This window comes from Carcharhinus amblyrhynchos, chromosome 13 (assembly GCF_965287045.1).
Source record: "Carcharhinus amblyrhynchos chromosome 13, sCarAmb.v2.hapA, whole genome shotgun sequence".
Classification (NCBI taxonomy): domain Eukaryota; kingdom Metazoa; phylum Chordata; class Chondrichthyes; order Carcharhiniformes; family Carcharhinidae; genus Carcharhinus; species Carcharhinus amblyrhynchos.
Window position 1 is genome coordinate 14057171 of NC_137336.1, and position 144179 is coordinate 14201349.

The 144179-nt window shown below is 42.6% G+C and overlaps 1 protein-coding gene across 1 annotated transcript; it reads left to right on the forward strand.

Moving 5' to 3' along the window:
- Positions 1-3688: 3688 nt before the first annotated feature.
- Positions 3689-119746, forward strand: rad50 (RAD50 homolog, double strand break repair protein). The gene is made up of 26 exons (XM_080201314.1): positions 3689-3794; positions 11466-11650; positions 12568-12651; positions 19056-19207; positions 19855-20040; positions 21990-22194; positions 28710-28838; positions 34317-34482; positions 35192-35385; positions 37606-37812; positions 42246-42428; positions 46485-46642; positions 60521-60696; positions 61822-62059; positions 64529-64718; positions 69844-69970; positions 83139-83332; positions 86549-86659; positions 88087-88179; positions 88267-88380; positions 97530-97657; positions 100038-100262; positions 110384-110469; positions 114272-114414; positions 115079-115212; positions 117503-119746. Exons 2-26 carry the CDS (start codon positions 11522-11524, stop codon positions 117687-117689), a joined length of 3939 nt encoding a protein of 1312 aa, XP_080057440.1. The 5' UTR covers positions 3689-3794; positions 11466-11521; the 3' UTR covers positions 117690-119746.
- Positions 119747-144179: the final 24433 nt, after the last annotated feature.

Below are 144179 nucleotides of genomic sequence, written 5' to 3' on the forward strand. Positions count from 1 at the left end.
TGGGTAGACTGCAGGGTTCAAGAAGGTGCGCGCTGCTATCTTCTCAAGGGCAATTAGAAATTAGTTATAAACAATGGCCTAACGTACGACACGCAAATGTCATGAGCAAATATAAGAAGTGGTATGACCCATGCCTGGGAGTTCATCTTAAAAACAATCCTCAGTGGGGATTCCACATTCAGCATATAACATCCAAAGCAAACAGGATTCTTGGATTTCTGAGAAGGAAACTTTAATATTGCAAGAAAAATATCAGAATTCTAAATTACCAAAAATCTGTTTGTCTAGTCTCGGGATGTGTAAAACTTTATTTATAAGTCACAGGTAAGGCTAATATTAACACTGCAATGAAGTTACTGTTAAATTCCCCTAGTCACCACACTCTGGCGTCTGTTCGGGTCAATGCACCTCACCAGCAAATCTTTCAGATTGTGGGAGGAAACTGGAGCACCCGGAGGAAACTCATGCAGACATAGGGAGAATGTGCAAACTCCACACAGACAGTGAGACCCGAGCTGGGAATTGAACCCGGGACCCTGGCACTGTGAGGCAGCAGTGTTAATCATTGTGCCACCATGCTATCCCCAGTGCCACTGTGCTGGCCTTGTTGTGTAAGTTGTGCATGGAATCCTCACATAGGGAGAAATGTAAATAAGATTAAAACGATCCAAAGATATAAGAACATAAGAACTTAAGAAGTAGGAGTAGGAGTAGGCCATCTAGCTCTTCGAGCCTGCCCTGCCATTCAATAAGATCATGGCTGATCTGAAGTGGCTCAGTTCCACTTTCCCACTTTCTCCCCATAACCCTTAATTCCCTTGCCTACCAAAAACCTATCTACCCGTGTCTTAAATATATTTAGCGAGGTAGCCTCCACCACTTCAACGGGCAGAGAATTCCAGAGATTCACCACCCTTTGAGTGAAGAAGTTCCTCCTCAACTCCATTCTAAACTGCTCCCCCCTTATCTTGAGGCTGTGCCCTCTAGTCCTGTTGTCCTTTCTGAGCGGGAAGAATCTCTCTACCTCTACCCTATCCATCCCTTTCATTATCTTATACGTCTCTATAAGATCCCCCCTCATCCTTCTAAACTCCAACGAGTACAGACCCAGTCGATTCAGCCTCTCTTCATAGTCCAACCCCCTCATCTCCGGTATCAACTTAGTGAACCTCCTCTGCACTCCCTCCAAGGCCAAAATATCCTTGCACAAGTGCGACGACCAAAACTGCACACGGTACTCCAGCTGCAGCCTCACCAATGCCCTGTACAGTTGCAGCAAGACCTCCCTGCTTTTATATTCTATCCCCCTCGCTATAAAGGCCAGCATCCCATTTGCCTTCTTGATCACCTGCTGCACCTGCAGGCTGGGTTTTTGCAACTCATGCACAAGGACCCCCAGGTCCCTCTGCATTGTAGCATGCTGCAGCTTTTCGCCCTTTAAATAGTAATCCCTCCTACTATTATTCCTGCCAAAGTGGATAACCTCACACTTGCTAACATTGTACTCCACATGCCAGGTCCTCGCCCACTCGCTGAGCCTATCCAGATCCCTCTGCAGACTTTCCACACCCTCCGCACAATTTGCTTTTCCATTTATCTTTGTGTCATCAGCAAATTTTGTCACCCTACACTCAGCCCCCTCCTCCAGATCATCTATATAAATGGTAAATAGCTGAGGTCCCAGCACCAATCCCTGTGGCACTCCACTAGTTACCAACCGCCAATCAGAATAGCACCCATTGATGCCAACTCTCTGCCTCCTATTAGACAACCAATCCTCTATCCACGGATCCATGTATCGCACAAATCTGCATGGATCAGTATGGGAAATATACTGGTGTCACATTCCTGATCCACAATTTGAAATGGATCACCACAGCAAATAAGGGAGAAAAATATACTGACCATCTTCTATAAAATATGAAATGGACTAATGGGAATTGACAGAAACAATAATCTGGAGCAATGACAAAACGCAAGATACAATAATAATTTTTTTTCTATGACAATGTGTATAAATAATCTTTCTCCTCAAGGACTGGGATCTGGGAGAGGGGTGTGCACACAGTGCCAATCACTTTCAGCTGGCCCGGGCTCAGACAACTCCACCCACTCTTTCAAGTTGCTGGCTGCCTGCCTCAATGTGTCAGCAGATAATCGTGTGGTGGGTGCACTGCTGCGGGACAACTTATGTGATAAAAAGGGCTGTTGCAGCAAGAGTTCAAGTCCGCATGGCAACTTTGCTTGGCAGACAGCCTGCATGCTTGGTGATGTAGTCCAGAATGGCTACACTCTTGCAGTCCTAAGTGGGCAGGCCCACTAAAGGACCACATTAGTCAAGATGGCTGAGCAGGCCAAAGTGACTATGAGAAGAGACGGTTGTGAGGCCTGGTGCAACTGGAGGATTAGACATGGCCAAGAGGAAGCATAGAATAGAATCCAAACAGTGTAGAAGGAGGCCATTTGGCCCATCGAACCTGCATTGACAACAATCCAACCCAGGCCCTACCCCGTATCGCCATGTATTTACCCTGCTAATCCCCTGACACTAAGGGGCAATTTTGCATGGTCAATCAACCTAACCTGCACATCTTTGGAGTGTGGGAGTAAACCAAAGCACCCAGAGGAAGCCCGATTCTGTGTCTGACCCCCACTTTTGTATGAATTCCCTGGAGGCCAGCTCAGACTGTACAGTTTTTAAATTTAAGCTGAGAAAATATTTATCACTCACCGCAAAGAGTAATTTTCCTGTTAACAAAGCCCAGTTGTGTGGATATAAGTAGCGCATTCTGGGCACCCAAAGCTATGACGGGGATCGCTAAAGGTAGGGCGGATCAGGGGCCCAGAACAAGAGAAGCACCAGGGCCCATGATTCCGCTACCTGGTCCTGCCAAAGGATATCCCATTGTGGAACAAGCTGCCAAAGGAAATAGTCACAGTCCCATCACTTGAAATTTTGAATGTCCATCTTTAAACCATTTATAATTCTATTCTCATGACCATTACTTCAATGGGTCACTTCTGGTTCAGCTGGTGCTAACAATATAAATGATGGAAAGCACAGAGAGAATGGATGGTTGTCTGTGTGATGCTGACACAGCTAAAGCAAAAGCACACAAACTTCGTGTGATCTGACACTCAACCAGGTTAGCTGTGTTATGAATCCACTTTCCTTGACTATCAAATGTGACTTAAAACCTGGAGTTTCTGGCTCAGAGGCAAGGTTGGCCACATGGACTTGCACAGTAAGAAATCTCATAACACCAGGTTACAGACTAACAGGTTTATTTTGTAGCACAAGCCACAAAGTTTTGGAGCACTGCCCTTTCATCAGGTGAATGACGAGTTGTGTTCACAAATTGTGCATATAAAGACATAAACTCAATTTACAAGATAATGGTTGGAATGCGGGTCTTTATAGGTGATCAAGTCTTAAAGGTACAGACAATGTGAGTGGAGAGAGGGCCAAGCACAGGTTAAAGAGATGTGTATTATCTCCAGCCAGGACTTGCACATGTATATAAGATTCTGCATTCTAACCAATAACAATAAGCTGAAGATGCTGTCATTTTCACCAGGGAACTGGTCAGGACTTTAGCAGCAGCACTACCTGCAGCTTGATTGACAGGACAGGGACAGAGCAGACTGGAAGTTCCGCCCCCTTTCCCCGGTTTGGTGAGCCGCGCCTGCGCAGTGTGGCGGAGTGTAGCAATTTGAGCGGAATCAGCTGGAGCTGAGTTTCACTGGAGTCAGGGTTGTGGGTTCGGGACCGGGGCTCGCATTTTGTGACTAGTGTAAGTTGAGGTCTTCGGCTTCCTCTCTATCCCCTCATATCCTCACACAACCTGTTCCTCAATCTTCTTTATACCCTCCCATTCCCCCTCCCGATTTTCCTCGGTTTTTTTTGCAGCGGATTTCTCTTTCGTTTTCCATGCGACACGTTTTGAACATTTCTTTGAGCTTTCCCTGACAGGGAACAGTCAATTCACACCTGAATCCCGCCAACCGACTTCAAAAACATCAACTTCCTGCAAGCTGATTAGCTCAGATACTCTAAAAAACACTCCTGATCATTGGAAAGTTTGCTCAGCACCGCAAATTTCTTCTCAAAGTGTTTTAGTTTGGAAGAGAGGATTATGAACTGCATGTGAAGTAAAATTGATGAAGGATGAATAATTTCATTTCCTCAAAATATCCCAAAGCACACCCACTTATGAAGTGTGGTCACCATTGTTGTTGAGGGAAATGTGGCAGGCAATTTGCACTTAACAAGCAGTAGAGAGAGATAAACAGACACTCCTGTGCATGGGATGTGGCCATTACTGATCAGATCAACATTTGTTGCCACCCCTGTTGCCTTCAGAAGATGGTAGGGACAACTGCCTGAAACTACTGTAGCCCGTGTGGCACAGGCATTTCCACAGTCATAGAATCATATAGTGCAAAAGAGGCCCTTTGGCCCATCGAGTCTGCACCGACATGCATAAAACGCCTGACCTCCCACAAAATTGTGTTTACCAGCACTTGGCCCGTAGCCTTGACAATATTTGTTTAGAGAAGGAGTTCCAGGATTCTCACCCAGTGATGAAGTGATTGCTGAGATATTTCCAAGTCAAGATGCTGTGTGACTGGGAGAGAGCTTGCAAGGTGATGATGTTTCCACGCATCTACTGCCTTTGTTCTTTGAGATGGTAGAGGCTGCGGGTTTGCAAATAAGTGATTTTAGTTAAGGGATGAATATTGACCAGGAATCTCCACAGTTTCCTTTGAGAAACAGTGCAATCTGGAGTACAAAGAGAAGCTGAATGCCTAATTTTTGACAGTTGTGTACTCAAGTTTCTCCCAAGATTGTGTAATATTACATGAACTGTCAGTATGCCAAAGCTGACCCAGCCTTGTAAGCTAATTACTGATAAATTCAGTTAGTTCCTGTGAGAGAGGTGAAGTTTATACCGCAAAATAACAAATTCACACGCAAAGAGGAAACAACAACTTACAAGAACGTAAGAACTAGGAGCAGGAGTAGGCCATCTGGCTCCTCGAGCCTGCTCCGCCATTTAATAAGATCATGGCTGATTTTTTTGTGAACTCAGCTCCACTTACCTGCCCACTCACCATAGCCCTTAATTCCTTTATTGTTCAAAAATTTATCTGTCCTTGGCTTAAAAACATTCAATGAGGTAGCCGCAACTTGTGATTTGTAGGGAACCTGAGGGTGTTCCATTTTCCATTTTACCACAAGAAGGAACAAATCCCCAAAATCAATAGAGTCCAGCGTGGTCATTATTCCACATATACCTACCGAAGGAGGGAGTGGAACCAGGGGGTGTTGGAAGACAAGACAGACAGCAAGATATCAGAAGTGGAAAAATAAAAATAAGGTGATAAAAATGGATGAATCAGATGAAAAGATAAAATGAAATAAACAGTGAAGGTGGAGGAGAGAGTCATGCTCTTAAGTTGTTGAACTCACTGTAAAGTACCCAGTCAGAAAATAAGGTGCTGTTCCTTCAATTTTTGTTGAGATTCACACGAACATTGCCAAAGGTCAAGGATGGACAGGAGAGTAGGGTGGTGTGTTGAAATGGCAAGCAACAGGAAGGTCTGAGTCATGCTTGTGGATGGACCAAAGGTGTTCTGCAGAATGGTTACCCAGTCTGCTTATGGTCTCTCCGATGTAGAGTAGACCACACTGGGAGCATGAATGTAATAGCCCAGATTAAAGGAGGTGCATGTGAAGCGCTGCTTCACCTGAAAAGACTGTTTGGGCCCTGAGATGGTGCGTAGGGAGGAGGTAAAGGGGCAGGTTTTGCACCTTCTATGATTGCATGAGAAAGTGCCTTTGGCAGTGGATGAGGTGTTGGGTGTAATGGAGGAATGGACCAGAGTGTCCCAGAGAGAATGGTCCTTGCAGAATGCTGGCGGGGGAGTAAGGGGAAGATGTGTTGGGTGGTGGCATCATAGTGGGGTTGGTGGAAATGGTGGAGGATGATCGTTTCAATGCAGAGGCTGATGGGGTGAGAAGTGAGAACAAGGTGGACCCTATCCTGATTCTGGGAGGGAGGAGAGGAGGTGAGAGCAGTGGCCCTGGAGATGAGTCAAATGTAGTTGAGAGCCCTGGCAAACTATGATTAAAGAAGAAGGAAGATATATTGGCAGCACTATTTTGAAAAGTGGCATCATCAGACTGTGTGTGGCAGCGGTGAAGGAACTGAGAGAATGGGATGGAGTCCTGACAGGATGTGTAGCGTGAAGAGCTGCAGTTTAGCTGCGTCAAAAAAAAAACTTACAAGGGGAGAAGCCAACAACTGCAACTAGAAATTTCTCCTTGGTCTGTTTTTGAAAGTTACTATTGAACCTGCCTCCAGAACTCTTTCAGACCATCTCATTATAAATCACAACATTCTTGAGTGTTTAGAAAAATCTCATCTCTCTATTTTATTTGCCAGCTATTTTAAGTTGTCCCGTCTGGTTATCAAATGGGGCGATTTTATAGAGCCTGCAAGAGAGGGAAACATGGTGTGTGGAGTGATTTAACGAGATGGGATGTGGAATTTGATGTCCTGATGATGGGTTGAGATGCAGAGTTTGTCATTGGTTGTATTTGCGCTGTATAGTCTGTAAGGCAGACTATGGTAGGTTCATATTTGTATTTCATGCAAATTAGCTTCAATATAAAGTTCATTGCATACGATTGTTTGAAGGTGGCATGCATTTGGCAGCTTTGTGTAGCTGTGTGAAGGGTCAGCAGTTTTCCTTGTTTAACTCTATGACACAAAGGAAGCAGGAAAATGGATTCCTGCATGGAGGTCCAGGACCAGCAAGAGTGAGTGAGTGGTAAGGGGTGAGTGTGGACTGGGGTTGGGAGCATCAAGGAATAGATGAGGAATGCAAGGGAGGACAGAGGGTAGAGCTGAGAGCATGGAGTGAAGTAGGAAGGGTCTGGTGTCCTGGTTGTGATTCAGATTTTTTTTTAAAGGGGGGTGGGGGAATATCCTTACGTTGTGCTTATATTGATGATAATGTGGCAGAGCTGGAAAGTTGTGGCTGTAATGCAGAGCTCGCCTGTTTGACCAGGAGAATAAACCATCTGTAGATAGAGCATGATCAGCTGAGAGTGACTTTCACCAATGAAAGGCTTCCCCACCCGCTGAATTGAATGTTTAGCCTGCATACCACTGGCACTTTGAATTCTAATTATAATTGTGTGGGAAATGGCAAAAAGAGTGGAAATGGTGCATGATTCCACTTACACTATTCGGAATAACAGTATGTTGACAAAACCCCGGCCCAAGTGTACTAGTCTCAACAGTTTCCCCCTGTTTAATCTATCAAAATCACTCATATTTTCGAATACCTCCATGAAATCTCCTCTTTGCCTAATATATTCTGCTGTAGGGAGTACTATCTCATCATCTTTTGACTCTCCAGCAAACTCAACCTCACTTCTGCTACTGCTTTATAAATCTTCTCTGCACACTCCCTAAGGCCTTGATGTGCTTTGCCACATGTGCTTCACATAAAATATTATCTGCGGTCCAGTCAGTGACTTAAAGATTTAGCACACGCTCCTCCAGGAGCCGGCATACTTGTTCTAACAGTGTTATCAATTTGTCATGTCACCCTCAAAGATATATAGCTCTACGAAGCCCCAGCAGTTTCAGTGTAACTGGCTATCAAATGATTTGAGATAACCTGAGGATATGGTGTGATTGTCTGCCATTAGAAGATTATCCTATCCTTTTAGTGGTTTCTAAGCCTTCCTTCTGCTCACAAGTCCCAAGATCATGGGCAGGGTTTTCCGGCCTCATCCGCCCCAAAACTGGAAAGTCCTGCCCAAGGTCAGTGGTTTCCATGGTCCACCCCTTTCCCTTTCTGATTCCATGGCAAGTGGGACGGTAAAATTTGCCCCCATTTTCACTCTTTTTCTTAAAATGTTGAACTGCTGCAATAAAGTTGAAGCTTCTCCCACATCTCCCCCCGTCCCCCCACACAAGTTGATGAAAGCCTTAAAGAATGCAATTTGTAAATTAATTTCAAACTCTTGGACCCATCCATTGGGACTATAGGCTGTCTTCTCGGTGTTTGAGATGTAACAATTTGTGTGTCCACATTGTAGTTTGAGAGTGTTTTTGCACCCTGTAACACAGTAATTTGAGTGACAGTGGTGTGAGATGTGAAATTCCTCCTGTGATCTGTGATGTATATTTTAACAGTGGATTCCACGGCTGCGAAATGTGTCAAGACTTGACACATTGGGCCAAAGTTTTCGCACATTTTAGTATTTCAGTAGCATGTGATCTATGGTACAACTAAGTTCTTAGTGCTAAAAGAAAGCATCTTTGAAATCAAAAGAATCTTTCCCTGTGTCCACCACAGACACTGCCTCACTGGAAAGGGACTCTGGTGAGTCACTGCAGGGTCTTTGTTGGTTTGCAGGTGAGAAATATGATGCGTATTGCCCTGTGTGGTGGGAGTGTGTCATTTCCACTGTCCACTATGGTTCTGAGTTTGTCCTATGGGGAATTTAAAACTATGACTACTGTTTCACACACATTTTGTTGGTGAACTAAAAGCAGTGAATGGCAGTAATAGGTATTAATTATAATGATCTTGTTGCATTCACATTGGTAAAGAAATAGCGATGAACAGACTTTTTCCGTTGAGGGAGAAGAAACTTGGATGAGCTATAGAGGTGAATTAGAATAGTAGGATGTTATTAAAGGCGATTTATATATTTTTAAAAAATCAGTTGGACCCTAACTTTACCTGTGTGCACATCTACAGATGTTCCAACAGAATTTTCTGAATTGTTGTTAGAATTGGGAACCCTTGGGGAACTGTTTCTCCAATCTAGAGCCTCAATTTACTGTAGCCTAACTGACATCAAGAGTAGGCTATCCAGTCCCTCGAACCTGTACAATTAGTCAGTTAAATCATGGCTAATCTGTTGTAACTCCGTCTACTGCTTTGGTTTGGCGTTCCTTAACACCTTGCCCAACAAAAGTCCCTGTAAATCTATTGTTTTTAAATTTTCAATGATTTTTTTTGGAGCGGGAAGGGGGCAGTTCCAGATTTCCTTTCCCCTTTGTGAGAAGAATTCTTTCCTGATATCACTCCCGGCCTATCTCTAATGGCCTATCTTTGTTAAGCTCACACCCCTTCATTCTGGTCTTCCTCACCCGAGCTTCTATTTATCCTATCAAATACTTTAATTGGCTTCTACACATCAATTAGATTCCTGTTTTAATCTTGATTCCCCAAGGGAATGCAAGCCTAACTCTGGAACCTCTGCCTTCTTAAATTAACCCTTGCAGTAAAAATTTGATTTGATTTATTATTGTCACATGTATTAACATACAGTGAAAAGTATTGTTTCTTGCGCACTATATAGACAAAACGTACTGTTCATAGAGAAGGAAATGAGAGAGTGTAGAATGTAGTGTTAAAGTCATAGCTAGGGTGTAGAGAAAGATCAACTTAGTGCAGGGTAAGTCCATTCCAAAGTCTGACAGCAGCAGGGAAGAAGCTGTTCTTGAGTCAGTTGGTACGCGCCCTCAGACATTTTGTATCTTTTCCCCGAAGGAATAAAGTGGAAGAAAGAATGTCCGGGGTGCGTGGGGGGTCCTTAATTATGCTGGCTGCTTTGTCGAGGCAACAGGAAGTGTAGACAGAGTCAATGGATGGGAGGTTAGTCTGCTTGATGGATTGGGCTACATTCATGACATTCTGTAGTTCCTTGCGGTCTTGGGCAGAGCAGGAGCTATACCAAACTGTGATATAACCAGAAAGAATGTGGTTAATACATGTGACATGAAGTTAATACATGTGACAATAATATATCAAATCAGTTCAAACATGGGGATTGATTCTGTGACCTTTCTTGGCCTGAGTACCTCTTGGGGCTCTATAAATTCACCAATAAATTGGTGAGCAAGAAGCTGCATTTTTTTCCTTCCATCTGCTGTCTTGGAGAACAGGAATTTGATTTGCTGCACTCTGATGTTATATTATGTTTAAAAAATCATATTTGGTCAAATGCCTGTGAATGATGCTGGTCAAAATGGGAAAATATGGTGTTTTAAATAATTGTAAAGCATTCAACCTGCTTAATACTTGTACTTCATGGCTTATAACTTTACATTATTGAGACAGATAGAAGAATAAAAGGAACTCACTCCCTAACAGCACTTGGGGTGAATCTGCACCACAGAGAGGAATTCAGGAAGCGTAGAAACTAGGAGCATGAATAGGCCATTTGGCCCTTTGAGCCTGCTCTGCCACTCAGTATGATCATGGCTGATCTATCTCAGTGCCATATTTCTGCTTTCTCCCCATAACTCTTGATGCCGTTAAAATCTAAAAAATACTCATGAATGCGCTCAATGACTTGGCCTTCTGTGATAGAGAATTCCACAATGCATTACCCTTTGAATGAAGAAAACTTCCTTAATCGTTCTAAATAGTCTACCCTGTAATCTGAAACTCTACCCCATGGTTCTAGATTCTCCAACCAGGGAAAATATCCTCCTGCATTTTACATGTTCAGCCCTGTTAAAATTTTAAACATTTTAGCTCCTCCAATCCTTCTAAACTATAGTGAATACAGACCCAGTCAAACCAACTTCTCCTCATAGGAGAGTCCTGCCAACCTCAGTATCAGCCTAGTGAAATCTTGCTGTACTCCCTCTGTAGGAAATATATCCTTTCTTAGGTAGGGAGTCCAAAACTGCATGTAATATTTCCAGGTGTGGTCTCAAAAAGACCCTATATAACTGCAGTAAGACATCCCTACTTCTGAACTTGAGTTGAACATATCACATGCCTTTCTAGTTGCTTGCTGCACCTGCCAATCAACTTTCATTGACTGGTGCACAAAGACACTCAGATATCTTTGTACAACAATACTTCCCATGGGATGTACATGAAAAGTAATGCTCTTCCTTTCTGTTTTCCACGTCAAAATGTTTAACTTCACATTTAGCCATGTGGTACTGTATCTGTCATGTGTTTGCCCACTCAAGTTGTCCAAATCACCTTGAAACCTCCTTGCATTCTCCTCACAGCCCACAAATCCACCCAGTTCTGTGTCATCAGCAAACTTAGAAATGTTACCTTTGATTTCTCTTATCCAAGTCATTTGTATACATTATGAACAGCTGGAGCCCAAAAACTGATCCCTGCAGTACCCCACTTGGACAAAACTCTCAGAAGAAGAACATTGCTGATCGGCATCTTCATGAGGGCAGTTAGGGATGGGCAGTAACTGCTGGCCTTGTCAATGACTCCCACATCCTTCAAATGAAAAAAGTAATGAAGGGAATTTAGGGGAATGTAGCATGGTTTTAAACTGGAGTGCTTGGTTAGTGCTTTCCTTAAAGAACATCTCTTGATTTTCAATTGACCAAACATAGGTAAGGAATTGAAATTCTTTTATAATTCAAATAAATGATCTCATATTCTAGGTTCAGCATTGTATGTTTACAAGATCAGAAGTGATTGAAGCTTACAAACCAGCAAGATGTCCAAAATTGAGAAGATGAGCATCCAGGGTGTGAGGAGTTTTGGGATAGATGACAAAAACAAACAAGTTATCTCCTTCTATACTCCATTAACAGTTCTGGTGGGACCAAATGGTGCTGGAAAAACGGTGAGTTCTATAGCTGGAAAATTGGAATCTGACTTTGGTCCACAATGTATCTTTGTGATGTATCTTTGAAGGGGTGTCTTTTTAAACTGCTATCCATCACTATCCATCATGAGACAAAAATATATGTAGCTTCCAGCAAGCAGAAGTGCACACATTGACACATTTAAAATGAAGCTGGAACTGGGAGTAACTGGACCAGAAACCATTCTGCAAAAATGGGAGCCTGCTTGTGAATATGAAAGAAGGTGTTGGCAGATGTGGCTGCTGGGAGGTGGCAATTCATAGAAAGAGGGAATGGTAGGAATTGAATAAAGGCAAAAATAACTGGGAGGGTTTGAGTGGGGGGATATACTGATTCTGGGAAGGGAGGTAGAAGAGCATTGGCTGCGTTGCAGTTGCAAATGCAGGATCGAATTTGATTCAAGGTAACAGCAAAAGCTCCCTTGGATACAGTTTGTCCACATCAGCGATTGTCATCATGACTGAATTAAAAATATGGCACTGAACAGTTGGACAACAAGTTTGAATATGCAAGATTATGGGGAGAAGTTGGGATAATATCACTATGTGAGTTGTTCATTTGGAGGGCTGGTACAGACATGTTGGGCCAAATGGCCTACTTTTGTGCCATAACAACTCTATAATGAATAGCACAGCAATGATAATTGAGGAAGAAGGCAATGCAGTAATTGGTTTCAACACAATATAAGGCTTTTGTTTCCTATGGGAAAATGAGCCAGTAATTGTTCTATGCATGCCTGTTTTTCACTAGTTTTGACAATTTGTCTTATTGTAACTTATCAAAAAACATGCTGTGAGTTCTGAACAATTTTCATCTTATAATTTGCCAAAGTCACTGGAATGGAATCAAACATTTATTTCGTTGGTGTATGTTTTACCTTTTTGTCCTGTTGCAGACAATAATCGAGTGCTTGAAGTACATTTGTACGGGTGACTTCCCACCTGGAACCAAAGGACAAACATTCGTACATGATCCAAAGGTAGGGCAGATTTATAACAGCGCACATGGCATCTTTAACTCAATTGAAATAATTTACTCCGTTCCTTTTGCTTAAAATTATTTTTATGATTCAGGAGGTGAGCAAGCAAGTTGTACCTTTCTGTAAAATTCCAACACTTCTTCATTCTAATAAGTAACTACAATTCCAGCTGTTAAAGGATAAAACTTGTCTTCAGTATAATCATGTTTTAAAATGTTCGCCTTGAGATACCATATTGACAATTTTAAATACTTACATGTTACTGATTTAAAATTCAGTGGTATTACCTGCTTATAAGCATTTGTTGTTGTTAATGTTTAAATAACACAGGCTTAGGCTGTGTTAAATAACACAGATTGACTCCCAAGAAAATTCTAAGTGCTGAATTCACGCAGAAACTGGAGTAAATCCTTCTGTTTTCTTTTGCAGGAATTTCAAAATGAATCTCCCACACTCTGAGCACTGCAGAGTGCCTCAGCGTGAATCATGATAAAAATCTGTGGCCAGGGCCTATCCTAGCTAGAGAGGCCGGCAGCACAGTGCTGAGTGGGCCACTGCGCTTGCACCGATCTGTCATAGTTAGAGCAGCGCAGTGGGCTGGGAGAATCACACCCTTAGTCTTGCTTCTGTTTGACAGAAGATCTGTAGTTTGGGAATCCTAAAGACATGCTTGGGTTTGATGCTGCTTCCCTTTATCATCAACAACGACCCAACTCAATGCTGATAACGAGGGAGGCAAATATTTTTAATAATGCCCAAATTTCATTTGCCTGGAAAAGTGATGCTGTATTTCAGAGGTTCTTTACATTAATGTAGGGAAACAGGATGACTGATAATTTAACCTTTAAAAGCAGGACTATACTTTTAATTGTCCTCATTATAAACATTTTGGTTGAAAATGATAGTGCTTAGAGCTCTTAAGTTTTATTCGTATTATTAAAACAACTAAAATAACCCAACTTCAATTGGGAATGGACTGGTAGAGTTGCAACTAAACTGTGCTAACTTTTTTTTTGCTTCCTACGTTCAGCTTAGCTTACTGTCAGACAGCCTAAGGTACAGTGGGCCTGTGTCGCATGCCACTGCAGTGATGTGGACATATGAACATGCAAATCAGGAGCAGGAGTGGGCCATGTCGTCCCTTTGCCCTGTTCAGCCATTTGATACGATTGTGGCTAAACTGATTGTAGTTTCAACTGTACTTTCCTGTCTACCCCATACCCTATGACACCCACGTCAATTAAGAATCTATCTGACTCAGCCTTAAAACATATCAATGACCCTGTCTCCATTCCTCTCTGGTGAAGAGAATTCCATAGACTAACAGTTTTTGAGAGAAAGGAAATTCTCCTCATCTCCATCTTAAATGGGAGACCCCTTGTTCATAAATTGTATGCCCTCATTCCACTTTCTCCCAAAAGGGAAAACATCCTGTCAGTCTCCACTCTTCAAATCACCTCAGGATCTTATATTTTTCAACAAGGTAGTCTCTTATTCTTCTAAAGTCTACTTAATGCAACTCCAGACGTCTAACCTTTCCTCATAAAAGAACCACCGCCCCAGCCCCAGTCAAGTGAAACTTTTCTGAACTGCTTTGAATGCAAATATGTTGGCCAGGATTCTCCCCCAAAAATTCTAAGTGTTGAATTTGCATGAAAACTGGAGTAAATCACGCTGTTTTTTCCAGCGGGGGTTTGAAAGTGAATCTCCCATACTCTGTGCGCTGCTGAATGCACTAGCAATCGTCATGTGAAAAATCAGGGGGTGGGGCCTGTCTCTGTTGGAGAGGCTGGCAGCAAAGTGCTGAGTGGGCCACTGCGCACTCTTTAACCTGTGCTTAACACTCTCTCCACTCACATTGTCTGTACCTTTAAGACTTGATTACCTGTAATCCATTACCAAACTTTATTTTGTAAATTGAGTTTGTGTCTTTATATGCCCTGTTTGTGAACAGAACTCCCACTTACCTGACAAAGGAGCAGTGCTCTGAAAGCTAGTGGCATTTGCTACCAAATTAACCTGTTGGATTTAATCTGGTGTTGTGAGACTTCTTACTGTATGCACCCGACTTGTCAGTGCTGAGATCAGCGCATGCGCAGTGAGCCCTGTCTGCTGGCCTCCTGATCGTTGGCCAGTCCCGTGATCCCCATTACACCAGCTTTCTAATCCCTCCCACGGCTCGATCGCTTGCTCTGGCTCCTCCCCCCACCCCGCTGGCCAGCCCTGAACACTGGTCTCCCTCTCTCCCCACCGATCACTTCCCCTCCCCACAATGCGCTGCCCCATTGGCACTGCCCCATGCCCAATGGGCAGTGCCAAGGTGCTCTTGGCCATTGCAACTTGCTCCTTAGGCAGTGCCAGGGGCCTCTGACTGGCACTGCCAAGGGGACTGACCCTATAGGGGGCCCCCAATAGTCCGCCCTTCACTCCAGCGGGGTTGGGCTGCCAGCTCCCCGAAAGTGGGAAACTATTGTAAACTCTACTGGAGTGAAATACTCCTGGCAGTGTGGGAGAGACTAGCGGGCCTGGAGATTTCTTTTCCAGGCCCCCTAATAGTATTTAAATGACATTTGAATTCTTATTAAAATAATTCATGAGGTTCCATGCCTATTTCCGGCATGGAGCTGATGGAGCCAGAAACCTGGCGCTGGGAAATGCACTTGAGGCTGCACTGCGCGAATTGCACTGTTCTGGCCGTGCTGAAATCTCCCATCCTGCTGTGCTAAAAAAATCAGCACAGTGGGATGGGAGAATCATCCCCATCCTTTCTTAAGTCTGTTGACTAAAACTGCGCTCAGTACTCCAGAAGTAGTCTCACCAAAACCTTGTACAGTTTGAGCAAAATTTCCCTACTTTTATATTCCATTTTCATGTCAATTATGTTAACATTCCATTAACCTTCCTAATTGTTTGCTGTACCTGCATCTAACTTTGTGTGATTCATGTACCAGGGCAACCAGATTGCTTTGTACCACCTGGTTTTGCAATCTCCCTGCATTGAAATAGTGTACTGCTTTTCTATTCTTCTTTCCAAAGTGCACAGGATCATGTTTTCCCACATTATACTCAGCCAAATTTTTACCCACTCACTTAACCTACCCATATTACTTTGCAGATACCTTATGTTCTCATCACAACTTGTTCTCTTATCTGTTTTTGTGTCCTCAGAAACTTCAGCAGCTACACATTTGATCGCTTCACCCTTGTCATTGATGTGGATTGTAAATAATCAAGACTCCAGCACTGATCCCGTTGGCATTCCATTATTTATAGTTTGCTAACCCATGAATGACCCACTTATTCCTACACTCTGCTTCCCCTTAATTAACCAATCCTCTATCCATGCTAGTATGTTATCTCTTAAAACATGAGCTCTTATTTTGCATAGTAATCTTTGCAGCTTATCAAATGCCTTTTGCAAATCACTAACACCACCTTTACAGATTCTCCTTTATTCAAGTTGCTTGTTACTTCCTCAAATTAGAAAGTAATAATAAAGTTGTCAAACCCAATTTCCCTTTCACAAACCATGTTCACTGTGCTGCATAAAGTTTATCTAAGTGCCCTGCTACAACCTTCTTAAGACTATTTTCCTCATGACAAGTGTTGGCCTAATTGGCTTAGTGTCCTGCTTTCTGTTTCCTTCCTTTCTTGAGTGGAGGGATTACATTCACTATTTTCCGATCTGTTGGACCTTCTAGGGAAGATCATAACCAATACATCTACTGTCTCTTCAGCCACATCTTTTAAGTCCTAGTATGAAAAACATCAAGACTTGTAAGCCTTTGGCTGTAATAGTTTTTTCAGCACACTTTCCCTGGTGATTGCAATTATGTTTTCTTAAGTTTATACATTTAGTGTTGCAAGTAGGCTAACACTGCAATGAAGTTACTGTGAAAATCCCCTAGTCACCATACTCGGGCCCTTGTTTGGGTACACTAAGTAGGAATTTAGCATGGTCAATGCACCTAGCCTGCACATCTTTCAGACTAAAGTACGGTAAAAAGTCTGACAACACCAGGTTTTAGTCCAACCTATTTATTTGATAATATACTCACAAGCTTTCGAGGTTTCCCTCTTCGTCAGGTGAATGGAGAGTTCTGGGCTCGGACAGAGCATATAAAGCACAGACAGTTTAGAGATTGATTCGCATTCTAATCAGTAATCTCTAAACTGTCTGTGCTTTATATGCTCTGTCCGAGGCCAGAACTCTCCATTCACCTGACGAAGAGGGAAACCTCGAAAGCTTGTGAGTATATTATCAAATAAATAGGTTGGACTAAAACCTGGTGTTGTCAGACTTTTTACTGTGTTTACGCCAGTCCAACGCCGGCATACCCACATCATGACATCTTTCAGACTGTCAGAGGAAATCAGAGCACCCAGAGGAAACCCAGGCAGACTCTGCACAGACAGCAACTCAGAACAGTGCAGTCATTTTTAATTGTTATGAAGTTCTGTAATTTGCAATCGGGCCAGGAAGGTGAATGTGTCATGCCGACAGATTATCTTACAGCTCCAGGGAGCTAACCAATTTAAAAGTAGCAGAGCCATCTAGTCATGTTCAAAAAGTATGATCATCTTTATGACGTAAGGTGAAGTATGAATCTGATGGTTCTGTCATGTTTTTCACCAGAAATATGGTATTAATGGACTTTTTCCTTTGATACTTTAACTTTAGTTCTCAACAAAAGCAAGCCAAGTCTCCTCTGAGTTATTCAGGTGTGTGTTGTAAATGTGATAAAATGCCAGAAGATTAATCATTGTTTTTTACTATACCAAATGAGATTCTCCATTGTCATTAGAGTTATTTACATTGAGAAATTCAATAAATTTGTTAGACAGGATTTCCCATTAGTAAAACCATGTTGACTTGTTCTAATCACATGGTGCTTTTTTCACAAAAAATGAAGAAACTCTTTGCGTGGAAATGCAGACTTAGTCATTGTGTGTAAGCATATTGAAGATGCTTACTGTGTAAAGAAAAATTGAAACCTCCATTTCTAGCACTTAAAGCTCTGTTTGGAAAACAGAATATTTGTGTTTTTGTTTCAATTGCTGCCACCAGGTATGTTCTGAAAACCACAACGTCAAAATGCAAGCCTTTTTTTTGACTGTTAATGTATCTGTGCAGTGGTGCTGTGTTGGAGTCTTCTAGTCCAAGATTTGAAGTGCTGTAGGGCTTACTGTTGATATAAGCTGATAGAACATCCAGACATTGTATTCATCCTACCAACATTAAGGTTATTTTTGATACTTCAATAATAATTTATTATCGTAGGTTGATCACCTGGCTGATCATCTCTATACACGATTTACTTGCACATTTTACTTCTGTACCCCTTGTGAATTTTATGAATGTTCAGGGTGCATTTCACTATCTTTAGTATTCGTTGGTAGCACTCTCACCTCTGATTCAAAAGGTCATTGGCTCAAGTCCATTGGAGTGCAATAGTGTAGCCTGGTACTCCAGTGCAGTGCTAGGAGAGTGCTGCACTGTTAAAAGCTGTTGACTGGAAAGTTATGGCGGTTCACACAGGTGGGATCTTCTGGTCCTGCTGCAGTGAACAGAGATTTGGCTGGGCACCAAATTCTCTGACCTTGCTGCAGCAGGAGTGGGGTGTGAATGGCCGGTAAGATCGCACCCATTGTCTTTCGGGTGGAATGTTAAACTGAGACCTTTCAGCTGGATGTGAAAGATCTGCGTCATGGAAGAGCAGGCAAGATATTTCAATCAATATTACCAAAACAGATGATTTCAGCTCATCACATTTTTGTTTCTGGGACTTTGCTGTGCGCAAATTGGCTGCTGAATTTCTCACGTTAAAACAGTGACTACACTTATAATTGGCTGTAATTAAAACAGGGAAAAGTGCAGCAGGTCTGGCAACATCTGTGGCGAATCACAGAATCCCTCCATTGCAGAAAGAGGTCATACGGCCCATCGAATCTACTGATCACAATCCCGCCCAAGCCCTATTCCCGTAACCCCACATGTTTACCCTGCTAATCCCCTGACACTCGGGTCAATTTAGCATGGCCAATCAACCTAATCCACACATCTTTGGACTGTGGGAGGAAACTGGAGGAAACCCACACAGACACGGGGAGAATGTGCAAACTCCACACACTTGCAGGATTTTCTGACTTTGGGGCAAGCACGGCTGGAAAATTCTGCCCCAAACCTTTTTTATTTCTCTTTGCATGACAAGCAACAGCTTTTGCAATCTTTTTCACCATCCAGTTCCCCAAGTTTTTGCAATGGTGCAAATCCAAAGGGGGAAGCTTCTGGAGACTTGGTAAAAGCTACCAACAGCTTATATGCATATTTTAATTGGCATTTTGAATCACTGTAACTATAAAACAAATAACTTTTATTTTGTTACTTATGACTTTTAATAAAGGTTGCCCATGAAACTGATGTGCGAGCGCAGATCCGTCTCCAGTTTCGAGATGTGAATGGAGGGATAGTGGCTGTGCAGAGGTCAATGCTTTGCACACAGAAAGGAAAAAAGATTGAATTCAAAACACTGGAAGGAGTGATCACACGAATGAAGTGAGTGCAGTGGACCTTGTGCATTATCTAAGTGAGTTAACCAGTCAACCATTCCTTCACAATTTATTGTGGTTACTGTTCAATCTTTTGTGATTTTGCTGAAGGATCGTTGGGATTTTGCTGTGTACTAAGCATGTAATGGTCAGTGACCAGATTCTTGGGTACTGTTGCAGCGACAGCAATGGGGAGGAAGAACCTCTGATTTCACAAGTGCTAGCAAAAGTTTGGGGATCAACATTCACAGCTTTTGGCTGCCACTTTTTTAGTCAGGTTGGAAGCATGCGTCAAGTGGAGTCACCTGTCTGAGTTTCAGAGTCATTGCTTTACAAGGTGTGACTATTTTGAGCCAGATTAGTGTTGGGAAAATTGGTGAAATGTGGAAGGAGAATAACATTTTGCAGAATAAATAGTGAGTGTCCCACCAGGAGTAGTGTGTGTTCTTCCTATTCAATTTGGAGTAAATAGTGAGGTCCCCTGCTGTCCAATTGTGATGTAGATGTCATCATACTCATGCCAGTTTGTGTTTCAGGTGGTTCTGCCTTGAAGAGAGAATGTAGATTTAGGTAGTTTTTGGGGGGGAAAACTGGATGGTGTTCAGAAAAAGAGCAGTTTTGACAAATCCTTGAAAATGTTTTGCAATTTTATAGGCATGGAGAGAAGGTCAGCTTGAGTTCAAAATGTGCAGAGATGGACCGGGAGATGATCAGCGCATTAGGTGTATCAAAAGCTGTGTTAAACAATGTCATCTTCTGTCATCAAGAAGATTCAAACTGGCCTTTGAGCGAAGGAAAAGCTCTGAAACAGAAATTTGATGAAATTTTCTCAGCTACAAGGTGAGTCATTTTCTCCTCCCAATTTCCAAAAACATTTTATTTATAGGGGTGCTGTTGAGTGCAGTCTTCCAGCAACGACCTGGGTGTAAGTGAATGTCTTAATTTGTGGAAGTCATGTTTCTCTAGAAGTGCTTATCGTCTGCCTCTTGACATTGTATGTACTCACCTACAAACATCAGGGAAGAACTGTTGGACTTCATTACCTCCAATCTATGCATGCCAATGGATTATGATGGTACTTTGCCCCATATGCATTCTCTGATCTATTCATGTGAGGTTTTATTGAACAGTCTGTCCTGTCATGATCACAAACCTGACCTTAACTTGCCCAGTATACAGGATTAGTGGGCCCAGGGTAAACAGCTTTCATTTCTGGGGAATAAGAACATAAGAAATAGGAGCAGGAGTAGGCCATCTAGCCCTTCGAGCCTGCCCCGCCATTCAATAAGATCATGGCTGATCTGAAGTGGATCAGTTCCACTTTCCCGCTTTCTCCGCAAAACCCTTAATTCCCCTGTCTGTCAAAAACCTATCTACCCGTGACTTAAATATATTTAGCGATGTAGCCTCCACCACTCCAACAGGCAGAGAATTCCAGAGATTCACCACCCTTTGAGTGAAGAAGTTCCTCCTCAACTCCATTCTAAACTGCCCCCCCTTATCTTGAGGCTGTGCCCTCTAGTCTTGCTGTCCTTTCTGAGCCGGAAGAATCTCTCTACCTCTACCCTGTCCATCCCCTTCATTATCATATACGTCTCAATAAGATCCCCCCTCATCCTTCTAAACTCCAACGAGTACAGACCCAGTCTATTTAGTCTCTCTTCATAGTCCAACCCCCTCTTCTCCGGTATCAGCCTAGTGAACCTCCTCTGCACTCCCTCCAAGGCCAAAATATCCTTGCGCAAGTGCGGCAACCAAAACTGCACACAGTACTCCAGCTGCGGCCTCACCAATGCCCTGTACAGTTGCAGCAAGACCTCCCTGCTTTTATATTCTATCCCCCTCGCTATAAAGGCCAGCATCCCATTCGCCTTCTTGATCACCTGCTGCACCTGCAGACTGGGTTTTTGCGACTCGTGCACAAGGACCCCCAGGTCCCTCTGCACCGTAGCATGCTGCAGTTTTTCGCCCTTTAAATAGTAATCCCTCCCACTATTATTCCTGCCAAAGTGGATAACCTCACACTTGCTAACATTGTACTCCACCTGCCAGGTCCTTGCCCACTCGCTGAGCCTATCCAGATCCCTCTGCAGACTTTTCACACCCTCCGCACAATTTGCTTTTCCACTCATCTTTGTGTCATCAGCAAATTTCGTTACCCTACACTCAGTCCCCTCCTCCAGATCGTCTATATAAATGGTAAATAGCTGAGGCCCCAGCACCGAACCCTGCAGCACTCCACTAGTCACCAACTGCCAATCGGAATAGCACCCATTGATACCAACTCTCTGCCTCCTATTATCTGCCTCTTTGAAGCGTTCACATGAATCATTATCACTTTTCAAGTCAATATTTGGGCACTTTTCTGAAACCATGTTGTATGAGTTTCCTCTGGGTGCTCCGGTTTCCTTCCACAGTCCAAAGATATGCAGGTTAGGTGGATTGGCCATTATAAATTTTCCCTTAGTATCAGGACCTTCGCTGGGTAAATATGTGGGGTTGTGGGGATAGGGCCTGTGTGGGATTGTGGTCGGTGCAGACTTGATGGGCCAAATGGCCTCCTGCACGGTAGGGTTTTTATGAAAACAGACTGAACAAGCTTGTGAATGCTTATGATGCTGGAAATCTGAAATAAAGACAGAAAATACCTTGCAGCAGTGCTGATGTTGCAATGAAAATGCATCGTTGATGATTGACTGTTTGAACATGCAAAAGAATGTCTTTAGAGGTTTACTGTGAACAGCCAGGTTGAATGAATGCCTAATCTCTATGTTGCTCTATTACTGCAGATATATTAAAGCATTGGAAACATTGCGCCAGGTCCGCTTGAAGCAGTCACAGTCAGTCCGGGAGTATCAGGCAGAGCTCAAGTACCTGAAGCAGAACAAAGAAAAAGCTCACGAAATTCAGGGTCAGCTGGTTGACAAGGAGACCCAGCTGGCTGCTTCAAAGGAAAATGTCCAATCAATTGAAAATCAGATTGCTCCCTTAGAGGTGATTTTTTTCATTGTAGCCACTTGTAGTCTGGAAGGTTTTATCTGAGTTTCTTTCTATATAAAATAGCAAATTTATATGTGGGACAAGGGAACTGAAGAAGAAGCTTATTGTGAATTTTGTTGGCAGATATTGTTTTCCTTAGTACTTGAAAGAAAAATCAGTGGTGTTTAAATCCTATTTGAAAGGTGTCATGGAGTCAAATAAATATGGTGTAAAATACATAGGTTAGCCAGCCTTTCCACTTCCAAACAGACCCTCATATGACCAGAAGATTCTGCCCATTAACCATGACTCTCTGTCCACAGACACTACCTGACTTGATGAATATTTGCTGCATTTTATGTTACTAATGTTTTTTGCTTTTGAATGTGTTTGGTTAGGAGGTGTCATGCTAATAGGTTGAGTGGAGGAAGACTGGTTAGTGTAGTCAGTGGGAAATGGGATAATGGTAATGTCATTGGATGACTAATCCAGAGATCCATGCTCATGCTCTGGGGATAAGGATTCAAGTTTCACCATGGCAATCGATGGAAATTAAATTCATTTAACAGATCTGGATTGAAAGCTATCATTGATAGTGGATTACTGATGCCCTTTAGGGAAGGAAATCTGCTGCCTTACTTGGTCTGGCCTGCATGTTAGTCTAGATCCACAGCGATGTGGTTGACTGAATCCAAGGATAATTGGGGACGGGCAACAAATACTAGCTTTGACAGATGCCCATATCTCATCAGAAAATAGAAAAAAGATTCCCAATTATGCACGTATAGCCCACTTGAGAGTGCCACTGCTACTGGGTATCCAAATTGGGCAAACAGATTCGTTCTATTATCCGATACCTGGAGAACAATTAAATATGAATTTAATTGAATTTCCCTTGGGAGAAATGCTGGCCACAGGGAATACCATGGGTACTATGATTGTCTCCTTTTGTGATAATTCACGACAATTATTAACCATCAACGATAGTGATAACATCAAGAAGAATCCTTCCACAGGAACATGGGCTTTGCAGCTTCTTCATTGTTGTGACAATAAAAGGACAGAGCATTGAATAAATCTGCCCCTGATGCCATCTACTTAATAGAATATGTATTTAACTGAAGATTGCGAAGATGCTAAGGGCATTGAAAATGTACACTCCTGCCAGGTTGGATGCTAAAAGAATGGAATGTGATGAGCCAAATAGCCATTTGTCACCCAGTCTTTATTATCTAGGTACCCAGATAACCAAGTTAGAACCATAGAATCCCTACACTGCAGCTGGAGGCTATTCGGCCCATTGAGCCTGCACTGACAACAATCCCACCAAGGCCCTATTCCCATTACCCCACATATTTACCCCTGATAATCCACTTATTTGCATAATCCCCCTGACACTAAGGGACAATTTAGCATGGCCAATCTACCTAACCTGCACATCTTTGGAATATCGGAGGAAACCCATGCAGACACAGGGAGAACGTGCAAACTCCACACAGTCAATGGCCCAAGGCCAGAATTGAACTTGGGTCCGTGGCGCTGTGAGGCAGCAGTGCTAATCACTATACCACTGTGTCAGTTGATTGTCATACTTAAGAGACATAAGTGAATTTTTTGAGGAAGTGACTGATTTGGTCAACCAGGAATGCTAGTGAATGCAGTTTGCATGGACATCCAGAAGGCATTCAGTAAAGTTTCACATAAGAGACTTTTGGCTAAAATAAATACTCATGGAATCTAAACAGAATTATTAATCTGTTTAAAGGACTGGTTAGGCATTAGAAGACAGAGAAAAGATGATGGCTATGTACTCTAATGGAAGAGAGCAACTCGTGGTGTCCCAAAAGGACCTGAGCTGGAGCCTTAACAATTCAATATATTTATTCTGTATTGGAGAACGCAGTAGACAGCTTTATAATACGTTTGCTGGTGACACAAGAGACTGATGTCATGGTAAATAATGTAGCTGCAATTATAATTAAAATTAATTGATTGGGCAGTTGGGTTTCAGCACAGATAAGCTTGAAGCCAAGAACAGCTAGATATAAGGAAGCTTTAAATGGTGAAACATTAAACAACAGAGGTCCAAAGACATTTAGGGACAATAAAATGTAGCAGTTGGCTACAAAAAAAAACTGTAAGTTGAGTAGAATGTTGGACCTTGAATCTGGAGGGCTCGAGGGTGTTTTGCTTTAAGTTATACAAAGTGCCGGATTGAACATGTATGAAGTATTGTGTAAACTTCTGGGCCACCCATTTTAGGAAGACATATTGGCTTTGGAAAGGAGTGCAGCACAGATTCCCTGAATGCTACCAGGATTTCAAGGGTTGGATTGTGTAGCAGGATTACAAAATCTAAGCTTTTATTTCCTGGAATATAGAAGGTTAAGAGATGATTTTCTGGTGCTTTGTAGTGTTTTGAAAGGAATCAATTAGCTGAGTGGAGAAAGTTTTCCAATAGGTGGGGAAGTTAAAACAAGGAGTCATAATCTTCGAATCAAAACTGGGCTATTTCTCAGGGAAGTTGGGAAACATTTCTTTCTGCAATGGGTGGTAGAAGCGTGGAAAACTCTCACTCAGAAAGCTAGATTTCAACTCACAGTAGCTAGGATGCAGGATTCCACCATTGCTTGTAATATTGATAAATGATTTGGAAGAAAATGTATTTGGATTGATTAGTAAGCTTGCAGACGACGCAAAGGTTGGTGGATTTGTAGATAGTGATGAGCACCATCAGAAGATACAGTAGGATTATATATCAGTTGAAGACTTGGGCAGAAAGTTGGCAGATGGAGTTTAATCCTGACAAATGTGAGGTAATGCATTTTGGAAAGTCTAATACAAATAGGGAATATACAGTAAATGGCAGAACACTTAAGAGTATTGATAAGCAAAGGGACCTGAGTTTGCAGGTACACAAGTCACTGAAAGTGGCAATATAGATGGAGAAGGTAGTCAAGAAGGCATACGGCATGCTTGCCTTCATTGGCCGGGACATTAAGTTTCAAAATTGGCAAGTCATGTTTCAGCTTTATAGAACCTTAGTTAGGTTGCACTTGGAATGTAGTGTTCAACTCTGGTTGCCACGTACCAGAAAGATGTTGAGGCTTTGGAGAAAGTACAGAAAAGAATTACCAGGTTGTTGTCTGGTATGGAGGGCATCACTATGAGGAGAGGTTGGAAAAACTTGGTTTATTCTTACTGGAATGACAGAGGTTGAGGGGTGACCTGATAGAAGTCTACAAGATTATGAAGGCTATAGACAGAGTGGATTGTCAGAAGCTTTTTCCCAGCTGAAAGAGTCAATTACTAGGGGACATAGCTTTAAGTGCGAGGGACAAGATTTAAAAGAGATGTGCACAGCAGATTTTTTACACAGAGGGTGGTGGCTGCCTGGAACTCGTTGCCGGGGGAGGTAGTGGAAGCAGATATGATAGTAACTTTTAAGGGACGTCTGGACCAACACATGCGTTGGGTGGGAATATAGGGATATGGTCCCCTGAAGCGTAGGGGTGTTAGTTAAGTTGAGTAGAATGGTTTTTCCAGGCTTGGAGGGTCAAAGGGCCTGTCCCTGCGCTATAATTTTCTTTGTTCTTTGATGGATGGAATCTGGAAAACTGGGAATGAGGAGTTCCGGTGGTATCTGCATCCACCCAATCACCTACTCTGACCTCCCTTAATTAACCAGGCTGGCAGAACTGCAGTGACCAGTGTCTATTTGGGGCATGTAACCTCCTTTTTGTGTAAGTTCTAGTTAAATACTGCAACTTGTCCAGTACTCCAGTGAAGCTTTTTTCTACAGCTGGGAAGGCAAGACACGCTGGGGTGATTGAATAGTTTCGTGAGGTGCACACTGATGACAATTTGTACCTGATGTCAGACCACAAACATGACAGCTATTTTCTGCTGATGCTGCCCTGCCCCCAAGAACTAAGTTAAAAAGTCTGACAACACCAGGTTTTAGTCCAACCGATTTATAAAACATTGCAGAATGACCCATTTTGGAGAACAGTGGGGCCACTTTAAAGGTATCAGTCTTTCAAGATGTTGCAGACTTTGAGTATGTTTGCATATGAACAAGTCATTGCTGCTACTTTAAAATAGTTTGATCATCAGACTTGCTTTAAACTGCACCCACCACAACTTTGCACCTTTTGAAGAGATTGAAATCAAACTTAACTGAAAATTGCAAAGGGCCCACAGAAAGCAAACTTGTCAGACCATTTTATGCTGGAACTTGCAAGTTAAATACAGCAAGCTTGATGTTTATCGGGGGCGAGGGGGGACTAAAACGTATTCAACATTTTGCACACTTAGAACCTTGATCTAATCTAAAGGTGTTGGTGCATTTGAATATTCATCCTTTCAGAAATGTAGCACCAGTCCTTTTTTAAAGCGTGGTCAGATTCTCCACGACAAGAGACACTTCTTTGAACTTACAAGTACATTGTCTTCTTCCGTTAATTAGATTAGTAACTGAGGCTGATGGCTCAGTTAGGAATGATCCAGTCAGTTGGAGTCAGGTTTTATCAATTTTATATCTATACTGTTTCTTCCTAGCGATTATGATATCGCCAGAGCAACCCCAATGGTCATGAGTTCAGATCCTGCCATTTTAAGCAGCATAAAACACTGGCGTAGACCCGTTGGGCACAAAAACATGTTACTGTGCTGTAGGTTCTGTATTCATATTAGGTTGGGTGCTGCTCATCTTGGATTTTGGATCAAGCCTTTAGTTGAAGCTTGGTGAGCAGTGCCAGAGTTGAAGTGTCAGTGGGGGTAGGGTTGGGGTGGGGGGTGTGGTTGTGGAGTGGTTTGGGATTGGGATTTCCTCCTTTATATTCAAAGAAAAAATAGTTGGATAGCTCAACCTCTTATGGCATCTTGTTTAGAGTTTCATAAAATTCTTTCATGGAACGTGGGCGTCACTAGCAAGGCCAGCATTTGTTGTTCATTCCTAACTGCTTTGCCCTTGAATTGAGTACATTGCTTGACCGTTTTAGAGGAAGTCAAAAGTCAACCACATTTCTCTGTGTCTGGAGTCACATGGGCCAGACAGGTAAAGAAGGCAGATTTCCTTCCCTAAAGGACATTAGTGAACCAGGTGGTTTTTACAACAATCAACAATGATTAGTTCAGTTTAGTTCTCTGAAGATAAAACCTATGAGCCTTCTGTGTGTCAACTACTAGATAGGAGGGAGGTGGTGACATAATGGTAGTGTCACTAGACTAGTAATCCAGAGATCCAGGATAATGCTGTGTGGACCCAAGTTTGAATCCCACCAAGGCAGATGGTGTAACTTGAATTCAGTAAAAATCTGGAATTAAAATTCTCCCTGACGTAAAAACTCATCTGGCACTAATGCACTTGAGGGAAGGAAATCTACTGTTCTTAACTGGTCTGGCCTATGTGACTTCAGACCCACAGCGATGACCTAACAAGCTAAAAGGCAATGAGGGATGGGCAGTAAATGTTGGTCTAGCCAGTGACTCCCACATCCAATAAACAAAAAAAACCTCTGGTCATTAGTTGGCAGTTTTATCCATTGTGGGCATAGCTTTTCAAAATCACATTTAAGACATGATATTAAGTTGAGTGGAAAGAGAAGCACAATGCACTTATGTCTCATCAAGGAACACTAAGAGCTGCTAATGGTAATGCCACTGAACTAATAATCCAGATGCCCAGGCTAATGCCACAGAGAAATGGGTTCAAATCTTACAATCATAGCAGCTGGTGGAATTTAAATTCAGTTATCAAAATATGTAATTGAAAGCTAGCCTCAGAAATGAACAAAGAACAAAACAATTACAGCAAGGAACAGGCCCTTTGGCCCTCCAAGCTTGCACCGACCATGCTGTCCAACTGAACTAAAGCTCCCTCCCCATCTGGGGACCATATTCCCTCTATTCCCATCCTATGGAAATAGAGGCAATTATGTATTTACAAATACAAATCATGTATTTGTCTAGACGCCCCTTAAAACTCACTAAAGAACAAAGAAAACAAAAATGCCATGAAACTATCATTGATTGTCATAAAATCTATCTGATTCACTAATATCCTTTAGGGAAGGAAATCTGCCATCCTTATGTGATCTGGCCTACATGTGACTTCAGGTGTGCAATAATTTGGATTTTAACTGTCCTCTGAAAATGCTGAATAAAGCATTCAGTTCAGGAACAGTTAGGAATGAGTAATTAAACGACATGACAAAGAATCATCCAGATTTGAAATGTTGGTCCTATTCTGTCTCCACAGATGCTGTCAGACCTGCTGAGTTTCTCCAGCATGTTCTGTTTTTGTTTCAGATTCCAGTATCCACAGTATTTTGCCTTTATGATAAATGCTGGCCTTGCATCTCATGAAAGAATTAAAGTTACTAGTCTAATAATTTAACTACTGTGTGCTACCGTATCTGTAGAACTTCTGGTGTATTCTTTGCACTGACTGTTGCATCGGCTGAGCGTAACGGCTGGTTGTATATTTTTAATTGGCCTCTTGTGAACTGGATTGATTTTATTTACAGGAGCGTTTATTGCAAATTGATCAAAGTTTGGCCAAAGTGATGAAGCTCGATAATGACATCAAAGCTCTTGAAAGCAGGAAAAAGCAAATGGAGGAGGACAATAGAGAACTGGAGGAGAAAATGGAGCAGGTTAGTTTCTGTTGTGTTAAGAAGCCAGTGCCAATATTCCATTTCCTTCTTCTTAAAAGTAATATTAGAATATATTTAAATTCAACCATTTTCTTGGCTTGTTCTTCTTTGGAACATTTGCTTGATAATGGTTTCATGGAGCTGCAAGTCCTCCAGCATTACGTCCACATAATTTTGGGGAAAAATGCAAGCAGATTAGACAAGGTGGAAAACATATGGTTGAGTCCACCTTGTGTTACACCGTACACTTTCTAGCAGGACTCTGTGTTTAGTGGTCTAGAGCAGAAACTTGATATCTTAAACTTATTATTTTGAATGGCAATTATATAGAAGCAGAGGCAGCCTCCACTAAAAAAAAGCACCAGCAGCACCAAGTTCTTGTGAATCGTGGAAATTCTGTGATTGTTTTTGATTGAGGTCATTCGACCATGTGTTGACCAGCAATCGGTTCAGGAATATTAGTCTGAAGGAGCCAATTGCATACTGGGTAATTCAAATATCAATAAAGCTATCCTGTATCCAAGTTTGCTAATGATATGAAACTAAGGGGGAAGAATGAGAGATGTGAGGAGATTGCAAGGAGGCTTTAAGAGGGATTTAGACAGGCTAAGTAAGTGAGCAAGTTTGTGGAAAAATGATAAGTTATCCACTTTGGTACGAGAATCAGAAAGGCAGAGTATTTTGAAAGTGGAAAAATATTGGGAAGTGTTGATGTCCAAAGCGACCTGCATGATCATAAGTCACTGAAAGCTAGCATGAAGGTGCAGCAAGCAATTGGGAAGGCAAATGGTACATTGGCCGTTTTCCTAAGAAAATTTGAGTCCAGAGTAAAGATATCTTGTTGCAATTGCATAGAGGTTTAATGAGACTGCATTGGGAGTATTGTGTACAACTGTGGTCTCCTTCCGAAGGTAGGCCATATTTGAGAAAGAGGAAAGCAATGGAGGATCACCAGATTGATTTCTCGAATGGTGTGATTGTCCTATGCGGAGAGATTGGAAAGTATGGACCTATGTTCTCTGGGGTTTAGAAGAATGAGAGATGATCTCATTAAGACATACAAAATGCTTAGGACTTGAACGTAGTTGCAAGTAGGAAGTTTCCCCTGGCTTGTGGTAGGTGCCAAGAACCAGGAGACGGTAGAGTAAGGGGGAGGCCATTTAAATCTGAAATGAGGAGGAATTTCTTCACTTGGTGGTGAATCTTTGGAATTCTTTATCTCAGAGACCGAGGAAGCTCAGTCATTGAGCAGGTTTGAGATGAGGATCAGTGGATTTCTACATTATAAAGACATCAAGAGCTATGGGGAGAATGCGGGAAAATAATGTTGAGGTAGAAAATCAGCCATGATCTAGTTGAATGGTGGAGCAGGCTGGATGGGCTGCATGGCCTTCTTGTTCCTTATATCCAAAGAGCAAAATATAAATTCCAAGTCAGAAATTTTACAGGCTCCCGGGTTTACCGAAGGCACTCCAGTTTGTTCAGAAAAGTCTTCTTAGATCATAGAATCCCTACAGTGCAGGAGGAGGCAATTGGGCCCACTGAGCCTGCACTGACAACAGTCCCACCCAGGTCCTATCCCCGTAACCCCATGTATTTACCCTGCCAATCCCCCTGACACTAAGAGTCAATTTAGCATGGACAGTCAACCTAACCCGCACATCTTTGGATTGTGGGAGGAAACCAGAGCACCAGAAGAAACCCATGCAGACATGAGGAAAATATGCAAACTCCATGTAGACAGTGACCTGAGATTGGAATAGAACATGGGTCCCTGGTGCTGTGAGGCAGCAGTGCTAACCACTGTGCCACTCTTAATTCTAAGTATATTCTCAATCTTCACCAAATAGTATTTGACAAAACACAACATTGTATCTGCTAATTGGAAATAAAATGCCTTTTAAAAATTGGCTCTTATCTAAAAAAAAGTGCAGTTGTAATAAAATGCCCTGTCTCTAGGAACCAAGGTTTATTTTTTAACACCCATCCCTATTGTGGTTAATGAGGGGGGACAGTAGCACACAAGCTGATGTTGGATATAAGTAAAACAGAATCCTTGTGTGCACTTGTTGTAGGCAGACAAATTACTACAGTATATATTGTATGTACATACATGTGTGTGCAATGGGACTTGCCGTATGTTTACCTAATTATGTGAGGAGGATAACTGGGCTTCAAAGTAATTTGCACCTATTGAGCACTGCTGGTACTGTAATTGTTTTAAGATTGTATACCTGAGTGGTTATGTTGCTTGCAGTGCACGTAGTCCACTGGTAACATTCTGTTTCCTTGAAGCAGAATAGTATTGTTACATGACCCAAAAAAAACCTATTTTGATCTATATCTGGTGTGAATAATTGCATGGCTAATTACTTTTACATAATCAGCACTGTTAGGTGTAAACGGAGTAGCATTATTCATCTAAGTAGAAGCTTTAGGTATTTTAAAAATAATTGTCTTGCTAAGTGTTATCTTTGTGGTTGGTAATACTTGGGTTGTACCTATCTTGGAATTGCTGGGTTAAATTACATGAAGTCAGATTTTATCATTTATCAAAAGATCAAGTTGGTCATTTCCTTCACAGAATTAGCAACTTTGCTTTTTTAACTGAGAAAAATGGTTTAAAGATCTGTAAGTTTGATAGGTGTGTTCCAGCTTCCCTTGGCATCCACCACTGTTGAACGGGTGAATTGATGATTTCTCCCTGTGGTGGGGGATGTCTCTCACAGTGCATGCTGATTCTGAAAATACTTAGAAAAGACAGAAACAAAGATCAAGGGGGAACAAGTAAGAAGCTGGTTGTTTCTCTGTCTTATTTGACAGAGCCGACCAAATTAAATTAGAAGAACATGTCAGGAGGAGCAATCAACTGATTCTGCATTTTCTCATTCTTACTGTATCACTAGAGGCAGTTGTGGTGACATTTAGGGAGAAACTAGGTTAACCATTTAGAAGAAAAGAATGGGGTTATACTGATACTCCTCCCCTCCATCTAACTGTGTTTAACATTTACGTGCAAATAAAGAGTAAAACCTTAAATTGTGAGCATCTGCACTGTGTGGCAATAGTGCAACTTTTGAAGAGTAACATTGTCTCAGATGTTGAAGGATCCTGTAAGGTTGGAGTACATGTAGTTGGTGGCACAGGGGTTAGCAGTGCCTCCTCATGGTGCCAGGGACCTGGGTTTGATTTCCGGCTTCTGTCACTGTCTGTGTGGAGTTTGTATGTTCTCCCCATGTCTGCGTGGGTTTCCTCTGGGGTGCTCCGGTTTCCTCCCACAGTCTGAAAGACATGCTGGTTAGGCGCATTGGCCATGCTAAATTCTCCTCAGTGTACCCGAACTGGCACCAGAGTGTGGCAACTAGGGGAATTTCACAATAACTTCATTACAGTGTTAATGTGAGCCTTACTTGTGACTAATAAATAAACTTAAAACTTATAAATATTGGAAATTAATAGTGTGTTGTGTTGAGGAATTCTAATTCAAGTACTTCTATTGCAACACCATTTGTCAGAAATGTTACATTGTATGGATGTTGACTCAGAATGTAGCTAGCCTTGGTGACTAGTGGGGTGCCCCAGGGGTCGGTGCTGGGGCCTCAGCTATTTACCATTTATATAGATGATCTGGAGGAGGGAACCGAGTGCAGGGTATCGAAATTTGCTGATGACACCAAGATTGGGGGAAAGGCAAATTGTGCGGAGGGTGTGGAGAGTCTGCAGAAGGATCTAGATAGGCTGGGCGAATGGGCCAGGAAATGGCAAATGGAATTTAATGTTGGCAAGTGTGAGGTGGTCCACTTTGGTAGGAAGAATGGTAGGAAGGACTATTACTTACGTGGCGAAAAACTGCAGCAGGCGACGGTGCAGAGGGACCTCGGGGTCCTTGTGCATGAGCCGCAAAAACCCAGCTTGCAGGTGCAGCAGGTGGTCAGGAAGGCGAATGGGATGCTGGCCTTCATAGCGAGGGGGATTGAATATAAAAGTAGGGAGGTCTTGCTGCAGCTGTATAGGGCATTGGTGAGGCCGCAGCTGGAGTACTGTGTGCAGTTTTGGGCGCCGCACCTGCGCAAGGATATTTTGGCCCTGGAGGGAGTGCAGAGGAGGTTTACTAGGCTGATACCGGAGTTGAGGGGATTGAGCTATGAGGAGAGGCTGAATAAACTAGGCTTGTACTCGTTAGAGTTTAGAAGAATGAGGGGAGATCTCATTGAGATGTATAAGATGATGAATGGGATGGATAGGATAGAGGTGGAGAGACTCTTCCCGCTCAAAAAAGACAGTAGGACTAGGGGGCACAGCCTCAAGATAAAGGGGAGGCGGTTTAGAACGGAGTTGAGGAGGAACTTCTTCACTCAAAGGGTGGTGAATCTCTGGAATTCTCTGCCCGTTGAAGTGGTGGAGGCTGCCTCGCTAAATATTTTTAAGAAGCGGGTTGATGGGTTCTTGATAAGAGAGGGGATTAAGGGTTATGGGGAGAGGGCGGGAAAGTGGAACTGAGCCACAACAGATCAGCCATGATCTTATTGAATGGTGGGGCAGGCTCGAAGGGCTAGATGGCCTACTCCTGCTCCTATTTCTTATGTTCTTATGTAGCCTGGAAATTAAAGACCAATTGTAGGAACTTCCTAAAATATATTGCCTTATTTAATCGAACATTGCATTTAATGTGTTCGTTGTGTTCAGACTAATAGGAGTTGTGGAATCTTCAAGGTAGGTGCAAGAATTCAAATTTTGACTACACAATGCTGAGACACCAATTGTGATATCCCATGAAGAATTGATTTAATCTGGGACTTTTATCATGACTTGTTTTGACATTTTATGGTCAAATGAGCCATAGATAGGTTCGTAGATTTTGCATAGGATTTCATTTAACTGCTTAGTCAGAGGATGTAATTTATCTCGAACATTTTACACAGACAGTGGATTATGTAAGTCGTAGAATCTTAACAGCACAGAAGGAGGCAATTCACCACATTGTGCCTATTCCTGAAAGAGCAGTACAATTAGTACTTTTCACTGTAGCCTTTCATATTTCCCCCCAGTAAGCCATCTCAGTTTTCACAAAATGAAAGGAATCCAAAGGTCTGTAATGTGTGTAAGGATACAATATCAAGAGCCACTGTTTAAATGTATCCCGGAAGGTTTCATCACGTTAGTTGCCTCATGCGATAATCTTTAGTCAGCCATTATAGACAACCTTGTGATGCACTGCCTTCCTGTACCAATTAGAAAGCAAAGGAACTCATTGACAATTGGCTGATGCTTGACTAACTAAACTTTTTGTCCTATGTACGCGTTGCACACATGCATATACACATGCAACTGTTATTGTTTTTGGAATGTAATATATTCTACAACGCTGCGACCCAAGCTCTTGGTGATCAATATCAGTTAACTTGTGTCACTCCTCTGATTGAAGAGAATAATACACACTTTAATCAAAGACATATTTGCATCTGCTTTGTAATTCAGCTTTTCCAAGGGACAGATGAGCAACTTCAAGACAAATACCACAATCACCAGAGAACGGTGAATGAAAAGGAGAGACTGCTGAATGATCGCCAACGAGAGCTTGATCGGGTAAACCAGAAGTGCCAGAAACTCAACCGACAAAAGTCAGAGATGTTGGTTGAGCAAGGTACTATAAAGGAGTTTCTAGCTGATGTTTTGACTTTAATTATCTGCAAGTTATGATTAGGTTTACGAACTTGTACATCAGACTCGTTCTGATATAAATGCAATTTGCTGGTGTGCTCCATTAATTAGTTTGAAAAAAAATGCTTCATTACCTTTTGAATATTCTGATGTTTCACTTCAGTATCTTTATCAAAGGCCCATTAGTGAGTTGCAAACTGCCCTCACCCACCCATTTGTTCTTACAAGGAGCGTGTGGGAGAGACTACGACTAAAATTGAGAGGGAGCATAAAATTAATGATAATCTTCTGATAGGCATTTGAAGTTAATTGAGATATAAGGGAGGGAGCGACCAAGAATGGAAAGGGAATGTCATCTGATTGCAGAATACGGTAAGTGGGGTGAAATCACTACAGAATTTGTCAGTGTGTCAGTTTTAGACTGAAAACCTGCATTCAGCCCTCCAGCTGCACAGCCATGTTTTCACTCCAGATTCTCCGGCATTTAGTGCACAGAGAATCTGGAGCATGACTTGTGCCATCACTCTGGCAGCGCAGGAGTCAATAAGGCCATCCCCACAGAGATAGGGACATCATCTCTAAAGGGCACCCTGATCTGCACAAATCAATATAGTGGACTAGAAAGAGGGTGGTACAGTTTTACTGATGGAAGTGATTGATCCTTGTTTGCTTCTCACTTCCCTTGTATTTAGGACGACTTCAGCTCCAAGCTGATCGCCAGCAAGAAAACATTAAAAAACGAGACACACTGGTCCACTCTCTGGCAATGCAGCTAGAACTGGAAGGTTATGAGCGAGCACCATTCAGTGATCGCCAGTTTGAAAGTTTTCGTCGACAGTTGACAGCTCGGTTGGACAGTGAGAAAGAATCAGCCAATCAACTACTGGTGAGAGTAATTGTCCTCCTGCCACCAAAGTGTATTCTTTTCCTGTATGGGTCTCTGTTTTGGGTCTGTGTCATGGTACTTCTCTGCTGTATTCAGAACATCTGATTAGAGAACATGAACCATCCCGTTTAGCAATCCTATGCTGTGGTTGGCTGCTGGATGTGCTTTTGCAAATGGGGAGTAGCCCTGATCTTACCATTATGTATCAAATGCATTGTTTTGTGGCCTGCAGTTAAGACTCCCAATTTTTAGCGCATTGATAAGCTAAGAAAGAATGCCGTAAACTTTTAATTTGTAGTTTACTACAAATTACTACCTACTGCTCTTTGAAACAAGCACAGAACATGGATTTGTTATAGTAACTTTATTCAAGATGGATGTCCTGGAAAGTGTTTTCTCTCCGGCAAACATTAGAGTCATAGAGGTTTACAGCATGGAAACAGGCCCTTCGGCCCAACTTGTCCATGCCTCCCTTTTTTGTAAAACCGCTAAACTAATCCCAATTGCCCACATTGGCCCATATCCCTCTATATCCATTGTATCCATGTAACCATCTAAATGCTTTTTAAAAGATAAAATTGTACCCGCCTCCACCAACACCTCTGGCAGCCCGTTCCAGACACTCACCACTCTGTGTGTGAAAAAATTGCCCCTCTGGACACTTCTGTATCTCTCCCCTCTCACCTTAAACCAATGCCCCCTAGTTTTAGACTCCCCTACCTTTGGGAAAAGATATTGACTATCTACCTTGTTGATGCCTCTCATTATTTTGTAGACCTCTATGAGGTCATCCCTCAGCTTCCTATGCTCCAGAGGAAAAAGTCTCAGTGTATTCAGCCTCTCCTTATAACTCAATCCATCAAGTCCCTGTAGCATCCCAGTAAATTTTTTCTGCAACCTTTCTAGTTTAATAATATCCTTTCTATCATAGGGGTGACCAGAATTGCACACAGTACTCCAAGTGCGGTCTTACCAATGTCTTGTACAACATCAACAAGACGTCCCAACTCCTGTATTCAATGTTCTGACCGCTGAAATCAAGCATGCCGAATGCCTTCTTCACCACTCTGGGCACCTGTGACTCTAAGGAGCTATGAACACGTACCCCTAAATCTCTTTGTTCTGTAACTCTTCCCAACACCCTACCATTAACTGAGCAAGTCCTGTCCTGGTTCAGTCTACCAAAATGCATTACCTCGCATTTGTCCAAATTAAACTCCATCTGCCATTCGTCAGCCCACTGGCCCAATTGATCAAGATCCAGCTGCAATTGGAGATAACCTTCGTCACTGTCCACCATGCCACCAGTCTTGGGTGTCGTCTGTAAACTTATTGACCATGCTCCCTATATTCTCATCCAAATCATTAATAAAAATGACAAATAACAGTGGGCCGAGCACCTATCCCTGAGGCACACCACTGGTCACAGTCCTCCAGTTTGAAAAACAACTTTCTACAACTACTGTCTGGCTTCTGTCAAGAAGCCAATTTTGTATCCATTTGGATACCTCACCCTGGATCCTGTGAGATTTAATTTTATGCAACAACCTACCATGCAGTACCTTGTCAAAGGCCTTGCTAAAGTCCACATAGACAACATTAACTGCACTGCCCTCATCTACCTTCTTGGTTACCCCTTCAAAAAACTCAATCAAATTTGTGAGACATGATTTTCCACTCACAAAGCCATGTTGGCTGTCCCCAGTCAGTCCTTGCAATCTCTAAATGCCTGTAGATCCTGTCTCTCAAAATACCTTCCAACGGTTTACCCACCACAGATGTGAGCTAACTGGCCTGTAGTTCCCAGGCTTTTCCCTGCAGCCTTTCTTAACCAAAGGCACAGCATTACTAAAGAGGATTAACTACTTAATCATCCAGTACTGTTTTTGGGACTATGCTTTGCACTAAATGTATGGCACACTTCCTGTATTACAGCAAAGATTATATTTCAAAAGTAATAAATTAGCTGTAAAATGTTTTGCAATTACCTGAGGTTGTGATAGATGCAAGACTTTCATCCTTTAACACCTATTATAGTCTAAATTGGAGCTGATAATATAAGGCAGTAAAAGAAAGTTTACCTTGGGATGAGATATAGATTAAATGAAACCACTTTATTTGTCAAATGTAATGAAGGTCTTGGTCTCCCAGGTTAATGTTTATCCTTGAACTGTACGCCCAGCATAGACTGCTGTAAGCAGGAATTGTTTGTTTTAACAGCGTGAATATGCAGAGAAAGACGCAACAAAGCAACGGCAGGTTGATGAGATCAGAGATAAGAAGACAGGACTCGAGCGAACAATTGAACTTAAGTTAGACATTCAGAACAAGAGACAAGCTGAGCTGAAGAACATTAAACTGGATCTCCAGCAGCTGGAAGGGTCTTCCACTCGACTGCAAGAATTGGACCAAGAGCTCAACAAAGCGGTAAGGCAGAAAGGGACTCCACTCTCTGACTTTTATGTTCCTCATTCCGCCATGTGCTTCTCAACTCAATCTAGAGAGCAACTGTTTTACAATAGAATTCTGAATTTAGAATCATTTGAGACAATACTGAAGGAGCATTGCAGGGCCACAGGTGCCATCTTTTGGATGAGGTCTTCTCGGATGATATGTAAAAGATTCTATAGAATAATTTCAAAGAATTGTAGAGGAGGTATTCCCAGAGACCTGGGCTATATTTATCACTGAATCAAATCACAAAAACAGATTATCTGGTCATCATTATTTTGCTGTCTATAATGCAGTGCTTTGTGTTACTTGACTGTTGTGTTTTCTACGTTACAACATAATTCTTCAAAAATACATAATTGGCTGCAATTATGAGAAATTCAGTGGTTGTGAAAGGTGCTTATGTATAGATGCTTTCTATTTCAAAGACGAATGTGACCTTATGTTGAAATCAAAAAAAAATTACAAATAGCAGCTTAATAACTTGGGTAAGAGGCAGTTCAAATCTTGAAGTGGGCAGCCAGAAGGTTGTAAGAACAAATGTACAACCAGTTTTGACAAGAAACATAAATAAACATGAGGATTAATTTGACCCAAATATTATCAGTTTTTTCACCTTGTAGTTCAAGCTTGAGCAATAAGTTCGCAGTACATGACGTGGCAACAGTTTTCTGGTAACGAACGCTACAAAATTAATGAATGAGAAATTTATAACTTTTGGTTTGAAGATGGAGCATCCCAGTCCCTCAGTATTGCCTCAAATGTTTCTGAATTCACAAATCTGCAAAACTCCTGGTTTCGAGATGCATTATCTCCTCATGATTTCCTTCTTAAGTTTTAAAACTTGTTGCATATTTAACAGAAGAATTTGATACAACTCTCTCTGGTCAAATCTGTCTTGGAAGCAAGAAGATCCAAAATTAATTCCATCGTACTCCCGAAGTCTTCAGTGATATTTTGGCCAGGGTGTCATTTAGGAGCAAGTAGAAATATACTGGCTGAGCAATTAGCTGTGTGGACTTAACTTCCAGGAGCCATCAATGTCCTTGGTGACTGCATCAGAATCGGAATGAACAGGTGTTAATGTTATCTTGACGCCTGACACTGACCTTCACAACAGTTAAATGACCGGGACTTTTGACTATTTGCTGTTGGGACCTTTATCAATCCTTCAAATGTTGACTTTGAGCCTATTCATGTCAACCACATCTATCTCTCAGTTAGCTCACTTTGATGAAGGTTGACTGCTGACTTTGTACACGTGGAATGAGGATGCCGATGGGGATCTGCTGGTCAAAATTTCCATAGAGTTTCTTGGCTCTATGATCCTGATTATCAACACCCAAAGCAGATGGCTGATGCCCTTGTGTTTACAAAATGTGGAGATGCCGATGTTGGATTGGGGTGGGTGCATTAAGACGTTTCGCAACACCGGTTGAAGTCTAACAGCTTCATTGGCCTCAACCGGGATCTTGGGTTAATGTCACACTATATGTAACCTCCATTATTTGGCCTGGACTTGCAAAATCCTACTAACGGTCCTGGCTTGAGACAATTCACAACTCCTTAAACTGCGACTATCCCTCTCTCCACTCGCATTGTTTGTGCCTGGAAAGACTTGATTACCTGTAAAGTCTCGCACTTCAACCATTATCTTGCAATTGATTATCTGTCTATAAATACCGTGTTTGTGAACCCACTTCTTCACTCATCTGATGAAGGAGCAGTGCTCCAAAAGCTTGTGATACCAATAAGCCTGTTGGTTTTCAAAGGTAGCCAACTTCAGTATTCATGCAACATGGAAGCTAGTGATCAAAGCAATGCAAAATTCTACATTCGTATGATTTCAGGAAAGTATCAGGAAATTGACCATTTCAGCTTCAAATTCTGGAAATAATTATAGAATCGCAGGGTGGTGACATACCATTAATTTTTTTTTACTTCTTGCAAGATTGTCCTCATTCTTGAGCCAGGCAGCCCTCCTATTCATTAAACAAGGGAATTATTTTCTTGGGTTAGTTGGTAATGGAGGCTGCCATTGCTGAGCCCAAACCTGACCTTTTCAAGGAGACCTAATTTGATAGCGATGAAGAGAAAGATCTTGTCAGCTCTCTCAGAACAAGAGCAACAAAATCCTATGTTCATGTTGTGCCTTTAACACAATGAAAATCGCAAGGCTTTCCACAAGAGTGTTATGAAACAAAATTAGACACCAAACTACATTGGGCAGATAGCCAAAAGCTTGTTCAAAAAAGTAGGAGAAAAAAGAGATAGGGAGGCAATGATGTTGAGGAAGAGTATTTTAGAGCATAGGACTTAGGCAGTTGAAGGTATTGCCAACCTTTCCCCCCATCACCCTCCCCCAACCCTCACCAGGACATGAGATCGAATGTAGCATATCCTGACTGCCTGTCTTATCAGTTCACCTATCATTGACCAGAGTTAGATTCTGAAATCTTCCTGGCTAGAATGATTATAGTAGAGCTGCTTTATACTTGTTGACATTGAGGGAGCTGCCGCATTTTGGGCTGAATCCTCTCTGATATTGACAACGTTTGATGTTGGGTGGGAAAAGCAGTGTTGAGCCTGCTAATAGTGGCAGCTTTTTATATCATTTAGGGCCTGATTTTACCATTTTCATTCCAAGTGCTGAATGTGGGCGCAATTCAGATCTGACTTGGAAATCTGCTTTCAGGTGCCCTGATACGCACTTAGCCTGAAAAAAAATCACAAGCCTGAATTGTGCTATGGGTGGGGCTTAGTGCACCTGAAACGATTGGAGCTCTGAACTGCATATGCGCAGTTAGAAAAAAAATTGAAAATCGCGCCGCTGTCACATCGCTCCCGGGCCACAAAAAGCGGATAAAGGGCCTGGGAGCGATGGCCCCCATAGACAGCACCCCCACCCCCACAACATAACTCTCCCCTTTATTCTCCCACCTCCTCCACCGCACCCCCACCCCCCCTGCGTCGAGGGCAAAAAACAACATTCATGGCAAGTGAAATATAATCTAAGTAGCATTTATAAAAGAATGATCAGAGTTAGAAATGTGATGGGATAGATTAAACTCTCGCCCCCACCCTCCCAACACCACCACCACCAGACAATGATCTGCCCCCACCACCATCGCCACCAGACAACTATTGGGCCTCCCCCCGCCCTCCACCAGAGATACATCTGACCAGCCTCTTCCACCCACATCACCCACCAGAAAATGATGGGGCGTCCCTTCTCCCGCCACTGCCCCCCCCCACAACCCCACCAGAGAGTGATCTGACCCGCCTCCCCCCACCACCACCACCACCACCACCATCGATCGGAGTCAGAGAGCCATTGGAAGCTCTGAACTTGCGTCTTCAGTAGCTGGAGCGCCGAAACAGACCTTTTGTCGAGCATGTCTGTTTCGTGCTGAATCTGGATGCGCGAACGCGATGGTAAAGGGGGAAATGCTAATAAAGTTGGATGGGCAGTTCATTAATTCAATTTAAATGCATTCAAATGCATTTAACACAGTGGCCATTTTCGGGCCTCAGTAAAGTGGGTATCTGTGCAGACGTGGGCGCGGATTGCGTTAATGGCCTAATGCCCGACTTTACCAGGTAAAATCGGCGCTATAGGGTTGGACTTAATTAAAAGGAATGCTTTTTGACCAAGCTTTTGGACATCTTGTCTTAATATGTCCTTTTGTGACTTGATGGCACATTTTGTCAGATGACACACCTTGGAAGCACTATGGGGCACTTTACCACATTACAGACACTGTATTAAAGTACATTGATAGGAGGGTAGGTCATGATGTAGTGGGTTATGTGTTAAAGCTGATGATGTGGGTTCAGCATGGTCATCCATAAGAACTTGCCTGGCATAAAAATAATGCTGAATTATTCTTCCTTCCTATCAAGTTTATCAGAAGTAGCCCTTTTGGCTGAATGCCAGTGACAGATGTACACTGTGCTTGAGTACAAACCTGCTCCTCGGTATCTAATGCGAGTGTTATACTGAGCTAAATATCTACTTCAGCAGAATGTAGTGGAAACCCATCTGCATGGAGGTTAGAGAGGAGGAGTTGGAATAATTGAAGCATCTCAATATGATAGTGAACACTGGGAATAACCAAGGAAAGTGCCCTTGGGAGAGGGGTTAAAAAAATTGTAATGAAAAATGCAAGCCAGCAGGGCAGTAGTGGAGAATCAAAGAATTAAATATCCTGGTTGCCCATGCCAAGCATCTATCCATAGAATGCAAATAATCTGTTTATGGAGACTGAAATGTATCATTATATTATAAACTGAAGTTGCAAATACTTGTTTGCTTTCCGGTACTTTTTTTCCCCAGTGAACATACCCCTAACTGTCTCAGGTATACCTTTGGGACTTCTCACTTGTTTCTGAATTTATCGGCTTTGTAGGAGCATGACCTAGAACGTGCAGAAACCAGCAGCAATGTGGAGGGTCTGAAGACCGAGCTGGTAGATCTGAAGAAAGAGGAGGGTGAACTAGACAAGTCCTTGCGGAGACTGGACCAAGAAATGGAGACATTGAACTTGCACACAACAGCTAGAACACAGATGGAAATGCTGAAAAAAGACAAGGTATGCGTGTTTGTGTTTGTCTCTTGCTCCTTCTATATGTGGCAATCAATTAATTCGTAGCTTTTTTCAAAAAAAAAATTCTGAGATGTGGATGTTGCTGGCAAGGCCAGCATTTATTGTCCATTCTTGATTGGCTTGCTATGCCTTCATGGAGGTCACTTAAGAGTCAACTCTTGCTGGGATCTGGAGTCATATGTGGGCTAGGCCAGGTGAGGACTGCAGATTTCGTTCAGAAATGGACCTTAGCGAACCAGATAGGTTTTCGTGATAATCGACAGTGGTTTATGGTCATCATTAGACTTTTAATTCCAATTTTCTTGTAATTAATTCAAATTCCAACATCTGGGGTGAAATTCTCTCAAAGAAATCCTAAGTGTCGAATTTGCCTGAAAAATGGAGTAATTCATGCTTTTTTTTCCATGGGGAGTTCACAGAAGAATCTCCCACACTCTGTGCACTGCAGAGGCCACCAGTGTGAAGTTCATCAAATTTCAGGGAGCGGGGCATATGGCTACTACACATGTGCCAATCTAATGGTGCTGAGATTGGCACATGCGCGCTGACAACCTCACAGATTGCAGGCCAGGTCAATCACCGTTGAGCCCAGTGACGCCCCCGCCTCAACACTGGCTCTCCGCCACCCCCCATGGCCCGATCGTTGTCCCCCTTTAACCATTCCCAGGTCAGCCCTGAACCCCCCCCATCTCCTGGCCCGCTGTGATCGCCAGCTCCTCCTCAACTCCGATCATTTTCCCCACCCCACACCCGCTCTTCCTCACCCCGCCCCAATCGCTGGCTTCCCACCTCCCCCCACCAATCCCTATGCAGAGTGGCATTGGGACCCCCCTACCAATTGCTGCCTCAGCATTGGCACTTTGACCTTTGGACCGTGCTGGGAGCCCAGGCTGGCACTGCCAGGGTGCCAATGCCTAGGGGGCACACCCTCGCCCCACACCACCCGGCCCTCTGGTGGGGCCCCAACTGGCCCCCTTTCACTCCAGTGGGGTCAGGCTGCTAGTTCCCCGAAAGTGGAGAGCTAGTGTAATCCCCACCGGAGTGAAAGACTGGCAGGGTGTGAGAGGCTAGCAGGCCTGGGCTAGTTAATTGCATTTAAATTAAATGGAAGTGATTATTGGAAACCTGGCGCTGGAAGATGCAAATACTCACGTAAACCCTCGAATCAGCTGCTGCAGGATTTTCCAGGCTCGCTGCGCTAAAAATGTAGCGCAGCATGATGGGAGAATCATGGCCCGGGAGTGATGGGATTCGAACCCAGGTCCCTACAGTATTACCCTGGATCTCTGGATTATTATGCCTACAACTCCCCATTAGTAGTTAGCAATATGGTACTACATGATGATGCTAAATAATGACATCTGTCAAAAGGAACTGTCGTGAAGCATTTGAAACACTTGTGACAAACGTGTCTTGACCGTTATTCATCATTTGAAGGAAGGCCAATGTGTCACTCTTGGCACCCTTGTATCATTCCAGCCACTACATTTATATTGTTTTCAGATTTCCTCAGCTGTACACCAAGCAGGGTGGAATTACTGGGGTTTTAAGTTTTAAAAACTTCAGGACTCATTTGATAATTTTATCAAGTTTTTGGGGAGAGCAGATTGGCTAGATTGGGAGAAACTATTTCTACTCATTTGGGAGTCTGACCACAGAACTTGGTTCAAAAATTAGAACCAGTCCTTCTGGGAGTTAAATTGGGGAAACATCACTTCATGTAAAGGGTGGTAGAAGTTTGAAACTCTCTCGATAGACAGCAATTAATCAAACACTAGTTTTAAAGCTGAGAAATTAGATAGTTTTTCGCCAAAGCTATGAAGGAAAGACGAATATTTGGAGTTGAGTCAAGGGCCAGCCATTGAATGTTTGAGTAGGCCAGATGATAAATAGTGCTATGTATAAACAGCATAGTTACATTAATTCTAACATTTACCATTGTTGTCAATGCCTAAATGACAAGCGTGGGTTCTTCATTTATTCAAGTGTGAGACATGGGCATTGCTGGCTGGCCAGCATTTATTGCCCATCCTTAGTTGCTCTTGAGAAGGTGGTGGTGGTGAGCTGCCTTCTTGAAACACTGTAGCCCACGTGCTGTGGATTGAACCACAATGCCATTAGGGAGGGTATTCCAGGATTTTGATCCAGCAACTGCGAAGGAACGACGATATATTTCCAAGTCAGGATGGTGAGTGGCTCGGAGGGGAATTTGCAGGTGATGGTATTGCCATGTACCTGCTGCTCTTGTCCTTCTAGATGGAAGTGGTCGTGGATTTGGAAGGTGCTGTCTAAGAATCGTTAGTGAATTGCTGCAGTGCATCTTGTGGATGGTACACACTTACACTACTTAGTATTGACCCTAATCGAAAATATTAATCTTTCAAACTGAGTCACTCACTATTTGTCTGATTATAGGTTTACCACAAAACTCCCTGATTAGTCTCCTAATCCCTGATTTGATTTGATTTGATTTATTATTGTCACATGTATTAGTATACAGTGAAAAATATTGTTTCTGATGGCCTCAGATTAACTGGTGAGCAAAATGCAAGCAAGCAAATATTATCTCAAATCTGAAACTCGCAGAGGGTCATGGTTCTTTTCAGTTCCTGTCTTCACCTCAGATCTGGCAATCGATGAAGCTGGTTATTGTAAAAAGTGGCTCAGGATTTCAATTATGTGGGTTGTTTGAATTGATAGAACTCTCAAAAAAGGGGTAAGATTATTTTAAAGACAAAATACTACAGATGCTGGAATCTGAAACAAAAACAGAAAATGCTGGAGACTCTCAGCAGGTCTGACAGCATCTGTGGAGAGAGAATAGATGTGGAGGTGCTGGCGTTGGACTGGGGTAAACACAGTAAAAAGTCTCACAACACCAGGTTAAAGTCCAACCAGTTTATTTGATAATAAACCCACAAGCTTTCAGAAACACTGTTCCTTCGTCAGGTGTGTGGAAGGTTAAGGTCAGAGAAGGGCGTATAAAGGCACACAGGGTTTACAGAAAACAAAGTTTACAGTTTACAGTAAACTGTATGTGACTCTATATGCCCTTCTCTGATCAGAACTTTCCACACACCTGACGAAGGAACAGTGTATCTGAAAGCTTGTGGGTTTCCTATCAAATAAACTGGTTGGACTCTAACCTGGTGTTGTGAGACTTTTTACTGAGAGAGAATAGAGCCAATGTTTCAAGTCTAGTTGACCCTTGGTCAAAACTGGTGAAGAGTAATCCTGACTCTAAACTTTGGCTCTATTCTCTCTCTACAGATGGTGCCAGACTTCCTGTGATTTTCCAGCATTTTCTGTTTCTGTTGTAAAGTTATTTTGTTTGGTCAACTGTGCTTTTTTTAAAAAATCCTGCCAAATACTTGCTGTTATCTTTTTCAAAACAATTACTCCTGTCTTAAAAATACAAAGCCAATGTGCAGAGTGGACAGGACAAGTCTTTATCCATCTCCTTGCTTGCTGCAAAATCCAATTCAAATTGAATCCAATTCACGGTCCCCACAAGGGAGGCATACAAGATCCAAGCTGACATGAAAAGGCATTGCACCTGACCTTGAACTTGGCCTGATACTTACCTTCAACTCATCAAGACTTGCTTTGGTCAATTTGTTTTCAATCTTCAACCAGCTCCTTGTTACAGAATATCTCTTAGTGGTTAATATACATGACAAGTAGTTAGTCAGCCTTAAATTGACAGATGTGGAAACTTATTTTGAACTCAGCAACAGAGCAAAGTTATTTTTCCTTGATTGATGCAGGAGCTTAAAAGTGTGGACTAAATTTCAGTCAAAAATAGTGACATTGTCTAAGAAGGAATTGGATAGAAAATTTTATTGAGAATTGAAGATTTTGCTTCTACTGCTGAAACTTGACTCCAGATTTTTTGGTTGGACCATCGCACCTTGCCCTTCAGAGATGAATTGATTCTCTGAAGCTGTGACTGTAGTTTTTCCCTCTGTTTCATGTTTGCACAAGTCACCAATTCTTTCTCATATTTTTCATAGTTATGCATATCTTAAATCATTTTGTTAGGCTGAAAAGGAGGAACAGATCAGGAGGATAAAGACAAGACACAGTGAGGAACTGGTAGCACTGTTGGGGCATTTCCCAAACAAGAAACAACTCGAAGATTGGCTTCATACAAAAGCGACAGAGATCAATCAGTCCAGGGATAAACTATTCAAGATGAAGTAAGTACAGAACCTAAAACTGGAAGCTTGGACTGTGGAGGATATATTGATATTCAAAGGTTACGATCCAGTGATGTGAACTACTCACTTGTTAATTCAGGAAATCTCCCTGCCCATATCTCCCATAGGGTAGAGAACTGTACATATCAATATCCTGCCTGCACTTGCCAATCTGCTGCATTGCGTAATTTCTGCATGAGTGCATCAGCAAAGTTCCAGTGATGGTACTGTGCAAAATGGGAACTGCAACATCTCGAGGTTGCCACCAGGAGGAATGTGGAGATATTGCAGTCCTTTGCACTAAAATAGATGAAATACAACTGTTGCAAAGATACTTCTTCGTGAATGACTAGGGAATCTTCTGTGGTGCAGTAAGTTAGGTTATACTGTTTTGCAATGTTAGATGGTCTAAAGCCATGCATTATGCACTATTATAAGGGAGACCAACTTGCAGTGACTTAAGGAAGTAGATTCTTACCTTGTGACATGGGATTTTGCAGGCCATCTTATGTAGAATGGGAATTTTTTTGAGCTGTGGCAGGGAGGGTGGAATGCTGGATTTAATTGATGGAAGGCTCCATGAGTTTGGTCGCACTGGGATGGACAGTATGGTGGTCGATAGTATGACAGTACCTTGGGAGAGAAGGAGGAGAACAAAAGTCTGGGAGCTTTTAAAGATGTACCTGAGGTGTGTCGGAGCTGGGTGCAGGTCAAGAATGAACCAGGCTTTGCCCAATCTGCATCTTAACCCCATCTGCCCATCACTTGTCGGCCCTTTGGCTAAGACCAAGCATCGTTGGTATCAAGCCTAAGATGGGGTGCCATGCCTTATCTTGTCAGGTTGGACCTTGTTTGTCTCAGTTGTGAGGACCATAAATTGGATTCAGTTGGAATTTTAAATTTGGCTTTTGGAGGAAGCAAGGTATGGATTTGGGTTTGCCCACTTCACTCTGAGCACTGGCTTTGTGACTTTAAGGATGGAGTGAAAAAAAGAAATGTATCAGCGTTGAGTGGCATGGCACTGGGGAATGAAGGACTGAGGAAAGTGCAGGCGCCGGTCTAAACCTTTCCTGTCCTCAGATTCAGGAGTGGGAGGGAGCTGGCGAGCCTACCAAGTCTTGGTTTCAAGTAGTGGAAGGGATGTGGGCTGCAGATTGCATGGAGTGGAATTGAGTGCGGATCAACCTCGGGTTGGGCGGGGGGGAGGGGGTGTGTTTCCAGTCTCGCTGGAGCGAGGCCGTAAAATCCTGCCCCTAATCTCAGTTGGTTTATCTTAATTAGATGGTCATTGATCTCATGTGTTCTGGTCGAAGTAGCAGAAAAGCAGATACAATGGGCCTAATTGTAATCTAACTATTCAGACAAGAAGCTCCAAGTATGGTGAGGAATACTGGATTTTCCATATTTATGTTAATGGAGAGTAAAATGATGCCAGAGTTAAAATCAATGTTGCAGCTGATCAGGTTTGTTTTCCAATGGGCAGACTTGGTTAAAACTGCCCCAGTCAATTGTAATTTTCCCCTCTCCCAAACAAAAATAGTTCTTTCTCAAACAAAGATTTTTTTTTCTTATACTTAACTAATTTTCCCCTTTTCCTTCTTGGAAATTGTGATCTATATTTCTGATTACAAGGTTAAGATTCCCAAGCGGAGATGAGAAGTTCCTGATTGATCTAGTCCCACCTGGAAGTATTTCCATAGATAGATGCTGCATCATTTAAAATCCTGTATTGCTTTCCCCCTCTCAAACAGTCTGCAAACTGAGTAATTTTCACCTATTTGTGTAGCTTGACTTTCATAGTTGAACACGCTCATGAAATTTTGTGACAAACCTGACAGAAATCTTTGTTTTAATTTAAAATTTAAAGCTGCAGTAAAGAACCTTCAATAAGTGGAACATGAGTTGAAGTCTACAAAGTTAATGGGTAGGAAAAGATCAGTTGTTCAATCTCACCTGCCACACACCAGGATGACAGAATTATCATTAAACATACCTCAAATCTTCCCCACAATTCCCACCATTGGACATCCCCAGCACCCACTGCCAGCCATGTCATCGTCTGGGGAAGGTGATTTAATTTGTGTGAAGGGGTTCGGGGAAAATACTCCGGAAAATCCCTCTCTGATTCCGCCCCCCCCCCAAGACAAGTGAAACCAGTTCAATAGGACACATTGCTCAGCTGTTATCTATGAAGATGCTTATCTTCTACATGAAAAGGGCGGCACAGTGGTTAGCACTGCTGTCTGACAGCGCCAGGAACCCAGATTCAATGCCAGCCTTGGATGACTATCTGTGTGGAGTTTGCTCATTCTCCCTGTGTCTGCGTGGCTTTCCTGCGGGTGCTCCAGTTTCCTCCCGTCATCTGAAGATAGGCAGGTTAGGTGGATTGGCCATGCTAAATTGACCCTTAGTGTCTTAGGACGTGTGGGGGATTAGTGGCGTAAATACTTGGGGTTACGGGACCTGGGTGAGTATTGAAGAGTCGGCGCAGACTCGATGGGCCAAATGGCCTTCTTCGGCACTGAAGAGATTCTATGATCCTTTGATGTGATCTTTGCCACATTCAGGAATCGGTCAATCTCCTTGAAGATGTACAGAGAGTCAGTGTTCACCATGTTAGCCAACAATGTATTTCAGGAGCTCGTTACTCTCTGAGGAACGTTTTTGTCTTTACTCTTGCATCGTTCAAACTCATGGCCCCCGTTCCTCTCCAGTCTGTTACTTTGGATCTGCAACCCTTCAGTTACTTCATCGACCTCGATCAGGTTACCTCAGTTAAGTAAAGTAACCATCCTGAGAAGAAAAATCTACTGCAAACTTTTGGAAATAAAACATGGAAATCTGCCCCATACAACTACATCCAGGAAGACAACTGAATAAAACAGCTGTATTATGGAACTAACACATCAAGATCAGCCTTCCATCCATTGACTGTATCTACACTTTCCACTGCCTTGGCAAATCAACCAGCATAATCAAGGACCCCATGCACCTGGGACATTCTCTCTTCCACCTTCTGTCAGGCAAAAGATACAAAAGTCTGAGGACACGTACCAGCCAACTCAAGAACAGCTTCTGCCCTGCTGTCATCAGACTTTTGTATGGACCTATCTCACATTTAGCTGATCTTTCTCTACACCCTAGCTGTAACTATAACACTACATTCTGCACTCTCTCCTTTCCTTCTCTATTAACAGTATGTTTTGTCTGATAGCATGCAATAAGCTATACTTTTCACTGTATACCAATACATGTGACAATAATAAATCAAATCAAAATCAAAGGATAGGGGTGGACAACAACTGTATAGCCCTTTATTTTATCTTCTTCACAGACGGTAAAAAAAAAGTCCTTAAGCTATCCATTTATTCTGCCATCTATATTACTGAGTGTGCTCCAGGGAATGCATGTGATTTATGCATAGTGGTTGCAATTGACCTTTTTTTAAAAATTCAGGAAATAGTTCAATTACACTTATCTTGTTCTTGGTCTAACCAAAAAAACAGTCTGACTAGTTCTTTACAACCTGAAAACATAAACAGTGTATTCCTGCAATATTGTCAAAAGCATATGCTCCCTAAATCTGTTCAGAAAAACTCTTGTTGTGGCCTGACCTGGATGGGAGAAAAGGGGAGTCATTTCATCCCCTTCCTGACGTGGTCGTAACATGACTATTTTTTACAGATGAACCGTAGAAAGCATTCTTACTTGTCCTTTCATAGCTTGGTATGGCTCCTGCTCTGTCCAAGACCACAAGAAACTACAGAGGGTTGTGAACGTAGCCCAGTCTATCGCGCAAACCAAAAGTACAGTACTTTCGAGAGAGACTGGGAGACTAAACAGCTCTTGCACCCTGTTTCGGGACAGCATTTTGATCTCTCTCTACTTGGTAACTAGTCTGTTCAAGTATCCTGCTGGCTGTACCTTCCAGAGAAATTCTATTAATCCGCGGGTGGGATTTTCCAGTCCTTCCTGCTGGCAGGATGAAGTTGAGCTCCCCCCACAGGCGGGCTGAAAATTACAACTCATGTCTGCTGCAATCTTTAATTTGCAGCAGCTTTTCAATGTCTCAGCTCAGAAGCATTCTCAAAAGTTTGAGGATTGTGTGAAGCCAACAGTAGATGGGATGTTTCACACACCCCGTGAGTGGAGCATCTTTTTTATTCCATCCCACTTGGTAGAACACAAGCTGCATATTGTAGCCGTCTGGCAGCTTCCATTGTTTTAGTTTTTAGAAAAATTCAAGATTGTGCTTGAGCAAGAATGAGCAAAGGCATCGAGCTTTACAGCACAAAGAGGCCCTTTGACCCTTCAGGCGGGATTTTATGGCTTTGTTTGTCCTGAAACATCCCACCTGAGGTCAACAGACCTTTCCATTGTCCACCCCTCGCCCTCTCTGATTCCCGTGGCGAATGGAGCGGTAAAATTCCGGCCATTGTGCCTGCGTCAGCCATCATGTATCTATCTACTCTAATCCCATTTTCCAGCACTTAGTTCATCGCCTTGTAAGCTATGGCATTTCAAATGTTCATCTAATTGCTTTTTAAATGTTGTGAGGTTTCCCGCCTCTACCACCCTTTCAAGCAGGGAGTTCCAGATTCCCACCACCATCTGGGTGAAATTTCTTCTCTTCAAGTTCCCTCTAAATCTCATGCTCCCCAGTTATCGGTCCGTCTGCAGAAGGGAAATGTTCTTTCCTATCAGCCTGACTACGTCCTTCATAATTCTATTCTCTTCAGTCGTTATTCCACACGCCTCCCCCCCCCCACCCTCTCGGGTGCAATCACATTCTTACTATAGTGTCGCAACCTGAACAGCACACTGGACTCTAGCTATACACTTCCATCATATCCTTCCTGCTCTTATATTTTCTGCCTCAGCAAGTATCCCATATGCCTTAACCACTTTATCTACCTGTCCTGCTGCTTTCAGGCAGATGGATATGCACCCCAAGGTCCCTCTGATCCTCTGTACTTCCTAGTGTTCTACCATTCATTGTATATTCCCTTGCCTTGTTCGTCCATGCAAAATACATCACCTCATACTTCTTAGGGTTAAATTTCATTTGTCACTGTATGCCCATCTGACTAGCCCTCCTATGTCGTACTGTAATCTTTTCTCCTTCGCTATTTACCGACCACCAATTTTCTTGTCATCTGTGAACATGCTTCCTACTTTCACATCAAGATCATTTAAGTATACTACAAATAGCAAGGTACCCAGCATTGATCCGTGCAGTACACCACTGGACACAGGGCTTCCAGTCACAGAAACAACCTTCAGCCGTCACACTTGGTCTCCTGCCTCTAAACCAATTTTGGATCCAGTTTGCCAAATTTTTCCAAATCTCATGAGCACTTACCATCCTGATCATGTCTGCCATGAAAAACCTTGTCAAAAATCTTACTGAAATTCATGTAGACAACTTCAACTGTACAACCCTCATCTTCTCAAAAAATTCGATCAAAGTTGTGAAGCATGATCTTCCCTGACAGAACCATGCTGACTATCCTTGATTAATCTTTGCCTCCTTAAGTTGCGATTAATTCTGTTCCTCACAATGTTTTCCAATGACTTCACTGACTCACTAGCCTGTAATTACCTGGTTTATCCTTACTTCCCTTCTTGAATAATGGTATCACACTAGCTGCCCTTTGGTCCTCTGGCAACTCTCCTGTAGTGGGTATGCTGGCGTTGGACTGGCGTAAACACAGTAAAAAGTCTGACAACACCAGGTTTTAGTCCAACCGATTTATTTGATAATAGACTCACAAGCTTTCGGGGTTAGCCCCTTCGGCAGGGGAATGGAGAGTTCTGGCCTCAGACAGAGCATATAAAGCATAATCTCTAAACTGTCTGTGCTTTATATGCTCTGTCTGAGGCCAGAACTCTCCATTCCCCTGACGAAGGGGCTAACCCCGAAAGCTTGTGAGTCTATTATCAAATAAATCGGTTGGACTAAAACCTGGTGTTGTCAGACTTTTTACTGAACTCTCCTGTAGCCAGAGAGGATTTGAAAATTAGCATCAGAGCCTATGCCGCTGTGCCTCCCACAGCAGCCTGGGATACATCTTGTGTGGGCCTGGATGTTTATCCATTTTAAGTCTGCTAAAACCACTAATGCTTCCTCGCTGCCAATGCTAATCTGTTCAGCAATATCACACTCCCTTTCCTTGATGTCTATACCTGCATGAGGCTGAATAAACTAGGCTTGTACTCGTTAGAGTTTAGAAGAATGAGGGGAGATCTCATTGAGACGTATAAGATGATGAATGGGATGGATAGGATAGAGGTGGAGAGACTCTTCCCGCTCAAAAAAGACAGTAGGACTAGGGGGCACAGCCTCAAGATAAAGGGGAGGCGGTTTAGAACGGAGTTGAGGAGGAACTTCTTCACTCAAAGGGTGGTGAATCTCTGGAATTCTCTGCCCGTTGAAGTGGTGGAGGCTGCCTCGCTAAATATTTTTAAGAAGCGGGTTGATGGGTTCTTGATAAGAGAGGGGATTAAGGGTTATGGGGAGAGGGCGGGAAAGTGGAACTGAGCCACAACAGATCAGCCATGATCTTATTGAATGGCGGGGCAGGCTCGAAGGGCTAGATGGCCTACTCCTGCTCCTATTTCTTATGTTCTTATGTTCTTATGCATTGTCCATTTCCTTAGTAAACACAGCTGTTAAAAAAACATTTAAAACCTCACCTACATCTTTCAGCTCCACAACGAGCCTGCACTGACAATCCCACTCAGGCTCCATTCCTCTAACACCATGTATTTACTCTGCTAGCCCACCTGACACTAAGAGGCAATTTAACATGGCCAATCAACCTAACCTGCACATCTTTGGACTGTGGGAGGAAACCGGAGCACCTGGAGGAAACCCATGCAGACATGGGGAGAATGTGCAAACTCCACACACACACACACACACACACACACACACACACACACACACACACACACACACACAGTGACCAGAGGCTGGAATTGAACCTGGGTCCCTGGAGCTGTAAGGCAGCAGCACTGACTGCCATGCTGTACCAAAGAGTCAGCACATGCACAGTGGGCTGAATGGCCTCTTCTTTTGCTGTATCATTCTATGATTCTAAGTGGGTTTCGTTGCAAACTTTGCTTCATTAGCAAGTTTAAAGATAAAGGACTTTTGAAAAGCACACAGCTTCTGGCGTATGTGCTTGTGGTGAACGCACTTGAGGCACAGCTCCGTGAGTAACTCTCCAAGATTTTTGGTGAGACGGTTATCAGCCGATGTGAAATTCTAAATGATATAGCCATTTCAGTAAACGGGGATTTTTCTTGGCATTTGAAATTGGGGTGATTCCCTTGTGTTACCATTGAGCTGACAGATTTTTTTGTACAAGCTCTTGGGAACCATCTTAGTCTTATCAGGTGAGAAATGGAAAGGAGTGTGTTACATATTAGGGGTGCCAACCACACAATGGCGACAGAGTTCAGAATTTGTTAGCTGCAAAGATTGAATGATAATTGCTATGCTGTGCTTTACCCTGATGTGTGTTACCGGAATTGGAGAAGGGGGGTTGGAAATAGCGATGACTAACAATCCAGTTTTGTATTTTTTTCTGATATTATCGAGCTCTGTGCCTTATTAGAATGTCATAATAAACTAATTGCGGTGAGCATCGGTGTAACTCTTTCCAGTTTACTTCCTGCCACGACATTGTTCTGGGGTATTTCTGATGTGAATGGATGCATTTGTGGGAATTAAAATTCTTGGTGTGATGGAAGGAAAAGTGACAACAAGTGCATAAAGATGTGAAAAGCAGTAAAAGGCATTTTCATATTGGATTGGCTTTTTTTTAAAAAAGAACTTTTCTTGTAAAATAAAGTTTAAATTTGATATTATATAAAGTGCAGTACAGTTGAATTTTTTTTAATGTCATATGTAGCCTTATTGAGATGCTTCACTATACTTTATATTTACTATATCTACATTTCATTCTCTGGTACGTACAGCCCAAGGGGATTTACTTGGTTTCTATCCCCTCTGTGTACTACAGCAGGGGGGACTTTGACTGTGGCCTTTCCCCATTCAGCCTTTGTGGTGATTGCCACAGACTTTAATGCATGCCTCGGCACTGGATGTTGAAGGAGCCAGTTTGTAACACTTGGTCATGGCCAGCTCTTTGCACTGGAAGACCAACAAGTTTGGAGCCAGAGCAAAGGGCTGATGATCCTGCAGCAGTAGTTGATGTTTGTCTTAAGTATGCATCCCTGAGAACAGCCCCTTGGGTACTAAGTCCTGCATCATGGAGCTCTTTGCAATGAAAAAACTGCATCTCAGACCTTCTATGCCATGCTTATTCATATTGGACTGATTGCTGCCAATTCACTGTATAGAAAATGAAGCTGACGTCAGCTGGTGCAAGGTTCTTTCCAGTGAACTCATTCCCGCCACTGACATTTATTGACTGCATTGTCTATTGTCTGTTCCGTGCTGTTTCCTAATAACTAAAATCGTACATGATATTGCATTAAACATGTCATTGACAGGGCTCATGAGGTTGCAGTCAAGATGTCAACCTTGATACGTCGGTAATGTTGTCATGTCTGAGTCAGGGTTGAGGGTTTTGAGCACAAAATCTAAACTGGCACTTCAGTGTACCACTGAGGGAATACTACACTGTTGGGGAGACTGTAGGAAGCTCTTAATGCACACACTCGAATGCATTCAAGCAAGCTTGAGGAGACTATTCTTACCAATGGATCATAATTAGTCTTGCTGGGTATGGTGGAGTTATTGAAAAACACAATCACAATAAAGTGGAAGGTTCGATTCTTCATTTGAACAAAAACAATAGACTATGAGGCCTATGACATTTTATACCCAATTTCCCAGTGGCAGTGGTGGCCCCAGAGGAGATTTTTCAATTGTTGTTGAATCAGTTAGCTGGAATGTTTCAGTCTTGGAAAAATTCTGAAAACACTGCATCACAGTCCAAAGCTGTGGGGAGAGTAGGCGAGTGAATGTTTCTTACTGCTCACATCATCAGCTCAGCCCGATTATATCCAAAATGTTGGCCTGCAAGAACAGCGGGTGCTCTGAGAGGATATCAGGGTTAAAGCAATGGAGGAGGGAGGGAGTACTGCAAAAATCACAGGTGATCTGAGAGCAGAGAGGGAATAAACAATGGTGCAGAAACACTGCACGATCAGCCGGAGGTCAGAGAGAACTGTGGAGGTAAAGAGATAAAGCAGTAATAAAGCAGTGGCAAAGGGAGCGAGAAAGCAGCAGCAGAGGGAACACTGGAAGAACAGAGGGAGGTTGTGGCGAACAGCCAGGATAAAGTGGCAGTAGAAAGAGCACGAGAACACTGCAAGAACAGTTGGAAGAAAGAGAGAGACGGTAAACTGCAAGAACAAGAAATAAAATCAAAAAGGTTAGCAACTAGAGCATGGTTGATGAGTGTTCTGGTGTTTTTCTTGTAAATATGGATAGTGGTTTTAACTTTGACAGGAAAATTATAAAGTACTGTATTAAGTTCATTAAATTCATTGCTTAACCATTGTTCAGTGATTAAAACTACTAATAAGTAAACATAAAGTGACATCAGCACAAGAGAAACAGCTGATTGGCGAGCTTGTTTATTTAAGTCTTAAGTTTATTTGAGCTATATCAATTAATAGTTTAATTAATAAAGGAATGGCAGAGAGTACCAATCCCATGGAGTGCACATCCTGTTCAACATGGGAAAGTCAAGATGCTTCTTACAAAAAGACCAAAGATGCACACAATATTCCAGGTGTAGTCTCACCAAAGCCCTGTATAATTGCAGCAAGACATCCCTGCCCCTGTACTATGAAGGCCAATGTAGCATTTGCCTTCTTTACCGCCTGCTGCATCTGCATCCTTGTTTTCAGTGACTGGTATACAGGGACACCCAAGTCTCATTGCACATTCCCTTCTCTTAATCTGTAGCCATTCAGATAATCTTCATTCCTGTTTTTGCCACCAAAGTGGATAACCTCACGTTTGTCCACATTATACTGCACCTGCCATGCATTTGCCCATTCAACTTGTCCAAATCACACACAAGCCTTTCTGAGTCCTCCTCATAGCTCACCCTCCCATCCAGCTTTGTGTCGTCTGCAAATTCATATTCTACCTAACAATGGCTATCCAGGTTAATTTTCTGGAATTGAATGTTTCCAGTCCGACAAGGAAGAGGACATAACTGGATTTGATTCTGGGGAATAAGGACTGGCAAATGGTCAAGTGACATTAGGTTAAAGTGATGATTGTATCATTAGATTTGAGTTGACTGTGGTGTTACAATCCCCAGCAGGGATCCATAAACCAAAATAACCAAATTTACAAATGCATCCAAAGAAAAATCACCAACAAGATTTCACTTTTTATGACTTTGATTCTGATTGTGTTCAAATAAATGTAAATTCAACATGAATTAACAGATGGATGATACTTGAATTAAAAATGTAAATTTCACTTTAATTAATTGACCAAACAAAGACATCTCTTACAGGACAAGCACCTGCACCTCGCCCCACAAATACACGGCCTTACATGGCTATGCAGTGTCACAATGTGCTGTTCTTCATTCATGCACAGTAAATCAGGAGTCCCATCCCAACAACCTTTGAATTTCACAGTTACAATTATTATCAGTAAGGCATACTTCTATGAATCCTCTCTTCTTTGGGTCACGGCAGTCCTGATGGTGTAGCCTACTAGAGTTCCTTTTCAACCGACCAACCAATAGTGCCCAATAATTTAGCCTTTTCCAGGAAAACACCCATCCCTTCTGCATCCCTGAGCTACTCACGTAGTCTTTCAGGCATTATTAGACCTTTTAAGCCAGCTTGCATATCACCTCCACGAGTTCCTGCCTCTTTTTCTGCTGAATACAAAAAGTAACTTCTTCCTGAGAGTGATTTGCTTCTTTTTATCATGAGAATTTTGTTCCTTTTTGTGTCATGGTTGCTTTTTCCTTGTGTCTATGTGTGTATGTGCTGTACCCACCAGTGTTCCTGCCTGTAGTTGTCCTTTGTGCCTGCAGCTTTCCTTTGTGTCTGCCAGCCACAAAGCTTCTGGTCTTGTCTTCCTTTTCTGCTGGTACTGCTTCCAAGTTTAGTGTCACCAAGTCATATGGACCAGTATTTCTTATTAGCCAAGAAAAGTACAGTTGATCCATTTAGAATTGATGTAAACTCATAAGTTCTTTTTCCAACATTCTTAAAAACAATTACAAATTGCAGATGTTTCAAAGAAATTACAGATTTTCTTTACTAAACTGCTGCCAGGTCAAAATTCATCACAATGGGAAAAGGAGCTATCCAAAGTAAAAATAATTAATAAGAATGGACCAACCAGATATATTGGAATCAAAGATTGACAGTCTAAAATGTAACTGAACAATTCACTACTTTTAAAGGAGCGATAGTTCAGGTACAGTTGAGGTGCATTCTCATATGTTGGATAGGTAAAAAACAAAGCAAGATCTCCCCAGATGGTGAAAGGGGCAGAGAGCCAGCTGAAGCAGAATAAAAGATGCACATGACAAATGCCAGGTCAATGAGGTAATTTATTTTCATTCAAAGGGTGTGAACGTCATTGGCTAGGCCAGCATTTACTGCCCATCAGAAGGCAGTGGGGAACTGCCTCCTTGAACCGTGAGGCACACCCACAATGGTGTAATGGTGTTAAGAAGGCAATTCTATGGTTTTGACCCAGCGACAGTGATGGAGTGCTGATATATTTCCAAGGAGGAATGGTGAATGACTTGGAGGGGAGCCTCTAGGTGATGGTGTTTCCTTGTGTCTGCCCTTGTTCTTTTGGATCGTAGGTTTGGAAGGTGCTGTGGAAGGAGCCTTGCTGAATTGCTGCAGTGCAACCTGTCCTCAGTACACATGTTGCCACTTGTGCTTCAGTGGTGGACAGAGGGAATGTGGGTCAGGTGTCAATCAGGGTGCCAAGGTTTGTGAATGTTGTTGGAGCTGCAATCATTCAGCTAAAGGGAGAATACTCCATCATACTCCTAACATATGCCTTGTAGATGATGGCTAGGTTTTGAGAGTCAGGAGGTGAGTTACGTGCTGCAGGATTCCTAGGCTCTGGTCTACTCTTGTAGCCACAGTATTTATATGGTTAGCCCAGATTATTTTCTGGTCAGTGGTAACCCCAGAATGTTGTAAATTTAAAGTTTAAAGTTTATTTGTTAGTCACAAGTAAGGCTTACATTAACATTGCAGTGAAGTTACTGTGAAGTTCCCCTAGTCGCCACAGTCCGGCACCTGTTCGGGTTAATGCACTGACTTGCTGCACCATAGTTGTTAGTACATTCACGCATTGTCTGGAAATGTTTGCTGATGTGTCATAGACGTTTCGAGATCACCTTTGCTTTATATCTTTATCGTCAGGGTTGGTTTCACAAGACCTGCACAGACATGATGCCTCAGGTTCCAGTGAGTGTTTTGTGACCCTGTGTGCAGGAACAAAGAGGACCAGCTGGTGGCAGTGTTTAGCAATTTCCAACATAAAGTTCTCGCTGGCTCCACCTGCTGGCATATGCTGTTTCCTGCATCATAAAATTGAATAGGACATTCAAGTGAGCAACCATTTTTAGAATCATCGAATCCCTGCAGGGCAGAAGGAGGCCATTCAGCCCATTGAGCCTGCATCGACAACCATCCTACCCAGACCCTATCCCTGTAACCCCATGTATTTACCCTGCTAACCTCCCTAACCTTAAGGGACAATTTACCATGTCCAGACCACCTAACCCGCACATCTTTGGGCTGTGAGAGGAAACCCATGCAGGCACTCGGAGAACACACAAGCTCCAAGGCCGGAATTGAACCCAGGTCCTTAGCGCTGTGAAGCAGCAGTGCTAACCACAATGCCACTTTAAGTTGTGTCTACTGAGGGAGAATATAGTTGTGTTCACTGCAGTTCCGCAATATATTCCCGATGGAATTTCTAGGCTATTAGTTCGTAGAGGGCTCAGACTGGGTGTATCGAGGAGCAGATGATGCTATGACTGTAAATTCTGCACTCTCTCCTTTATGAACAGTATGCTTAGTGTAGCGCGCAAGAAACAATACCTAACACTGTATACTGATGCATGTGAAAATATATACTTCTCTCTTTGCTTGGCTCTTGCAGTTTAATATCCAATCTCAACAAGAGTGGCATAAGTAGACAACTCAAACACTTTTAAACAAGTCAGTGAAAAATCATACTGCCCAAAAAATAAATCACATTGTACCACTTGGATTTTCAAACCCGATTAATATCTAGTCATTATCCAAATCAGACTAATCAGAACTTAATTTAAAAAAAACACCTCAGTTAACAACTAATGAAGAAAGATAATTTATCGCATGGGATGATCTAGGATACACAGCAGAGAAAGAGGCCACTCGGCCCAAACAGTCCATGCCAGTGTCAATGTTCCACTTGAGTCTCCGCCCATATTTCCTTATCCAAATCCAACAGTCTGCCTTCTCCAGTAATGCTTTTTCTGTTGAGAAGAAACATTCATCCAATCAAAACCTTGCATAATTTTAAAGACCTCAATAGGTCACCCCTCAGCAGCCTTTTTTTTCAATAGCAAAGAGATCCAGCCCCTCAACCCTTTCCTGACCTATACACACATGCATTTCTGGTATTGTCCTTGTAAATCTTGTTTACCCATTCACGTGATTTCAAGCCAAGTACTCTTGACAAATTCAGCATTCTTCTCACCCTGACGGCCTCTAAACTAGATTGAAAGCCAGGATTCCCAGTTTAAATGGGGAAGAGACATGAGTATTTAGTCCACTATAGCACGCACCAAGCCTCTGTATAAACTCATGTTCGATTTTATATCTTTTTTTGAAATACCTTAGCAAGGACTTGGTGTCAGCAGACCAGAACAAAACTCACACAAGCGCTGGACTGAAAAGCAAAGAACAGCAACTCTCTACCTATGAAGAAAAGCTCTTTGATGTGTGTGGAAGCCAGGACTTTGAAAGTGATCTGTATAAACTTCAGGATGATATCGAAAAGACATCAAAACAAAGAGGTGAGGATAAAAACTTGTCACCCATGACTTTGTCGAAAATGATTACTGACTAAATATTTGGACTGAAGTTCAATGAATGGCTGATGAAGCAAACCAGCCCACTTGTTCAAACTTTCCACCATTTGTTTTGCCCAAGCTACCACAGTGGTTACCAACTTGCATCTTTGCTTCTCCCCCTACTTGACTGGTATCTTCTCCTCTGTCCACCATCTGGCCCTAGAGTCATGCTTCTTCCCTCTGCTTTAAAACCTTTGTTATCTACCAATCTCCTTACCCATATCTTAGCCCTTGCTAAGATAGCCATTCAGAGCACCTGGATGAAATCCATGCAGACACATGGAGAACTTACAGACTCCGCACAAACATTGAGCCAAGCTGGGAATCGAACCCAGGTACCTGGCACTGTGAGGCTGCAGTGCTAACCCCTGTGCTACCCTGTGCGTATAGGGGAGATGGTGGAGTAGTGAGAAACGTCACTGTGCTAATAATAGTAGGCAGACAAGGTGGGACCAGTTTCCATCCACAGTCTGAAAGACATGTTGGTTAGGTGCTTTGGTCATGCTAAATTCTCCCTCAGTGTACCCGAACCAGCGCCAGAATGTGGCAACTAGGGGGTTTTCACAGTAACTTCATTGCAGTGTTAATGTAAGCCTGCTTGTGACACTAATAAATAAACTTAAGGTTAACGATCGAGGCTATAAGTTCAAATCCCACCTATGGAGCTGGTGGGATTTAAACTCAATTAATAATTCTGGAATATAAAGTTCTTCTCAGTGAGACCAAATTGTTATAAAAACTCAGCTGGAGTTCACTTTAGGGAAGGACATCCGCCATCCTTTTCCAAGACCTGGCCTACATGTGACATCTTTTACCTGGGCTGGCCTACAGACTCTGTGACTCCAGACTCTGCGAGCTGCTCATTTCAAGGGCAATTAGGGATGGGCAACAAATGCTGGCCCTGCAAACAACACCCAAATCCCCCGAAAGAATAAAGAAAAGATAACCCTCTTGCACGATGTGGGGAATTTAATTCCTGTCTGCTCTGACCACCCCCAGTCAGCGTTTCCACATGAAAACCAAGATCTGATTTTGTCCCATTACCTATTTATCTTTCTATTTTCCTAGCTATGCTGTCCGGGGCGACAGCCGTGTACAGCCAGTTTATCAGCCAACTAACCGAGGAAAATGAACCCTGTTGCCCCGTCTGCCAGCGCATCTTCCCCTCAGAGGCCGAGTTACAGGACATCATTGACGATCTGCAGTCGAAGCTGCGGCTAGTCCCAGATAAACTTAAATCAGCTGAGTCTGAGCTGAAGAAGAAGGAGAAACGCCGTGATGAGATGATGGGACTGAAGCCAATCAGGTATAAAATATACCCGAGCTGTCCGTTCTCCTTAAAATCTATTTCTGTTTCACTTTCCCTATTTATTCATTCACTTTTTGCTCTTCGATTCCTAGTTTTCTCCCTGTTTTCAAAACATTCTTTTCTCTTTAGTGATAATTATGTGCCAATTCTCTAATAATCCCTTTGAGCAATTTGCCTCCAAGAAGAGTCACACCAGTGGGCCTACCATTTCTATGCTCTGACTTCCTGCCCTTTATATGCTCCCTTTATCCAATCATTAACAGCCATCCCCACCTTTGAGAGTAAAATTTGACACAAAAACACCATCTAAACTATCCTACTTTAGCCTAGCTCACTGATTCCCAACCAGTTTTCCAATGTGATCTCATTTTGACATTTGAAAATCAACATGCCACCCTCTGAGTGAAAAACTTTCGCGCAACTTGTGGGCCGAAGGGCCTGTTTGTGCTGTAGTGTTCTATGTTCTATGTTCTATGACCCCAGATGCCAATCAAGCAGCTTAGCAATATTCAGTCTGTATCGTTATTAAACTTCGAGCGTTACAGATCAACATTTAAAACAAAATATAAATCGAGAAATCTACATTTTAATCTACCTTGCATAAATCCATTGTTTTCATGCACTCATATAGATTTTGGTGAAGCTTTTCATGTTCTCCAATGACAGAAGCCTTGGTGAAGCCATTCTCCTCCTACTTCCTGGTGACACATGTGCCCTGCTGCACTTGGCCCCTTATTAAGATGGCAGCCACACATGTGCCTTGTTGCATTTTTCCCCCTACAAAGCTGACAGCTATGGATTTGCCCTGTTGCAATTTGCCACCAATAAAGATGGTGGCCTTTAATTCAGGCATGTAATCAGGGGAGGTGCCGCAGCTACCATCCTGATTGACACCCATCATGTCTACAAAGAGCCATCAAGGACAATGACCAGGGGAATGTGACTGAAGCAGATATCCTACCCTAGTGGCAAATCCTCAAGGCCTGAGGTATTCAGCTGGTGGAGATGAGCTGTTAAACCTAACAGCTTGAGCACTGGGACCCTAACTGAGATGTGTTGTGGGGGGGGGGGCGGTATTGGTGGTGATTCCCAGGCATGAGCTGATTACGAAGGAGTGATGCACTAGCAACAACCGCATTGGACTCACTGGGTGACATTCGAATGTCAGAACCACCTTTTGAGCGTTTAAGCTTCTCCTTTCTCTGCATTAAGAGGGCAAACAGCTGAGACAGTGACTAGAGAAAGGGATATCAGTGGAGTGCCTTCTCCCTGCCCATCTCTCCAAAAGGGCACAGATCAGCTAGATAGTCAGTATATTTTCCCAAAGCTAAAGGAGTCTAAAACTAGAGAGCATAGGTTTAAGGTGAGAGGGGAGAGATACGAAAGGGTCCAGAGGGGCAGTTTTTTCACACAGAGGGTGATGAATGTCTGGAATAAGATGTCAGGGATAGTCATAGAGGTGGGCACAATTTTGTCTTTTAAAAAGCATTTAGATGGGTGCAATGAGTACAGAGGGATATGGGCCAATGCGGTCTATTGGGATTAATTTAGGGATTTTTAAAAAAGGGCAGCATGGACCACTTGGGCCAAAGGGCCTGTTTCTATGCTGTAAACCCACTTTGTAAGCTTTCAAACCCTGTTTGATGACTCTAAGCACCCAAGGACATTACTGTTGCAGACAGAGACTACTTGAAGGAAATCAACACCATACTTCTGTCTCCAGAAGAGCATCTAAATCAATATACGTATCTTTAAATTTCATTGAAAAGGGAAATGGCCAGATTGCGAATTTACCATGAAGCCAGCCAAGTCACAAACCTCTGCACTCTGTATTTCTTTTATTTCTGTGAACTCGAACGTAATATGTCCTCTTTATTGTAGTCTGTGTGTGTCTTCGCACGCGTGTGTGTGTTCGAGTGAAAGTCCAAACGTGTTGTATTATTTCACTTAGACTAGGTTGATTGTAATAAAACTAACCTCTTTCTTTGTTAAAATCACAGCAAACCTGCCTGAGTGTGTCTTATGATTACTGCACGTAAACAATTAAATAATTACTGAATTGGCAAGTGTATTCTTTTCAGAGAAAAAAAACCCTATTGCAATCAAACAAGGAGTGGGGAACCATTCAATAATTTCTCATCTGATTATAATAGCATGTTGGAGGCTGATTCAATGCAGGCTTTTAAAAGGGAAATGGATAATTATCTGAAGAAAAAATGTGTTTGCATGACTGGTAGGAAAAGGCAGTGGAGTGGGACGAGCAGAGAGCCAGCATGCAGATGGGACAAATGGCCTCATGTGCTGTATCATTCGACGATGCTACACACAGGCATCAGGACATATATTTTAACAGATTAAACAATTAGAATTTTTGTTTCTCAAGGGTAATCAGATTTAATAATGTTTGCCAGTCTATTATTTGTGTCCAGAATAGTGAAATAATTCTCAGGGTTTTTTGTCCTATAGAGAAACAGTAATTGAACTTAAGGAAAAGGATTTACCTGAGTTACGGAATAAACTTCAGAGCATCAATCGAGACATTCAGCGCCTGAAGTTTGATGTGGAGGAACAGGAAACTCTTCTTGCTGTCTTTATATCTGAGGAAGGCACTGCAAAGTCATGCCTGCAAGACATATCGCTTATGGAGCGATACCAGGTAACAATAGGAAGACACCTTTCTAAATCGCGCTGATAATCTCCCTGATAATAGCTGAGGCTTCCAAATGTGGTCTCTGGGATGATTGCATTTCTCACTGTCGCCACAGCTGCTGTGCTTTAGCAATTTTGAAGTTTTCATCATTTTGTTCACTTGCCAGCTTTACCACCCTGTTGCCCAATAATAAAAAATTTCTGTTAAAGTTAAATTTATGTTTATTAGGTCGCAAGCAGGCTTACATTAACACTGCAATGAAGTTACTGTGAAAATCGCCTAGTCGCCACACTCCCGCACCTGTTTGCATGCTGAGGGAGAATTCATCTAATACGCATGTCTTTGGAGTGTGGGAGGAAACTGGAGCACACAGAGGAAATCCACACATACACAGGCAAACTCTGCACAGACAGCGACTTAAGCCAGGAATCGAATGTGGGTCACTGGTTCTCTTTGGCAATTGGCATTGTCTTTTCAAAGTTTGAGGTACCCAGGACTGAGATTTGCAGAAGGTTTGCATTTTCCTGGACATGCAGACACCTGCACCACTCCTATCTGCAAAGAACACTAAGGTTCGATTCCTGGCTTGGGTGACTCTGTGGAGTCTGCACATTCTCCCTGTGTCTGTGTGGGTTTTCTCCCGGTGTTCCGTTTCCTCTCTCGGTCCAAAGATGTGCAGGTCATGTGGATTAGCCATGGAAAATGGGTGGGGTGGATAGAGCTGGGGGTTGTCCTGGGTGGGATGTTCCTTCGGAGAGTTAGTGCAGCCTCGATGGACCAAATGCACTCTTTTTTCACTGTAAAGATTTATGTAAAGGTACAAAACCGTCAATCACGCCTTCCCAGCTTCCAGAACGACTGGCTCCTCAGTCTGCCCCTTTATAATCATCAGTTGATGCAGAAGCCCTGCTGCCTGTTTACTGCCGCATGTCCCATTTATCTCTCATCCTAATGCTATCCCGAACTGTCTTCCACTGTCTTCCTTTTAAAATTTTCATCCTCACAGTCTAATGGTTTGTGGTCTTACTGCTCTCCTCAAAGCATTGTCCAACCGTATGTCTCTCCAGGAACCCTGTATTCCTTCAACTCTGGATTCTCATGCATCCCGAAATTCCTTCACTCCACCATCAACAGCTCTGGCTTCAGCTGACTAGGTCCTGATTTCTGGTAGTCATTTCCCAACCCTTCCTGCCTCTTTACCCGTCCTTTAAATTCCTCCTTGAAAATCATCTTGTTGGTGAGGCATCTCCTCCTAGCCTGGGATTGATCTTTGTGAAAAAACTTCCATGAAGAGCCTTGACTAATATTTACCCTTCTATATTGAAGGAACAGTGTAAAAACATGTTGTCAGAGATTTGCACCCATTTCAAGACCGTAGACGTATAAATTTGGAAATTTATATCCGTGTAACCCTACTAACCTTCATGCTTGTGAGTCCTCATTGCAGCTCCTCATTAATTATTGCTTTGTCATGACTCCCATTGATTATTCTTTTTGCAGTGAGTACTGCTGGTGGATGGTAGGGAAATGCAAAGTGTACTGATGAGTCAGTATGTCACTGTGGGACAGTGCCATGATGGAAGCTGTGCACCTCCTCACCCTGAGTTCTTGTCATCATTGATGCTGCTTTTTGGAGCTATCCCTTAAGGCAGTGTGTGGTGTGTAATGCTGGGAGAATGCCTGAAGGGAAATAAGATAATAAGAGGGACAAATCCTCCCTTCTGTTTTTTCTTTAAAAAAAGGGCGCATGTGATTTTTCTCCATTAATAACTGATGTTATGTTGTGTGTTTTTTTGTCATGTTTGGACGTTTTTTCACAGTAAAGACTATGAAAGGATTTATGTTTTAATATCGATAAAGTGTACTTTTTGTAAAGAAGCACTGAAGCAATCGATGGTTTAGTGTTATTGTGTTGGATTAATTGAAACTGCTCCAAAATTATAAACAACATTGTCTCATTATTCAAGGAGATCCCGGTCCTGGGTGCACAGGATGAGCCCATGAGTCACAAATTTGAAATAATTTTCAAAACAGATGGATAGGAATATTTGTCGATAGTTTTGTTTCCAACTGAAAGCTGTTTTCACCTGATTCAAACTTAGAATCCGGCAGGAGAGTAAGGTTTATTTTATGTGAAACAAGGTGGGCACATGTGGCATGTCTTTCTTTTATATTACTGTGTGAAGACAGATGCTGAATAGATTAAATAATTTACATTGCAACAATGTTCACTTGCTGAAGAGTAAAACAGCGGACCAACTTGACATTGCCTTAAATCAAGCCAAAGAATGTTCAAAAAACTCAGCAGGTTCTGCAGCATCCGTGAGGAGAGAAATAGAGTTCATGCGATTGGGGCGGGCGGATTTCCTGCCCTAATTTTCAGCAGACAGGAATGCCACTGTGTGGCCACTGGAGAATCCAAATGGAGTGCCCAAATGCCTTTTACAGCGGTGGGATTTCCCATTGACATTGTACCCATCCACCCGCAATGAAAGGTCAGGAACACCAATACCATACATTTAAATTTTATTCCTAGGCTTCCCCGCTATATTACCTTCTACATGAGGAACCGCGCACCACCACCCCCACCAGCATGACATCACATCAATGGGGTTTACAACACGTCTGAACTAATGATGACTTGGTGAACAGTCCTTGCCAGGGGCACACAGATATGGGCCATAGTTGCCAGCATGATGTCATTGGTCCCATCCCAATAAATGTTCCTTTATAAAGTCAACATTTTGATAAGAAACAGGATTAGCTTGAACTTTATCTTTCCCATCAATTCCTTCCTATTTCTGTTGTGTTGTTTTTCGCATCCTTTGTTTAAATTGACACCTATCAATCTCTGCTGCTTGGACTTAGTTGACATGCTGAACATGGCCACAAGGGGGAGCTAAATTAACATGCATCGCTAAATTGGCATGAACCAGGCCTCTTAGTTATGGCATCTCTTTTATAACTCCATATCTTTCACAGTGCTCAGAAAATCTTCCAACATGGTTCACTCAATAAACTTGAAATTTAAGCATATTTATCCTTCTAAGAAGTCAAATTGCAATGTGGCTGCTTTGCTACTTCATAGTGAGTTGCTTGCTTTATGCTTGTGGAATTTCCAAGTGCAGTATCATCATGGAGTTCTGAAGGGATCCTTACCCTTATTGTTTGCATTAGTGATTTTCCTGTCACTTGGCTCAGTGTTACAATGGGACCAAATCTAGAGCTATAAATACAATGGCCCAAATCTAGTCTTTGGAAAGTTGGAGACACAACATGCAACTAAGGATGCATGCTGGGCCCCTGTGGAAGACCTGACGCACTGACTTGTGGCGGGAAGTTCCCCTTCTACCCGGATCCTCTGCTGAGCTAGAGTCAGACAGTTCTAATTTACTTAGTCAAGTGGTTACCCAAGAAATATTAGACAGAACAAACCTAGTCTAACTCCTGGGTAATTGCAGAACTGAACCCGCCAATCACTCACAATGACCCACAACTGATTTCCCCGCTGAGTACCTGCCTCTGAGCACCATTGCACACTCCCCCCCCCCCGCCCCCCCCGCCATCCACCTGTCACCCACCCATCTCCCTCATCCACCTCACCACCATGTCCATTCCCTCATTCACACACTCATCCAATCACTAACACCTATGCATTAAGGTGTTAGTCGCCCCCTGCCCCCTCGCATAGTTAATGTTGCAGGTGAACCTGCTTTCTGGTGACAGACCAGCAACTTTTGTATCTGGAAGCAGATATGATAGTGACTTTTAAGGGACAAATGGACAAATACATGATTAGGATGGAAACAGAGGGATATGGTCCCCCAGAAAGGTAGGAGGGGTTTATTTCAGTCGGCCAACATGGTCGGCACAGGCTTGGAGGGCCTAAGGGCCTGTTCCTGTGCTGTAATGTTCTTTGTTCTTATTTCCAGTATTGTATTCAGCTCTTTTACTTTCGACTTAGCTAGTTACTCCCGGCTAGCTCCAATTTGTTGTGGAACCAAATCTAAAAAACAAAAATTGACCAGTGAAAATTTTATTTTCAAACTAAATTTAAACTTTTAAATTTTATTTTCAATTTTAAATCTAAATTTAGTAAAAGCGAGTTTTCTGGGTGGTTCTGTTGTATGGCACCAAATAATAGAGTTCGGGACATTTCCTGGTTTAAGTGTTGATTTTGTTGAGGCAGTGACAGGCTTCTTACAATTAGTTCCTACATTTCCGTACTAGGGAGGGTGACGATCAGCCAGCCTTTCTGATCTGATTACTATCAATGATCCTTGATGGATGAACTAACATTTTGGTGGAAGAGGAGGGATTCACTTTAATATCCCATGTCAAAAGCTTATTGACTTACCATCTGGGCTAACCTGTGAAGAATTGGTCCACGTGGAAGCAAAGGGCTGCCTTACGCCACCCACACAATTATGTCGTAGCATAAAACATCACATCTGGGGAAAAGAGAAAATTGGATAGGGAGTAAGAAGGCACATCCAAGAATTCATGGATCTGGAAGGCAACCACCATATTACCCCAGCTTTTTCAGTCTATGCATGTGGTAAGTGATTGATGAATCTTAGGTTAGGCCTCAGCTGGACAATTGTGTTCAATTCTGAGCATCATGCTTTCGAAAGGATGTCAAGGTGTTGGAGAGAGTGCTGAGAAGATTTGCCAGAATGGTACCACGGATAATGGATTTCAGTCATTTATAGAAACCATTGAAACTATGGTTATTGTTAGCACAGAGAAGATAAAGAGATGATTTAACAGAGGTGTTCAACATGGGGTTTTGATAGAGTACATGAGGAGAAACTGCTCCCAATAGCATAGGGTTGATGACCAGAGGACACAACTTTAAGGTCATTGTTAAAAGAACCAGAGGGTGTGCAAGACAATGTGTTACGGTCTACATGAAAGAATAGTAGAAGCAAATTCAGCAGTGACTTTCAAAAGAGAACTTAATACGAATTTAAAGAGAAAATAATTGCAGGGCTATTGAGAAAGAGTGGAAGAATGGGACTAACTAAATTGTTTTTTCAAAGTGTCGTCAAAGGCTGTTTGGGCTGAATGGTCTGCCAAGGTGTATTATTCAGTTCTATGATGACTGATGGGCTCTTTATCATTCTATCAGATGGAGTTGAGAGATGTTGAACGCAAGATTGCACAACAAGCTGCCAAGCTTGAGGGAGTAGATGTGAGCCGAACAATGCAGCAGGTCAACCAGGAGAAGCAAGAGATGCAATTACAAGCGAAGACAGGTAAGAAAGAATGAAAATAGTTGTGAATTGGACAAATGCTTGGATTCCCCTCCATGTAGCCCATTCCAGCCAGTCAGCTCAGACAGAAGGCAGGAATGCCATCATGCTTCAGATTCATCAAACAAACCTACTGAGAAACTCTGACTTTTCTGATCACCTGAAGTAGAATTCCTACATGACTCCTATTGTGGGCAAGCCCACTTACCTAAGTCCAAAGGGATTCTTCATAGATTGGCAGTAAGCCAAGCTTATGCACCTTTGAGGGTGCAGGAGTACTGATTAGATTTAACCAGCTAAAACCATAGTCTTCCTTTCACACACCATGTTTGTGTACTTCAGATCACTATTCGGTCATTAGCTCCCATGAATACCTACCCTCAAATGACACAAATTCCAGCCAGAAACAAGTTTATGATCCAGGTCACAAATGAGAAACCGGCCTGACTCAATCATGCTTGACAAATTTACCGGAATTCTTTGAGGATGTAGCTAGTAGTGTTGACCAGGGAGAACCAGTAGATGTGGTTTATTTAGACTTTCAGAAGGCTTTGACAAGGCCTCTTGTAGCTGATTACTATGCAAAGTTAAAGAGATTGAGATTGCCCGTATTTGAAATTGCGGATAATGTCTTGAGATGGATAAAAAATGGTTTAGCAGATAGGAAGCAAAGAGTTGGAATAAATAGGCCTTTTCTTGATTGGCAGACAGCAACTAAAAGTTTAAAAGTAAAGTTTATTAGTCACAAGTAGGCTTACATTAACACTACAATGAAGTTAGTGAAATTCCCACAGTCTGGCGCCTACTTGGGTCAATGCACCCAACCAGCAGTCTTTCAGAATGTCGGAAGAAACTGGTGCATCTGAGGAAACCCACGCAGACACGGGGAGAAAGTGCAAACTCCACACAGACAGCGACCCAAGCCGGGAATTGAACCCAGGTCCCTGGCACTGTGGGGCAGCAGTGTTAACTACTGTGCCACCTTAGTGGGGTTCCACAGGGATCTGTGCTCGGAACCCAATTCTTCACATTACGTATTAATGATTTGGATGAGGGAACTAAATATATTATCTCCAAATTTGCAGATGATACAAAGTTGGGTGGAGGGTGAGTAGTGAGGAGGATGCAGAGATGCTCCAGCATGATTTGCACAGGCTGAGTGAGTGGGCGTATGCATGGCAGATGTAGTATAATGTGGATAAAAATAAGGTTATCCACTTGAGTAGCAAAAATAGGAAGGCAGATTATTATTTGAGTGACTGTAAGTTGAAAGAGGTGGATACTCAGCGAGACCTAATCACTCTGCTGCAGGTGGGTACATTCTGGTATTGCTTACAAGGACTAAAACTCAGTGATCAAATTAACTTGTGAAATTGTCATCAAGTTAAGGGTGGGGAAGAGGGGGAGGTGTGTTGTGTCTGGGAGAGTTGGCTCAAAGACAGCATGATGAAGATGACAGGTTGGCATAAGGTCCTAAGTGGTGTTACGCATCAGTCACTGGAAGTAGGTATGCAGGTATAGCAGGCAGTAAAGAAGGCAAATGCTATGTTGACCTTCATAGCAAAAGGAATTGAGTACAGGAATAAGGATGTTTTACTGCAATTGTATAGGACATCGGTGAGGCCACACCTGTATTGTGTGCAGTTTTGGAGTCTTCAGAGGAAGGATGTTCTTGCTATAGAGGGAATGCAGCAAAAGTTTGCCAGGCTGATTCCTGGGATGGCAGGTTTGTCATACAAGGAGAGACTAAATCAGTTAGAATTATATTCGCAGGAGTTTAGAAGAGTGAGAGGGAATATTAAGTTTAGTTTATTTATTAGTGTTGCAAGTAAGCTTATGTTAACACTGCAGTGAAGTGACTGAAAATCCCCTAGTCACCACATTCCAGCATCTGTTTGAGCGAGGGAGAATTTAGCATAGTCAATGCACCAAATGATCTCATAGAAACATACAAAATTCAAAAAGGATTAGACAGGGTAGATTCAGAAGGAATGTTCCCAATGGTAGAGGAGTCCAGAACTAAGAGTCGTTGTTTGAATATAAGGAGTAAAACCTTTTAGGATTGATGTGAGGAGAAATTTCTTCACCCAGAGAGCGTGATTCTGTGGAATTCAAAGCAGGGGGCAGTGCAGTCTTGTCTGGCTCAACCTTTAGATTACAGTCTGTCACTTAGGTCTTTACGCCAACCTTGCATCATCACCGTGCTGTTTCTGAGAAAACTCTCCCAGACACAACACATTTACTCTCTGCTCCCTCCCTGTAACCCCATGAGGAATTTCAAAGTTAATTTGATCACTGGATTTTAGCCCTTGTCAGCAAATACCATGAATTCCACACGTGTGGAAGAGTGAATAGCGCCAGCCATCTAGGATTTGAACTAAATCCACAACAATATATATCCTGGATCAGCAATTTACAATTGGAATGAGGCATATTTGCTACTTTTCAGGCTTGTTTGAAAACAGAGCTCTGTAAAACTGAGTGTTGGATATAGCAGTGTTGAGAATGAATTGTGTTCAATTCTGACATTAAAATTTGAGTGCAGTCACCAATCAGCAAATCCTTTTTGACCCCAAAATTGAATTTGTTTCAATAATCATAGACTGGACAGTAGAGGCCCAGGCTAATATTTTGCGGACATGGGTTCAAATCCCAGCATGGCAGCTGGTGGAATTTAATTTCAGTTAATAAAAAAATCTGCAATTGAAAGCTGGTCTCAGTGATAGTGACTATAATTGTCATTAAAGCCTATCTAGCTCACTCAGGTCCTTCAGGAAAGAAAATCTGCAGTCCTTTACCGAGTCCAGCCTACATGTGACTCCAGAGTCTCAGTAATGTAGTTCACCTCTAACTGCTGCCTTAAATGTCGAAGCAGCCCACTTTATCAAAAATGTTTTTGATAAAGCTCCTAGAACCTTAATGTACGTTGCTTAGAAAAGAATGGATGTTAGGGAACTTGGGGAAATAAGTAGTGATGTCTTGAGGAGTGTACATATAATAGAGAAGGAGTCACTGGAAGTCTTAAAGCACATGAAGGTAGATAAATCCCTGGGACCTGATGAATCAAGCGCATCAAGGTAGACAAATACCCACGACCAGGACACAGTGGGAGGCTAGGGAGGAAATTGTGGGTCCCCTAGCAGAGATATTTGAATCATCGATAGTCACAGGTGAGATGCCTGAAGATTGCAGGGTGGCAAATGTATGGCCTTTGTTCAAGAAGGGCTGCAGGGAAAAGCCTGGGAATTACAGGCAAGTGAGCCTCACGTCTGTAGTGGGTAAGTCGTTGGAAGGTATTTTGAGAGACAATATCTACAGGCATTTAGAGACGCAAGGACTGGTTAGGAACACTCAGCATGGCTTTGTAAGTGGAAAATCATGTCTCACAAATTTGATTGAGTTTTTTGAATGGGTAACCAAGAAGGTGGATGAGGGCAGTGCAGTTGATGTTGTCAACATGGCCTTTAGCAAAGCCTTTGACAAGGTACCACATGGTAGGTTATTGCATTTTTCAAACTGGAGGCCTGTGACCAGTAGTGTGCCTCAGGGATTGGTGCTGGGTCCACTGTTATTTGTCATTTATATTAATGATTTAGATGAGAATTCAGTAGGCATGGTTAGTAAATTTGCAGGTGACACCAAGATTGGTGGCACAGTGGACAGTGAAGAAGGTTATCTCCAATTGCAACAGGATCTTGTTCAATTGGGCCACTGGGCTGACGAATGGCAGATGGAGTTGAATTTAGATAAATGTGAGGTCTTGCATTTTGCTCGAACCAGGGCAGGACTTACTCAGTTAATGGTAGGGTGTTTGAGGAGAGTTCTGGAACAAAGAGATCTAGGGGTGCGTGTTCATAATTCCTTGAAAGCAGAGCCACAGGTGCACTTTGTGGTGAAGAAGGCATTCAGCATGCTTTGTTTCATTGATCAGAACATTGAATACAGGAGTTGGGATGTCTTGTTGAAGTTGTACAAGACATTGGTAAGGCCACACTTGGAATACTGTGTACGGTTCTGGTCACCCTATTATAGAAAGGATATTATTAAACTAGAAAGAGTGCAGAATGGATTTACTCGGATGCTACCAGGACTTGATGGTTTAAGTTATGAAGGGAGGCTGGATAAACTGGGACTTTTTTCTCTGGAGCATACGAGGCTCAGGAGCGAACTTATAGAGGTCTATAAAATAATGAGGAGCATAGATCAGCTAGGTAGTCAACTTCTTTTCACAAAGATAGGAGAGTCTAAAACTAGAGGACATAGGTTTAAGGTGAGAGGGGAGAAATACAAAAGGGTCTAAAGGGTCAATTTTCTTCACACAGAGGGTGGTGAGTGTCTGGAACAAGCTGCCAGGGGTAGTATTAGAGGCAGGTACAATTTTGTCTTCTAAAAAGCGTTTAGACAGTTACATAGGTAAGGTGGATATAGAGGAATATGGGCCAAGTGCGGGCAATTGGGACTAGCTTAGGGGTTTAAAAAAAGGGGTGGCATGGACAAGTTGGGCCAAAGAGGCTGTTTCCATCCTGTAAACCTCTATGTGACTTTATGATTCTGTTAGCAAATGATCTGTTATGCAGCCATTGGGGTTGGGCGTATAAATTAGAGTATTAAGTGTATTGGATATGGATGTCAAATCGAAAACTGAATGACGCTGATCATCAAAGATCAAGTCCGCAGTGGAAATACTAGCAGTCGATGCGGTGACTGGGATGATGCGTTGCGGTAATACTTTCCAGCACTGAGATATCTTTCTTTGTGGCTTTGTGTACCAGTGAAAGAAAATGCCACCACAAGGACCGAAATTATCTTCTTTTTAAATTGAAACTTTGATCCTTCATCTCTCTGAAAGTCACTTTTTTTTGTTCAACTGCTGTATTTTTTTGTCTCCGCGAGGAATAACAATTGGAATTACTGAGTCTACACATTGCAAGGGGGCAGTGGTTGAAGTGGAATGTGTGTGTGCTGAGCACTGAAAGTGATAACCCACCTGCCGTTTTTAAATGAATGATCAAAGATCAATTGAATTTGTTATCGAGCTAGTTGACTGGGATAGTAGGGGGCCACATAGTGGCATAGTGGTTAGCACTACCTCACAGCGCCAGGAACCTGGGTTCAATTCCCGGCTTGGGTCACTGTCTGTGGAGTTTGCACATTCACCATGGGTTTCCTCTGGGTGCTCCGATTTCCTCTCACAGTCCAAAGATATGCAGGTTAGGTGCATTGGCCATGCTAAATTGTCCTTTAGTGTTAGGGGGACCAGCTAGGGTAAGTGCATGATGTTATGGAGATAGGGCTTGGGTGGGATTGTGGTTGGTGCAGACTTGATGGGCTGAATAGCCTCCTTCTTCACCGTAGGATTCTATGATTCTATGTTAGTATGCTGCCCACAGCAGGACACAGTTGATCTGGGCAGTCTGTTTTCTGCGGGCAAGTTAGAAATAAAGGTGGCATGGAAGGGAGAGGGGTCACATCATTTGGCCAGTGCCTTGTGCACATCAGGGTGTAACCCCTCCCCCAACTTGTCACTTCCCCCTTTAGTTCCTCACCAACTGCCCTCCAATCCAGCCCGCACCCCAACACCCCACCTCCGGTAAAAGTCCAGCCAAATGTTTTTGAAAGCTTAAATTTTGTTATTTTGAGCCTTTGAATGGGAATTAAGGATTTGGTTTTCTTGAACAGCACATAAGAGGGCCATTTGACCCATCATGCACGTACCAGCTCTCTGCTTGAGCAGCTCAGCTAGTCCTTATAACCCAGCAAATATGTTCCCTTCTGTTAATTATCCAAGTTCCTTTGAAAGCTGATGTTAAAAAAAGTCTTTTTTCCCTCATTGTCATGGATTCTTCTGCCATTTGCCTTGAAACGTTGTCCTCTGGTTCACAATGGGAATAGTTCCTTTCATCTCTCATCCAGAACCTTCATGATTTTGAACACCCCTATCAGATATTCTCTTCTCTCCAGCCCCAGCTTCTGCAGTCTATTCACTTAATTTAAGTTTTTCATCCCTGGAACCTTTCTCAAAAATCTTTTCCTCACCTTCTTCAAAGCCTTTACATCCTTCTTAAAATGTGGTGCTTAGAATTGGGCACAATGCTCCATTTGATTTGATTTGATTTATTATTGTCACATGTATTAGTTTACAGTGAAAAGTATTGTTTCTTGCACGCTATACAGACCAAGCATACTGTTCATAGAGAAGAAAAGCAGAAAAAGTAGAATGTAGTGTGACAGTCATTACTAGTGTGTAGAGAAAGGTCAACTTAATATGAGTCCTTTTAAAGGCAGATGGCAGTAGGGAAGAAGTTGAACCAGTGTTTCATAAAGATGCATCATAATTTTGTTGCTTTTGTACAGTCTGCCTTTATTTATAAAGCCCAGGATCTTATATGCAATAAACACTTTCTCAACCTATCCTGCCACCTTCAACAATTTCTGCAGATATACCCCAGGGTCCTCTGCTACTGTGCCCTTTTAGAATTGTATTCTTTATTTCCTCTTGTCACTCCTTATTCTTATCAAAACATATCCACCACTTTCACCATCTGTCTATATTCTCTGGAAGTCTATTACTATCCTTATCAACAGTAAATAGTTCTTCTGTATTTTGTCATCAGCAAATGTTTAAAAAGTACTCTGTACAGCCAAGTCTAGCCCATTAATATACATCGAGAAAGAATGGTCCCAGTACTGACCGAAACCTAGCATGTACCTTCCATCAGTCTGAAACACTATAAGCGGAATTCTTCCATGGCCCTGAGGGCAGGTTCAATGGTGATGGGGGCAGGATTGGAGAATTTGATAGATCCAAGTATCGGTTTTATGCCAGTTTGAATTTCCCACGGTATCTTCCACTGGTGCCCATCCCCATGGTAGATCAGAAAACCTGCTGGAGGTTGAAGTGAAACTGATTTGCATCCTGCTGATAAGATGCAGATGAAGGCCTAACCAAAATCTTCCCTCCCACGCCTGATTCTCCACAACCCTAGTAGGAAAATACACTGGCGTGCCGATGTCAGAACTCACCCTAAACAGTGCCTGGGGCTGCTTCCAGAGTTCGGATTGGAGGCTCGGAGCAATACTGGACCAGGACTGAAGTGAGTGGAGGGAACATCTATAGGTGGATCCTCCTGATTCCAGATTCAATGTCATCCACGAGGCCCATCTTCCAGCATCAATGTTCCTGGAGATCAAATATCCTCCTCAAGAGGTCCATCTTCTGACCTCAGAGTGATCCCAGAGATTCACCTTCTTTTGAGTAAGTCCAAATTGTTTCTTCAATAGTGGGTTAGCTATGTTGGGAGCCTTTTCAAGATGCCATCTGATGTGACAGCAGTCAATGCGTCTACAGGTCTGCCCCACCACGAACAAGGCACAAGACACAAGGTACATGCTTGACTAATTAATGTGGATAGGTCTGGAAGACATGGTTTCCCGCCAGCCTCTGCAATCGTAAACAAAAGTAGTTCAAGATAGGAGAATTCTGCCCCTGTGTTTTCCGCCATTCAGTTATCTTCATATTCACACCTCTGCTATTCCTTTTGTTCCATCGGCTTTGATTTTACCAAAAAGTATGTTATTATGGCATTTGATCAAACGCCTTTTGGCAATCCTTATACATCTCATCATCCACATTATTCTAATCAATTCTATCTGTTAGCTTCATCAATAAAGTTAATCAAGTTAATTAAACATGATTTGAAACTTTAATAAATCCATGCCTATTTTCCTTAATAAATCAACACTTATCTAAATGACTGTTAATTTTGTCCCAATTATCATTTTTAAACCACTGAGATTAAACTAACTGACCTGTAGTCACTGGACTAATCTTCACTTCCTTTTTTGAACAAGGATGTGGCATTTACAATTCTTCAGTCTTCTCCAGTTTGCAAGGAGAATCAAAAGATTAGTGCCAATTCTTCTGCTATTTCCACCCTTACTTTCCTGTGTGTCCTGGGATGCATCATGTCTACTCCTCACTGACTTATCAACTTTAAGTACAACCTGCCTCTCAAATACCCTCCACTTTATCAACTCTGGCCTACCCAGCGTCCAAGCAACCTCCACTTTCACTATGGCTTTGGCTGTATCTTTTTCATTGATAAAGACAGATGCAAAGTGTAGTCAGTTCGTATCTTAGTCAGGCCCTCTGCCTCCAAGCATAAATCTCCTCGCTAGTCTTGGTATCTGTAATGCTTCAAGCCAATAAGACTATGCAGCCTATGCAATAATTATTTAAAGAATTTTTTTGTTAATTCTTTTTCCTAAGTGCATAGAATTAATGCATAAGAAGGAAACATCATAGATTTTGATAGCAAATTTTACTATCCTAGAGTAATGTTGAGATGTAGTCACAGTCGTAATGTAGGGACGGCATGGCAGCCAATAGGCAAGCAGTAAAGTTGAAATGTAAATTAAGCATTTATGGCATTGCGATGGGCCATTGGCCCCAACAGGCCAATGCTGGTATTTACGCTGCACACAAACCTCCTGTTTCATCTACCATCATCAACATATCCTTTATTCTTTTCTCCCTTATGATGCTTACCTAGTGTCACAGAATTATAGAATCCCTACACTTCAGAAGGAGACCCTTCAGCCCATCAAGTCTGCACTGATCACAATCCACCTAGCCCTATTCCTGCAGCCCTATGCATTCACCTTGCTAGTCCCCCTGATACTAAGGGACAATTTAGCATGGCCAATCCACCTAACCCACATATCTTTGGACTGTGGGACAAAACCAGAGCACCCAGAGGAAACCATGCAGACATGGGGAGAATGTGCAAACTCCACATAGACAGCGACCCAAGCTGCGAATCGAAGCCAGGTCCCTGGCTCTGTGAGGCAGCAGTGTTAACCACTGTGCCACCGTGCCGCCCTAAAACTGTCCTTTGAACTTAACCATGCAATTCATTTTTACTGCCTGTGGCAGGAAATTCTACATTCCACTGGTCCCATAGACAACGAGATAAATGAGAAGCTAATCTGTTTTTAGTGATGATCGTGAAGAGATAAACATTAGCCATGAAACCGGGAAAAGCTTAGCTATTCTGCAAATAGATAAATGAGATCTTCGAGCCCACATATGGCCTTGATTTCACATCTCATTCAAAGAACAGCACCTCTAGAAGTGTGGCCTTCCCTTAATACTGCACTGAAGTGTCGAATTAGAATACATACTACTATCTTAAACCCTTCACCACTTGTCGCAGAAGCAAGATTAGTGAGTTGATCTTGAATTAGGTTAGGAATTGGTTAGATCCTGATATGCAAATGATTGTTATATTGGCACTTCTGTGTGAGGGTCAGTTGCTAGTGATGGACTACAGGTAGGAGTTTCAATCCTAACAATCTGTATTGATGATCTGCATTAAGACATTGGAAGCCCAGTCTGCAAGTTTGCAAATAATGCAATGGTTTGTGTGGGTGGTAGGACCTTAGGCAAGAAAAGTAAATGACAATTAGATCAAGATGCGATGAAGAACTAATCTTACATCTGTCAGATGTCACTCAATATAGATCAGTGTAGCATTTTGCAAATAGAGATGGAAAATTAACAGTGTATAAAACCAAGCAAAGTTCAGAGCTAGGTCCATTGAGCAGGAAATGGGCCAAGGTGTTCTCGTATACTAATCTTGAAAGATTCACAACCAGTGTAGAAAACTGTGACAAAAGCTACTATAGTCTTAGCATGTATCATATGGAGGACCCAAGATAAAACAAAACCTCTCATATTGTTCTTATAAAAAGCCATGATTAAGCCTCACCTGGAACACTGTATTCAGTTCAGTGCTCCCAGATGCTGAGTAATATAGAGGGCCTGAATGAGGCCAGGAACTCTAGACCAGTATGTGATAAACAACCTAAGATCATTTAGTATATAGTTGCTGTTAGGCATGGGTATTTTGCAAATTGGAAGATTTGTAAGAAACAAACTCACCTGAAATGACTGGCTTTCTTTTTATGTATTTGTAACACTTTTAAGTGTGATAGTTATCAACATAGGCTTAAAGAGCCAGTGATCTTTACTTCAGAAAAGCAATTTTTTAATTCTTTTCTGGGACATGGGTATCGCTGGCTAGGCCAGCATTTATTGCCAATCCCTAGTTGCCCTTGAGAAGGTGGTGGTGAGCCACCACCTTGAATTGCTGCCGTCCATAAGAACATAAGAACTAGGAGCAGGAGTAGGCCACCTGGCCCCTCAAGCCTTCTCCGCCATTCAATAAGATCATGGCTGATCTTTTCGTGGACTCAGCTCCACTTATCTGTCTGCTCACCACAACCCTTAATTCCCTTACTGTTCAAAAATTTACTTATCCTTGCCTTAAAAACATTCAATGAGATAGCCTCAACTGCTTCACGGGCAGGGAATTCCATAGATACACAAGCCTTTGTGTGAAGAAGTTCCTCCTCAACTGAGTCCTAAATCTGCTCCTGCTTATTTTGAGGCCATGCCCTCTAGTTCTAGTTTCACCCACCTGTGGAAACAACTTCCCTGCTTCTATCATATCTATTCCCTTCATAATCTTAAATGTTCTGTAAGATCTCTCCACATTCTTCTGAACTCCAATGAGTTTAGCCCCAGTCTACTCAGTCTCTCCTCATAAGCCAACCCTCTCAACTCTGGAATCAACCTAGTGAATCTCCTCTGCACCCCCTCCAGTGCCAGTATATCTTTTCTCAAGTAAGAAGACCAAAACTGTACACAGTACTCCAGATGTGGCCTCACCAGCACCCTATTACAGCTGCAACATAACCTCACTGTTTTTAAACTCTATCCCCCTAGCAATGAAGGACAAAATTCCATTTGCCGCCTTAATTACATGCAGCACCTGCAAACCAATTCCTTGTGATTCTTGCACAAGCACTCCCAGGTCCCTTTGCACAGCAGCATGCTGCAATTCTTTACCATTTAAATAATAGTCCATTTTGTTGTTATTCCTACCAAAATGGATGACCTCACATTTACCAACACTGTATTCCATCTGCCAGAACCTCACCCACTCATTTAGACTATCGATATTCCTTTGCAGACTTTCAGTGTCCTCTGCACACTTTGCCCTGCCACTCATCTCAGTGTCATCTGCAAATTTTGACACACGACACTTGGTCCTCAACTCCAAATCATCTAAGTAAATCGTAAACAATTGGGGTCCCAATGCAGCTCCCTGTGGCACACCACTAGCCACTGATCGCTAACCAGAAAAACACCCATTTACCTCCACTCTTTGCTTATGTTCTGTGGGTTGACCCACAATGCTGTTAGGAAGGGAATTCCAGGATTTTGACCCAGCGACTGCAAAGAAACAGCGATATCTTTCCAAGTCAGGATGGTGAGTGGCTTGGAGGGAAGAATAAGATAGGAAATCAAGGCCATATGTGGACATTCATCCATTTGAAGAGTAGGCAGGTTTCCCCCGGTGTCTTGACCAATGTTTATCCTTCCACAATCATCATATTGACACTCCGCTACCCCCCCGCCCGCCTTCACTTCAGTCATGGTCCAGGGTTGCTCCCAACCTCCATCTTGAATTCTGCAGGCAGTGCCAGGCACTGTTAAAGTGAGTTCTGACATCTGCATGCTAATGTATTTTCTTGCTGGCATTGTGGAGAATCAGGTGTTGGAGGGAAGATTCATCTGTATCTCATGAGCGGGATGCAAATCTAGTCTCTAGTGGGTTCCCTAATCTGTCATGGTGGGAACAAATGGCAGGCACTGTGAGAAATTCACACCGCATAAAACAGATATTTGGATCTGCCAAATTTACCTCTCCTGCCCCCACGACCATTGAACCTGCTATCGGGGCCATGGGAGAATTCCACCTAGCATGTGGAAAATGATTGTTTTTCAGACTGATGGAAGCTATGTGTTTGGTTTCGGTAAGTATTGGGACTATTCTTTCTCAATGTATATTAATGATTGAGACTTGGCTGTACAGGGTACTTTTTAAACATTTTCTGATGACACAAAATTAGAATGAAACAGACTGACTTCCTAACTGAGGCTGACATAGCAGCACGTAAAGGGGAGGTGAGGTTTTGGGGAGTTTACACAATCAATGTTTTTTGGCAATTAAACCACTTCTGATGAATGTCTCCCACAGTGCTGCACCCCCTCCCCCACCCATTGCCTTACCTTCCCCCATTGCCATCATCTCAGGAATTGCATGCACCATCTGGTCTTTTCCTGCCTCTTGAATATGTAATATTCATATCCACTGTGCTACCGGCACAATAGCACAGTGGTTAGCACTGCTGCTTCACAGCTCCAGGGTCCTGGGTTCGATTCCCGGTTCAGGTCTGTGTGGAGTTTGCACATTTTCCTCATGTCTGCATGGGTTTCCTTTGGGTACTCCGGTTTCCTCCCACAGTCCAAAGATGTGCCGGTTAGGTTGATTGGCCATGCTAAGAAATTGCCCCTTAGTATCCAGGGATGCGTAGGTTAGAGGGATTAGTGGGTATAATATGTAGGGATATGGGAGTAGGGCCTGGGTGGGATTGTGTTTGGTGCAGACTCGATGGGCCGAAGGGCCTCTTTCTGCACTGTAGGGTTCTATGATCTATGATCTATGATCTAGGTCCATAGATTACTGATCTAACAACACTCAATTTTAGAATTCTCATCCTTGTCTTCAAACTCCTCCTTCTGTCCCTACCCGGCTGTGTAATCTTCAGCTCCATAACCCTATGAGATCACTGCGTTTCTTCCACATGGGCCATTTGTGCTCCATTTCATTCCCTTTTCTTCAGCATCAGTGGCTGTGCCTTCAGCTGATTAAGTTCTGAAATTCCCTTGTTAAACTTCTCTATATCTGTACTCTTCCCTCTCATCCTTTGAGCTACTCCTGAAAGCTCTACCTCTTTAACCAGGTGTTTGATCACCTATAACTCCTTACCTAGATCTTGAAAATACTCTTGTGATGTATTTTGAAATGTCTCATTAAGTTAAAGGTGATATGTAAATACAAGTTATTGTCTTCTAATTGGAGCAGCTTAACTGACAATTCAGGACTGCTCTAATGACTCGTTGAAAGGTGAGACGGGAATGCAGATTTCAAAGTGAAACTGTTATTTGTATGTTACCAACGACCTGATGAAATCTGCAGCTCTTTGCAGAGTCTTGACTTTTTGACATGGACATGCTGTGCTAACACTGTTTCCATTGTAGTGTCAAATAAAATTGAACTGAGGCGGAAAATGATTGAAGAGCAGCAAGAACAGATCCAGCTACTGAAAAGCATTGTCAATGAGGTCAGAGCTGAAAAACTGCAGATCGCCAGCAACATGCAGCGACGTCAACAGCTGGAGGAGCAGCGCGCAGAATTTTCCACGGAGATTCAATCCTTACAGAGAGAAATACGAGTATGTTGCTTTTGGTATTGTTCATATCCTTCAAAAGCAAACTACTATAGCCTTAAGAGCCATATCTTTCATTCAGTTATCCTGCTATCTGAATGCACGTTCATTTACAGTGCAGTCATGCCTCATGCTCAGATGCTATCCTACATTGTCTTAACTGATATAATTCTTATACTTTAGATGGAATATTAATTCCTGTGTGGGTTTGATCCAGGGGAGTTTAGAACTGGAGTGCAGTAGTAGATGTTACATTTTTATTTCCGCACTTGATAATGGAAATAATTTGTCGATTAGAACTGCTACTTGTGTAGTAGTGATACGCCCCCGAGACTGTCCACTGTCCCCATCTTCAAGTGAATGAATATCCAAACGTCTCATTTATCTCCTCTGGCTACGTCAGGCTGTTTTTAGAGTCTGTCATATTTGTTGCTTTATCCAAACCCATCTTCCTCGCACTCCCCATCAAGGCACTCTCAACCTCTTTCCTGAAGGGCTAGGCCTTGTATGCTGAGACCCCATAGTCTCGACTATATGCTGAAGTATCTGGAGTGAGAACAATTGTCTGACTGAGCCAGGTTGCCGTGGAACCAAGGTTAATGCTTCGTAGAGAAGATTGATAGGAAACGTCTCCAGTGAAAGCAGGAGAAATTGTCTAAGTTGCCTTCGCGTGGCTCGGGTAATTCTTAACAAGACAAGAAAGTCATTGGTTTGGTACGTTCCTTTTTTTGATGACTCAGATAGTTGACTTCACCATATTGGACAGGACATAAAAAGCCAACTTAGGTTTCATAGGGCCTGATCTTTCCAAAAATTTGCACTCGTTTTCGGGCAGTAAATTCGGGCATCAGGCCTGTAATGCGATCTGCACCCAAAACCGAGCAGATCACGCCTTTACCAACACCCGATTTGGGCGCAGATCTGGTCAGACCCCCCCCACCCCTGGCAGAACACACCCCCAACTACCTGGATTGCTGCTCTCCCTCCACCATCCTTCTGACCTGCACTCGTTGATGTGGAGATGCCACCATTGGACTTGGGTAAACATAGTAAGAAGCGCAGACCAGACCGGAGTTGGCAAAAAGCATGTGGGCTCACTGGAATGAGGATTCCAGGCTTGGATCCGTTTTACGTCCGGACCCAGCACTTAGCCTCCGATTGGTAAAATCTGGTCCATAGTCTTGATGCCCACAGAGTGACCCCAGTTTCCCCCACCGTGTGCATGTGTACAAATATTGCACGAGGACAGAACTGAACTTTGCTTGTGATGCTCTTCCCTCCCTCTCCGTCCACTGGCTCCCTCACCTGTCGTTATTATTCACTGCAAAGGCTGATGTAAAGCCTGATGAGTGGAGCAAGGTACGCCTGGGCTGCTGGAGCATATAAAACCTGCATCGTATCCTGTGTAAACTGCTGCTAGAAAGTAAAATTGGAGCTAGGTGATGAACATAATCTTGACTGAAAGACCAGTTAGTCAATGTTGTTGCAGCAATGAGCCTCACTAAATGCACAAGTCCAAAGTAAAATTGTAATAACAATTTATAGGGCCTGATTTTACCATTTTCATTCTATGTGCTGAATCATGGCGTAATTCAGATCCGACTTGGAAATCTGCTTTCAGGGGCCTCCGTGCGCTCTCAGCCTGAAAAAGAAATCGTGGGCTTGATCGCGCTGTGGACGGGGATTAGCATGCCGGAAACGATCGGAGCTCTGAACTGCGCATGAGCAGTTAGAAAAACATTTGAAAAAGCGCGCCCATTCAGATCGCTCTCGGGCTGCAGGAAGCAGAGAAAGCGACCCGGGGGTGGAAAATGGAACAATGGTGCGCACACACACATCATTGCCCCCCGTTATCAACCCCCCCACCATTACCCCCACACATCACTATCCCCCTTATCAACCCCTCCCCCCCCACTACCCACAGACATCACGGTTTCCCTTATCCACCCCCTCCCCCACTACCCACACACATCACTGTCCCCCATTAGTCATCCCCCCCCCCCAACTACCCACACACATTGTTGTTCCCCTTATCCAAACCCTGTTACCTACAGACATCACTGTCCCCCTTATCCACACCCTTCACTACCCACACACGTCACTGTCCCCCTTATCCACCCCCTGTTACCTACACACATCGCTGTTTCCCTTATCCAACCTCTCCCGTTACCCACAGACATCACTATCCCCCTTATCCACACCCCCCACTACCCACACACATCGTTGTTCCCCTTATCCAACCCCCGTTACCCAGACGCATCGCTGCCCCTCTTATCCACCCCTCCCGTTACCCACAGACATCACTGGCCCCTTAGCAATCCCCCTCCGCTACCCAGACTGATGGCCACCCCTGCCCACTTCCCATCCCCACCAATTGCCCACAGAGTGGCAGCAGGCCCCCACCAGAAATCTGTTTTCCCCCCCCCACCCCCACCAGTGAGCGATTGGGCCACCCCCCTCTCCCCCACCAGGGATATATCTTACCCCTCTTCCCCTTCTGCCCCTCTCCAGGCAACGATCTGGCCTCACCCACTTCCCCCTCCTTTCCCCCAGAGGAACATCTGACCCGCCTCCTCCGCCCTCCCACCAGACAACAGTCGGCCCTCTCCCTGCCCCTTCCAGAGATACATCTGCCCTGTCTCTTCCTCCTCCCCCCTCCCCCCTCCCCCCTCCCCCCACCAAACCAGACAATGACCTGGCCTCACTCCTCCTCCTCCGTGTCCCCCCCGCCCCCCCCAACACTTCAACCAGCAAATGTCTGACCTGCCTCCCTTCTCTCTCACCACCAATGATCTGAGTCAGAGAGCTGTTGGAAGCTCTGAACGCGCCTTTTCAGCAGCTGGTGCGCCCGGTTCAGACTTTTATTTAGCAGGTCCATTACAGCACAGTTCCAGATTGGCAAACGTGGTGGTAAAGGGGGAAATGCTGATAAAGTTGGGTGGGCAGTTCATTAATTCAATTTAAATGCTTGCAAATGTGTTTAAATCGCCATTGTGCCCCTTCTGGGTGCAAAGCGGATCGCCACTATTCCCGGGTTTGAATAAAGTGACAGCCTGCGCAGATGCGAGCATGGATCGCATTAATGGCCTCACACCTGACTTTACCACGTTTCGGGTGCGTCGCAATGGTAAAATCGGGCCCATAGTGTGCAATTTTATCGTAGCATGTTTGCCAAGTATGAATGAAATGGATGTTCATTAAAATGAATTTATTCTCTTGCAGGAATCGAAGGATCAGTTATCTCCACTTGCTGCAGCTCTAGATAAACTACAGCAAGAAAAGCAGGAGCTGATCAAGAGGAAAGATACCAGCTTCAAGGAGATACAAGAGAAGGTCAGGCATGACATACTTTGCTTGAAATCCAATTAAATGTCTTGAATTACAGCCCAGGATTGCTGGTCTAAATGTGCATGCCTCAGTCTGGTGGTTTATTGTGAAGAACATGCAGTACAGAAAATAGGCCATTTGGCCCAACTGGTCCATGCTTCTCCAGAGCCTAAACCCACTCCTCTCCTAAACCTGTTTCTGGTGTAACTTGATCTATATGGTGATCAGGTTTGCACCTGGAAGCACCCATGCTATTCACCCTCTTTGCCATGCTACATTTTGTGATAGTGAGGACTATGCCAGTTTTTTCACTTCAACTGTGTAGGGACAAATCTTGGTCAATTTTAATTGTGCTTTTCTTCAGCTGATTGCAGATCTCTTTTTTTAATAAAAATACACAAATATTCCCTTAGGCACTTGATAATAAACAGGAGAGTACTTAGGGATGGGCAATAAGTATGGTGGCACCGTGGTTAGATACAGTGGCAAGGACTCAGGTTCGCTTCCTGGCTTGGGTCACTGTGTGGAGTTTGCACATTCTCCCTGTGTCTGTGTGAGTGTCCTTCGTGTGCTCCAATTTCCTCACACAGTCCTTAAGATGTGGTGGTTAGGTGGATTGGCCGTGCTAAATACTCGCTCAGTGTAGCCAAACAGGCGCCGGAGTGTGGCGACTAGGGGATTTTCACAGAAACTTCATTGCAGTGTTAATATAAGCCTGCTTGTGACACGAATCAATAAACTTATAAATGCTGGCCTGGCCAGCCACACCTACATGTCCTGAATGAATTTCTTAAAAAAAAGACCAATCATTTTAGAAATGGATTCCAATTCTAAGAATTTGGCTTTAATTGTCTGGCAAATCGGGATGAGTTTCTTCAATTATTTTACCAGTTTTAAGATGCAGGGTGGCAGTAAGGTTGAAAAGATTGGATGAGAGAAAAAAAGCAAACTAGAAAGCAGAGATTATGACACCAAACTTGTATTTTAAAAGCTGACATGAGGAAGGAATGATGAAGGGAAGAGATGACTATGACAGTTTTGAGATCCTGAGGAACGGATGAGGTGAATGTTGACGGAGCGAAGATGGAATTGCTTGTGGAATTGCTAACATTTAGGGAAAGTTTCAGAAAAACTCACTGAATGCTCTCTCCCTTTTTTCTGCTTTCATTAATATTACAAAGCATGAGAAGTTGGATTATACATGGAGAAAGGACTAGTTTATCAGATGGCGAGTGTTTTTATTTTGTAACCTGCCCAGTAGAGTGGGCGAGTTCTTGGCAGAAACTGCGCAGGTAATGGAATATATTTGCCTTGTGTGAACTTGTGCTTTATAAAGCTTTAAGAGTGCTGAGACAGAGAAGGATTTTATACGAAAGAAGAATCGGAGCTTATAAATCAAAGGTATGTTCTTCAATTGTAATTCTTTTTTCCAGATAAATGAAATCAGAGAAAAAGCCAAAAATATTGATGCTTATGCGAGGGAAATTGAGAGATATGTCAAGGACAGAAGAGATGAACACAAAGAGGTAAACTTGGCTGTTAAAGAGTGAGCAGTAGCTAACTGCAATCTTCTTGATTTACTTTAATGTCTGTGTATTTCTTCTATTTCTAAGCAAAAAGAATCCGAGCTTCAGGATACAGTGACTCAAATAAATGAAGCTGAAAAGCAACGAGAGAACATCCAAAAAGATATGGAGACTACGAGAAAGGATATTGATATGCAGAAAGTAAGGGAAGAATTTTGCTTTCACTTACTGATGTACATTCACATTGTATCACAAACAATATTGATTCGCGCAGCTTGAATTGTGTCCAAAAGCAACAAAGTTCTGGAAATCAGCAATTAAATCCAGCTATTCACAATATCCATCAATAATTTGGATGAGGGAACCAAAAATAATATTGCCAAGTTTGCTGATGACACCAAACTTGGTGGTAATGTACATGGTGATGATTGATTTGGACAAATTAGGTGATGGGAAAATACATGGCAGATGCAGTACAAGGTGAATAAATGTGAAGTTATCAACTTCAGATGGAGGATGACAGAGTAGTATTTAAGTAATAATGGATTGAGAAGTGTTCATGTACAAAGGGACCTGACTGTCCTTAAAAGCCAGTTACAGAAAACAAGCATGTAGGTACAGCAAACAGTTAGAAGGCAAATAGTATGTTGGCCATCGTTGCAAGAGGTCTTGAGTACAGGAGCATGAATGCCTTACTACAGCTGTATAGAGCCTTGCTGAGACCAAACCTGGAGTATTGTGTGCGATTTGAGTCTCCTTATTTAACGAAGGATATAGTTGCCATAGAACGGGTGCAGCAAAGTCTCAAGAAATGGAGTAGACCACTTAGAACTGGAGATGACTTCACTCAGAGGATGGTGAACCTGTGGAATTCTCTACCACTGAAAGCTGTGGAGGCCTAATCACTGAACATATTTAAGAAGGACATAGATTTCTGAGCTCCAAAAGTATCAAGAGGTATGAGGAGAGTGAGTGAGTATGATGTTAAGATAAAGGATTAGCCATAGTCATATTGAATGGTGGAACAGGCTGGAAGGGCTGAGTGCCCTATTCCTATTTTCTATGTTTCTCAATAGAAAATGCAGGAAATAGTCAGCAGGTTTGGCAACATTTATGGAGAGTGAAAACAGAGTTAACGGGCAGAATTTTACTCACTTGCTCTGCCCCGCTGGTAAAATTGCACGAGAGCTGAGAAATCAGGATCGCGCCCCATTTCTCAGCTTTTGCAACTGTAAGAGAGCCAGATTTCTGGCAAGTCGGCCTCTGAATCATCCGGACTCACCTGCCTTTACGCTTCGCCAGGAGAGGTTTCCTCAAGTGAGAAAAACACCTGCTCCCCATGAACGGGGAACAATGATGATGTCGTCATCAGTAGAACCAGAGGTCATTGAGGCCGTCCAGAGAGGCCAAGGGTAAGTGGGGGAGTATCCCTTGGGCAGTGACAGCCTGGCAGTGCTGCCCTGGCACCTTGGCACTGCCAGGGCCCAACCTCTGGTGCAGGGCCTACGGGGGTTGGCCTCATAGGGATTGGACCTGAAGGGGCAGTACAATCTGCATGGGTGGTGGGGAGGGGGGTGGGGGGGCGGGGTGTGGTTGGGTGTGTGTTTGCGTGTGCTTGCTGCACTCTGCCTGTGATCATTGAGGGGTGGGGGAAATGGGGCGCGATCGGTCAGGGAGGCTGTATTTCCAGGTGGTGTGGGGCACGTGATCAGGTAAATGTATCAGGAGAACTAGCCAAAGGATGTGGCCAATGGCACAGGTTTAAATAGGCTTCTGGTGATGGGGGATGTAACAAAGCAGTCAGGGAACATTGTAAGATGGCTGAAGCAAGCAAAGCATAAAGTACAACAGATTTAGCTAATGAGAACAGAAACACAGTGCTAGAAGAGTGGTAATAGTAAGGTGATTGAAAGCTTACAGAACAGTTTGGTTCGATCATAGCCCTCATTTACAGTGAGCTGAGTATGGGGAATAATGAAGATTAGTGAAGGTAAGCGACAAATGAGCTGCACTTAACGTAAGGATGGATGTGGGGAGCTGAATTCTGGAGCTTTTAAAAAAAAAAGGCAGACTTGCATTTATGTGACACCATTCATTTCCTCGGCCCATCCAATAGCGTTTTACAGCCAATAAAGGGTTTATCTGTTGGACTATTGCTTCTATGGACCTTCCGTTAATGTGGCTATGATCGTGTTTTCGATGCCATTGGTGGAATATTTTCTTAATATATGTTGTGCATTGATGTAGTTAACTATCTCATTTAACAACAAAGTGTTTCACATACAGGACTTTGGGGTTTTTACACAGCTTTTCATTCAGTTCACACTGCCCCTGCGCCCACACTCCCACCATCCCCATGTCAACCTACTCTCACTTGCAAGTTCTACCTTGGTTAAAATATAATGCTGTTCGCAATCAGCATGATTAGGTCAGGGCAGATAAATCAGTTTGGTGTGCAAACCAGAATATTAGAGATAGGTTAGGAAAATCAACACATTGGTTTGATGTTTACCTATCATTAAATAATGATATGTATTTAATGATACATATCATTATTTGTAAGAATAAAATTACTCAGTCTCATTATTCTGTTCTGATATCAAAATGAAGCAATTTCTATCAGTAATGTTGAAAACAATTAGAAGATCCTATATATTTTGTTTTAAGGAAAGAATTAGGTGGCCGGACTTTCCAGCTGCGCGTGCTAGTGGGACCTTCTGGCCTCCCCGCAGTATCAGGTGACTTCAATGGGAAATCCCACTGACAGCGACAGGACCAGAAGATCTGGCTGCCAGCCAACGAATGAGCCATCTTCTTCTGTGAGAAACATGCTGCGGGGAGGGCCAGAGAATCTCACCCAGAGCCTTCTATATTCAGTGTTGCTAGAGAGCCAACAAAAGCTGTTAAGATGCTGCTTTGAAATTAGCGGTGGGGCTGTTTTGTTATGTAAGACCATAAGATGTAGGAGCAAAATTAGGCCCCTTGGCCCATCAAGTCTGCTCTGCTATTCAATCATGGCTGATCGTAGTTTATCATGTCAGCATAGGGTGTTTGATCCCTTCTGCACTCCATCAGTGCTCAGTTCAATCTGTAGAATTCACATAATCCTTTTCCATTTGGATGAGAGATAAGTGAAACTATTAATGTTCCAGATCAAGACTTCTGCTGATTTACCTGTTTGCAGAAACTGAGGTGAATGCTTTTGTTTTGCATGATTTATATTTTATTGGTTGTAATGTACTCTGGGGAGTCTTGAAGTCTGTAACAGTGCTTTATAAACAAAAATCTTCCTTTATGACCAAATGGTCTGTTTTTTTTAAACAACGCGTTCCTGTTTCTGAAAAAATCTGAATAATACTCATTGATGATGCATGCTCTAAAAATAACCTGAAGTACAAATTAAATCTAATTTAATAGTGGCAAAATTATGAAGAGAAATTTATTTATTCAGGGAGTGGATAGGATGTAGAATTCACTGCAACAAGGAGTAGTTGAGGTCATTGAATCATAGAGGTTTGCACCATGGAAACAGGCCGTTCGGCCCAACTTGTCCATGCCACCTTTTTTTTTAAAACCCCTAAAATAATCCCAATTGCCCACATTTGGCCCATATCCCTCTATACCCATCGTACCCATCTAAGTATCTAAATGCTTTTTAAAAGACAAAATTGTACCTGCCTCTACTACTACCTCTGGCAGCTTGTTCCAGACACTCACCACCCTGTGCTTAAAAAACTTGCCCTTCTGGACACTTTTCCCTCTCAGCTTAAATCTATATCCTCTAGTTTTAGACTCCCCTACTTTTGGGAAAAGATGTTGACTATATGAATGGCATAGGTATATTTAAGGGAAAGCTAGATGAGTGCATTAGGGATTGGTGTGTAGGTATATTTAAGATAAAAGCAGGGAGGTCTTGCTGCAACTGTACAGGGTACTGGTGAGGCCGCAGCTGGAGTATTGTGTGCAGTTTTGGTCACCGCACTTGCAGAAGGATATATTGACCTTGGAGGGAGTGCAGAGAAGGTTCACTAGGCTGATACTGGAGATGAGGGGGCTAACCTATGAAGAGACATTGAATAGACTGGGTCTGTACTCGTTAGGGTTTAGAAGGCTGAGGGGGGATCTTATAGAGACGTATAAGATAATGAAGGGGATAGATAGGGTAGAGGTGGAGAGATTCTTCCCGCGTAGAAAGGATAGCAGGACTAGAGGGCACAGTCTCAAGATAAGGGGGGGGGAGCAGTTTAGATTGGAGTTGAGGAGGAACTTCTTCACTCAAAGGGTGGTGAATCTCTGGAATTCTCTGCCCGTTGAAGTGGTGGAGGCTACCTCGCTGAATATATTTAAGTCACGGGTAGATAGGTTTCCGATAGACAACTGGAGTACTGTGCGTAGTTTTGGTCCCCTTATTTGCGAAAGGATGTATTAGCCTTGGAGGGAGTACAGAGAAGATTCACCAGGCTGATACCAGAGATGAGGGGGTTAGCTTATGAGGAGAGATTGAATAGACTGGGTCTGTACTCGTTGGAGTTTAGAAGGCTAAGGGGGGATCTTATTGAGACATATAAGATAATGAAGGGGCTGATAGGGTAGAGGTAGAGAGATTCTTCCTGCTTAGAAAGGAAAACAGAACTAGAGGGCAGACTCTCACAATAAGGCCGGGGGGGGGGGGGGGGGGGGGCACAGTTTAGAACAGAGTTGAGGAGGAACTTTTTTACTCAAAGGGTGGTGAATCTCTGGAATTCTCTCCCTGTTGAAGTGGTGGAGGCTACCTCGTTGAATATATTTAATTCACGGGTAGATAGATTTCTGATAGACAAGGAAATTAAGGGTTATGGGGAGAAAGCGGGAAAGTGGAACTGATCCACTTCAGATCAGCCATGATCTTATTGAATGGCGGGGCAGGCTCGAAGGGCTAGATGGCCTACTCCTGCTCCTATTTCTTATTTCTTATGGTGCATTCGGGAGTGAGGAATAGAAAGATATGTTGATGGCGTTGGATGAAAAAGGACAGGAGAAAACCCTGGTGGAGCATGAACATTGACAAAGACTGTCAGGACCTGATTTTGTCCTGCAAATGCTGCCATGTAAAATGCAGTCGGAATTTATGATCACACCGACCTTAATGAACTTAAAAGCAGAAGGAGATCTGTCAGCTGCAACTATATTCCTCTAAATTCATTCATGAAGAATGTGGGAGGATCTCATTAAACTTACGGAATACTGAAAAGCCTAGATAGAGTGGACGTGGGAGGATGTTTTCATTAGTAGGTGAGACTAGGACCCAAGGGCACTGTCTCAGAATAAAGGGACGACCCTTTAGAACCGAGAGGAGGAGGAATTTCTTCAGCCAGAGGGTGATGAATCTGTGGAATTCATTGCCACAGAAGGTTGTGGAGTCCAGGTCATTGAGTGTATTTAAGACAGTGATAGATAGATTCTTGATTTTTAAGGGGATCAAAGGTTATGGGGAAAAGGTGGGAGAATGGAGTTGAGAAACTTATCAGCCATGATTGAATGGCAGAGTAGTCTTGATGGGTCGAATGGCTTAAGTCTGCTCCTATACCTTATGACCTTATTCCCATGTGCGTTGTGGGAAGAAATAAGGTTGTAAATTAATAAGGAAAATATTCTGCAGCAATATGCAGGCAGCAAGATACTGGTTTATTGTCAGTAGGAAACGAAGTGCTGTCCTGCTGGTAGGCAGGCTGTGGCTTTCCTTTGTGGTACTAGTTATTTCAAATGCCACATCATTTGAAATCATTTCAGAGGAATTTGCTAAAACTAGTTGTACATTCTTTACTGCACACCATGGTTATAAACTAGGCAATGAGAAATTGCTTCTTGGGTTGGACAAGAATATGAGTTGGCCTTCTAAGATATCCATGCACTACCTGGGGTCCGTTTGCTCAGAGTGGGACAATGAGTGGAAGGTGACCCTTGGTTGTCCACAGCGGACGTGCTATGCACAGCTTATGCAGATGTTACATTTTGCAATTACATTAATTTGAAGCAGGGTGGTCAGCCCTCTCATTGTGAAACTGTTCTTGAGACAAGTGTTATCATCAACATCCTCACATGGTAATTAGAGCAGAGTGAAGGAGTAGTTTTGTAGTGAACTGGAGCTCCAATCTAGCTTTCCCTTAAATATACCTATGAAATTCACCTCAAGCACTCTTTGTTGTAGTGAATTCTACATTCTATCCTCTCTCTGAACAAAGAAGTAATGAGTTTGAACTTTAAACTTGAGGGGATAATTTTCACCAGAGTTGGGGGGGTGGTGCCTACTGCTTGTCAATCCATCGCAATAAGATGATCTGGCAAGCAGGTCACTTAGCTTGCACCCACCATATAGATGCTGTGAAGAGGCAGCATCATGGGAGATGCATAACAACAACAACCTATATTTATAGTGCACTTATAACATAATGAAATCTCCAAAAGTGCCTCACTGAGGCTTCATAAAGCAAAACATGCCACCAAGCCTTAAAAGGAGACGTTAAGTTGGAGAACCAAAAGCCTGGTCTGAGAGGTAGGTTTTCAGGCATGCCTTGGAGGAGGAAAGTGAGATGGAGAGACAGGTTGATGTAAGGAGGATATTCCAGAGCTTGGAGCCTGGGCAGCTAAAGGCTGTAGAGCAATTAAGATTAGGAATGTACAAGATTTGATTTGTTATTGTCTCATGTATTAGTGTACAGTGAAAAATATTGTTTCTTGCACGCTATACAGAAAAGAATACCGTACATAGAGAAGGAAAGGAGATATTATAGCCATAGCGAGGCCAGAAGTAGATGAGTGCAGATATCTGAGGATGTGGGGTTGAAGGAGATTACCTTTCTTGACTGGGAGCCAACAGAGATCAATGAGCATGGAGCGATAGGGAAATGGACTTGCTGCAACTTATGATACAGGCAGCAGAATTTTCAATGACCTCAGGTTTGAGGAGGGTAGAATGTGGGAGGGCAACTGGAAATGTGGTGGAATAATCGAGTGTATGAGTGAGGCATGATCTATAGCAAATGGTCAATGTCAGGGAGTTTCTAGGCCTGTGAAAAGTGTAGGAGAGGCAGCATGTCTTGTATTGATCTTCATAATCATTTAATCTGTCATCAAGATCCAGCATAAAGGATAACTTACCATCTGGCCATCTTAAAGTTAAATTTCAGGTTAGGTCCTTTAAGTATGGAACAAGCCATTTTAGAACGTCTTCAAAAAAGTGAATTTAAGAAGCTGTGATGAGTTATTCCAGGCAATCCTCAGTCTTTTACAAGAGGTTGCCATGGTAGTTTAGAAAATATTTTACTGTTGCAGAAATGCAAATTACATTCATCTGTTGAGCTTCATTTTCAGTAAGTGGATTCATGGGACTTTTGAAGACTCATTGAACTGTTTCTGTGTGGCTAGATAGGTCTCACTGATAAGTATTTCCTTATGACACTTTTATTTAACTTAGTATGGCAGCACTCTAAGGCTTTATCGACAAAACTAATACTGAAGATGCAAGATAAAGTTTTTGTTATCAGTGTGAAAAATATTTAAGGGGTAGTGGGGAGGGGAGGGAAGGCAAAATATAGGTTGTATCTTCCAGCAAGTGGTTCATCAACACTATCCACCATCCATTTCCAGACAAGAAATCATTAATTGTAATAGAGACTGGTTTGTTTCTTTGAAAGGATTTCATATTTACTTGAGGGGATAAAGTTGTAGAATTTTTGTGCGACTCAGAAGTAAGAAATTTGTTCTATTTTCATTTCATACCAAGTGAAAATCTGCACGTCTTGCCAGTGTTAAACCTCAGTTACCCAACAAAGCAGCTAAAATCAAGTTTGATGTGTCGATGCCTTATTTACTCTCTGATTCCACTACCATGACAATTCTAGAGTGGCACAGTGGTTAGCACTGTTGGCTTCTAGTGCTAGGAACCCGGGTTCGATTCCCGACTTGGATCGCTGTTTGTGCAGAGTCTGCATGTTCTCCCCGTGCCTGCATGGGTTTCCTCCGGGTGGTCCGGTTTCCTCCCATAACCTGAAAGATGTGCTGGTCAGGTGTATTAGCCATGCTAAATTTTCCTTCAGTGTACCCGGACAGTCGCTGGAGTGTGGCGACTAGGGGATTTTCACAGTAACTTCATTGCAATGTTAGCGTAAGCCTACCTGTGACAATGATAAACTAGTAAACATTGAAACTTTAAAAAACCTCTATTTCTCATGCCAATTGCCCTTGTTACCTTTTTCAGCACCACCATTAACTAATGCAAACTTATGGCTAAATTTCAAACTGTCAGTTGTTATTTACAAGGGAGTTGATGGAAGTGAATTGATTGGGACCTTGGCACCTGACAGAAATGATAGAATTCCATTTGATTTGGTTCAAATCTAATGATGCTATAATTTACTACAGCCCAACCAACCAAGAATACCACTGATTGAGTTTGTAGTGTCATTTCAGAGTGGGAGATTTATGTAATTTTGCCAGTTTTTTTTCCCTCTTAAAAGTACTTATCTGGTACATGTATTAAAATTGAGCAAATGCCCAATGTCTCTGCTCTCCACGCCAGAAGGTGCTCATTGATACTGGTACGTTGGTATTAGCACATTAGTGTAGTGTTAACATAAGCCTACTTGTGACTAGTAAACAAACTTGACTTTACTCTTATATTATCCATGTGGTCACGCTTCATTAGCCAGACGGTGTATGTTGGCGGACTGTTACGTTGTAGCCAACATACAACGGAACTCAACTCTTTCTTTGCCCATTACATAGAACCGGCAACAGAAATCACAGGCAATGAGCGAGTGCTTACTTTCTGCCCAGAGCAGTGGTGCCTGAGAACTCCAGTACTGCTATCATCACATTAGCTAAGTTCTTCAAACCTTGGGGTCATTCTGTGTTGCTATCTGTGTGTGCCTCAGTTCCACGCTAGGCAATGAACAAATCATTTGAGTCTTCATATAAATTCAGTTAATCTAGATGTGGATCATAGAATTGGAAGCAGGAGTAGGCTATTTGGCCCAGTAAGCCTGCTCCACCATTCAATAAGATCATGGCTAATTTGATTGTGGCTTTTACTCTAGTTTTCTGCCAGTCTGCCATATCCCTCATCTCCTTTCTCAATCAAATATCTGACATCTCAGCCTTGAATACATTGAATTTTCATTGTTAGCTGGCAAAGAGAATTCCAAAGGCGAACACATTCCTGAACGTTTTTCCATTTGATTTCAGTTTAACATATGCTTTGTAGTTTTGGTTGTATTCCATGTATGCGGGGACTGATGATTGCTGCTCGAAATATGCATGATTTACACATTCCTTTTTTCTATTCCATCCACCCTACCCCCTTCCTCCAACAGCTGGAGGAACGATGGTTGCAGGATAACTTGACATTGCGGAAGAGGATGGAAGAATTGAAAGTTGTAGAGGCCAAGAGGAAGGAGCGATTGAAGGAGATGGGAGAGATGAAATTAATGAATCTCAGGAAGTACGGGAATGCCTAAATAACACAGTAGAAATTTTTCCAAATGCTGAATTGTTGCTGCTTATTCATGTTGTCAGTGATGTTCAAAACTACATTTGAAATATTAAGTATATTAAGGGAAAGTGGACAACCAGGGAAAGACTTGGGCCCATTAGGGGCCAAGAGGACAATCTGTGCGTGGAGCCAGAGGACATCGGTAGGATGTTAAGTAAGTCATTCACATGTATCTTCACTCAGGAAAAGGAGAATGTAGGTACAGAATTCGGGGAGAGAGACTGTGAGGTCCTTCAACAGTTGGACATAGGCAGTAAGGAGTGGAGATTTTAACAACCCAAGGACACCCGACCGCCTGCAAAGGAGTCATACGACCATATCCAAAGGGGTACCCTATCTCTCCAAAAGGGTACCTACCACTCCAAAGGACTCCACAAAGATTAGACCTTCTCCAACCAGGTCTAATCTCCACACATTGGGGTGAGTTTCCCCGTTCTGCCTGCCACGGGAGTCATAGCAAGTGAGGGGCAGACCATGGAAATGCCTGTTGGTCTCGGGCAGGATTTCCCAGTTGCAGGGCATGCGTGGCGGGAAAATCCCGCCCATTGTGTTTCCCACTCCTGGATAACGAAAATCAGACATGACTAGAAGTGGCTGCTGGTTTGGATGGGCAGCTGCCTCCAAAGGCATGCTTGTGCAAATCCTTACCCAATTCCATTCTGCCCCTGTGAAAATGTTAAGTGTAATGTTCAGAGCCAGGACTTCTAACTTTTGACCTCCTGTTCCATTTTCGCAACAATCCATTGTTGCAAAAACCCAGGCCTCACCATCAGTTTAGAATCCATCTAAATTCATTGTAATGTAAGTCTGCCACTCTTATTTACAATGTTGTGCTAGTTGAGGAGGTGCATCAATGTAAGTTTGCAGAGCAAACTGTGGGACAACTTGGGTATTTTTATTATTTCTGTAGAGGTATTTCCATTTTAATATTTAGTAGCTAATGAAATCAGAAGTTAACCCATCACATTCCCCCCCAACGATCTTTCTGAATATACCTTTCCTCAGTCACACCTTGCTGACATGACTTGTTTTTTTAAATGCAAGTCTGAGGTTGTTTTGCCAGTGGTCCTTGGATTGTCCTGCCTTCTGTCCTTTCTACTGTGTTGATATTTTTACACTGTGGCTCTTAGTCCTTCACAAACCTTTGTGAAAGGTTAGTAGACTCAATTCTTGTGGCCGGTTAATTTTCCGCCAAGAATTCGACACAATGAGAGTGTTCTGCAATAGAAAAACTGAAGGAGAAAGGTCATGTTGAAGTTATTTGTATAAAGATGGAATAGGTAGAATGTCAGTGATGTGCTGCCGCATGTTGAACAACTGGACGTATCAGTTGAATAATAAGACCAAAGATATGCAATGAGAAAAGAAAATTCATCCTTCAGTCATATCCCTTCCACTCAGCGTGCAGAAATCACTTTATCCTGGATTCTATCTAAACTCGTGACTCCATGAGGAAGTGCTAGTGAAGTTCCAAAAAGATTAAAACTCTGTGTGAAACTTTTCATTGACCCTTAAGTCTTTAGCAAAAAAGGAGTATGCATTTATATAGCAACTTTCATGTCCTTGGTACATTATGGAGCAGGCTGCAGCCATTTGAGTTGTGAAGTGTAGTTATTGATGTTGGACAGACAAATGTGGCAGCTAACTTGTGCACAACATCCAAAAATATCAATGAGATGAGGAACCAGTTAGTGTTTCAATGGTGAGCTTTTTTTATATTGGCCAGGAGATAATGAGAACTTCCTGATGTTCTATGAACAATGCCACTGGATTTTGTACTGATGCCTGAAGCCTTACACAGGGCCTGAGGTTAACGTCTCATTAAAATTTGGGCACCTCCAACAATGTAGTATTCCTTCAGCTCTGCAGTGGTGTTGGCCCAGGGGAATTTCACAGTAATTTCATTGCAGTGTTAATGTAAGCCTTACTTGTGACTAGTAATGAATAAACTTAAACTTAGATTTCACATTGAAATTGACTGGTGTTTCAATCAGTACATTTGATTCAGAGATGTGACTGCTACCACTAAACAAAGGGTGACACCTAACAATACCAATTCTATTTTCTGCTCGTCTATACACGTATGTATTGCATGAGAGCAAACCCTCGTGAAACTGAGTTTAAAATAGGAGAGAAAGGATGTCCTTCTCTACATCCGATAAGACTTATTGGCCAATAAATTGCCCCATTTTCCATTTCTTCTGGTTAGAACTGCTAAGTATTTATTTCAGAAATCTGACATGAAGCTATTCGATACCTCCTGAGCTGCTGACCACTCTGATTTATGAAATATTATTTGTGTCTTTGACGCGTATTTTCTGACCGGCAGTGAGCGGAAACAGCTGGAAGAGCGGCTGGATGATTTCAAGAAAAATCGCAATCTGGCACAAGGGCGGCAGAAAGGTTTTGAGGAGGAAATACTTCACTTCAGAAAGGAGCTGAGGGAGCCTCAGTACAAAGATGCCGAGGCAAAGTTCAGAGAAATGATGATCATTATGAGAACCACTGAACTGGCAAACAAGGACCTCGATATTTATTACAAGGCACTGGACCAGTAAGTAGAAGGCTGTATTCCAGGATGTGATTAATACTCTGCTTCTGTCACGTAAAAAAAATGCAATATTTTTAACCCTGTATTATAACCTCATTTTACAAAGATACTTGCTTGTATTTCTTTATTTTGTAATGGGATGTGGGATCAGGAAACTGAAGACATGGCTGTCAGGTGTCAGTGATGGAATGACAAAAATTGGGGTGTGCTCCAGCGGTCAAAATTGGAGGAGAGTAGGACTGTAAGAGAGATGAGAAGAAATCAAGGATGAGAATTTTTAAGTAAAATTTTAAAATAAAAACAGTTCTTCTTAAATATTGCCTTCAGTTGACAGGCACTCATTGATGCTATAGAAATAAACTTATCATCCAGGTCAATGTGACCTGGTCAGTAAGAGGACAGTGAAAAAATTTGGATAAAGTATAAGTTAATGTGGTCAAGTCATGTTTAACCATTAATTTTAAAACCTAATTTAGTTTAGGTAGGACGTGAAAATTGTTGATATTCTTTTTGTTTGATGTAAAGTTCTATCCAATGTTCCAGCATGATTATTTTGCAACATTGTGGAGAGGCCCCAGGTCTTCCAGAGAAGACATTTTTGTTTGCAAGTCAGTATTACTGCAGCAGCAGAATGAACAGAACATTGTGGCAGAAAAGCTGGGCATTCTCATCTTGACTGAAAGCGCAACTGGGGGGTTTGCGCTGCCAGTGAGCATTGAGCTTTTGCTTCCTGGTATTGGAGATGGTGACGGATTTGTCTGCGGAGTGGAAATGCTTCGTCACTTATGCCACTTCTGTCATTGCGTTTTGGTTTGCCATGATGAGGGGGAGGAGTTGTGGAAGGAACAAAAAAAAATTTGTGGTGATTTCAAGGTCTAAGGGGGAAGAAATGAAAGATATTCTGCCCAACACGTTTAGAAATGAAAGATTTTATGAAATACGTTTGTTACTGAGTCTTTGTCGTGGTACAAATTGTAAAATTCAGCAGCTTTCATAACAGGAAAGTAGATGACTAGATCTGTCATTTGCTACCAATCATCTAACCTGTGTAGGTAACCACATAGAATCATAAAATGATACACCATGAAGGGGCCATTTGTGTTGTGTTGGCTCTTAGTTAAGGCTGTCCAGTTAGTCCAACTCTCTAGCTGTTCCCCCCCCCAACCCAATAACCCTCCCAGCTGACCCTTGTCACCCATCTTAGTTACTTCAGCAAACAACTGAATCAAATTAGTTTAACATAATTGTTTCTTATTTGTTTCTTTTATTTAACCCATGCTTTTCCAAATACAACTTAATTTTGTCCCGTATTATTCAAAGGTCCTCCTACCGCTGGTGTTGGGACAGCAGTGTGACACAGTGGTTAGGAACAGTGCTGCCTCATTGTGCCAGGGACCTAGGTTCAATTGGGGCAGCAGCATGGCACAGTGGTTAGCATTGCTGCTTCACAGTGCCAAACACCCAAGTTCAGTTCCGGCCTTTGGTGACTGTGCAGAATTTGTACGTTCTCCCCGTGTCTGCATGGGTGCTCCAGTTTACTTTCACAGTCCAAAGATGTGCAAGTTAGGTAGTTTGCCATGTTAGAGATGGAGCAGGGGAGCATGGTGTGGGCCTGGATAAGATGCTCTTTCGGAAAACTGGTGCAGACATATTAGGCTGAATGGCTTCCTTCTGCATTGTAGGGATTCTATGGTCCTATGGTGTTGGGTTGACTTGTAAATGCCTGTGACTCCCTCTCCCTCCCCTTCTCTGGAAGAGGGGTTGTAATATTTGCAATCTCCCAGTCATCTGGCATTGCCTCCACATCCAAGGAGGATCATAAGATTTTCAAATGAGGATGCACTCCATTCAGGCCAGGGAACCAATCTACTTTGGGCACTGCCAAAGAGCTGCATGCTCTTTATTTTCATCTCATCTGATATTGCTGCTGCATCATCCTTTACTCTTAAATTGACAACTCCTCTTCTCCTGTGAAGGTGGTTTGCAAAGAATCCATTTGGTACCTTAGTCTCCACAGAAATAATTTTCTTGGTCCTAAATCAATCCAATCCTTCCTTAGACTATCATTCTAATATTAGCATATATCTAAAATATTTTTGAATTTCCTTTTTATTCACTGCTATTATAGTTACCCCCTTATTTCCTTTTTTTCAATCACCTCAGTATACTCTTTTCAACTTGGTTCTCTTCTGTTCTTTCCCCCCTCATGATTAAGTGTCCACTCTCCACCACAATAACTTATAGTTTACCTCTTTTAAAGCCTTGCGTGGTTCAATTATCATCTTAACCTCCCAGTTTTTGATGCCACTCTATATGGGCCAGATCCCTTCTCAACTCACTGAAATTATCCTGCTTCCATTTAAGTAATTTTATGCTTGTTTGTTCTTTGTTCTTTTCTGTAATTATTGTAAGTCCAATGTTATGATCATTGTTCCCCAAATGTTTCCCCACTAAAAATGCTCTTCTTTGATCCACTTTATTCCCCAGAACCAGATCCAGCACTGCTCCTGTCCTATTTGGACTGGAAACACACTGATCAAGAAAGTTTTCTTGTATATAGTTAAGGAGTTCCTCCTCTTTGTTCTTTACACTGTTACTGGGATAATCTAAACTAGGATAAGTGAAGCCACTCATTAACATTACAGTATAGTTCATGCACCTAACTGCAATTTACCTGAAAATTTGCTCCCCCGTCTCCTGCCTACAATTTATTGTCCTGTGGTATAAACCTAGCAGTATAATATCTTCATTAATGTTCCTTAATTCTAATCAAATAGATTCTATCTTTGATCTGTCAATTGCATCATTTCTCTCCAGTACTGTGTTAGTGTAGTTATCAATAGTATCACCACCCCATCCCTCCCCCGCTCCCTAAACTTCTTTAACCTTAAAAGCTTGAGGGTTGGGGGACAACAGCGTCATTCACCTTGCCAATGCCCTGATCAATCAGAGCTAACCTGTTTGCTTTGAATTTAAACAGAAGCTTTGCGGTTAACCATTCCCTGATGTATCCTCCGTGGCAGTGCCCCTATCAATCTTAGTCCTGAAAGGAGTGTTTGGGGCCTTGAATGGTGAGGAGGTAAAGGGACAGCTGTCACACCTTCTCTTGCCATCGCAGAATTGATCCCAGCATCTGCAGTATTTTGGCTATTTATATAATTATGAAGCTGAATTTAGCAGTTTTCTTAAGTACTTGCAAGTCAGTACTTAAGAAACAGTTTACAGTATCTCCTTTCTAGGAAACCTGGATGTAAATATTGATCTGCCATTTACTTAAGTATTCGGATGTGGGGTTATATACACAGAAAAAAAATCTTCCAGTAAAGGGGCAGACACTTTTGTTTCCTCAAAACTGTTCAAATCGTAGAAATTTCACACTGATGAAGGGTCATCCTGACTCAAAACCTTAGTTCTATTCTCTCTCCACAGGTGCTGTCAGACCTGCTGAGATATTCCAGCATTTTCTGCTTTTGTTTCAGATTCCAGCATCCGCTGTAATTTGCTTTCCCCTCAGGATTTTATATGGGATCCTCTCTTATGCTTCTGAACTCTCCAATGGATACAGGCCCAACCTTTCTTCATAAGATAACTCTGCTTTGCCAGCAATGCCCAGAGCCCATGAAAAAGCTTTTCAGAGATACGTATACATAAATCAACTTGGCCGGAATTTTACCACCCCACCCACCATGGGAATTGGAATGGGCGAGGGGCGGACCATGGATGTTACAGTTTCAGGACAAGTGAGGCTGTAAAATCCCACCCAGCGTTTGATGTCATTAGTCCAAGTCAACATTTATACTGCATGTGAACCTGTTGGCATCTTTTCTCATCTACTTCTCATAACCCTCTATTCTCACCTCACTTGTGACTATTTAGCTTCCCTTAAATGTATCAATTAACTTCCTTTCGACCACCTCCCTCTGGTATTGAGTGTGACATTCTCACTACTCTTGAGCTAAAGAAGTTTTTTTCCTGAATTCCCTATTTGTTTCTTGGTGTTTATCTTATATTATTAGCCACTCATTTTGCTGTTGCCCACAAATGAAAACACTTACAATCTGTAAGAAATTTATTAGGTTACCCCTCAGCCTTCTCTTTGTTAGACACGAGTTCCTCCTCTCCCTTTAGTATCATTCTTGTGGATCCTTTCTGCATCGTCTGTGTACTGTTATATGCTTTTTGTAATGTGGCTACCAGAACTGTACATCGTATTCTGTAAGTTCAACCACAGGACCATTACATATTGGTTTCATCGTTTATTAACTCCACATCCCCTGCTATGTGCATTTTCTGCAAAGTATCAATAGGAGGAATGAAAGTAAATGTTTCCCATTTCCCTATCTCCAAGGAGCTGAGGCCAATTTTAGCACCTCAGCTGGACCTTGGTTAACATCACCTAATTGATCACAACCTAAGCTTTGAATCTGCTGCTCAGGATTGCACAAGATGGTATATTTTCCTGTAAGCCAGCACTGCCCAGTAGGAATCACTGACTATGTGGCAATGACTATTTTAGTGTTTTAGGGTGGCACGCTGTCATAGTGGTTAGCACTGCTGCCTCATAGCGCCAAGGACCTGTGTTCAATTCCAGCCTCGGGTGACTATCTGTGTGGAGGTTGTAAATTCTCCCTGTATCTGCGTGGGTTTCCTCCGAATGCTCCAGTTTCCTCCCACAGTCCAAAGATATGCGGGTTAGGTGGGTTGGCCATGCTAAATTGGCTCTTAGTGACCCAAGATGTGTAGGTTGGGAAGTTAATGGGTTAAATACTTGGGGTTGGGGGAACAGGTCTAGGTGGATTGCCCCTTAGTGTCACAAGGATAAGTTCTGGGTGGAATTGCGGTCGGTACAGACTCAGTGGGCCGAATTGCCTCCTTCTGCACTTTGGGGATTCTATGATTCTACGTGCGCTAACATGTCTTGCATACATACGCTCATGCAGTACCAGTACATGTATCCAGATACCCAAAGGGTCAAAGTGCACCATAGGCCAAGTGAATGAATATTCCAATCACATGTCCAATGATTGTGCTCCAAAACTTGCAGTTTACTGATCAGAAATGCAAGTAGCCACATTTGAAGTTGCAGATCACATGTGGCTGGTGGCTAATTTATTGGACGATATTGGAAAATTATGTAAGTGCGTTCCAATATCCAATCTGACCTTATTGCATTGAGTATCATGAATGTCTACTATTGAGAATAAGAGAGACTCTGAAGATATTGAGGTCTGTATTTTTAAAATTCAGTAAAAATCATTTATAGAAAGATGTATATTTTTCGAATTTCCCAGCTGAGGAAGTGCATTTAAAATAGACTTGCTTTCATGTTGAAAATTTAGTTGGCCATTGAAACAGTAATTTTGAATCAAGGTTTGCTAAAACAGTTAGGTCTATCAAGGCAGAAAATGATAGCTGATTTATGTAATTTCTTTAAAGAAGTAACGAAGATCCCTGATTATTAATCTTGCATCAAAATCAGCATTTGAGCAATCATGAAATGATTAATGACCAGAAGTGACCTGTTGCATACATTGATTGCACGTGGTAGAGAATTTTTTTTACTCGAATTTAAAACTAATAATTTTATATTTATAATATTTACATACTTAGCATACTGTATATGTGTTAATTCTTTTTAAACTGTATGTAGTATTTAAGTTAAATTACACATTCCATTTAAGTACATATTAATATTATTAACCCTATTTGTCCCATGAAGTCCTTAAGATGACTGAAATAGGAATATCAAACTGAAGCATAGTGGATGCAGGCTCAAAGGGCTAGATGGCCTACTCCTGCTCCTATTTCTTATGCTCTTCCCAAGTTATACCAGAGGCAGGTTTTTGGTTTGGGGCTTTACTTGGCATCTAATGCATCTCATCTGACCCAGGAATATTTCATGCTAGCACGGGTACCTGAAAGGGTTAAATGTTCTCCAGCAATGGCAGTCCCTGCCTAGTATTCAAAAGTACACTTTAAATATTTTAATTTCTCTCACAGGTGGGAAGTATCACACTCATGATGGTCCTTCAGGTCTCATTATGGCATCATTGATTTAAGAACCACAGCAGATTCGTCCAACTTGGTGGCATGGTGGGCACAGTGGTTAGCACTGCTGCCTCACAGTGCCAGGGACCCCAGGTTTGATTCCCAGTTTGTGCGGAGTCTGCACGTTCTTCCCCATGTTTGCGTGGGTTTGCTTCAGGTGCCCCAGTTTCCTCCCACAGTCTGAAAGATGTGCTGGTTAGTTGCATTAGGCCATGCTAAATTCCCCCTCAGTGTACCCGAACAAGCACTGGAGTGTGGCGAGTAGGGGATTTTCACAAAAATTTCATTGCAGTGTTAATATAAGCCTACTTGTGACACTAAGAAATAAACTTTAAAAAGAAACTTGTTTCTTTACTGTTAACAGTTCAGACCTCAAGCAGGCTATTAATTTCACTTGACTGTACATTTGTGTCTCAGGAATGAATTCTGCAGTTTGAGCATCTCCTACAGTACAGCTAAGCCTGATGTCGAGAACAGTTCATTTTTATATAACGCTGCTTCAGCTAGTTTGCATTTTAAGCAGATCAGTTTTTATTATAACACAATGTGCAAATTAAAATGTGATTTAGGACAGATGAGAATACAGATAAACTGGCATCTATTCTAACAGACTCTTAGAGGGAGAAAGTGACGCAATGTAGAATTGCATGAATTCCTTCCCACTTACCCTCTCAGCCCTGGACCGCTCTTTAGTTAGATCATGGTTAATAGGGAGATTTTGTTGGGTAAGGATTATTAAGAACATGGAACTAAGGTAGGTAGGAGTTGAGTTACCTATGTATTACCAAGCAATATTTTCTATCTTTCCCCAAGTTTCAGACACTGATAACATATTTATCCAGATTTGTAGAGACTATATTTGTTGTGGTTAAATTTGATTCCAGCTAATTGAATTTAAATGTTAGTTTTAATTTAACATTTATTTTCATAGCCACCTTTTGAATTACAAATTAATTTTTTCTGACTTTGTCCTCTTTTGCTTTAGATAGAAATTTATCCCGACACTGACTTGTTCCATGTCCCACTTAGAGAGTCTCTGCTCTTCTGAGATTGTCCCTCGGATTGAGGGTGACTTGCTTCCATGTAATAAGTTCTGAGATTACTGATATGTCCAATGTGCACTCTGCAACGCTGCCACATGTGGGCAGGTGGTGCTTGAAGGATTGGGTGAGATGGTTTGTTTGGAGATTTGTGCCTCAGTTTCGCCTCTGCATCTTCCCATTGAAGTCTCTCAATGTGTATGGATTGAACTGCTGCATTGTGATCGATCACAACCCAGGGACTCCCATGAGATGGTAGTGATGTTTGACCTCTTAAGGGATACTTTGGTGACATCCCAAAAGTTTCTGGGAGTCCACTGCCATGATTGTGTTCCAAGTTAAGCCGTTGCTGTCAGGCATACGAGAAACATATCCTGTCTGGTACAGCTGATCTTGAATGAGTCACACCTTGATGTTGGTCATGTTGAGCTGCGAGAGGACTATCTTGATTGACACCAAATTTGGAGGATCCTACAAAGACCATGCGAATGGTACTTCTCCAGTACTTTCAGTGGCCTGATGTAAGTTGTCCAATTCTCAGCAGCATAGGGATCATTGCTACTGCATCCCTGGCCATTCTTCAGTAAATCTGCTGATCTTTCTTTAGAATGTTACTCTTTAACAGCCTTTCTCTGTCCTGTTATGCACAAAAAATACAGTCATTCAATTCTCCAAGGTCTCCTTCAATAAACTCTGCAATCTATCCCAGACCCCTCTCTTCACTTCTGCTCCCTCTACAAAACCTTTCATCCTTGGGCACTTCCTGTCAACAGTGTAAAAGGAGATTCCACTAGTATCATCTAAAAACAAAAGCAGAATTTTACAGTTGTGACAGAGTCATAAAATCAGTTTTTAATCCACCTTGGGTAGAGTCCGTTTGAGCCCAGTTCCAATACAAAAGTGGACACGAATCTAATATTTGCACTTCCATAGCCACTTGAAGTATCCAAACAGTGCCTTTCTATAATTAATTAGTTTTTATGAGGCACATCTTCTTCTAAATAGAAAAAAAATTATCTTCAAGGAATGATGGTAAGTAACTTTTTTTAAAATTGCAATGTCAGATATTCTTTGTGCATCGTTAAGTTTGGAAAAGTTATATGACTCATTTCTGTCAGCTTTCGAAAATTACTCAACTTTGGTTAGGAAGAAAAAACATTGATTGCATCTTTGTTTTTTTTAAAATCAGATAAATATTGTGTCAACGATGTCAGGTTATTATGATCAGTGTTTTGAGTCATCTCACAACTTGTAGAGAGCTGAACAGTAAATGCAGGAAGTGTAACGCCTTTTTGATAATGTGAAATGCCTCCATTAAAAGGCAGTCTTTGCACTGCATGCATGCTTTTCTTTGAATAAAAGCAACCGAGGAAATGGCAAGCCTTGATCTTTTGTTATTACAAAACCAAGAATGTATCAGTTTCCAAAACCACAAGTGAACTCTCTGCAGGATACAGAAAAAGACCCTTGTGATCCTCAGGCCAGTTATGATTTGTGAGAACTTTATTCCACGATATCTTCCATATTCTTCAATCCTATTCTTTAAACTAACTTAACATCAGTACCACCAGAGGACACCGCGCCCCCCCCCCCCCCCAACCCCTCAGCTACTATCTCATGTCTGATAGGCTTTGTCACGCCCGCGTCACGTTTTGCGTGAATGAAATAGTTAAATCTAAATGGTATTTACGTACTCATCCTTAAGTTGTAAATGGCATCCACTATTCCAAGCTATCTTGGAACTTCCTTTCAAACTGGAAGCGCAAGTATTTGCGTCAATCATTAGTTGTTCTGAGGTTGGGGAAACCATCACTGCGCATGAATATGCTTGCAAGTATGCTGGTCTTGATGGTAATTTTCATGGAAACACAATTTTCTATCATTCTTTTATGGACTTTACTTTTGAAAATGTGGTCTACACCAGGTAAATCAAATTTACCATTTGCTTTTAAAATGCTTGAATAAATGGACAGTCAAAGCTTTTTCCCAGAGTTGAAGAGTCAATTATTAGGGGATATAGGTTTAAGGTGCAAGGGACGAGGCAAGTTTTTTTACACAGAGGATGATGGGTGCTTGGAACTCGCTGCCGGAGGAGGTACTGGAAGAAGATAGGATGGTGGCTTTTAAGGAGCTTCTGGACAAATACATGAATAGGATGGGAATAGAGGGATATGGCCCCTGGAAGGGTAGGGGGTTTTAGTTCACATGGGCAACATGGTCGGTGCAGGCTTGGAGATTCCTGTGCTGTAATTTTCTTTGTTCTTAGTAAATCATTTGACCAGTGAGCCCTGCCAAGCACAATTTAACATCTGAATGTACGACGCACATTGTCACCATTCAGTTATACCTCTTACTGTGTTCGCAAGCATAATAAATTGCTGCATTTCAAAAAAATATTGATTGGATGGAAATTGTTTTAAGTTATCGGAGAACATGAAATGATCGCAGATATCTATAATTATATGTATTTGTCCATTCTTTGTAGGTAAGAACTTCAAATTTGGATTAATTTGGAGGGAGATAGTGTAACCAGCTCCTGGATCTGACCTTTATCTTCCTTCATATTTGGAGACTGTAGTTGCATATTCACTCATTGAAATTTTTACACCAATTGATTGCATATTCAGTGGGAAGGAGAATAACTTCACGGTGACTTATTAGAATCTCAGGGTCAGCTTAATACTGTTTGCAGTTTCTGGCAAAGTGCTTATTAGTTATTTTCATGCTAGCAATATTAAGTTTTCTAGGTAGCTTTTAATGGGCTAATGCACTGTAATATCACGTTCAGTCTAGATATATTGAGTAGTAAGCATCTCTGAAAAGGTGTTGAAACTCAGCGCTGAAGTTGGAAAGTGCTAGTTTTGGCAAGAGTTTTTCAGTATAACAAGTAATTTGCTAGGTATCTGGGCCCATTGGAGTACTAACATGTAAAAGTGCCTGTTTCACCTTTGACAGAAAGACATGCTCAACAGAGCCAGAAAGGTGAAGCTAGTTCATTTGATGCTTAATTCTTTTCCTCCTTTCATTGTTGTTTAGAGCCATTATGAGATTCCACAGTATGAAGATGGAAGAAATCAACAAAATTATTCGTGACCTGTGGCGGAGCACGTACAGAGGTCAAGGTGCGATAAAAGTTATACTCAAAATGGAACTAGTTGTTTTCGTTTCCAGCACTGAAGCTCATGTGCAGTGACAGAGGAACAGCACACATGATTTTGGGTGTCAATTGTTAACGGAATCCAGGCCTGTCAGTGCAAACCAATGCATGGAACTTTTCTTTACTGAGAAGATTTATTGACGTGGTTCCATCTCAAAGCTCTCCTTACTCCCAATGAGCCATCTGTCTCCTATTAATGTGTACTGAACATACTTAATTAAATAATGGCCTTCATCTCTGAAAATCTTAACGTATTGTTAACAGACTCCCCATTCTTTAAACAATAACTTTAACATCAGTGACTGAGGACAAGTGGAAGAAGTTGGGTCCCTTTGGGAGGAAAAGGACCCAAGTTTTAAACCCAGCCAGCAGGGAGATTGATGACTTATATAAACATTTTGATCAGGTGCAAATATATTATCTAAGAAAATTCCATGAAAGCTTATTTTCATGGACAACTTCAAAATTAATATGTATCCGATTGGAACAAAATTCCAGCATTGCACATCGCATCCCATTTTTAAATTTATACATTGAACCAAGCAGAGTCCCTAATAATTCACAAATGGACTGCCTCCCTAATTTTGTGCTTGCTGCACTCAGTATAACGGATCTTTGTATTACCTCCTGGCAACAGCACAATTACAGAAATGTGAACTTTTTTGGCTAACTATTTTTTTATTTGAATTAGTAAGTGAAGAGATTCCAAAAGAAGGACTTCCAAGTCAACATCCTTAGGCTGGGATTTCTGGCAACACCCCCAATCATTAACAGGAAGACGGATCTTCCGGTCCTGCCAAAGTTAATGGCCATTTACGTTACTCTCTGGCCTCGCCAAGTAACTAGGTTGAAAGTCCTGTCCTCTCTGAAACTATCAACATGTTGATAAATAAATCAAAGAGCGGCATGTTGGAGTTTAGTAGAGTGCCAGTCTGTCCCTTATGCAGAACAGCTGGTCGGAATGAAAAGATCAAAATGATTTATTGATAGGGATTCGAAGTAGAAAACTTGAGACTGCATACTAAGTATTGCAGATGTTTAAAAATCTAGTTTTAAAATGATCTTTCTGGATTTAAATACCATTGCCTCCTGCTGTGCATCTCAAATTCTGTTTGCTTTCCTAACAAATGAGGACTTTTGTACTGGTTGATGTCATATCCTTGACACTAAAATTCCAAGATTCCTCTCATGCTGTGGTAATGGTGCAAGTCCATTTAATGTAGAATCCACATCAACCTTGGATCTAAGTAACCTGTTGGATGGGAGAGTATAAAATGTCTCCCCAACATCTGCCACCAAGTCAAAGAAATTCAACACATTAGGCAAGCCTCACCTGCCCCTCTGAAAGGCTTATTCACTGCCTTTTTCTTCTGCTCCCAGAAAGTTGACTTCTAATAAAAGTAAAAACATGAATGCAAAAAAAACTGCATTGGCTGGGGAAGCATCTGCTTCTATATTTGGTGTCCTGGGATCTTCCTGCCTCCACGTTCCCGGAGTTACTGTCTCTCTGGAGGTCCACCTTCTGCTCTCACAATGCTCCTGGAGATCCATCTTTACTTTCAGGAGGTCCATCTTCTTCAATAGTTCAGTGATGTTAGGCATCTTCTCAATATGGCGCTCAGATATGATGGCAGACTACATGCCATGAGGCCAGCCCTACCATGGAACATGCTGCATTATATCCAGTTGCATAATTAATTAAATCAGTGCCGAACGATTTGGTCTCTGCAGTGGAAAACTTAGGGAGTTAGTCCCCTGATGGGAGAATTCGACCCTTTTAGGGGGTGATTCTCCCAGCTCCAGCAGCGCATCAAGCAGGGAGACAGAAGTGGAGGCTGTACAGCAGGCTTCCCGCTGGCCATCACAGCCTCTGCAAGTTTCCAGCTGCTGAATTTCTGGTGTTGTCAGCTCCATGCCGATTTTTGGAATAAATTATGGAGATGCTGATTTTAATATAATTTCAATATCATTTGCGGCCCGAGACTGAAGTCCCCCTCCTCCCCACCAATATGTCACGGTAGCACAGTGGTTAGCACTGCTGCTTCACAGTTCCAGGGTCCTGGGTTCGATTCCCGGCTCGGGTCACTGTCTGTTGGTGTTTGCACGTTCTCTTCGTGTCTGCGTGGGTTTCCTCTGGGTGCTCTGGTTTCCTCCCACAGTCCAAAGATGTGCATGTTAGGTTGATTGGCCATGCTAAGAAATTGCCCCTTAGTGTCCAAGGATGCATAGATTAGAGGAATTAGTGGATAAAGTATGTAGGGATATGGGGGTTAGGGCCTGGGTGGGATTGTGTTCAGTGCAGACTCGATGGGCCGAAGGGCCTCTTTCTGCACTGTAGCATTCTATTCTCTATCTAAGACTGCTTCACTTTAGCAAAGTTTACAATAACTCCCAGCTAGTGGGGAGCTCGCAACCATACCCTGCTGGAGTGAAAGGGGGAGGGGCATGGAGGTCAGGGGTAAGGAGGAGATGTCTTCTGGGCATTGCCCGCTTGGCGTGCTGGCCTGGCACTGCCCAAGGGACAAAGTGGCAATGTTCAAGGGTCACTTTGGCACTGCCCACTGGGCATTGGGCAGTGCCGGGGACAGGGCCTCTAAGGGCAAGGTCTCTCGGGGGGAGATGGATGAAGGGGGAGAGTCCTGTTGCAACTCCACACTCGGGAGTGACAAAGGGAGGGATGGCAGCCATTGGGGGGTCGGCCTGCCACGGGGGACAGGGTTGGGGGGAGTAGAGGGGCTGGTCCAGGCAGGAGGCCAGCGATCGGGGCATGGGGGAGGGGGTTCAGAATGGCAGCGATGCAGGGCCGCAGAGCAGGCCAGCAATTAAACTGGCCAGTGATAGGGAGGCCAACAGTACGGGGCTACTCCGCAGGCACCAATTTCTGCTCTGACAGATTAGCATATGTGCAGTGGCCCACTCAGCATTAAGCTGCTGGCCTCTCTCAAGGGAATACGCCCCCAACTACAGCTTGTTAATGATATTCACACTGGTGCACTCAGCAATGCACAGAGTGTGGGAGATGCATTTTGAAAATCCTGCTGACAGAAAACAAGCAGGATTTACTCCAGTTTTTTGTAAGTTTGACACTTAGAATTTATTTAGAAGAATTCCACCCATACTCTTTCAATAGAACAATAATCCAATCAAGTGAAAAAAAACGATAGGGTGACAGTTCCTGATGGGGCACCAGAACTAAAACAAACATCAAAAAGAAAATTTAACTAATTAACTCAAAATTACATTCCTGAGCATGACAACATACCCCAGCGTATGTGCAGGACCCTTCAGTTTTGGAAGGCCAGAAGTTTATTTGTGGGCACCCTTTCGAAGACCACTCAGCTGTGAATGGAGCCACAGGAGAGGGGAAGACTTTTGAGTTGCACAACCACCCACGTCTGGACCTGTTAAGGGCCATCTTGGCCAGGCCCAGGAGCAGATTTCTGAGGTCTTCCTCCCTCCCTGCTCCCCTCACACTGGGTGACTGCACTTGTATATAAAACCACCATACAACTACTGGTCTTTAATTTAAAGTGACTTTCTATTCTACACCAATTTGATAAGTTGCTGATTCCAAGATCAAGCATTTTGCAATAGAATAGGTACTTTTATATAACATTTTTTCAAAAAATTGTGTTTCCTTTTCCTGATTTTTTAAAAAAATCTTCCATTCACATTACACTCACACGCTGCTCTGAATGTTGAGTGACAACATGAATCATGGCTTTCCTTTGGATAATTAATTGGAACCTCATGATTTCTTTCAATAGATATTGAATATATTGAGATCCGATCTGATGCTGATGAAAATGTGTCAGCCAGTGACAAAAGGAGGAATTATAATTACCGTGTAGTAATGGTGAAGGGGGACACAGCACTGGACATGAGAGGAAGATACAGTGCCGGACAGAAGGTACAGCAGAAATCCATCTGTTCCAGTGCATCGCCATGTTCTTTCTGATGCGTCTCCGTGTTCATTCCAGTGCATCTCTGTGCGCGTTCCTGTGCGTTTCCGTGCTCGTTTGGTGCGTCGCCGTGCACGTTCCGGTGTATTGCCATGTGTGTTCCAAAGGCTCGAGGTGGGGCTGAACTGTCCGGACCAGGGAGTGAGGGTCCGAGCTCAAGCTGTCTTCCTTGCCCCTACACCCTGGTCTTGGAAGCACCACTCCCACTTCCACTGTAGCAATCCCACTCCCTGGTCTATGCGACCCTTTCTCCTCCGTCAATATGCCCTGTATTTTATTTCCTTGGAATTGGTCAACCTAGCTTCAGGATTACTAATCATTGAGCCATAGCTGACAACCATGTCACTGACCGATGATTACTTCATTGTGGAGACCCTACAGTTATGTGTATGTCTCAAAAATAATTCTTCAAACACAAAACTGATGGTGTTAACTTAAGCATTTATTGATGTCTCATTAGATCAATTGATCTAGTATTACAGGTTTAATGTAAATAGTGTAACGCCAATAGATTTTGCATAGAATCAGATGTTCGTGGCACAGAAGGAATCAGTTTGGTTCACAGTTGCTGTACTGGCCAACTCATTGATTTGTTGTCTTATTGCATTCCAGGTCCTTGCTTCACTCATTATCCGGCTAGCATTGGCAGAGACCTTCTGTCTGAACTGTGGAATTCTTGCACTTGATGAACCAACCACAAACCTAGACCGAGAGAACATTGAATCCTTGGCCCATGCCTTGGTGGAGTAAGTATCCCAAATTCTGAACCCTCCAAGGAAATATCCAGGAATGAAATGTGTGCACTATCTTTAATCTTGAAATAATTCCCAGTATATCTCACTGTCAATCCATGACCCTTTCTTCCACCACTCTCCGTGTGGTATCTCAGCTGTACCAACATGTATTACTCTGTGGTGTCAGCTTAGATTGTGTGCTCAATGCCAGAAAATGGGACTTCGGAGGCAAGAGTCTTACCTTCACAATTGCCTTGACGTTTATGTCTTTTTATTTCCGATTTCACACACGTGGGTTATTTCATAGAATCCCTACTAACCCCACATACTTACCCAGCTAATCCCCCTGACACTTAGCTCTGTTTTTAAAATGTTGTAGCCTCTTTAAAGCAAGCTAAAAATATCTTATCCATTTTTAAGTCTCTGCCAAGTCTCGGGTGAGTGAGCCTTCAGCAGAATTGAGTAACACTGAGTACTTCCAGCATTTCTGTTCTTATTTCAGTGTTCCAGCATTCACAATACTTTGCTTTATTAGACTAATGTGATGCTGTATCATCACAATCCGTTGGCCGCGGTGCCCATTTTCCTTTCCTGTGAACAATTCTTTTATGCTTGTCCTCAGTAAGTTTGAGTTGCTAATCTTCAGCTGACTTCCAAACCTGGTCAAAGTAACATAATTACATTCGCCACCTCCAATTCTTCTGCCTGACCTTATTTATTGTCTGTTGCAGATTTGTTAAGTGTGCATTCGGTTTGGAATCTGTAAGGTAGCAGCAGTGACATTCCTAACGTCATCACTTCAGGCATTCCACTTAACACTTCCCCTTCATCAACAACTGCTGAATGAGTAATTTTACTCCCTGACACAACTGCAAATTCTGCTACAGTTCCAAGACTGTAACACAAGAAATAAAAACAATCAACGTTAGTTGCTACATGCTTAACCAATCATATATCTCCAAAGCAGCAACTAAATGTATTACCAATTCTCTACTTGTTTTTAAAATTAATTTTGAATAGTAGATCAACCATTTGAGCTGCGTTGGAATTGTGAGAAGCCAGTTAGACGTTCATGAATTATATATTTCGCTCAGTGGATTTTGTTTCTGTTTATCATCTTTTTGAAGATCATGCAAGCTCTGTCATACTCACAAAAGCTAATCTCCCCCAGTAAGAGAAAAAACTTTCATTCATAATAAAAACATCAGAAGAAGGGTCACACGTATTCAAAACATTAACACTGTTTCTCCCCCACAGATGCTGCCAGACTTGCTGAGTTTTTGCAGTATTTTCTGTTTCTTTTCAGATCTCCTGCATCCGCAGTATTTTGCTGCCATTTGTGATAGCACAGTAAGAAGTCTCACAACACCAGGTTAAAGTCAAACAGGTTTATTTGGAATCACAAGCTTCCTCAGATGAGGAATGATCAGTGCTCCGAAAGCTCCACGTGGTGATGTGAGACTTCATACTGTGCCCACCCCAGTCCAACGCCAGCATCTCCACATCATTTATAATAGTGCCTTTACAGTTTAAGCATCTCCCAAAATATTTTCCAATCAATGAATTGTAGTGTAGCACTTAGAACTACTGACAGCAAATGAATAAACGGGAGGCAGTGGTGCAGTGGTATTGTCACTGGACTAATAATCCAGAGACCCCGAACAAGAACTAGGAACCCGGATTCAAATCCTGCCACAGCAGATGGTGGACTTTGAATTCAATAACAGTCTGGAATTCAAAGTCGAATGATGACCATGAAACCACTGTTGATTAGCGTAAAATCTCACCTAGTTCACTAATGACCTTACCTGGCCTGGCCTACATGTCACTCCAGATCCACAGCAATGTGGTTGACTCTCAAATGCACTCTAAAATGTAAGGAATTTAGGAACAGGTGATAAGTGCTGGCCCAGCCAGTGACATTCATGTCCCGTGAAATTAACTTTTTAAAAAAATGGTCAGATAATCTATTGTTGAGGGAGTAATGTTAACTGCTTTTGAAATAGTGGCTTGGAATCTTTTGTTCCAAATAGTAACAGGAGTAGCAGTTTGACATTCTATCTGAAAGGTGGCTTCTGCAATGTATTGCCAATTGAGATGATATACTTAAGTGTGCGGTGGAGTTTGAACACACAAGCAAGAGTTGAGACTGCTCCCACTTTGCATTATGCAGCAACTTGCCCTTCCGGGAAGGAGGAGTGAAGAGTAGCAGATATGCTAATTGATAACCCCCTCCAGTTTTGTTTTGCATCTTGCAAATTGGCCAGTCTTTATTGTTGAATCTGTATCACTATTTTTCCAGGATAATAAAGAGCCGCTCAAACCAAAGCAACTTCCAGCTTCTGGTGATCACTCATGATGAAGACTTTGTGGAGCTGCTGAGCCGCTCACAATATGTCGAGAGCTTCTACCGGATCAAAAAGAACATCGATCAGTGTTCGGAAATCGTGAAATGCAGTGTCAACTCCCTGAACTCTCATGCTCAGTGAATGTCTGAATTTTTTCTTATCTCAGTAACATTTCAGTGGTGACCTATGACTGAAACTATTTTGTAAATTGATCACTTCGCACAGCATTCTGCATGATCAAGAGATTAGTTTTGTACTTTGGGAAATTCAGTACACCGTTGATACTTGAACTAAAGTATTTAAAACTGGTGCAGAAATAATCAAGCTTCTTTCATACCACTCCATCATCCTCCTACCTTTATTGCATAAAGGTCAACATGCATGGCTATGCTGCCTTTTTCGAATCCTAAGTGGTCTACAGTGACGTAAGTGTTAAGATGTTTAAAAAAAAGAGTAATCAGTATAGGTTATTCCAAGCTGGCCAGCTGGTTAGCGCTGCTGCCTCATTGTGCCAGTGACCCGGGGACAATTCCAGCCTTGGGTGACATGTTGGTGTGGAGTTTGCACATTCTTCCCGTGTCTGCGTGGATATCCTCTGGGTGCTCTAGTTTCCTCCCACACTCCAAATATGTGCGTGTCAGGTTGATTGGCTATGCTAAATTGCCACTGAGTGTCAGAGAAATTAGCAAGGTAAATATGTGGAGTTACAGGGATAAGGGCTGAGGTGGGATTGTTGCTAGTGCAGACTCAATGGACCAAATGGCCTCCCTCTGCATTGGAGGGATTCCATGACTCAGCTAGTGTCTATCCACTGGAAAATCGGGACGAAACAACACCACAAAGAGTGGGTTCACAGCAAAAACAATTTGATTTCCCTCCTGATACACAGCATCTCACCAGCTTACGGTATTCTCTATTCCAGATAACACTGGATATCACATCTCCTAGGTAAAATTAGGATGAAGTACAACCTCAATTATTATGGTTCCTTATACTTGAGGATTGCATGTAAATCACAAACAAGGAGTCACAAAACAAGTTTAGCAACAAATTCTTGGTAAAATCTTAGTGGTTTTCAACTAGTTAAATTCACCAGGCACCAAACTTTCAAGGCAAACTTTAGCAATGTTACTGACTTATTTACAGTTCCTAAGAATAGTTTCTGGATCCAAGTGCCAACCTTTGCATGAAATCTTTATTTCAGGTTAGTTTTTTTTTTAAAAATGGGCAATTAGTGTGGATTAGGTTAAATCACATGAAAAAAATGGACAGTACCATTTCTTTGTAGTTTTTTGCAAAAAAGCCTTAAATTGGCCAATAATATAAATGGATAAAAGAAATTGATTTTAAAGCGGAATAGACACATTTTGACTGTAAATGATTAAGAATCGAGAATCCATCTATTCATCACAAAGACCATGGATGGGATTTTCTGGCCTCGTTCATCCCAAAATCATAAAATCCTGCCCAAGGTCAGCAGACCTTTCCATCGTCCGCCCCTCGCCCACTATGATTCCCACCTATATTTGGGGTTAGATCATTCTAACGCTGATAATCTACTTCAGACAAGATTCAAACACAAGTTGGAAAAAGCAAACATTGATGCTTAGCCTTAACTACTTAAAATGGACCATCATCTGTTCTGCCATTTCACATTATTTATTTAATTTTCAGTCCCAGAGTTGTTTATGAATGGGTTATAGATTTAGTTTATGAGAATAAATCGGACTCTTCCAATATCTGGCGTGTCACTCAGGACAGCGCCAAACTCCACAGCCCTGCACTCCACTTGGGATTCTTTGTGGCATTCTGAATTTGACTGTAGTCTGCCTGTATTCTAGTAGTTGATTCTAGTTCATCTGTACTCGAGTGGTTGATTCTAGTTTGCCTGTATTTTAGTGGTTGATTCTAGTTCACCTGTATTCTATTGTTGGACCACTACACCTTACGTTTAGCTTCTGCTGTGCATTCAAACGAGGATATGGCTCGAATTATAGCCCCATGCTCTGATTCAAATATTCTGGTTTGAGATTTAAGCTCAAACTGTGCTTGGGCCACTCGTTGGAAGAAAGCAACCTTCCTCTACCTGAGAACTGATTGCTTCCCAGTGTGTTTGAGGATGATGAAGGAGTGATATTGCAGGTCCTGTTGGAGAAGCATTATTAAAATTGCTTAAAGGCCAACCATTTCAGTGTGAATTCTTGCTTCTGCCCTTTTACTATTGTTCCCTTGTGGTACAGTGGGGGTTGCTGCTACTGAAGTTTATTATAATTTTGTTTTTCCACACTAGATGCATGGGTTCGGAAGGAAGACCAATGCCTAGCCTGTAAGGAGTTAGGAAGGAAGAAATTGGAAGAATGATTTTCTCTGTACAGGAGATAATATTCAGGCATACAGGATGCATTCTATCAACTCTTAGCTCTTTGAGCAATGCTGAGCCTGGATAACATTTCAGAAACGAAGACTTCGCATTTATATGGTGTTTTTCACAGACACCTGACCTCTTAAAGCACTTTACAGTGATAGAGATTGATAACTTTCAAAATAATTGTCATCAACTGCCAGAGATAACTGAAGAACAAAATTTCATATTTTTTACTATAATCAATAAGATTATGAGGGGCAGGGGCAGGGTTCCCCTTAGTTGAAGGGCCAGTTACGAGGCGACACAAGTTAAAAGTGAGGAGTGGGAGGTTATGGGGGGATTTGAGGAAAATCTTTTTTACGTATGGTGGTGATGGTCTGGAATGCAGTGCCTGGGAGAGTGGTGGAGGCAGGATGCCTTTAAAGAATGCCTGGATGAGTACTTGGCGAGCCATGACATTTAAGACTACGGGCCAAATGGTGGGAAGTGGGATTAGGTGGGTAGATCAGGGCATTTCATGTGTCTCGATGGGCCGAAGGACCTCTTCAGCACTGTTGTATTCTGTAGAACAAACAAAAATCAACGGAGACCAAACGTTGCGAACGGGCAGCTAATACATTTAGGAAGAGGTGCTTTGGCATTAACTGACTAATGCAATTGAGATACATCTTGCAATTACATTCGCTGGCAGTTTGGTAGGAATGCAGGAAGAATCCAAAGCAACTCCCAGCTCTCCAACAGGCTCACTTCTCGGTCAAAACTTCGAGTGTCCATCGAAAATCATTCCCCTCAACCCGAAACTTCCATATCTGACTTTCATCAACAAGGCTCATCTTGGTGACTCCTTGTTCCTTAAACCTCCAAAAGACCATTGGCTTTACACCCTTCCTTTCATACAGAGAAAAAAAACAGTCCTCAGAAACATCCTGCTTGGTTGCAAAAAAAGAACAGCCCGCTTGTTTCTCCAGCAGCTGCTTGGCTTTTCTATATAGTGTCTGCATTGTGTCTGCCTGTCTCTCAAAAAGCATCTGTACCCTTTCTCAGAGTTAGCATGCACAGATATGAAAACAGTCATTTGATTTCAATAAATTTCTATTTTTTTTCAGAAATACACGTTATAAAATATCTGAAAGAAGATTACAAGCATTTCAAAATGGTCACCACAGAGACTGCAATAATATTCAGGTTCTCTGCAGAGATCATGTTGCACTCTGAGGTGCTTCAATACAATCAGAAGGTACATACATTTCAAAATGGTCATTACAAAAGGTGCAATGGTATTTAAGTTGTCCACCGATCAGGTTGCTGAGGTACTTCAATACAATTGTAATACATGTAGTATTAAATACGTTCATTGTGAGTCGCACAGCCCCAAGTGTACTGTACAATCCCTTTCCCCTTGGTGCACTCTGGCTGAAAGCTCTGCAGTACCTATCACAAGCACTAGTGTATCCCTCAGCATGTAGTCTTGGGCTTTGGAATATGCCAGACTGCAACTCTTGGGCGTTGACAACTCTGGTCTAAAGACCTACAAACCTCAGGCAGAACAAAGAGTACCTCTGGCAGTGGCACTGCTGCCTCACAGCTCCAGAGACCTGGGTTCGATCCCCAGCTTGGGTCACTGTGTGGAGTTTACATGTTCTCCCTGTGCCTGCGTGGCTTTCCTCCCACAGTCCAAAAATATGCAGGTTAGGTGAATTGGCCATGCTAAATTCTCCCTCAGTGTACCCAAACAGATGCCGGAGTGTGGCAACTAAGGCATTTTCACTGCAATGTGAGCCTGCTTGTGACTAATAAATAAAATAGACCTTTCACCAAGTTGATGATCCTCCAGGTGATGTTTGTCACCCCTGGGAACAACCCTTAGAACACAGAGTCCTGCATCACAGTATTGGATTTGAGCTCCACTCCCCATGGAGACCAGCCCACATAGACATGTCTCGGATCTGAGGTGCTTCTGGAATTGCTTGACTCACATCAAGTTAAAGGTGACATTTTAAAATGTAGCCGCCTTGTAAAAGTCCAGTACTTGAAAGCGTAGTCACTGATGGTACTTAGGAGCAAACTACCACAAACAGAAATGTGATAATGACCAGATAATCACAATTTTGTGATGTTAATTAAAGGTTAAATATTAATCAGTGCACTTCTCTTGAAAACAGTTTCACGGAATCTTCTGCGTCCTGAGAGGACAATTTAACATCGCATCTGAAAGATGGTGCTTTCAACAGTGCAGAAGCACCTCAGTACTGCACTGGATATTAGCCTTGATTTTTGTCCTGAAGTGAGATTTGAAGCTGGAACCATGTGACTCAGATGCAAGTGCTACCAACTGAGTTATATCTGACAAAAATGCACTGATCGTTTTTTTTGATAGTGCTTAATAAAATTGATCTATGGTTCCAAAAGGGCCCCTCAGCTCTAGCTCTCTCCATTTTTTCTATTTGTCTGACCTTCTTCTTCTACTTTCCCATTTTCCCATTTTCTTTTTGAAAGTTATGGAATCTGCTTCCCTCCACCATAACCAGGAGTAGCTTCCTCCATGCATCAGACTGATGAAGTTCTTCAACGATCCTTACACCTTTTTTTAAAAGCTTATTTATTAGCCACAAGTAAGGCTTACATTAATACTGCAATGAGGTTACTGTTTGGGTCAATACACCTAACCAGCACATCTTTCAGAATGTGGAAGGAAACCCACTCAGACACAGGGAGAATGTGCAAACTCTACACAGACAGTGATGCAAGTTGGGAGTCGAACCCAGGTCCCTGGTGCTGTGAGGCAGCAGTGCTCATCATTGTGCCTGGCACATGTGTGGCACAAGTGTTGTCAGTCTAAACGTGGATGTTGTCCTGGTCTTGTTGCATTTGGACATGGACTGCTTTAGTATCTGTGGAGTTGCGAATGGTGCTAAGCATTGTGTAATCATCAGCAAACACCCCCAATTTCTAACCTTATGGTGGAAGGAAGTCATTGAAACTACTGCAGATGGTTGAGCCTGAGGAACTCCTGTAGTGATATCCTGGAGATGAGATGACTGACCAGTAACAAATTCAACCATCTTCCTGTGTGTTAGGTATGACACCATGTTTGAACCAAGATTGTAATGAGGTCAGGAGTGACTGGCTCTTGTTGAACTCAGAATGAGCATCAGTGAGTAGCTGCTTAATTGTACCATCAGTGGCCCCTTCCATCACTTCACTAATGATCAAAAGTAGACTGATCGTGCAGTAATTGACCAGTTTGGATTTGTCCTTTTTTATACACAAAATATACCTGGGCAATTTTCCACATTGCTGGATACATACCAGTGCTCTAGCTGTGCTGGAGCAACTTGACTAGAGGCTGGCAAGTCTTCAGTACTATTGCTGGAGTATTGTTGGAGCCTTTGCAGTGTGTCGTGCCTTCACCCATTTCTTGATATCATGTGGAGGGAATTGAATTGTCTGAAGACTGACATCTGTGATACTGGGACCTCCGTAGAACGTTGAGATAAATCACCCAACTGACACTTCTGGCTGAAAATTGGAACAAATGCCTCAGCTTTGTCTTTCGCACTCATCTGTTGGACTCTGCCATCATCGAGGATGGGGATATTTGTGGAGCCTCCTCGTCCAGTGAGTTGCTTAATTATTCACCATCATTCATGACTGGATTTGATAGGACTGCAGAACTTAGATCCGTATGATGTGGGACAGTTTAGCTCCATCTCTTGCTGCTTATGCTATTTGGCATGCATGTAGTCTTGTGTTGTAGCTTTACCAGGTTGACACCTTAATTTTAGGTAGTGTGCTGCCCCTAGCATGGTGTTCTGCACCCTTCGTTCTAATAAGGTTGATCCCTTGACTTGGTGGTGATGGTAGTGTGGGAGATATGCCAGGCCATGAGGTTACTGATAGAAACCAGATCAGAAACTCCAGGTTGTATTATGAAATTAGCCTAGACCCCATCCTTTTTTTTTCATTTTTGGCATAAGTGGGAGCACAAGGTTTTTTTGCTGTAAGTATGATTCAGCTGACCTACTAGAAAGCTTTTATTAAAACAAACTTTATTTATAACACAGTTAGAATATAATAAAAAAATTTGCATAACTTTTACAAATTTAAATAATTAAATATGACAAAGTGTAATTCTTAACAGCTACTTATCTTTATAGTTCCAATGTAAGCAGTATCCTCATTGTCATAAATCCTCCTAAGAATCAGCACAAAATATATATGTTCACGTGGGTGCTACATTTACAGCCTTTTAATACCTCTAGACAGATACAGAAAGACAGCTGCCTTCTGACTCCCATACAGCAATTTTCAAAGACAGATCTGTCTTCAAGAAGAAGAATTCCACGGAGAGAAATAGCTATTTATTTCCTCCACAGCTCCCGATCAGCAACTGAACTGAGTTTCTCTCTCTGAGCCTAGCCCTGCCCAATTCCATGACTCTACTTGTCAGTCAAGCTAATCAAGCTGCACTCTGGAAAACCTCAGTGGAGAACACTAAAATGAAGATCCCCGGATTAGTCCAGATCAAAACAAACATTCCAGATATTAAGATCAATTATGTTGCTGCAGTAACAACAGACTGCCATGTACAGATCAAATGGCACCAATAATAAAACAAGCTGCTAAAACAGATCCTGCACAAGAAACATTACCCTATTTATGTTCCTATTGATATTAATCAAACAATTGGGTTTTAATGTGACAATACTGTTCCTTCTTAAAAGCACAGTATCATCACATTACAGATTGTGGTTGAGTACAATTCTGCTGCTGCTGAGAGCCCACTGTGCCTCGTGGTTGCCCAATCTTGAGATGCTAGATCTGTTTGAAATCTATCTCATTTAGCACAATGGTAAAACCACACAACAGTGTACGGATGGGACTTCAACATTGGTTTTCACTCCTACTGATACTGTCATGGACAGACAAATCTGCCACAAGCTTTTTGGCGAGGATGAGATCGAGTATGTTTTTCCTCTTATGGGTTTCTCACCACCTGCCACAGACCCAGTACAGCAGCTATGTCCTTTAGGACTCAACCAATTTGGTCAGTAGTGGTGCTACTGAGCCAATCTTGGTGGTAACGGGCATTGAAGTCCCCCACCCATAGTACATCCTGCGCCCTTGTCATCCTCAGTACTTCCTCAAGGTGGTGCCCAATGTGGCAGAGAACTGATTCATCAGCCTGAACGAGGCGTTATGAGCTTTCTTTGCCCATATTTGACCTCATGCCATGTAGTCCCGAGTTGATGTTAAAGACTCCGAGGGCAACTCTCCCCCAACTATATACCACTGTGCTGCTGTGTCTGCTGGATCTGTCCTGTCATTGGAATGGAACATCCCCAGAGAATTGTGATGATAATGTTTGGAACATTGTCTGTAAAGTATGATTCTGTCAGTATGACTATGTCATGCTGTTGCTTGTCTAGTCTGTGAGAAAGCTCTCCAAATTTTGGCATAAGGTCCCAGAGGTTGATAAAGGAGATCTTACAGGGTCAAAAGTGCTGTCTTTGCCATTTCAGGTACCTAGGTCAATTCTGATTTAATTCCCTTTTGCAGACTTTGTAGAGTGACTGGCTTGATAGGCAATTTTATAATTGATGATCCCCTTGTACTTTTGGGAATATAGCCACACCATCTGGGCAGTTCAGAATAATCATTACTGGACTAAGAATTCAATGGTCTGGATGAATAACCCCAAAAATGTAAGTTCCTACCATCAACATTTGAGAATATTAATCATTTTTTAAACATAAAACCTGGTGTCTGTAACTGTGACAATGATGTTGTTAGATTGCCATTAAAACCCAATTGTGTCATTAATATCAATAGGAACATAAATAGGTCATTCAAGTACACATTCCCCTTCCATTCTTCAATGAGATTATGATTGATCAATGACCTGATATGGGAAGAACATGGGAAAGTGGAGTTGAGGGAGGCAGCCATGGTCTTATTGAATGGTAGAGCTGGCTCGAAGGGCCCAATGCAGCTCCTATTTCTTGTGTTCCTATGTACCTGTACCCCAAAGTCTCTTTGGACTTCCGTTGCTTATAGCTCTATGTATAGTTTAATGCCCAAAATGAATAAGCTCACATTTGCTGAATTAAAGTCCATTTGCCATAGTTTCGCGAATTCACTTTATCGATCAATATCTCAGTGTAATGCATCTTTTATCTATGCTGCTGACAAAACCACCTATCTGTGTACCATCAGAAAACTTGGAGATGTGGCTTAGTATCTTATCATCTAAGCTTGTTAATAAATATCATGAATAGTTGAAGCCCCAATGCCGATCTTTGCAGGAGACCACTACTGGTCTAGCATCCTTTATTTGTAAATCTGAAAACCAAACACATCCAAAAATGCATTATCTTGAACCTCATTGACTGTTAGCGTGGGATGTCCCTGACCTGAACCGATAAAACCCAAGCAAACACAAACCTTGTCGACTGTATGTATTCTTTAGCGTAGAAAGCCCCTAATGTGACCTGACATGATCCAAGCCAATATGAACCTCGCTGGCTACACCCAAGCTCTAGTGTGGGAAATCTAGTTGTTTGCCTGCGCCGCTTACCTTGAGATTTTGAGGTCAACTTGTCAAAAAGACCATCAGATACCACAATGGCTAACAATGAGAAAAAAAAAACGAGGCCTGATTTGTTATCAATTTCTAAGGAAGTAGAGTTTCTGCAGAAGCCTGAACATGGTGTGGCTGTGAGAAGTAAGAAGTATAGAGTAGGTATCACCACTGTGTACGATTTAAAGAAGCAGAAAAGCAAATAGTTGAAATTTTAAATTGAAAATGATTCACAAAGGTTGATGAATAATAGGTAGACTTTGCAAAGATTGAATAATGATAAGCATGACTATGTTATAATTAAGTGGATTTGTTAGTGTTGGCAGGAATGGAAGTTTTTTGCCGACTGCCCTATTGATCATGCAGCAAGCCAAGATCTAGCATGCAGATCTGAGGCTTTTTAAAAAATATTTCATGGGATGTGGGTGTTGCTGGCTGGGTCAGCATTTATTGTCCATATCTAACTTCCCTCAGTTTTAGAGGGTATTTTGAAAGTCAGTCATTTTGTTATGGCTTTGGAGTCACATAGAGTCCAGGTAAGGACAGCAGATTTCATTCCCCAAAGGACATGAGTGAACCAGATGGCTTCCATGGTCATCAGTAGACTTAGATCATAAGATCATGAGACATAGGAGCAGAATTCGGCCACTCAGCCCATCAAGTCTGGTCCGTCATTCAATCATGGCTGATATTTGTCTCATCTTCATTCTTCTGCCTTTTCCCCATAACCCCTGATCCCCTTATTAATCAAGAACCTATCTATCTCTATCTTAAAGATACTCAATGACCTGGCCTCCACAGCCTTCTGTGGCAAAGAGTTCCACAGACTCACCACTCTCTAGCTGCAGAAATTCCTCCTCCTCTCTGTTTTAAAGGATTGTCCCTTTAGCCTGAGGTTGTTTCAGATTTCCAGATTTCTAATTCCAGATTCTTACTGAATCCAAATTTCACCATCTGCAGTTTGAACCCGAGTCCCCAGAGAATTACACTGGCTGTCTGGATTACTAGTCCATTGACAATATCACAATGCCATTGTCTCCCTAAGCTATTCAAGGTTGAACGTGCATGTGTAGACATGATAGATTGTAGAAATTCAAGAACTGCCAGTGTATCAGTTTTTGAAAGTTTATGGGGATAACGCATCTGCAGACCATGACGCTGCTGGAAACTTTATTGATGAGTTTACAGTAGTAATTTCAGACAAAAACCTCTCATCTGAACAAATTAACAATGCTGATGAGACAAGTATATTCTACATCCCTAGGAAAATGCTAACAAAGGCTGAGGAGAGTATAAAAACAAGATGTTAAGAATATGCTGACTGTCCTTGGTTGTACCAATGTGACTGGCACACTCAAATGAAAATTGGCTGTAATCAGGAAGTACAAGTGTTCCAAGAGCTTTAAGCGTATTCAGACATTACCTGTTCACTATTCTCTTAATAAGAAATGATGTGGAGATGCCAGCGTTGGCTAGGGTGGACACAGTAAGAAGTCTCACAACTCCAGGTTAAAGTCCAACGGGTTTATTTGGAATCATGAGCTTCATCAGGAGACCTGATGAAGGAGCAGTGCTATGAAAGCTCGTGAATCCAAATAAACTTGTTGGATTTAACAAGCTGCTGTGAGACTTCTTACTCAGTCAGTAAGATAGCCTGGGTAACCAGGGACATGCTCTGATTAGTTTCACAAGCACTTTGTACCACGGCTATGAACTCATTGTCAGGTAGCTGGACTTGAAGAAAACTGAAGCAGTGCTGCTCCTAGACAACTGCTGTGTACATGTCCCTACTGAAGTCATGGCGAAGAATGATGTTTTCCCCACGATGTAACGTCATTAATTCAGCTGATGGACCAAGGCATTCTACGGTCCATGAAATGTAAATATAAAGCCCCCTTCTTAAACAGTATGCCAAGTGCTGTAAACAGAGGCCTGAGGGCTGGAAGGCTTCCAAAGGAGTTTACAGTTAATAACTCTATCTACGCATCTGCTAACACGTTGTCTTGTTGATAAAAATACCTTGACCAACACTGGCACAACCTTTGGTCCATGGCAATGTCCATTGAAGACAATAATATTGACAAAGTCTTTGAATATGTGCCACATCCACAGTTTTTTGGTTCATATGTTTATCTTTCACTTTATGGATTGACATAATTTCTCACTCACTTATAAATGCAAGTTGTTTGAGTGCATCTATCGATGAGTCACACATCTTTAATAATATTGTTCATAGGCACTTTCTCTACCAGATTCACTTTGTCATCCTTATCATCACTGTTTATATCAAGTCGATCTTGATGTAACACCATGTGGATGTGGAAAAAGGAAAATATCTGGTAAGCCAGCTCTCTGAGTATGCAATATTGAGAAAATGTTTAACATTGAAAACAATGTTCCCACCATTCTTTCTTTAACAGACAAGTGGATTGCAGACATATGGCCTCATTGGTCCTGAAACCGTAAAATCCCACTGAAGGTCATTGGACCTTTACATGGTCTGCCCCTCGCCCCCTCCAATAGGTAGGACAGGAAAATTCTGGTGCATGGTGTTACATCAAGATCAACTTGATAAAAACAGTAATAATAAGGATGATAAAGTGAATCTGGTAGAGAAAGTGCCCATGGATGATATTATTGAAGGTGTATGTGATTCACTGATAGATGCACTCATGTCAATCCATAAAGTAAAAGATAAACTTATGAGCCAAAAAAACAATGTGGATAAGGCAGATGAACCGAAAGAATAATTAAGAATGCCTCCCAGCAGAGTACAGTGACACTCTGAACCTGTCCTACAAGCAGGATTGCAGATGGTACCCTGGGTGGGAACTTATTACAGACACCCTGAATTTATTAGTCGGTAATACATCTTAGTTTTCTAGCCAACTTATTCACTGTAGACTATAGTTAGTCTAGGCTTAGGCTATTGGAGTGTAAAGCCTATAGTCCTATATGCAGTATCTGAAAACTCTAATTATCTGAAATCCAAAATATGATTAATCCCAACAATTTTGGATAACGGATAGCAGTAATATCCAACCAATTAGAATTTCTGCTCATTATCCATACATCATGTCTCCTGTTGCTCATCACATTTCTTAACTAAAGTACAAAGAACAAAGAAAATTACAGCACAGGAACAGGCCCTTTGGCCCTCCTGCCCGACTGAACTAAAACCCCCAACCCTTCCAGGGACGACATATCCCTCTATTCCCATCCTGTTCATGTATTTGTCAAGACAATCTTAAAAGTCCTATCATATCTGCTTCCCCGGCAGTGAATTCTAGGCACCCACCACCCTCTGTGTAAAACACTTGCCCCATACATCTCCTTTAAATCTTGCTCTTCGCACCTTAAACCCATTACCCCTAGTAATTGACTCTGCCACCCTGGGAAAAAGCTTCTGACTATCCACTCTGTCCACACCCCTCATAATCTTGTAGACTTCTATCAGGTCGCCTCTCAACCTCTGTCATTCCAGTGAGAGCAAACAAGTTTTTCCAACCTCTCATAACTAATACCCACCATACCAGGCACCATCCTGGTAAATCTTTTCTGTACCCTCTCCAAAGCCTCCACATCTTTCTAGTAGCTTGGCGACCAGAATTGAGCACTGTATTCCAAGTTTATAATTTATCTTTAATTCCATAATCTTAAACTTTGGCTACAGTATTTTGTGGAGGACTTTATCAGATGCCTTCTTGAAGTCCATATGTGCAGCATGAATATACATTCCCTGACCATTACTTGAACCACCTCTTCAAAAAAATCATTCATATTTGTCGGGATTGGCTTAGTCTTTACAAATCCACTTCCAAATTCTCTTATCTACTTACTGACCACTGTTTGAACAATCACATGAACACTTCCATTTACTGAATACAATCATCTACAAGCATTTCAACTAAAATGGCTATGATTCTAGTGTCCACTTTCTATAGAAACCAGTACAATGCAGACACCTACAACCTATTGATATACTTTTTATGATTAAATGCCTGAACTAAGTCTACAGTTTCTTATTGACATGCCTCCCCTTTAGTGCCAAGGTATGCTTTTCCATCTCTTCTAATCTATGCTAGATTGTTAGATGCAACCAGAGTGATAGTATATGTGAAGTGACTCCATTTCAATATGAAGCTCACGGCACCCCCCCTTTTTGCACTCAAGATCTGAGTTGGACCTGTTGCATCTCTTCTCAGCATCATAATGCTATTGCTGTCCAGGTATTGAGGGGCTGATGGGAGAGAACACAATTTATGTGAGTCTTAGAGATGGTAGCATCTTGCAAGGTGATTTCTGATGTGCCACCAGTCCTCATCACTGGCTATGTTGGGCTACTAACCATCAAATGACATGACTGCATGATTGTAACCAGATTGCTGAAACTCTGAGAGACGGTAAGGCTGGTAAGATACAAGACTGTGAAGCATCTGGTGATAGCTATCTCTAACCTGCCACCCTAGGTCTCAATTAGGGATGGATATAAAATATGGCCTATTTACTATAGAACTAAGGAGCTGTAATAGAGTTTTAAAATGTTATACTTCACATGAACCTTCCTTACCCTTTTCCATCTATTTGTGTATTCTCTTCATTTTTTTTTTCATTTATTTATCAAAGTGCCCTGAAAGGCATTTATGCTATTCATCTCACCTATTTCATGTAGTAGCAAGTTCCATATTCTAACCGCTCTCTGGGTAAAGAAATTCTGCCAGAATTCTTTATTGGATTTATTAGTTATTAACTTAAACTAATGGCCCTTTGTTCCAGTCTCGCCCCACTGATGGTATCACCATCATCTTCTAAGCTATTCACCCTATCAAACCTTCTCATAATTATAATGACCTCTATCAGTTTATTCTCAGCCCTATAAGACAAAAGCAAAAAGGAGAAAGATTAGAATTTATCGAGCACTTGTATGACCACTGCATGTCAAAGCACTTTAAAAGACAATAATGTATTTTTGCAGTGTAGCCACTGATGTAATGTAACAAATGCAACAATCAGTTTGCACACAGCAAGCTCCCACAAACAGCGCAATAATAATATCCAGTTAATCACTTTTTGTGATATTGATTGAGGAATAATTGTTGGTCAGGACAGTGGGAGCAATTCCCCTGCTCTTGTTAAAAATAGTGCCATGGAATCTCGTGCAGGTAGGTGGTGCCTCAGTTTAATGGAAAATAAACGTTTCACCAGATGCTACAATAAGAAAAAGGGTTAACAAAGTGAGCATTGGTCCTATAGTAAGTTTACCTGGAAAATTGATAATAGAAAGTTTAACTATTGCAGATAAATTAAACAAGTATTTTGCATCAGTCTTCGATGTGATGGACACAAGTAACAACCAAGAAGTATCTGTGAATAAGGAATTGGAAGGAAGGGAAGGAATGTCAGGAAAATTACAATCACCAGGAAAGTGATACTGACCATTTGGTCTGCGGGCTGACAATCTCTTAGTCCTGCTGGACTAAGGTTTTGAAAAAATGGCAAATTAGATAATTGATGCATTGGTTTTATTTTTAATTTTCCAAAACTGCCTAGATTTGAGAAAGGTTCCATTAGTTTGGAAAATAGCAAACATAAGAACATAAGAAATAGGAGCAGGAGTAGGCCATCTAGCCCTTCGAGCCTGCCCCGCCATTCAATAAGATCATGGTGATCTGTCGTGGCTCAGTTCCACTTTCCCGCTTTCTCCCCATAACCCTTAATCCCCTCTCTTATCAAAAACCCATCAACCCGCGTCTTAAAAATATTTAGCGAGGCAGCCTCCACCACTTCAACGGGCAGAGAATTCCAGAGATTCACCACCCTTTGAGTGAAGAAGTTCCTCCTCAACTCCGTTCTAAACCGCCCCCCCTTTATCTTGAGGCTGTGCCCCCTAGTCCTACTGTCTTTTTTGAGCGGGAAGAGTCTCTCCACCTCTATCCTATCCATCCCATTCATCATCTTATACGTCTCAATGAGATCTCCCCTCATTCTTCTAAACTCCAACGAGTACAAGCCTAGTTTATTCAGCCTCTCCTCATAGCTCAATCCCCTCAACTCCGGTATCAGCCTAGTAAACCTCCTCTGCACTCCCTCCAAGGCCAAAATATCTTTGCACAGGTGCGGCGCCCAAAACTGCACACAGTACTCCAGCTGCGGCCTCACCAATGCCCTATACAGCTGCAGCAAGACCTCCCTACTTTTATATTCAATCCCCCTCGCGATGAAGGCCAGCATCCCATTCGCCTTCCTGACCACCTGCTGCACCTGCAAGCTGGGTTTTTGCGACTCATGCACAAGGACCCCGAGGTCCCTCTGCACCGTCGCCTGCTGCAGTTTTTCGCCCCGTAAGTAATAGTCCTTCCTACCATTCTTCCTACCAAAGTGGACCACCTCACACTTGCCAACATTAAATTCCATTTGCCATTTCCTGGCCCATTTGCCCAGCCTATCTAGATCCTTCTGCAGACTCTCCACACCCTCCACACAATTTGCCGTTCCTCCAATCTTGGTGCCATCAGCAAATTTCGACACCCTACACTCGGTTCCCTCCAGATCATCTGTATAAATGGTAAAAAGCTGAGGCCCCAGCACCGACCTCTGGGGCACTCCACTAGTCACCATCCGCCAATCCGAATAGCACCCGTTGACCCCCACTCTCTGCCTCCTATTTGACAACCAATCCTCTATCCACGCTAACACCCTACCCCCAACTCCATGTCCCTCGACCTTCTGCAATAACCTCTTGTGAGGTACTTTGTCAAACGCCTTCTGAAAATCCAGAAAGACCACATCCACCGGCTCTCCTCTATCCACCGCCCTAGACACATCCTCATAGAACTCCAGTAAATTTGTCAGACACGACTTCCCTTTAATGAAACCGTGCTGCGTCTGCTCTATCAATCAGTTCCCTTCAAGATGCCTCGCAATTTCCTCCTTAATGACCGATTCTAACATTTTACCTACCACAGACGTTAAACTAGCCAGCCTATAATTCCCCGCCTTTTGCCTGGCACCCTTCTTAAACAACGGCGTAACATTAGCCGTTTTCCAATCCTCCGGCACTTCCCCGGAATCCAGCGACGTCTGGAAAATAACCACCAAGGCATCCACTATCACCTCCGCCATTTCTTTCAGAACCGTCGGATGCATTCCATCCGGTCCTGGGGACTTGTCCACAATCAGCCCCTCCAGTCTGTCGAGCACCGCCTCTCTAGTAACAGTAATGTCATTAAGACCCTCCAGTCCTACCACCTTTCCATCACTAACACCTGGCAAATTATTCATGTCCTCCTCCGTGAAGACAGAAACAAAAAAGTTATTCAATACCTTAGCCATATCCCCATCCCCTACCACTAGGTCCCCTTTCTCATCCTCTAAAGGACCAACGTTCACCCTAGCCAGCCTCTTCCTTTTTATATATTTATAAAAACTCTTGCTATCCTTTTTTATATTAAGCGCTAGCCCAGCTTCATAGTTTCTCCTACCCTTCTTTATCAACTTCTTTGTCAATCTTTGTTGACATTTAAACCTCTTCCAATCCTCTTCTCGCCCACTACTCTTAGCTACTCTAAATTCCTCCGCTTTTAATTTAACACTTTCCTTCACCTCCTTCGTTATCCACGGCTTATTACCTCTCCTCCTACTGTCCTTTTTGACCATCGGAATAAATTTCCGCTGAGCACCAAGAAAGATCTCCTTAAAGATCCTCCACTGCTCCTCAGCAGACCCTCCCTCCAACGCGGTCCCCCAGTCCACATTCGCCAATTCTTCTCTCATCCTACCGTACTCCCCTCTATTCAAACAAAGTACGCTGTCCCCAAGAGGAACCTTCACCACAAGGTCCCTAATTCTACCCGCCTCATTACATAGCACGAGATCCAAGATAGCTCTCTCCCTCGTCGGCTCCAACACGCACTGTTCAAGGAAACTATCCCGGCAGCATTCCAAGAACTCCTCCTCGAGCCCACCGCGTCACTCCTTTATTCAAAAATGGAGGGAGACAGAAAGCAGGACAGTTACCATAATGTCTGCCATAGGGAGAATGTTAGAAGCCATTATTAAAGATGCATTGGTGGAGCACTTGGAAAACTTCAAGGGAATCAGGCAGAGTCAACATGGTTTTGCGAAAGAGAAATTCATGTTATCCAATTTACTGCAGTTTTTTTAAGGAGTCACATGTGTTGCTGAGAGAGGGAAACTGGTGAATGTACTGTACTTAGATTTCCAGAAGTCATTTAATAAAATGCCACATCAAAGGTTATTACATTAGGATGTAGCATATTAGCATGGATAGAAGATTGGCCAGCTAACAGAAACAAAGAATCAGCATGAATGTGTCTTGGCAGGATGTGACAAGTGATGCGCCACAGGGATCTGTGCTGGGACTTCAGTTTTTTACAATTTATATAAATTACCTGGATGAAGTGATTGAAGTTATGCTTCCTAAATTTGCCGATGACATAAACATAGTTAGGAAAGTAAATCATGAAGACAACATAAGGAGGTTACAAAGAGACATAGATAGGTTAAGTGAGGGTGGCACGGTAGCACAGTGGTTAGCATTGCTGCTTCATAGCTCCAGGGACCTGGGTTAATTCCTGGCTGAGGTCACTGTCTGTGTGGAGTTTGCACAATTCTCCCCGTGTCTGCATGGGTCCCCTCTAGGTGCTCCGGTTTCTTCCCATAGTCCAAAGATGTGCAGGTTAGGTTGATTGGCCATGCTTAAAAAAAGTTGCCCCTTAGACTCCTGAGATGCGTAGGCTAGAGGGCTTAACAGGTAAATATGTAGGGATATGGGGGTAGGGCTTCGGTGGGATTGCGGTCAGTGCAGACTCGATGGGCCAAATGGCCTCCTTCTGCACTGTAGGGTTTCTATGAGTGGGCAAAAATCTGGCAAATGGAGTATAATGCAGGCAGATGTGAAATTGCCTATTTTGGCAGGAAGAATAAAAAAAACTTATTGGGGGGAATCATAGCGGGCAGGGGAGCAGACCATGCAAAGGTCCATTGACCTCAGGCCAAATTTTTGGGAAGAGCGCATCTGGAAAATCCCGCCCCCTATCTACGTCATGAGAGATTGCAGAGCTTTGAGATGCAGAGGGATCTGGCGCATGAATCACAAAAGGCATATGTAAAGCCTTTTACATATGTAAAGTAATTAAGAAAATTAAGAGAATATTATCCTTTATTGTGCAGGAAATTGATTACAAAAGAGAGAGGCCATGCTTCAGTGATTCAGAGTATTGGTGAGACCATATCTGGAGTACTGTGTACAGTATTAACCTTTTCTTTTAAGGAAAGATGTAAATATGTTAGAAGCAGTTCAGAGAAGGCTTATTGACTAATACCAGAAATGAGCAGGTTGTTTTATATGGTTGGAGAGGTTAGGTTTGTATCCATTAGAATTTAGAAGAGTAAGAGACGATTTGAAGGAAACCTTTTAAGATCCTGAGGGGTGTTGACAGGGTGGATATGGCTAGGATGTTTCCGCTTGTGGGAGAATCTTGAACAAGGGGTCACTTTTTAAAATAATGGGTAATAATAACAACAGAGATTGGGAGAATTATTTTCCATCAGAGGGTTGTGATCGTGAGTCTCTCGAATTCTCTTCCTCAAAAGACAGTGCGAGCAGAGTCTTTGAATATTTTGAAGGCAGGGCTAGATAGATTCTTGATTAACAATGAGGTGAAAGGTTATTGGGGATATCAGGAATGTGGGGTTGAAGTTACAATCAGAACAGCCATGAACTTATTGAATGGCGGAGCAGGCCTGAGGGTCATAGCGACTTACTCCTGCTCCAAATACACATGTTCATATGTTTAACATCTCATCCAAAAGATGGCAACTTAAATTATGTAGTGCTCTCTAGCTCTGTAACAGATTGTGAGACTTAATTCTCAAGCACTGAAGTGGGACATCAATCCTGAGACTCAGAGAAAGAATGCTACCACTGGAGCCACATTTTCATTCTTTCCTCATAATTCTAACCACTCAGTTCCAAACATTATTCAAACAAATCCTTCCTGCATCTTCATTATATCCTCTTTGTAAATAAGTAAGTTTATTTATTAGTTGCAAGTAGGCTTACATTAGAGACCAGAACTGTAACAGTATTCTAAATCTCATCTAACTGAGGTTCTGAAGTAAGATCCTGAATGAAGTGAGTGTAGAAATTGCAGAGATGCTGATGTCAATTTTCCAATTGTCCTTCAACTCAGGGATAATGCCAGAGGGCTGGAGAATTGCAACCCTCTGGCACTACCCCTTGTTCAAAAATTAAAGGTCGTATTTCCTTGTAATTAACACCAGAGGGCAGTCTTGCCAACAAAGCGAGAAAACGCTGAGAGATATGTGGCATCGGAGAGGAGAACTCTTCAAGCAATGAACCTATTGACTACAAATCACTCTGTAAATCTGTGTTTCCATTATGTTCTGTTTTATTTTAAAATTTCCAGCATCTGCAATTGATTTTTGTTTCTTTCTTCTCGTGGTGAACTAACCTTATTAAATCGAAGATTTTTCTTGCCCCAGACTGCTGTAGTTTGAATCAAGCAATTTAATTAAAATAGCATTTTTTTAAACAATTTGAAATAAGGGACTTCAAACAAAGAAGTAGATTAAGTATATTTGGTGTATAATTATCATCCTGCGACACATACTGTAGGACGAACGTGCAAATTTACTTCACGGCTCTATGAGGCATGATATTGTGTCCATTGAGACCATTATTGCAAACCTGGCTGTATTTGTCTTGAAGTGCATTGATTTACCCAGCAGTCCTAAATTTGCAGTTGAGATTTGTTTCTTGGGGTGGAATTTTCCAGTTCTGCCCACCATAGGAATCAAAGTGGGCGGGTAAGGACCATACAAAAGTCTGTAGGCCTCGAGCGGGATTTTCTGGTCTTGGAGCAAGTTTGGCTGGAAAAAAAGTCTTTTCTTGGTTTCCAGTGGCAAGATTTTCCCTTTTGTGTTTGACTCCTAACCTGGAGCATGTCAGAAGCAGGAGCCAGGCATCAAATTGATCAATTAGTGACCAGAAAGAGAGCTTAGCGTCTAATTATGAATGGCAGACGGGCTCTTAAAACTCGAGGGCTAAAAGGGAGCTCCCAAGCAGTGAGTGGTGTTACAGCCCTCAGTTTTATATCAGGTAGTCTGGTTACCAGCTGCTCTGCTCTTTACCTGGCAGCGGACACTTATAGGCAGGTAACTGTTCCCCCTCCAAATAGATGGCTGGGAGTTAGAATTCTGACAGGGAATTGGCATACCGGCTGATATTGGAAAATTCCTCGTCCGTCCACCTTAATTCCCATTCCCGTTTTGGGACCAAAAACCTGCCATTAGTTTCAAATGTGTTTCAAAATAACCACAACAAAGACCAAAGAGAATGTGAGACGAACAAGGTAACTAATTTTGTACCTTGAGATATTTCAGAATCAATTTGGGTTTTTAAAAAATTCTTTCATGGGATGTGGACATTGCAAAACCAACATTTGTAGCCCATCCTTCATTAGTTGTTAAAGTTGCTGTGGCTCTAATGTCACTTGCCACCTCGACCAGGTAAGGAAGTCAGATATCCTTCTCTGCCCTGCCATTGAATATGATCATGGGTGATCTGTGCCGGCCTCAACTCCCTTTCTGCAGCATTTCCCCATCGCTCTTTATCCCTCGATCTGCCAAATATTTATCCCACTCCGCTTTAATTACTTCTAATGATCAAGCCTCCACCACTTGTTGGGGCAGAGAATTCCAGAGATTCACCACCCTCTGCAAGGAGACATTTCTACATACCACTATTTTAAATGACTGGCCTTTTATCTTGTAACTACGTCCCCTTGTTCGAGACTCTCCCACTCGTGAAAACATCTCACCATTCATCATGTCAAGCCTCCTCAGGATCTTATATGTTTGAATAAGGTCACTGCGCACTCTTATAAATTCCAAAACATACAGACCCAGACTAGATTCTCTCTTGATAGGACAATCCTCTCATTCTAGGAATTAGCCCAGTGAATCTCCCTTGGACTGCCTCCAATGTGAAGATGCTGGTGTTGGAGTGGGGTAGGCACAGTAAGAAGTCTCACAACACCAGGTTAAAATCCAACAGGTTTATTTGGTAGCACGAGCTTTCAGAGTGCTGCTCCTTCATCAGGTGAGTGGGAGTTGGGTTCGCAAACAGGGCATACAGAGACACAACTCAATTACAAGATAATGGTTGGAATGCCAATCTTAACAGGTAATCAAGTCTTTACAGGTATAGACAATGTGAGTGGAGAGAAGGTTAAGTACAGGTAAAGAATTGTCTCAAGCCAGGACAGTTAGTGAGATTTTACAAGCCCAGGCAAGTCGTGGGGTTACAGATACTGTGACATGAACCCAAGACCATCCTCATGTGTGTGAAACTTGGCTATCAGTTTCTGCTTGGCGATTCTGCATTGTCATGTGTCTTGAAGGCCGCCTTGGAGAACACTTACCCGAAGACCAGAGGCTGAATGCCCTTGACTGCTGAAGTGTTCCCCGATAGGAAGGGAACACTCCTGCCTGGTGAATGTAGAGCGATGTCCATTCATCCGTTGTTGTAGCATCTGCATGGACTCGCCAATGTACCGTGCTTTGGGGCATCCGTTCCTGCAATCTATCAGATAGACAACATTGGCAGAGTTTCAAGAATATGTACCATGTATGTGGTGAAAGGCATTCTCATGTGAGATGATGGTACCTGTGTCGATGATCCGGCATGTTTTGCAGAATCACAATATCCTCATCACAACATGCCCTTCCACCTATCTTCAAATCATCAGCAAATTTGGAAACATTACATTCTGTTCCTTCCTCCAGGCTGTAATGTAAATAGCGACCAATTACAGGTCAAAAACTGATCCCTGCAGTACTCTACTTGTGAAATCTTTCCACTCTAAAAATGACCCATTTATTCCAACTCTCTGTTTTCTATGTGACATGATGTGGGAATGCCAGCGTTGGACTGGCGTAAACACAGTAAAAAGTCTGACAACACCAGGTTTTAGTCCAACCGATTTATTTGATAATACTCACAAGCTTTCGAGGGGACTGCCTCTTCGTCAGGTGAATGGAGAGTTCTGGCCTCAGACAGAGCATATAAAGCACAGACAGTTTAGAGATTACTGATTAGAATGCGAATTCTTACACCTAACCTGCTGTTCAAGACCTGAAGTGGGCTGACAATGTGAGTGGAAGGAGCACTGATCACAGGTTACAGAGATGTGTATTGTCTCCAGACAGTACAGTGAGTGAGGTTTTGCAAACCCAGGCAAGTCACGGGGGTTACAGATAGTGTGACATGAACCCAAGATCCCTGTTGAGACCGTCCTCATGTGTGCGGAACTTGGCTATCAGTCTCTGTTCAGCGACTCTGCGCTGTCGTGTGTCGTGAAGGCCGCCTTAAGAACATAAGAACATAAGAAATAGGAGCAGGAGTAGGCCATCTAGCCCTTCGAGCCTGCCCCGCCATTCAATAAGATCATGGCTGATCTGTTGTGGCTCAGTTCCACTTTCCCGCCCTCTCCCCATAACCCTTAATCCCCTCTCTTATCAAGAACCCATCAACCCGCTTCTTAAAAATATTTAGCGAGGCAGCCTCCACCACTTCAACGGGCAGAGAATTCCAGAGATTCACCACCCTTTGAGTGAAGAAGTTCCTCCTCAACTCCGTTCTAAACCGCCTCCCCTTTATCTTGAGGCTGTGCCCCCTAGTCCTACTGTCTTTTTTGAGCGGGAAGAGTCTCTCCACCTCTATCCTATCCATCCCATTCATCATCTTATACGTCTCAATGAGATCTCCCCTCATTCTTCTAAACTCTAACGAGTACAATCCTAGTTTATTCAGCCTCTCCTCATAGCTCAATCCCCTCAACTCCGGTATCAGCCTAGTAAACCTCCTCTGCACTCCCTCCAGGGCCAAAATATCCTTGCGCAGGTGCGGCGCCCAAAACTGCACACAGTACTCCAGCTGCGGCCTCACCAATGCCCTATACAGCTGCAGCAAGACCTCCCTACTTTTATATTCAATCCCCCTTGCTATGAAGGCCAGCGTCCCATTCGCCTTCCTGACCACCTGCTGCACCTGCAAGCTGGGTTTTTGCGACTCATGCACAAGGACCCCGAGGTCCCTCTGCACCGTCGCCTGCTGCAGTTTTTTGCCACGTAAGTAATAGTCCTTCCTACCATTCTTCCTATCAAAGTGGACCACCTCACACTTGCCAACATTAAATTCCATTTGCCATTTCCTGGCCCATTCGCCCAGCCTATCTAGATCCTTCTGCAGACTCTCCACACCCTCCGCACAATTTGCCTTTCCCCCAATCTTGGTGTCATCAGCAAATTTCGACACCCTGCACTCGGTTCCCTCCTCCAGATCATCTATATAAATGGTAAATAGCTGAGGCCCCAGCACCGACCCCTGGGGCACCCCACTAGTCACCAACCGCCAATCCGAATAGCACCCATTGACCCCCACTCTCTGCCTCCTATTTGACAACCAATCCTCTATCCACGCTAACACCCTACCCCCAACTCCATGTCCCCTGACCTTCTGCAATAACCTCTTGTGAGGTACCTTGTCAAACGCCTTCTGAAAATCCAGAAAGACCACATCCACCGGCTCTCCTGTATCCACTGCCCTAGACACATCCTCATAGAACTCCAGTAAATTTGTCAGACACGACTTCCCTTTAATGAAACCGTGTTGCGTCCGCCCTATCAAGCAATTCCCTTCAAGATGCCTCGCAATTTCCTCCTTAATGATGGATTCTAACATTTTACCTACCACATTTTACCTGCCTTGGAGAATGCTTACCCAAAGGTCAGAGGCTGAATGCCCGTGACCACTGAAGTGTTCGCCAACAGGAAGGGAACAGTCTTGCCTGGTGATTGTCGAGCGATGTTCATTCATCCGTTGTCGTAGCGTCTGCTACGACACGTGAGAATACCATCCACCAGGTACATGGTAAATACTCTTGCAACTCGGCCAACATTGTCTACCCGATACGTTGCAAGAAAGGATGTCCCGAAGCATGGTACATTGGGGAGACCATGCAGACGCTACGACAACGGATGAATGAACATCGCTCGACAGTCACCAGGCAAGACTGTTCCCTTCCTGTTGGCGAACACTTCAGTGGTCACGGGCATTCAGCCTCTGACCTTCGGGTAAGCATTCTCCAAGGCGGCCTTCACGACACACGACAGCACAGAGTCGCTGAACAGAGACTGATAGCCAAGTTCTGCACACATGAGGACGGTCTCAACAGGGATCTTGGGTTCATGTCGCACTATCTGTAACCCCCGTGACTTGCCTGGATTTGCAAAACCTCACTTACTGTACTGCCTGGAGACAATACACATCTCTGTAACCTGTGATCAGTGCTCCTTCCACTCACATTGTCAGCCACTTCAGGTCTTGAACAGCAGGTTAGGTATAAGGATTCGCATTCTAATCAGTAATCTCTAAACTGTCTGTGCTTTATATGCTCTGTCTGAGGCCAGAACTCTCCATTCACCTGACGAAGAGGCAGTCCCCTTGAAAGCTTGTAAGTATTATCAAATAAATCGGTTGGACTAAAACCTGGTGTTGTCAGACTTTTTTCTATGTGACAGCCAGTTTATAATCCACGCTAACACACTTTCTCCAGTTCCATGGGATTTTACTTTATAAACCAACCTCTTACATGGCACCTTATCAAATGCCTTTTGGAAATCTAAATACAATACATCTGCAGGTTCCCCTCTATCTAGTCTCCCTGTTATATCCTCAAGAAATTCAAGGAAATTTGTCAAAGACTATTTACCATTCATAAAACCATGTTGACTGCATTCAGTTTTTCTAAATGATTAGCTATTTTGTCTTTGATTTTTGTCTCCAGTGTCCTGCCAAAAATAGATGTTAAACTAACTAGTCCATAGTTCACTACCTTTTGCCTTCCTTCCTTTTTGAACAAAGTGAACACACTGGCTGCTTTCCAAGCCTCTAGTGAGTTAAAAATAATTCCAACCAATGGGTCAAATATCTCTGCAGCCACTTCCAATAAAAACCTAGTGTGCAGTTCATCAGGTCTTGGTGACCTGTCTACACAATCCCTTATTAATCCTTTATCATTACACAGAACCTAATCTAAAATAGCCCGCTCCCAAGTAGCTGCCACTGTTCTAAAAGAAACCCCAGGTGCACTCCACAAATTTTTCTTCCAAGCTACCCTTGACATTTTGGTTTGTCTAATCAATATGCAGATTCAAATCTCCCATGATAATTGCAGTTCCCTTCAAACATGCCCTTGATATTTCCCCATTTATGCTCTGATTTCTTGAGAGGTCACATTTTGGGATCTAAAGCTGAAGACTCTTGTCTTCCTTTCCCTGCTATTTATGATTTCAACCCAAACTGATTCTACACCACTACCCATTGCCTTTATATCATGACTCAGTGCTGCTCTGAAATCTTCCTTGATTAAGAACAATACCACCCCCCCCCCCCTCCTTTCTTCTCTGGCCTGTTCTTCTGGAGCATTGTATACCCTGGAATGGTGAGCACCCAGTCCTGGTCACCATACAATTGCATTTCCGTAATAGCTAATACATCATACACATATGTTGCAATCTGTGCTATCAACTCATCTATCTTGTTTCAAATGCTTCATGCATTTAGATAAAGAACAATTAGCTTTGATTTTTTTACAGTCATTTACAGCTCTGGATTTGATCTCCTTTGCATATTTTTGTTTACGTTTCCTGCCCTGGCCTGTCACACTATGACAGTTCAGTTCCTCCTGATTTTTGAAACCTTCCATTCTTGGAACTCTCCCCCTTCCTAGCTACAGCTGTTGTATGGGTCCTTGGTGTAATATAATGTTCATATGCTCTGTCCCTAGCTATAGTTTTCTGTTGACTCAGCCCAATCACTAACCTGCATTCCTACCTTTAACTTTGACTTCCTAATTTTACAAACAACTGAACCCTCACCTCTATTCTTCTGTTTAAAGCTTTCTCCACTTCCCTAGTTATACAGTCCACAAGAACACTGGTCCCAGCATGGTTCAGATGTAGACTGTCCCAATGGTACAGCTCCCACTTACCCCTGTACTGAAGCCAGTGTCCCACGAACTGATACCCACTTCTCCTAGACCAGTCTTTGAATCATATTTGTCTTCCTTGTCCTCCCTATATCATTGGTGCATGGACCACAACCACTGGATCCTCCTGACTCTCCCATCAAAAGTTCCTCTTCAGCCCAGAACATATGACCCAAACCTTGGCACCTGGCAGGCATCACAGCCTTCAGGATTCTTGATCCTGGCTGCAGAGAACAATGTCTAGTCTCCAGACTACAGTCCCCTCTCTCTTCCACACAAGGAGCAAAAAATCTCATACCTGTTGGACAGGGGCAAGGACTGAAGTTCCTGCAGTACTGTCCCTTGGATCCCACTACCTGCCATTTCTCGCAGTCACACCCTTCTGTTCCTGATTACTGGCTGAATTCAAGGTAGTTAATCTACAGGGCATGACTGCGTCCTGAAACACAACGCCCACGTACTTCTCCCCCTCTCTGATGTGTCACAGCTCATCAGCCCTGAGCCACAGTTCCACGAGCAATCAACGCTTACAAGAGATGCATTCACTAGGCACCATAATGGGGTCCACCAGGCCCCACTTCATGCAGGTA

Excerpts from the sequence above, each read along its gene's own strand:
- rad50 (XM_080201314.1), top strand. The coding sequence starts at position 11,522 with ATGTCCAAAATTGAGAAGATGAGCATCCAGGGTGTGAGGAGTTTTGGG. Across the intron at positions 11,651-12,567 it reads CAAATGGTGCTGGAAAAACG|ACAATAATCGAGTGCTTGAA; the intron begins GTGAGTTCTATA and ends GTCCTGTTGCAG. Across the intron at positions 100,263-110,383 it reads TATTACAAGGCACTGGACCA|AGCCATTATGAGATTCCACA; the intron begins GTAAGTAGAAGG and ends ATTGTTGTTTAG.